This window comes from Rhineura floridana, chromosome 3, assembly GCF_030035675.1.
Source record: "Rhineura floridana isolate rRhiFlo1 chromosome 3, rRhiFlo1.hap2, whole genome shotgun sequence".
Lineage (NCBI taxonomy): Eukaryota > Metazoa > Chordata > Lepidosauria > Squamata > Rhineuridae > Rhineura > Rhineura floridana.
In genome coordinates this window covers 129113840-129258018 of record NC_084482.1, presented here as the reverse complement: position 1 = coordinate 129258018, position 144179 = coordinate 129113840, and the positions used below count along the sequence as shown (strand labels likewise).

The window sequence follows — 144179 nt, the reverse complement described above, 5'->3', positions numbered from 1 at the left end:
GAACTTCTACATGTAGTGAGCTCCATCCAGGGGTGTAGTTGTGTGGGGTCTCAGGGGGTCTTAGACCCCTTACTTTTTGTGGGAGCAGGGTCCCAGCAGGGTCCCTATGTCTCCAACATCCTATGAGCCAATCAGCATGAAAACGGAGTACGTTAGCCACCAAGAAGAGTCTTCTAACATGCTATCTTGTCCTTTTCTGCTGATTGGAGGCAACCAGAGTGAAAGGAGCTGAATCAAACACTGAGAAGACTTCTCAGGGCTAACACTCTCCTCTTTCAGGCTTATTGGTTCCTGGGCATTAACAAGGATCTCATTTTCAACCCTGCAGTGGGGAGGGAGCATGGCTGTGACTAACATGAAGGGGCACTGCACTTCTGCATTTGCCATTACATTGCTGGCTCCATCTGGCACTTCATGGGCAGCTAGGCCATTCATTATTTTGCAGAAACCTTGCACAAAAAAGCAGCTTATCCTGGATGTTGGAAACTGAGACCACTACTTTCTCCATGGAATATCCAGTTCTCTTCTGTGGGACTGTATTCTTTCCAAAGATACAGGCTGGCATAGAGCCCCCTTCTTTTAGTCTTTGTGGGCTGAATTCTATTTCCAAGCAGATTTGTTTCAATTCTCAGAAACTTCAGTTGTTATGTAAACAGGGGTTGCTTAAGGCTGTCGATAAAAGAAAGTTCAGCTTTCCAAGAGCTCTCACTCTTGCATCTGCAAAGGAGCTTTCTGTAATCTTGCATTAAGTTGAAAGCAAGAGAGGAAGGATTACAGTTAAGGAAAACCCTAGACAGACATGTTGCTATTCCTGAGGCAAACAGTGCTAATTCCACAACAGAGCTCGCCTAAAATGCGGGGGGGGGGAGGGAGTCTGGTGTAGGCTGAATGCAGGCTCTGCCTGGCTTGCAAGAATCCCCTCTCCCCAAAGGCCTGAGCAGAATGCAGATACAACATAAAGCTCTAAGATTCTACTGGGACCTAGCACAGCGAGGTATGTTGTGTTGTCAATCTGATCAATCTGCACACATTTGGAGAACACTCAATAAGGCACTAGTGTAAACCATTCAGTCAACATGTTAAAACGCAGAGCATCACTCTTCCCTCTTTGTTGGCTTTTGACCTCCTCCTTTCTTTAGTGAAAGCTGTTACCTTTCCCTATGCATCATCCAGTCCATTTTACAGAAATATACTGCCTGCCACAGTGAAGGGCATCATGAATGAGAACACAGCACTCCTTTGCACAGTTATTATTGTCCATTTTTTAATTATTCTGTTGCCAAAATATTTTCTGTTTAATTATTGATTACTAAGCTAGCTTTAATTTAACAATGCCCTGTGGTGACGCACTGTGTAAGAGGAATTAACAAACAGTATCTTTTACCATAAAATGGTTTTCCCACAAGATCAACACTGGCTTCAGATCGACTGGATGTGTGTGAGAGAGAACTGGGGTGAATACTGAGTAAATAAGTGGATCAGACAATGTATGCTCAGAAAGCTTGACCATCATCTGCTGATTATCAAATGTCGCTTCTAGTTGTTTGGGCTCTGTTCACAAGAGATAGGTATAGCTGACAGTAAAGTATATGCTTTGCATTAAGAAGATCTTAGCTTCAGTCAATCACTGGAGCACACCACTGTTGTTAAATTTATTACTTGTTCTTCACCCTGAGGTCCCAGATTGGGTTACAACAGTTCAAAATACGTCCTTAAAAATAACTTAAAATTTATAGTCATAAACATAACAAAAATAGAGTGAACCCTAACAATATACATCTCAGGTATCAAAGGCTAGGGTAAAGAGGTGCATCTCCAGCAGGCCTGGCACCAGTGGGCAGTGAGGTCGGGGACTGTCCGAGGGCTCCTGTGGCTGGGCTGGGAGGGTAGAGCTCTCACTCCGTGATCCCTGCCAGCATTGGATCATGGACCAAGACCAGATGGTGGCGTGGATTGCGGAGCAGGACACTGCACATGCACACAGCCAGCACACACTTAAATACATCTGGTTACGCCACCTTGCGCATCAACAATCATGCGCAAGAGTGGCAGGAGCCTTAACATGCTGCCTCCATCTTTTGGTGATAGCAGGCATCCACTCTGATGCACAGGGAAGCATGAACAGGAGTATTTCAGTGCATGCGTGCACACACATACAGGGGGGAGGTGGGGACCCGTGGTGGGCTGGTGCTGGCCCTTATCTTCAGCATTTGCCAAAAATTGCACCACATTGTTGTCATTCCTGCTATGATTCATCCTATTGCTTTACTATAGCCTAGGAGGAGGAAATGCTTCAGGATGGCTGGTAAGGCAGCACAGGTGGGGCACTACTCTTCCAGCTTCCAAATATGATTGGTTGCTGCTACTGAGGGAGGAGGGAATGTGTGAGGCACAGGAGCTTGGCTCAGTGCAGTGGAGCCAGTCTGGCCACTAGTGGAACCCTTCTCATCCTAAGGGCAACATTTCTTCATAGACAACCATCCAGGCCAGTGGTAGATGGGGCCAAGGTCAAACCTAGATGAGGCCAAAGACCCCGTTCACATACACCCACACCCCATTAATGAATTTACTAACTCTCCCACAACACCCTACTGTAGCCTCTCAAATTACTCTTGCACAATTTCTATAATCACATCAGCTTCACCACAGTTCCAAAGTGGTGATTTCCCACACTGGTGCCTTTCAATGTACACGCTGTGAACATAAAAGATGGTGCCAGATTGGCACATGGTGATAAGAATGGCCAGACAATTAGGAAAATAGTTATTAAGATGTAGGCAAGCTGGGTAGCAAAATGTGGAAGCTGAGGAGGCAGCAGACATTCTGTTTATGACATATGGTCACTTGTTTGGTAATGTGTAGATACAGAACTTGTCTTCTCATAACTTGTCATATTTCTGGTATAGGTGTGAATTAGTACTACTGATGTTCTTAAGGACATAAAAGCCCTGTTAAATCAGAGCAAATGGCTATCTAGAACAGCACTCTGTTTCTCACACTGGCCAAACCGATGCCTCTTGTGGAGCCAACAAGCAGGACATGAACTTAATTGTCCTTTGATTTAACTTGACTGTTTGGCATTCCTTGGGTGGTTTCTAATGCAATAACTTATTTAGACATTGAGATAGCCAAAATAATTTGGGCACACACATTCAGGGCAGAATTGTACATTTCACATTAGTAAACTAGTTTTGTTCCCCACAAGTAAATGTACTGCCTTCTAGTCGATTCCGATTTATGGCAACCCTATGAATAGGGTTTTCATGATGCTGAGAGGCAGTGACTGGCCCAAGGTCACCCAGTGATTTCATGGCTGTGTGGGGATTCAAACCCTGGTCTCCCAGTCCAACACCTGAACCACTGTGCCACACAGACCCCACACACCCATTTTCAAAATCCACTCTAGGAGGTGGGAGCAACATAGATCATTATGTGGTATCTGAAGCAAGGCAACACAAAAGCTGTCCTTTGTAGTGTGTAGCAACATCTCTACACCGTAGGGTGGTATCAGAAAGTACCAGGCTACACAACAGTTGTGAATATTAATGATCAATGCCACTTCATACAGACAGGTACTGTAAATAGGTCACCACAGCAACTCTATTTTGGTAGGTAATTTACATCCTTTCAGTATGCGCAAGGCCAGTAAAGGCTAGCTGCCAGGACAGACGTGGACTCAAATCCTTGACCATAAAGTCCACTGGGCATTCCCTGGCCATTCCCTATCTCTCAACCTAAATTTGTTACATAAGAACATAAGAAGAGCCTGCTGGATCAGGCCGGTGGCCCATGTAGTCCAGCATCACGTTCTCATTGTGGCCAACCAGATGCCCACGGGAAGCCCACAAGCAGGACCTGAGTGCAATTCCCCTCTTGCAGTATCCAGCAACTAGTATTAGGAAGCGTTCCACCTCTGACTATGGAGGCACAGCATAGTCATCATGGCTAGTAGCCACTGATAGCCTCATTATCCATGAATTTGTCTAATCCTCTTTCAAAGCCATCCAAGTTGGTGGCCATCACTGCCTCCCATGGGAGCAAATTTCCAAAGTTTTACTATGTGCTGTGTGAATCATAGAATAGAGTTGGAAGGGGCCTATAAGGCCATCAAGTCCAACCCCCTGCTCAATGCAGGAATCCAAATCAAAGCATTCCTGACAGATGGCTGTCCAGCTGCTTCTCAAATGCCTCCAGTGTCGGAGAGCCCACTACCTCTCTAGGTAATTGGTTCCATTGTTGTATGGCTCTAACAGTTAGGAGTACTTTATTTTGTCTGTCCCGAATCTTCCAACATTCAGCTTCATTGAATGTCCACAAATTCTAGTGTTAGAAGATTTTCTCTACCCACATTCTTCATGCCATGCACAATTTTATACACTTCTATCATGCCATCTCTTACTTGCCTTTTCTCTAAACTAAAAAGTCCAAATTCTGCAACCTTTCCTCATAGGGGAGTTGTTCCATTCCCCTGATCATTTTGGTTGCCCTTTTCTGAACCTTTTCCAGCTCTACAATATCCTTTTTGAGGTGAGGCAAGCAGAACTGTAGTACTGTACACAGTATTCCAAATGTGGATGCACCATACTTTCTACATTCCTCCATTGGGAGAATTGTCCATTTATTCCTACTCTTTGATTCCTGTTTCATAGCCAGTTCGGGATCCACAAGAGGACCTCTTCTCTTATTCCATGACTACTAAATTTACTCAGGAGTGTTTGGTGAGGTACCTTGTTAAAAGCTTTTTGAAAGTCTAAGTTCACTATGTCCACAGGATCACATCTATCTATATGCTTGTTGATACTCTCAAAGAACTCTTAACAGGTTAGTGAGACAGGACATACCCTTGCAGAAGCCATGCTGGTTCTGCTTCAACAAGGCATGTTCTTCTATATGCATGGTAATTTTATCTTTAACAATTCTTTCCACCAGTTTTCCTGGGACAGACTGTAAGCTAACTGGCCTAAAATTTCTGGGATCCCCCTGGATCCCATGTTAAAGATTGGTGTTACACGGGCCATTTTCCAGTCCTCGGGCAGATCTGAGGGGTAAGTTACATATTTTTCTTAGATTTGTCTGTCAATTTTTCTTCACAGGATTGGTGCAAGAATGAAATGAGATGTCCTTCCCCTAAGGAAGGGGAGGGTGGTTTAAGACAGAAAAGCAATCATTGTTTATTAACAGTCAGTGATATTATATCATGTCCGGTATGAAAAACCACAATAGCTCCTGCAGCCTTTGACTCATGGAATGACAAACTACAGATTTGCTGCAATGCATGCCTTGTTTGCATTTGTTTATATGATGCCTATAAGCTTGAAATAAGCTCAGAGTCTTCTGTGATCTCCATAGCCTCCTACATAACCCTGGAGCATGGAACAGTACACAACAGCAGACATATTTTTCCAGTGGATAAGGGATGGACAATGTGTACTGTGGAGAATAATATATCATCATCTCACACCTGCTAAACTGGCAACAAGTTGAGAGATAACAGGATGTACTACAGCTGTTGTACAATCAGTACCCAATCGAGATTTTTGGAAGGGCCAGAAAAAGCCATCTGGGGTGCACCAGGCAGTGGGTGATTGGATTCAAAACTGGTAACAGAAACAGACATACCCATATTTTCATTTTGTGAGGGACTCCTAAGGTAACTTTACAAGAATCAAATGCTTGTTGTTGCTATGTGCCTTCAAGTCGATTACGACTTATGGCGACCCTATGAATCAGCGACCTCTAAGAGCATCTGTCATGAACCACCCTGTTCAGATCTTGTAAGTTCAGGTCTGTGGCTTCCTTTATGGAATCAATCCATCTCTTGTTTGGCCTTCCTCTTTTTCTGCTCCCTGCTGTTTTCCCCAGCATTATTGTATTTTCTAGTGAATCATGTCTTCTCATGATGTGTCCAAAGTATGATAACCTCAGTTTCATCATTTTAGCTTCTAGTGACAGTTCTGGTTTAATTTGTTCTAACACCCAATTATTTGTCTTTTTTGCAGTCCATGGTATGTGCAAAGCTCTCCTCCAGCACCACATTTCAAATGAGTTGATTTTTCTCTTATCTGCCTTATTCACTGTCCAACTTTCACATCCATACATAGAGATTGGGAATACCATAGTCTGAATGATCCTGACTTTGGTGTTCAGTGATACATCTTTGCATTTGAGGACCTTTTCTAGTTCTCTCACAGCTGCCCTAGCCAGTCCTAGCCTTCTTCTGGTTTCTTGACTATTGTCTCCATTTTGGTTAATGACTGTGCCGAGGTATTGACAAATTCAATGTCCTCATTGTCAACTTTAAAGTTACATAAATCTTCTGTTGTCATTACTTTAGTCTTTTTGACGTTCAGCTGTAGTCCTGCTTTTGTGCCTTCCTCTTTAACTTTCATCAGCATTCATTTCAAACCATTACTGGTTTCTGCTAAGAGTATGGTATCGTCTGCATATCTTAAATTATTGATGTTTCTCCCTCTAATTTTCACACCTCCTTCATCTTGGTCCAATCCTGCTTTCCGTATATGTTCTGCGTACAGATTAAATAAATAGGGTGATAAAATACACCCCTGTCTCACACCCTTTCCGATGGGGAACCAATCGGTTTCTCCATATTCTCTCCTTACAGTAGCCTCTCGTTCAGAGTATTGATTGCACATCAGGACAATCAGATGCTGTGACATCCCCATTTCTTTTAAACCATTCCATAGTTTTTCATGATCTACACAGTCAAAGGCTTTGCTGTAGTCTATAAAGCACAGGGTGATTTTCTTCTGAAATTCCTTGCTCCATTCCATTATCCAACGTATGTTTGCAATATGATCTCTGGTGCCTCTTCCCTTTCTAAATCCAGCTTGGACGTCTGGCATTTCTCGCTCCATATATGGTAAGAGCCTTTGTTGTAGAATCTTGAGCATTACTTTACTTACATGGGATATTTTGGCAATAGTTCGGTAATTACTGTACTCTCTGGGATCCCCTTTCTTTTGAAGAGGGATATATATTCAACGCTTCCAGTCTGTGGGCCATTGTTTAGTTTTCCATATTTCTTGACAAATTTTTGTCAAAATTTGGACTGATTCAGTCTCAGTACCTTGTAGCAACTCTATTGGTATGCCATCTATTCCTGGTGATTTGTTTCTTCCAAGAATTTTAAGAGCAGCTTTCACCTCACATTGTAAAATTTCTGGTTCTTCATCATATGGTTCCACCATGAATGAATCTGTCATCCTGTCATCTCTTTTATAGAGTTCTTCAGTGTATTGCTTCCATCTTCCTTTTATTTCATCTCAGTCAGTCAGTGTGTTCCCCCGTTGATTATTCAACATCCCTACTCGTGGTTTAAATTTCCCTTTCATTTCTCTAATCTTTTGGAATAGGGCTCTTGTTCTTCCCATTTTGTTGTCCTTTTCTATTTCTATACAATAACCATTGTAATAGTTTTCTTTGTCCCTACGTACTAGTCGTTGTATAGTTGCATTTAGGGTTCTGACCGTGTTTCTATCTCCTTTTGCTTTTGCTTTCCTTCTCTCTTTAACCATATTAAGAGTTTCTTCAGTCATCCATTGAGGTCTTTCTTTTTAACAAGAGGTATTGTCTTTTTGCATTCTTCCCTGATAATGTCCCTGACTTCAGTTCATAGTTCTTCTGGTTCTCTGTCAGCTAAGTTTAAAGCCCCAAACCTGTTCCTTATTTGATCTTTATATGCTTCTGGGATGTTATTTAAATTGTATTTTGGCATTATGAGTGCTTTGTTGTTCTTCTTTAGCTTTACTCTGATTTTCGATACGACCAGTTCATGATCTGTATCCCAGTCTGCTCCTGGTCTTGTTTTTGCAGAAAGTATGGAACTTCTCCATCTTCTGTTTCCAATTATATAATCAGTTTGATTCTTATATTGACCATCTGGTGATGTCCACGTGTACAGTCGTCTTTGTGGTTGCTCAAAAAATGTGTTGGCAAGAATCAAATAATTGGCTTCACAGAATTCAATAAGTCTTTCTCCTGCTTCATTTCTGTCACCTAAGCCCCATTTCCCCACAATTCCTAGTCCTTCTCTGTTCCCTACTTTTGCATTCCAGTCCCCCATGATTATCATCATATCTTGTTTTGGTGAGTGATCAATTTCTTCCTGTACTTCTGCGTAAAATCTCTCCAATTCTTCTTCTTTTGCGTTTGATGTTGGAGTGTAGACTTGGATGATGGTTATGTTAATAGGTTTCCCATTTAATCTCATTGATATAACTCACTCAGACCTTGCGTTGTAGCTCTTAATTGCTTTTGCTACATCACTTCTCACTATTAAAGCAACTCCGTTTCTTCTTGATTTCTCATTTCCTGCATAAAATATTTTGTAGTTGCCTGATTGAAAGTGTCCCATTCCCATCCATTTTAATTCACTCACGCCAAATATTGTAATGTTGATGCATTCCATTTCTCGCTTGACAATTTCTAACTTTCCCTGGTTCATGCTTCTCACATTCCATGTTCCTTTTGTGTGCGTTGTACAACTCGGGACTCTCCTTTCGCATCTGTGCGCATCAGCCTCTGGGATTCCTTTCAATTTTGATCCAGCTGCGTCATTAGTCACAGCGCTACCTGTACTTGTCCTTTGTTCTTACCCAGTAGCTTGGTGAGTGCCTTCTGACCCAGGGGTCTCATCTTTATTTATTTATTTTATTTATTTTATTAAGCTTATATACCGCCCGACTAGCAAACAGCTCTCTGGGCGGTGAACATAGAAACATGTACAATAATAAAATTACAGGATTTAATCAATCAATCTTTATTGATACGGTCATAGACATTTATAAATAAAACTACATACATTTATAATAAAAGGTTACAAAGTTGCAGTCATGTTAAAACAGTAAAACAATAAAACAACAAGGAAAACAGTTACAGTTGGGTGGCGGAAGCTTCTGAAAGGATAGATGCCTTCCGAATTGATTGAGCCGCAAAAATAAATTTAGCAACTGACAAGATAGTATCCTTATTAGCTGCTGACAAAAGATGTAAAAGTAAACAGTTAAGCGGTTTGTAGGGGTATTTATTTATGATGGGGGTTATGAATTTGGAGCGAATATCGTCATATAGGGCGCACTCAAAGATGACATGAGAGAGAGTTTCTATGGCGCTGACACCACAAAGGCATAATCGGTTTGCATACGGGATACGTTTAAATCTCCCTTCAAGTAAGGCAGAGATAAGACAGTTAAATCTAGCCTTTGTAAAGGCTAGACGATATTTGGGGATCGTAAGAGTTTCCAGATAAGGGGCACTGAGCATAGGCACAAAGCTCAGACCAAAGTGAATAGGAGAGCAGGTCGAGGTGGCTGCAGTTATGGAGCGTTGGAAGTCCATATCGTTGATACGAGTCCGGATAGAATGTTTAACTGTCTCTGGAGCGAGGGACATCAGATGTTCAATTGAGAGGCCAATACTTGCAAGGTAATTTGTAAACGTACGGGCCCATTTCGAGGTAAAAGAGTCTTCCCAGAGTAAAGGGAGATAGCCAGTAGATTTTTCATAAGACATTTTAAACCAGAAATTTAGGGCGGCCAACCACGCTTGAGACTCAAGTGAGACTAGGCCAGATTCTAACCTAAGGACCGCCGCAGGAACGCACCTGGGAACGCCAAAAATTTGTCTGAGAAACAAGGAGAGAACTGCCTCCGCAGAAGAGTTGAAGGCGCCAATCCATAAAGGTACCCCGTAGAGAAGTTGAGAAATAGTTTTGGATCTAAAAACCTTTAGGGCTGCCGGAATGTATTGTCCTCCTTTAGTGAAGAAGAACCTTCGAATACCACTGGCTGAGTTGCGAGCAGTAGAAATAGCCCCTCGGATATGGGGATTCCAGGACAGAGAGGAATGAAAAAGTATACCAAGGTATTTGAAATGAGAAACCTGTTCTATTTTATGGGTATTAATTGTCCATGCGTGAGCAGGAGAGTGCTTGGCAAAAGCTAAGATCTTAGTTTTGGAAAAGTTTATAGATAGTTTGTTATCATGACAGAAACTCATAAAAGCTTTAGTTAGGCGTTTGAGTCCTACTTTGGAAACAGAAAGGAGAACAGCGTCATCTGTATACAATAACAAGGGACAATGCAGGTTTGCTAACTTAGGGGGGTGGAAGTCCGGGGATTGACAATAAAGGGACAGATCATTCATGAAAAAATTAAATAAAAGTGGGGCTAGTATGCAGCCTTGTCTAACTCCTTTTGTTGTAGTAATGGGGTTTGTGAGATGACCTTCACGACTACATCTAACACGAAAGGATGTGTGGTGGTGCAGACGGCTAATTAAGAAGAGGAGTCTCTTGTCGATCGTAGATTTTGCGAGTTTCGCCCATAGTATCTCCCTAGGGATGGAATCAAAAGCCGATTTCAAGTCGACAAAGGCAACAAACAGGCCGTTACCCCAGCGGTTCTTGTATTTTTCAGCTAAGTGATTTAAAATCACACAGTGTACTATCCCAGACCTACCTTTCCGGAAAGCTGCCTGCTCCCTCCCAAGGATATTATCCTCCTCCAACCAAGATGAGAGTCTCTCTTTTAAGTAGCAGGCATATAGTTTGCCAATAATGGAAAGGAGGCTAATTGGGCGGTAATTTGCTGGGTCCTCTTTGTTCCCTTTTTTAAATATAGGGATAACTATGGATTCAAGCCAAGACTCAGGGAAGCATCCGGAATTATTGATCAGAGTAAAGAAATTTGCTAGAAGAGGGGCCCACCAAGCTTGGTGCGCCTTCAACATTTCAGAAAGTATGTTATCAGGTCCAGGAGCTTTGCCGGATTTCAAGCTAGCAATCAAATCAATAATTTCTTTTTGGGTTACAGGTGGCCAAGTGGGAAGATTTGTTAAATTATCAATAAAGGAAACAGCATTTACAGTCTCGTTGTTTGCAGAAAAATATTTCTCCCAGAGGTATGGGGAAATGTGGCAAGGGGCCGGATTTAGTGGGCTCATAGAACCAGAAATCAGCTCCCAAAAACACTTCGAATTATTTGATCTGGAGGCTTGAATTAGGGCTTCCCAATCTTCATGCATCACCTGCCTTTTTTTGATGACTATCATATGCTTGTAGTATTTTTTGATAATAAAATACTCAGGGGGGAGGGTGGTTAAATTTTGGTGTCGATATTGAAGGTATAGCCGTCTCAGCTGTTTCTTAGCATCAAGACAGTCCTTATCAAACCATCTGGGAAAACCAGTGGTAGGAGGAGCCCTGAAGGAAGAAGATGGTGGGATAATAGAGGCTTTAAGTTTGGTAATTAAGGAGTTATACGCTATTGACGCTAAATATGAATCAGAAGCATGCATGATCTCCCTCTGTAAGGACAGGGCAGAGGGGGAAGTGAGAAATAAGGCCACATTAGAGGCTACTGTGGGAGTCCAAAATGTCCTTTTATGGGTAGGGTGGATTAGATTTGCCATTGGTTTATGGGTAAGGAGCAAGTGACCGCGTTCTGGTAGATAAAAGGAAAAGGTAAGGGGAAGGTGATCACTATCCTGTCTGGAGCCGACAGAAAAGTTCAAAATAAACCTGAACAGGGAATGCGAGATCAAGGCGTAATCGATGACACTGCACCTGAGGCCAGAGATGTAGGTAAATTCCGCACATGAATCTATCTGCTTATGACCGTTCAACATTATTAGGCTGTGTCTAGCAAGGAATCGGTATAAACATATTCCACCATAATTTATCTTGGGGTCCTTGGAAGTCCTAGCATAGCCTGGGAGGTATGGGGCGGTGTCCTCGCCCCCCCAGAGGTTTGAAGCAAATAGCGCATCATTGTGGGGGCCAGACCTGGCGTTGAAATCACCCATAACAATGAGAGGCGCTTTGGGGAATTTAGCCTCGAGTGATGTTAGATAATTGGTAAGAACGTCCCAGTCACAGTCAATTTGTGCCCGAGAGGCATGAGGGGGAATATAAACATTTACTAACAGAAGAGAAAATGTGCTAAAAGATAATAAAACAGCCTGTGCAATGTTTTTACAAGGGGTTAAACTTATAGAGCGAGCTGTTACAGAAGTAGAAATGAGTATGGCTAGGCCTCCTTTGGGTCTGCCTTTGGAACTGGGTTGGGAATAGGTCGCTGGTAAACATGAACAAGAGAAACCATCCACTATTAATTTAAGGGTACACCACGTCTCCTGTAAGAAAATTAAGTCAAATTTGTTCAGAAAAGTAATAAAGTCAGGAATTTTTTGTTTGGCATTCCACCCTGCAATGTTCCAGGAGAGAAGGTGGAATGTAAAATTAGGTGAGAGAACAGAAACCTGGCATGCATTAATAATTGGATTCGTAGGATGAGAAATTTCCTTTGCTGTATAAGATTTGCAGAGTGAGTGCTGTGGTGTCCTGAAATGAGGGTTTACCATTTTTTCAGGAGATTCACAGGATAGAATCGGGTTTTTAGAATTTAATAAGGGTTGTCAAGTCAGTTCAGGAACCTCATGTACTATCACATCACATATTGTGCTAGGTCTACAAACATTTGAGTAACAATGTGGCAGTACCTTTAAGGGAACTTTCAGAGGAGAAACTTGAATGCTGGATGGTGAGTTCAGTTCATAGTCCTCCAAGTATCTGGAACATGTCCTTTTTGCCCTTAGATTGTTTAACAGATTCTGCATTTTGTTTATGACCTCACTTTGTTCATTCTCAGTGAATGTATGGAAACTATTTAATAGTTCCTCCTCTCCCTCACAAGCAAAGTCAAATGCAAGATCTTGATTTTCCTTACTGTTTACCAGAGAAGGAGGTGACTGTAACGGAACGAAAATGGGAGCTGGTGGTGGGGAGGAGCTTACTTCATCCAAAATAATAAGATCAGAGTTTATGGAGTTAAGTGTTTCAAAGTTTAATGTTTCTTGTGCTGGGGGAGTCAAAGGGGATAAATTCTTTTCCAGCATAGTTGGTCCTAATGATAGAGAAGAGCAGTTCATGTTTAATGTGCTTTTAAGAGGAAGCTGTTCCAGGAATGGATCCAAATTTCCAGAGTTTGATATATTTTTGCTGCTGTTCGAGGAAAACTTCCTCCTCTCATGTGAAGAGATAAGGTTTGTTGTTGGAGTTCTCTTTGTGAACAAGGAAATTGGACTGGCCAGGTTTGTGAAATGTCTCTGAACGGATATTCCATGGTAGCTGAGAAGGGATTTATTTGCAATTATCCGTGCTGTTGTCTCAGCCGATTTAAAGGTAAGTAAAGCAGACGTTTTTGTTGAGAGGTTGTAAAGGAATTCCACATACGAGATATCGTCAGGCCGTAAATCCATTACACCTAACGACTGGAGGGCGTAACACACTCTTTGCTTCCTGATGTTTACTTTTTCTTTGATGTTAAGAAGAGGAAGATTCAGCAGTGCAAGTTTGTTTGAATTATATTTGAGAAGCCAATTCCCATTTGTATTCTCTCGTCGTGAAATCTTGTTATTGGTAGAGCATATTCCGCTATAGGACCTCGGGTTGGGGTGAGTAAGTAGCTCTGGAAGATTTGGACTTTTTTTGCTTTCTGGTAAGGCTTTGCAATAAGATCTAGGGGGTGTTCTCGCTGTAGATGAAGCAGATAAATTCTTTGTTTGCGAAGCTGTTTGCTGTTGAGCTTTAAGTACTTTAAAAAGTTTCTGAAAGTTCATCTTCTTACTCCTTGGCGGTTTGTAATTTTTTATGTTTTTGGATTTTTTCTCCTTAGGTGCAATACGAGGTTTCTTTATGTTTGCACACTTCAGTGTTGTTGTTGTTTTGTGGGGGGGAAGAGTGTAGTTTAGGCTCAAATATAGTTTGGATAGTTCTTCCATAAATGATTTTAGAAGGTTGTTTGTTTCTTCCAAAAAAGCTTTGATGTTTTCAGTCTCTTTTGCCACAATGGCTAATTGTAACTGCAGACATTTTTGGCCAGTTAGAAGTAGTTTTTGGCCAATTTGTGCCAGTTCCGTGGTTTCAGTAACTTCTGTAGAGCAGGCAGAAGATGGCTGTGATTGAGTAAAAATGGGAGTCTGGCTGTCGATGTCTGTAGCATGCACAGTAGACAGAATGTCTAAGGGGGAATGTAAGTCAGTGTCCTTGTACAGAGAGGAAGATGGCGTCTCCTTGCTTTCAGGTACCTGCAGCAGAGAGTTGATCAGACTAGGTGTATGCGTCTGCCCAAAAAGGGGATCTGTGGATGTTCCATACACCAGGCTTTGTATAATTTCTGGGTCATCCCTTGCCTGGAATTCCTCACTCAAGCAGGAACAGAATTGTTCTGTTTCGATTTGGGAAGGGGTTTTCTCAATAGATCGTGACGCATTTCTCTTTGTCTTATCCGCTTTGGTTGGTAAAAAGAAGTTTGTAATTTTAAGCTGTTGATCCCCATTCCCAGATTCTTCCAAAACCTGTTCTGATTTATGGTCATGTTCATAACATCTTTTCCTTGTTTGAACCATTTTAAAAACTATAAGGTTTGCCTTTTAAACTCTAAGATGGACGGAGGTATAATTATAAATTGTCGACTCCAAGGCTAAGTAGTTTTATCTTAGGAATCCTTAGATTTTGTTATGGTAAATTATATTCCTTGAGTTAGTAATGCGAAGCAGAGTTGTGGCTCACCGGCTGATAAAGAGTCTGTTTTCTTGCTGATAAAATGGTTCCATAGCCTTCAAAAAATAGGTGTTGTTGATGCTGTTAGGTTCCAGAATAAAAATTTCCAAAGAAAATCTCTAAAGATAGCAAAAAAAGAGGCGAGGTGGGTATGAGCTCCAGAGCTCGCTAGTGGACCTGCCTGCCAGCAGCCATCTTCCGTCGCAACCAACCTACAGGATTTAATAGAACAAGTATATAAAAGTACACCATCTCGTGTTGCATTTTGGATTCTCTGTTCATAGGGTTTTCGTGGTAAGAGGTGGTTTACCATTGCCTTCCTCTGAGTTTGGATGCATCTTAGTCTGGTGTCTCAGCTTTGACCATTCCGCCATGGGTACTCCTGCTAGGAGTTTAGCCTCTTGGTCTAGACTCCTGATGGCATTGTTCTTAGCTTCTTCAACACTCTCAAACCCCCTCACCATGTTAAGGTGTGCATCCAGGATGGTCTCGGTGACAGTGCCCCTGGGTTAAAACTGCTGCTGCTGAATGCCAGGTCGGTGAACGGAAAATCGATGCTCATCCAGGATTTTGTCCTTGATGAGCATGCTGACCTGGCCTGTATTACGGAAACCTGGTTGGATGAAGTTGGGGGGGTTAATCTCTCCCAGCTTTGTCCACCTGGTTTTTCAGTACAGCAGCACCCGAGACCTGGGGGACGGGGAGGTGGGGTCGCAGTGGTCTATTGTGACACCATCCCCCTGACCAGGTGCCCTCTCCCACTGTTCTCAGGGTTTGAGTGTGTGTACTTGAAGTTAGGTGGCCAGGACAGAATAGGGATTCTGTTGGTGTACCGCCCACCCCGCTGCTCCATAGTCTCCCTCCCTGAGCTAGCCGGGGTAGTCTCGGGGTTGGTGTTGGAGTCCCCTCGGCTTGTGGTACGGGGTGACTTCAACATCCATGCTGAGACTGCTCTGTTGGGAGCGGCTTAGGACTTCATGGCCTCCATGACAACCATGGGTCTGTCCCAAGTAGTATCTGGCCCCACTCATGTTGCTGGTCACACCCTCGACCTTGTTTTCTGTGTTGGTCGGGATGACGGTGATCTTGGTGTGGAAGAACTTGCGGTGGTTCCGTTGTCATGGACAGATCACTACCTGGTCGGGTTTAGACTCACTGGGACTCAGAACCTCAAATAGGCTAGAGCCTATTTGAAGGCCTACTCCAAGGCAGTACGGGCTAAGAAGAAATCTTTCTTCTCGGCCTCCATTGCGTCTGCTGGGAGCCGTCCAGTGGAACTGTTTCGAGTGGTTAGGGGGCTTTTAAGTTCCAGCCCCCTTGAGGGTAATTCTGACCACTCAGCAGACCGCTGTCAAGAATTTGCACGGCACTTTGCAGACAAAGTCGCTCAGATTCGCTCTGACTTGGATGCTAAAATTGATACAGTCTCTGAGGATGTAACTTTGGTGCCTGTTTGTCCAATTAAAATGGATTCTTTTCAACTTGTCCTGCCGGAGGATGTGGACAAGATCCTTGGAGCGGCGCGTGCCACCACTTGTGTACTGGACCCTTGTCCTTCCTGGCTCATTAGAAGTACCAGAGGGGGACTGGTCGATTGGGTCAGGGGAGTAGTTAATGCCTCTCTACAACAAGGCAGAATTCCATCATGCTTAAAGGAGGCAGTTATAAGACCACTGCTGAAAAAGCCCTCCCTGGATCCCTCTTTACTAGGCAACTACCGGCCAGTCTCCAATATTCCATTTTTAAGCAAGATAATAGAGCGTGTGGTGGTTGCCCAACTCCAGAGATTCCTGGATGATATGGATTATCTGGATCCATTTCAATCTGGTTTCAGGCCTGGCTATGGGACAGAGACGGCTTTGGTCACCTTGGTGGATGACTTAAGCAGAGAACTGGACAGGGGGAGTGTGTCTCTGTTGGTTCTACTGGACCTCTCAGCGGCTTTCGATACCATCGATCATGGTATCCTTCTGGGCCGCCTTGCTGAGATGGGACTTGGGGGCACTGTGTTACAGTGGCTCCAGTCCTTCCTGGAGGACCGAACCCAGAAGGTGATACTGGGGGACTCCTGCTCGACCCCCTGGCCATTGACCTATGGAGTCCCTCAGGGTTCAGTTTAGTCCCCCATGTTATTTAACATCTACATGAAACCGCTGGAAGAGGTTGTCTGGGGTTTTGGGGTTCGGTGCCATCAGAATGCTGATGACACTCAACTCTATTTCTCTTTTCCACCTGAAGCCAAGGAAGCCGTACAGGTCCTAAATCAGTGTCTGGCATCAGTGATGGACTGGATGAGGACAAACAAGTTGAGATTAAATCCTGATAAAACAGAGGTACTTCTGGTCAGTCGGAGGGCAGATCAGGGAATAGGGATTCAACCGGTGCTGGATGGGGTTGCACTCCCCCTGAAGTCTCAGGTTCGCAGTTTGGGTGTATTATTGGACTCAGCTTTGAATTTGGAGGCCCAAATTACTGCTGTATCCAGGAGCGCCTTTGCCCAATTAAAACTGGTGCGCCAGCTGCGCCCGTTCCTGGACCTGCCTGATCTGACTAGGGTGATGCATGCCTTGGTTACATCCCGCTTAGACTACTGTAACGTGCTCTTCGTGGGGCTGCCTTTGAAAACTGTTCGGAAACTTAAATTGGTACACAGAGCTGCAGCCAGAGTGCTAACTGGGGCTGGTTACAGGGACCATACAACCCCCTGTTACAACAGCTCCACTGGCTGCCAATTTGTTTCCGGTCACAATTCAAAGTGCTGGTTTTGACCTACAAAGCCCTATACTGCTCAGGTCCAGGCTATTTGACAGATCGTATCTCCCTACATGAACCTGTCTGGGATTTGAGATCTTCAGGTGAGGCCCTTCTCGTGCTCCCCACACCTTCGCAAGTACATATGACGCGGACACGAGATAGGGCCTTTTCGGTGGCCGCCCCTAGGCTATGGAACTCCCTTCCAAGTGGGGTGTGATTAGCTCCCTCCTTGCCGTCTTTCCGGCGACAAGACTGTTTTATTTCAACAGGCATTTGGGATAGAGAACAACCAAGATTAAATGTCATAGGATTGGTGTCTACAGTATATAATTTTATTATTTTAAATTGTCCGCTGTTTTTAACGTATGTTTTATGGTTTTTAATTTTTCTCATAGTTTAATTCTATTTTAATTGTATATTTCTGTATGTTTTAATGGTGTTGTTTTTAGTTGTAAGCCTCTCTGAGTCCTATTGGAAAAAGGGCGGGGTAGAAATAAAGTTTATTATTATTGTTGTTGTTGTTATTATCCTAAAGGGGGAGAATCAAATGCAGTTCCCAAAAGTAAAGAGGAGTTCATTACTGGAATGCAAAGACACTGGTTGCAGTTCAGTTGAAGGGCACCAGTCCAGAGCTTGGGGTGGTGGGAAAATGACACTTCAGCAGATTTTCACATCCTTCTGGCAAGATACTCAAAATAAAATAAGAGTTCCGTTGACTCTGCATGAAGTGTAGATCAAAGGCTTATATCTTCTAAGCACCCCCTCACTTGACTATATACCACATACAAATTCTGCTTGTCTAACTGAAAGCCACAACATACCCTTCTCTACTGTTATCTGCATCAGAATTAGAAGCTCGATGCACCTGGTTTCTGTGTAAACCGTTATCTGAGAAAGATGTAGACAAAATGTTATCAGTATTGTGAGATGCAATGACTTGCATTTGCCTGCTGTGGTCTTGTCACTGTTTTTAAGCGATAAACACTATTTTAAAACGTTGTGAGAAGGGGGCCACTCCACACACACCCTCTTCTGGTTTTATCTTAATGTTAAAAAAAAAAAATGGGAACCAACACAGGTTAATAATATTTTCCCCGCAGAATGTGTTTTAGCATTTGCAGGAAAAATATGGTTGACAGTAATTTATGCAGTAATTGTGAGAACCAGATTGTGTTGGTGCAGAGGGTTTCAGGATAATTTTGAATCACAATCACTCCTAGACAGTGGACTAATCTTTGGTCCAAATCGTTGGATGAAGTTAGTCTGTACCAGACAACTTTTTGTGATGGGATGGCATAAAATGTTGTTAATAAATAAACTTTGCAAGAGGCAGCCAAATACCTATTAGTGTGATGGCATCTAACACTCCAGCTAATTGATGAAATCCATTGAACTAGTGTGGAGAGGCTGTAACCAAATGGGATCACCGTATCATATGTGGTGGAATTATGGAGAGGATCAAACATTTTTAACAGTAGCTTCTGCAAAAATGATTAATTATGAAATTATAAATAGTACTGATACAGAACACTTCAAGTGTTGGTTCAGTAATGCTACAACAACCCTGCAGTAATGTTACAACACTTCAGTAATGTTACAACTAACCCTAACCCTTTATTAGGGACATTGTTATCCTCGTATGGGGCCTGAACTGGAGAGACAGAAGCTTGCCTAAAGTCACTCAGTGATTTTGTGGTGAAGATTAGATTTGAACTAGCCAGCTCTCAAAACCATTGTGAAGTATAAAGGTTAGTCTTAGACTCTCAGACTGGCACTGCTTCACATTCATGATCCCTTTGATAAATAAAATCCAAGGAAAGACTACATAACAGAATTAATCACTGGCAGTGAAACTCGGGACTTGTGGAACATTGGAGAGGGGTCTCTTTTCCTGCCTTGATCTCTTGGTGCGAGAAAATTTGGGACACATTGGTTAGGGTCAAATTAACATTCCAGATTAGATGAGCCAAGGATTATGCCAAATAGTATCCTGTTGTGGCTTCCAAGGGAACAGCATTGCATGAGGCCCAATGTCTTCAAGTCCTGACACATGTACTGAACAGCAGTTTAAACTGATTTTACTATGAAATAGATTTTCCTCAGTTTCCTCATTAGAGTTCTTGACTTTATTATTTATATAACTTTTTTTATTTAATTGCTAAGCTAATTAGAAAAATATTACAAAGGCATTAAGCTGCTTCAAAGTTTGGGACAAGTTTTGAATATTTATCACTCTCAAGTCTTATTTTCTTATTTTCAGTCAAGAATTTCTGCCTGCAACTATTTTAAAATCCAAATAAATATGTTTTTCAAAACTGTGGTAGGAAGGGTGTTTAGGAAGGGCTAAATAATGGGATGTGTAAACACATTTAGCACTCTAAACTGCAATCCTAAATCCAGTAAATGACTATCAATAGGAGGTTCACATGAGCAATAAAATTTAGGACTGAAAATGGTACCTGAGAACTAGAAACTCTATGAACGTTAGCAATACCAGAGTTAATCCAAAGAGGACACCATTCATGACCCTTAGCTTTGCTTCAGACAACATGAAGGGCTGAAGGCCCCAGGTTCAGTCCTTGGCATCTCCAGGTAAGGCTGGGAAAGACCTGTCAGTAATTTGCCCAGAAAGCCACATCCAGTCATTGGAGACCAGTCTTCCCCTATCTGGGTCCCACCAGATATTTTGGACCAGAACTCCCGTAGACCATTGGCCATGCTGGCTAGGGCTGATGGAAATGGTAAGCCAAAGTATTTGGAGGGGCTCAGGTTGGGAAAAGCTGGAAATGCTGACTTAGATGGGATAGGACAGCTTCCTCCATTTTGTTATTGGATGTAACAGGGATTACATTCCTGTTTTGTCCAGAATAAACATTTCCTCAAGATCATTCCCCTCAGATTCCTTGCCATAAGAAACTTCATTCAGGCCTGCTCACGTATTGCATGTAGCTTAATGTAGTAGTGGTATAGTCATAGTCATAGCCCAACTCCCTAAAAAACGATCCTCTAATATAAGAGTCAAGACTTTAGTGTGTACCATGACACTGACAAAGAGCTGAATTGGCAATCTCATCCTCAGTTTCAAAAGTACACATTGAAGTCAAGGTATGTGCTTGAGGAAGTTTCAGTTTTACTTCTGGGAAGGAAGCTTGCCTCACACAGAATGCAGAAGGATCAGAGAAATATTTCTTGGATGTCTCCCTTTCTCTCTCCCCGCCCCCCCCCCCCAGGGGACAAAATCAGCAGATGATACAATTCACTGCTCATGGCCCATTATTACAATCACCTCAGCCCTGTATGGAAAAAAGAAGTCTGCCCAGAATGACTGCAGTGATTCACAGATAGCTATGGGAGATAGTCAAGCCCACCTACAGATCTGAACATAAGAATCTGTTGGATCCGGCCAGTGGCCCATCTAGTCAAGCATCCTGTTCTCACAGTGGCCAACCAGTTGCCCATGGAAAGCCTGCAAGCAGGACCTGTGTACAAGACCACTCTCCCCTCTTGCAGTTTCCAGCAGCTGGTATTCAGAAGCATACTGCCTCTGACTATGGAGGCAAAGCATAGCCATCATGGCTAGTAGCCACTGACAGCTATATTCTCCACAAATTTGTCTAAACCATCTTTTTAATCATCTTCATAAGCTGAATCACATTTAACATGTTATTTCCTGACTACTTCAGCATATGGTATCTAGGTGGAAAAGCTTGCCCATGTTGACACAGAACAGATGATACATATCATATTTGGTACATCCATATTTGGAGTGGCAGGCAAAAAGCTTAAGCCTATGTACACATGCACACAACTAGGTCTCTCCCACAACCACCCATCAAGCACTGAAGCCCTTGACACATGCAGTTTGTGATAGTTCTGTTATGGATCTCACTTGTATCTTGGCCTTTTCCCAAGGAGCTCAGGTCGAAAGACCTATTGTTACTCTCTTGTCCCCCTCAGCAATTATGTGAAATGCAGTGAGTTAACCAATGTCATCGAGTGAAGTCATTGGCTGAAGAGGGATTTGAATTTGACTTTCCAGTCCAACCAAATGCTGGCTGGCTGTGTCTAACCATGCCTGAAAAATATGCTCCCAAGATTACTTAATGTATCTAGGCCATAGAAACTATGACATTTCCTTCACTCTATTTTCAACCGAGCTGAACTCTGTTGCAAGCCTTCACCACTTTTGGAGACTGAATGTAATGGGGAACAACCCCATTTCAGATAAAGGCAATCACAAACCTTGCATGGACTTCAGTTAGGATGGGATTTTATACCTAGTTTGATCTAGAATGAAGAGACAGCTTTCTGAAAGGAAAGCATAACAGTCTAACAGATAACAGAACAGTCCTCTGTCTCCATGCTAGGGTCTTCCTGTTGATCCTTGTTATGTGCCTGTAGTTGGAATCATTGCGCCACCTCCTGGCATTTTGGCAAAGTCCATTATTTCCAGATGCTTTTCCAGGAAAGCTGAAATTGTCAGATACAGTGTGTTGTCCCCACAGAAACGTAACCTCCAGCAGCCTCAGGGACAAAAAACAAAACCCAACCGCTGCAAATTTTATTTCAGAAAAACACTTCCACACACCCCCTTGCTGAGGCGCCAAGGAATTCAAAACGTGCCAACAGACTAAGAATGAGGTCTATTAAATTATAATACGATTATGTAAAATGAGAAAAACAGGATTACCTGCCTGCAGCTTTATGGAACACTTAGAGTGCTTGTTGTCAAATTATGGTAGAACCTTCCCTCTTGGGGAAAGTGTCAGGCCTGGGGTGCCACTGGCCCTTTAGAGCCTGCCACGTTAATGTGTCCTCAGAGGCTTCTGAGCTGAAGTGTTTTGCCAAACGTATATTAGATGCTGAGGAACACACTGTACTGAAGAAGGCATGTTTCCTTTATCAGGGCACTTGGGCAAAGAAACTCATCCAAGAGAAAATGGCAACTGTCTTTCCACTTGTGTCCTTAAGAGAAGGTCAGCATTTGCCATATGATCTTACATATCATACCATCACTAGCTCAAGAACTTTAAAGTGTATTTTTTTATAAGAGAGAAAATGAAAAAATGAGCATAGGCATATAGGGGCATGGACCAGTGGAGAACCTGCAAGACCTGGGTTCAAATTCCATCCTAGCCATGAACTGGCTGGGTGGCTAGTTCTTCTCTGCATCCATTCCTATCTATAAATTAGGAGCAGTGGTTGACCTCTGAAGGCTGTTGCCATGAAAAAACTAGGTAAGAATTGCAACTCACTTTGGAAACTTAAAGTGCTCAAGTAGTCTAACGTTAATATAAACATGCTGAATCTGTCCAGCAGAGTACCATTTTGCACAAAGTGACCTAAAATACACACTGAAAAATACTATGCGACATATTTAATGACTGCTTCCGCGTGTGAAATTATATACGGCTGATGGTCACAACAGTATACCTCTTAACAATCCTACAGAACGTGAAGCTTAGTAAGTACTCCTCAACTGTATAACCTGATAATCCTCTTTAAGAAACCACAGGCTTTTCTGGACAGAAAACCTGAGGAAGAGTTTTAGAAAAAGAACAATAGTTCAAACACCGCTTCTCTTTATCATCATGTTGCAGGGTTACTGCTAGCAAGGGCCTTCCTCAAGAATACTAAGTGAAGAACTGCCTCACAGCCCACTTCAACCATTCTAATTGTGTGAATAAGATTGGTAACGTGGTAGGCTTTTCTTGCTCTTTCAAAGACGACTGGATGGCAATTCCAATCTGTGTTCAGAGGCTGCTAAAACACTCCAGCTTATTCCATATGCAAGATGCAGAGGAACAGTAGAGATTATGCTTGCATACACACGAAAGCTCTCACTTACCAAACCTTAGCCCTGATTAGGTAAACAGGAGGGTAGTAAAGCATAATTAACCAGCCATACAACCTTTAAAATGCACCCTAGAAGGTAGTTTTATGAAACTAAGGATGGAACCAGCATTTCCTGACTCCAGAATAATGAAGATGGTCTTATTAATGTCCTCTGCCGATCTGTGCCCAGAGGTTTACAGTCAAACCGGTGAGTGTATTGCAAAACATAACTTGTGACTAGAAGCCAAAGGATGCCTTGTTTCATCCCCCATGTGCATTCAATCCATAATCTACTGGGTGCTTTCATTTAGGCAAGAATTATTGATATACACTTTTGTTCTTTTCTTCAGCAACTTCATCTCCTGCTCCTCTAGACATTCCGTCTGCATGAGTAATTTTTCCTGATCAAAAACCCTGGATAAACAAGTCTGGACTTGGTTCTAACTAAAGGCAAAGGTCTAAGTCTAATTCAAATTCACCTCTCATACCACACACAGCATAACATTTGCCAGTCAAGTAGCTGCTTTGGTTGTCTTGATTTGATTTTAATATTTCTACCCTGCCTTTCGGCCAAAAGGCCCTCAAGGCGGCTTACAAAAGAGCACCAACATAAAAATACACCAATAATACATCAATAGAACATCAGTAATACATCAATAAAACAATAAAAACAATACAGTTCGCAATACATTTCAAGGTTGTCACAAACTACCTCCCCCCTCACTTTGGCAAAATAGGTACTATAGACATTGGGCTACTTTGCAAGGCTAGCCACACTCTCTCAGTCACAGTCCTATCCCCTGTAATATAAATATAATAGATATGAATGTTATTTGCATTGGCATTAACAGTCACTTTAACATGTTTACATTAGAAGAAAATAACACATTACACTCCTGTATTTATTGCTACATTTTGTTTTGAACTGACACACTACTCCCAGCCACAGCTACACTTATCTTCCCCTAAATGAATGGGCTTGCCCTGAACTTAGTTTCTGGTAGCACCCAAATTTATTTATCAAGATGAACAAGTTTCATTCCAGCCTTCTTAAACAAGCTGCACTCAGGTCCTGTTTCTGGACTTCCCATGGGCATCTGGTTGGCCACTGTGAGAACATGATGCTGGACTTGATGGGCCTTTGGCCTGATTCAGCAAGGTTCTTATGTTCTTTTGTAGGTGCAAGCAACTTAAGGTCTTCACTTATGAAAACTTTGCGCAAAGTCATCAAAACAACACATGTCAATACAAGGTTGAGATCTATCAAATTTTACCAATATTAACTCGTATTCATTTTTGTGAGGCTTATGCTAGCATAGTGTGGGTTTTACTTTGAATGTTCTGCCTAGCTATATTTGGAAGATGACTGATGTGTGCCACCATTCCAGCTCCTCCTGATAAAAACTACTTGCTGGTTAAAAAAAAAACACACTGAAGAAAGAAAGACAGAAAGGCATCTAGGCTGGATGCAGATGGATCTCATGTGACAATAGCAACAATCAAGAGAGCCTGACAGTTCAAAATGTTCTTCAAGTACATCCATTACTGATACGTCAAGGCATTCTGATCACCTTAATGAAGTGTTCATCAGCATGCAATGAGAGAACTGGAGGTTTGAGAATACACCATCACGGTTTGCTGGTAAAGGCCCCAGGAAGTGGAACAGAGACTCCCATTCCTATTGTAGCACTGCGTTCTAACAGAAGGATTCATTACTGTGTTGAATAACACTAAACATGGTTGGGATGACAGAATTCATTCATGATCTTCTGTTGTCTCTCCCCCATGTTTCTGGATATGCAGGAACCTTGACCTGTATATATAGAGAAATCACAGAATTAAGCCCTAGAGAGATTACAAAAGCTATAAAGATGAACATATTATGGCATAAATTTAATCAGATGCATTAAGTGTTATAGTACATTAAGAATATGCTTGAGTGATTTTAGCTGAGAGCTATAGGTGACAAGCGGTGTTCACCTTCAGTCCCTCAGGTGTGACACACTGTTTGCATTTGGACAGAAAGACAATAAAGTTTCTTAATGAGATGAATGGATTTCCAAACTGTAATTTCCCTTCAAAAGGCCATCTTACCCTGGCATGCATGGCATAGCAGGAGAGAAGTATTTGACTCTAAGTTTTGCAACATCATACAAATCATTTGGAACATCCTTCCATCTCAGCCTTACAGTATTCCAGGCCGAAGCTAATTTTCCCCAAGGCTTATTATATGGTTCTGTGAAATTAGTAGACAGCAGAGCAAGAACAAATGTAAAATGAAGAGCCCTCTGCCCCCAAGCTCTTACTTTCCACAAAAGTCCTTGTGGATGGCAGATACAGACAGAAGCAAGTTGGGGTGATTGTACAGCCAGTTCTTCACCATCACTGGATGTCTGGGGTCAACTTCCAGAAACACACTCCTGAAAGCAGAGGAAAGCAAGAGAAAGAGCTAGTTTGATCAAAATTTTCTAAAGGACAGGGCACTTCATGTGATCAAACTGGCATGTCAAGAATGTGGGCTTAGTGGATCTGCACAGAGTTAAGCACACACTGAAGTGATTTGTGCAAATGCTCAGACATATTGAGCTTCCAACAGTTTTGGGCACTTTTGCAGCATGGATTAAATGCTGGGTGAATTGGGGTGCAGTCACATGCCCATTTCAGCACAGGCCACATTCTCCACAGATCCATTTAGGTCATGATAGTTGAGCCTTTCAGATTACCATACTGTGGTTCATACAATCCAACAGAGAACAGTCCAACTGATGCAGGTTCCTCATCTGATTCTGACTTGCCATAGTGCATAATCCACATTAAACACACTAGAAAAGTCAAAAAGATAAAATGCCCACTGAATTACAAAATACTACAAATGGAAACATATTAGTGCTATTGCTGAAATACAACCTGTCCGCTCCTCCCCAAGTGTCCTTAGAGACACTTCTGCATAATACTCAGGCTTAGAGTTGTGAAAAGTCCCCAGGGGAAAAAAGCTCCTCAGTTAAAGAGAAGACACAACGGATACCTCTGAAGGTGCCTCTTCAGTTCTGAAAACACTGATCGATAGAGAACACTATTGCTCCCCGAAGAGCTTAGATATCACTGGGAAATAATGGAAAAGCCGGTCTCTAATGTATGGATTAGTGGTCTATGAATACAGAATTATTATTTGTTTGGAAGTGTTGTATCATTTGTATTGGCTCTGGAACAGCTGAGCCAAAGGGAAGTACACTCTGGCCTCTCTCATTAGCCAAGGAAACAGGAGTCACTGGAAGCCAGTACTCCTTGCCTCACAGGAAGAACATCACAGCAAGGGGAAGACCAGCCTGGCTCCATCCATGGGTCAAAGAAGCAGCAGCTGCAGGGAGCTTGCTTCCTCCTCCCTGTCAGAAAAAAAACTTGGTGCCAACTGCCAGTTGCCCTAGGAGTGCAGAGCTGAAAGGCAGCACGTTCTGCCCCCATGTACTGGCCAGGGAACTAAAGGGGCATGTGGATTTTGTGTTTGTGTACATGCATGTGTATTATAATGATCTGTTGTAAGCCCCTGAAGAACACTTGATTGAAAGATGGGATATATGTTTGTTTTTGATGTTTTTAGTTGCTGTAAACCGCCCAGAGAGCTTTGGCTATGGGGCGGTATACAAATACAATCAATCAATCAATCAATCAATCAACTGTTACTAATCTTTTTGGGCCAGTGGGCATATATGGAATTTTGAGGAAGTGCTGTGGGTGCCAGCCAGGCACAAAATGGCTGCTGTGTGGTGTGGCATAGCACAAAATGGTTGCCACATCTAAAAGAGCAGAAAAAGATACAGGACCACAACATGGTGTGGGTATGCCCCCCCATTCAATGGGAAAAACCTTATCTACATCAGCTAACACTGTGCTCACTCACAGAGAGTAACTCTTTGTACCTCTCCTCTGTTCAGATGGGGGAGGGTCCTAATCCTGGTATCCAATGTAATGTGGGCATGTTTAAGGAAGCATGTTCAGTGTAGGAGCTGGGCCTGTGCAAACAACAACTGATCAGGAAGACCATACAGTCTTTTGTGTATTGTGGATTTTGAGGGGATAATTTGCCAACAACTTTTGCAGGTACCACAGGAGTACTAGCAGGTGCACTGGCAACTACAGCCCCCATGCCAATAATCCCTGTGAGCATAATGTCCTGTTGGACATATCTCTACCACTTCTATCCCTCAGTAATTCATGAATAGACGAATTCGGGTCAAATATTGATTCTCTCTCTTCTGAATACAGATCTAAGAATTCTGGGAGCCTTTCCACATCTGCTATGCTTTCAACTAGTTGGCTAACATGTTACGCTTACATGAATGAGCACTATGTGGTCCTGCAATTCTGCATTCCAACCACTTTGTGTCAAGCCATCTCTATCATCTGTTAATCTAAGCATTTTCATCTCACTCACCTTTCTCCCTAGGGGGAAACAGGGCAGTGTTTGAAAACATCTGAAGCGGCAGTCCTAAAATGCCCTTACTTGGGACAAGGCCCTATTGAACACAATGGGACTTACTTCCAAATACACATGCATTGGACTGTGCTCTATATGGCATTAGTAGTGAACTAGATGGACCAATGGTCTGACTCAACATAAGGCAGCTTCCTAGGGACCTAAAACATTTGTGTGCAAAAATATCCTGGACTTTAAATTGAGGCAACTGCTGGTATTAAAGGAAGGGTAGCGCAAGCAGCAGTAGATGGACTCATTATTATGTAAAAAATCTGCTGCTTGGGGCCAGAAATTTCAAGCTGAAAACAGAATTCTATGAATTTAAGAAATGGCAGTGTTGGGTGTAACCTAGTTTACCACTCCATCTGCGTGGCCAAGCACAAGCCAAATGAGATTGAGACATCCACTGTCTGATGCTTGCCCTCAACATCTGATAATTAGAAGTTGTATTCATCAGTTATGACTGACAGCCATTGGTAGACTTATCCTCCATCGCCCAAGATGGAGAGTGTTCTTGCACTCGGGTTCTGCTTGCAGGCTTCCCCCAGGCACCTGGTTGGCCACTGTGAGAACAGGATGCTGGACTAGATGGGCCACTGGCCTGATCCAGCAGGCTCTTCTTATGTTCTTAAGATGGAGGTCACCATCACTTCAGCTTGCAATTAGTTCTATACATTGGGTATGCGGTAAGCATTATGTGAAATAGCATTTTCTTTCAACAGTCCTAAACCTACTGTCAAACTTTTTCATTGAATGTCCCCAAGTTCTAGTATTATGGAAGATCCCAATGGCATGTTTTACACATGCCTAATCATAATCCTTCCCCTTATCTGCCAAATCAGTTATTTTCATGCTGAGCATAAAGGAGAGTCAATTCCACACCTCTGCTCCAGAATGCTGTATCCTGTTTCCAGGATCTGTTCCAGTGTTTAGTGCAGGCCAAATCACATAGTATGTCAACTGGGTGATTACAGTTAATGTGTCTTTTTGCTGCTGCTGTTAGAAAGCAGCTGTGGGTGGGGAGGCAATTATGACTGAGAGGCAATCAGGACTGGGACCACCGTGTAAGGGCAGTGGTGCTGCTTTTTTTAAACCTAGGAGGATTTTCTTCTGGAGAATTCTGCTACAAAAAGGAAGAGCTTTGGGGAAGGGAGAATTTTCCTCAGGACAGTGACAGGACAAAGGGTCAATCGTAACTGCTTCCTCTTGTGCCACAGTCCAGATTCTGATCCCTCTATGGCTACTATTTAACAAGAACCAGCCCAGATACGTTCAATGCAGTCATGCATGTAGTTTGGCCCCATGAAGACATTTTCTATCTAGAGGTTCAGGATTCAACACCTGTCATCAAAGCTAATTATTCTCTACTATCATACTAGGAATCTCAGAATTTGTGTTTCCTGTTGACATTGATAGCCATCTTAATGGCTGTTTACCTAAAACCATCCCTAAGATTCTTGGCTTGATCGCAGCGTGTGGCAGTTTTGCAGGCTATAAAATAAACTGATGGAGAAAGAGCCAAATCCAAGCAGTAAGTGCTTCTCAGAATTGCAGAGAGCTTTCCCACATGAAACACTCCCTTTGAATCAACCAGGCCCAGTCACATTCACAACTGGGTGTGGACCCCATTTGCGACCTTTAAAGGAATATGTTTTTCCTTCAAGGCCTCCTTCACCTCTTTGGAGGGAGGGGGAAGATAAATAACTAGAATAAAGAAAAACTTCACAGCTCCTAGGAAACATCAGTTATGCTTTGAGGTTAAAAATGAAAAGTGATACTATAAACACTGGAGCCTGAAATTGCAAAGTCCCTTCTCAAATAGGGTTGCCATATTCCAGTTCCACAAATCTGGGCAGGTTAATTTGCATATTATGCAAATATTTGCATATTATGCAAATATTTGCATATTAATATTTGGATTGTCCAGTTGTTTTGTTTTTGTGCCTAGGAATTACCACCAAAAACTGGGGAAAGATGTGAGAAAACTTTTTTTTTTAAGCAACATTTTCAGCCTTAAATGCCTAGACTCTAGTTTCCAACACTATGGAGTATTTATTGATTGATTAAGAGGATTTATATCCTGCCCTTTTGCTGTTAAAAACAGAGCTCAGCACAGCTTACAAATATAATAAAAACAATAAAAATACACAATCAATATAAAAACATAAAAACACAAAATAGCAACAAACATAAAGTCAGGGCAACAGTACGGTTAACCATATACGATATATTTCAAATATGTGGTGGGTGGAGAAAAACAAGAAGCCAAAATGTTAGGAAAAGGAGTCTTTCACACCACATGCTCAGTTCTAAATACTGTTGCAGCAAGCTTTACAAGTTCCTCCAGTATTCCACTGGTGCAGGCACTCAGACATTCAAAATATCTGTATGTTTCTTAGGTTTTATAAAAGCAGAGCTTTGCTTAACTCAAAATTTCTCAACCACATCTACACAGGTTCCACCTCCATACTCAAAATGAAACTGGGCCTGAAAGTGTGCAACAACCCCACACATACCTTCCTAATTAGATTACCAATGCCAGGATGTCTGTCTTATCGACAACTCTCCTGCTCCTCGGGCATCATGAAAGACCCAGTCCTGGGCTCAGAAAGAAAATAAATATCTGGTCCTCTTCAAAGTATTGAGAAGCCTCTTGTTTTAATTGAAATAATAATTATAAATTCTTGTTCTTATCACTAATGGGAGTTAATTATCTTGCATATGCTGCTGTTGCTTCTATGGCTGTAACGGAGTGAGGTTAAAGATAAGTGAAATGCAAATAGGAAAAAAACAACACAAAAGGCAGTAACACTTTCCTAAGTGTAATACCATACCAACCACAACAAGATTCCTATGAGTAAGGCAGAAAACTAAGCATCTCACAACCAGTCGGGATTCCTAACCAAAAACCAAAAATATGATAAATGAAGAAATATGTATATAAGCATGACTATCAAATATATTTATTATTTACACAAACTGTAAAGATATTTATAGTGCAATCCTAAGTTTATTTATTCAGAAGCAAGTCCCAGCGTATTCAGTGGGGCTTACTCAAACAGGGACAGAACTGCAACCTCAAGTGATAAGCAGCTTCATTCACACAACCTAAAATTCCAAATCATGCCACTTTACGCTGTTTTGCAACTGTTTATGCTTGTTTTATGGTCATTGGATTTTAAATGGCTTTATTTCTTGTTGGGAGCTGCATTGGTTTCCAACCCTACCTCACAGGGGTGTTGGAAAGACTCCATACACGCACACGCACACACAGCAGATGTATAAATACATACAGCCCATATAATAGTTTATTGTCAAACCAGTTGGTCATTGCAGAAAAATCAGTATTAGTTTTAAAAAAATCAGTATTACTTTCCTACAGAATAAAAACTGTAATACCTAAGTAAGCCCTGCGTACTTGCTTTAAAATTGGACTGGAAACAGAAAGAGTTAGAACAGAAACATAATTCTTTTTTACATTCACTCCAAAGTCCCATTGATTTTCAGCACATTCATAACATGTCTACGCAAAGTAAGTCCTATTGAATTAAATGGGATTTACTTTGGGCATATGGGATTAGCATTGCTTTTACAAAAAGCAAGTATTGGGAACGTTTTCAAAACACTGCCCAAGCTCTGACTCCTGCACACAAGAGGAAAAAAAACTGAAATGTATATACTTACCCAATTTATGAGATTTTCAGATGAACGGGGGTGTGTGTGTGTGTGAAACCACCATTTTGTTTTCTAGACACTGCCTGAGGTCAATGAAACTGAAACACAATCCCTGATTGGCTGCAATGCTGAACGGGCGGGGTTAAAGCTACAAAGTGCTATAGTACAGTACTGTTTAAAGAAAGATTTAACAGTCGAGGGGGGTGGCTGACGTTTTTATGTATATCTCGAGAACCGGACCACCTAGAAACTTAATCTTTTTTTTAAATTAAAGCTGAGAATCCGGGCCACATAAGGGGCTAGCCAGGCGCCGGGTGGCATGCATAGAATCCGGGTAAAACCCAGCTATCCGGGCAATATGGCAACCCTATTCTCAAACATAAGGAAAATTTTAAAGTTGTTTTTCTTCAGCTGTTAAATTATTAGTGCCTTTTGAAAACCCACAAGAATGCAGCAATATACTCACGTTTTCACTCTTACACACTGGGAAAAACATGGCAATTCCAACTCACTCCCCCCGAAAGCTCCTGGAAAATATTTAGCTGTCTTCCAAATAGTTATTCTTCTTAGCTTAAGAAGCTTTATTAGTATTTTTCTTTTTAGTTAGGGTTCATGTTCTCTCACTGTTTCTCTCTGAAATTTATATCGCACTCTTCCTCCCAGCAGGAGGCCAGGGCAGCAAGCATAAACATGAAAAACACTCTAAAAATCATAAAATCATAAAAACAGACTTTAAAATATATTAAAACAAAACATTTTTGAAAAGATCCTTTTTAAAAAGCTTTGAAAACACTTTAAAAAGCAATACCAACAGATTGGGGTAAGATCTCTACTTAAAAGGCTTTTTGAAAGGGAAAGTCTTCAGCAGGTGCTGAAAAGATAACAGAGATGGTGCCTGTCTAATATTTAAGGGAAGGGAATTCCATAGGGTAGCTGCCGCCACACTAAAGGTCCGTTTCCTATGTTGTGCAGAACAGACCTCCTGATAAGATGCTATCTGCAGTAGGCCCTCATCTACAGAGTGTAGTGATCAACTGGGTATATTAGGGGTTAGACGATCTCTCGGGTATCCTGGTCCCAAATTGCATAGGGCTTTGTACACCAAAACCAGAACCTTGAATTTAGCCTGGTAACTAAATGCAATTCTTTCATCAGCAGGCTACATGTTGGCAATACTTTGTCCCAGTGAGCAGTCACGCTGCTGCATTATGCATCAGCTGCAGCTTCTGCACCAACCTCAAGCACAGCCCCACATAGAGTGCATTATAGTAATCCAGCATGGAGATTACCAGTGCGTGGACAAGAGTGGCCAGAAAAGCCTTTCTCTCTCTCTCTGTGCCCCTTCCCCCAGCATCAAAATATCTCTTTCTCTCCTTTAAATCTCTTAACTCTTGTCCGCCCACAGCAAATCCCACTGTGGCTCTGTTATGGATACAGTGGAACTGGCCATGTCACAGCAACAGCATAGCCTTTGCAGTCAGTTTGCTCTGTGTGGTAGCTTCACCCTGTCATTCACTTAAAATAAGGAATATTTGTAGTGCAGATATGTACAAATGCAAACAAGTAGTGCAAACAAGAGAGAAGCGAGTCTATAGAGGGCATTCACAGATAGGAGATTTTTAGTGGTATGCTTGACTGAACAGAACGTTGGACACCTAAGTGTGCAGATTCAGTCACTGACAGTTGGATAACCCTCAGCAAAACTAGTCGTTCTCAGCTTTATAGTGACTTCCCATGCAGTATATTTTTTCCTTGGGTGGGGGGAAGACAGCAATAAGGAATGCCAAATCCATTGCTGAAGACATGTTCTGTATAAATAATGGGTTACACCAATAACAACTCATTTTTTGTGTTGAGTTTGTGCTAAAGAGAACAACATAATTTCACAGTTTTGGGAGTGGAGAACTTTCCTGTTGATTATTGCAGTGGTTTTCTACCTGTGATTGCGTTTAATATTGTTTTTAATTATAATATGTTAAATGGTGACCTGTGTCTTGGGCATGATCTCTTTCCCAAAGGTTACATCTGCAGGACAGGATAAAGATTCTTCACCATGATGTGTCTTCAAGTAAGTCTCTTTCATATTTACAGTTTCCCATTTGAAACAGCAGCAGGGGAAGGGCAGGGACAGGATTTATTGTGTGAAAATACAAGAGAGCTGCACTTCCGGGAAGGGTGACTTAGCCTGTGCCTGCTTTTGAGACGGGCTCCTGCCTCAAAAGAAGCTTATTCAGATATATCAGTCAGTTTTTTTTTTTTTTTTTTTTGACTGATTAAACTTCTCCCGGGTAGGGAGAAACGAAGAGATTAACCTCAAAGCCTATTTTTGTTGGGACGACCAGATCTCATTAATTTATGGGACGAGGTCCAGCCGACGAAGGTGGGACGGATTTTCAACAACAAGCTCTATCTGATAAAGCGAACGTTCATCTTATCTTCTAAGAGAGAACGCACTAACAGGCAAGCACCCTTCTTTCTATATTTTTCTTTTACTTGACTTAAATTGTTGCTGTTTAAAAGAGATTTGCCAGATTGATCGGTTTTTGACATCTCACTGGGGAGCCATAACTTCTCTCTGCTACTCACTAATTAATAGCTTATCTCTGTTTTTGTTGCAAAAAGCTGTCCTGGATTTGCATTCTAAAGATATACACAGAAGAGGGATTTCTATTCCAGATTTTTATTTTGAAGAATATTATATTGTCTGAGACTACTCTCTTTTTGGTCTATTTTATTTTGACGAATCTGTTTCCTGACGACCGCCATTAATTGTTTCGATCCTGGGAACTGCATTTTGTTTACTTAAGCATGGAGAGATAAGGCTGTCTGCTCTGTTTATACTGTGATGTCACCAAGTTTGGAGTATTAACCCAATTGTTGCTGAAATAAGAAGTGGTTTTCCTATATTTTTCTTTTAAAATGGCAATTAAGAAAGTGGCTGAGAATCTGGAAATAACTATGTTTCAGAAAATAATGGATGAGATTGAGATAACGAAACAAAACCTGCGACAGGGTTGTAAGGAGCTGAAAATTGAATTGAGTAAAATGAAGCAGGAGATTAAAGATATAGGGGTCCCTGTGAGAGAGGTGACCCTGGAAGGGGTCCCTGTGAGAGAGGAGACCCCGGAGATTGGAACAAACGTGGAACAGGAAAAAGATTTGGAGTCTATGGACTTTAGAAACAAAATCTATTGTTTGGAGACACAGGAGATTAAAGACATAGGGGTCCTTGTGAGAGAGGAGACCCTGGAGACTGGAACAGGGGTCCCTGTGAGAGAGGAGACCCTGGAGACTGGAACAGGGGTCCCTGTGAGAGAGGAGATCCCGGAGATTGGAACAAACGTGGAACAGGAACAAGATTTGGAGTCTATGGACTTTAGAAATAAAATCTATTGTTTGGAACTCAATGTTATCTCTGAAGAAATTAATGAAGATTCTAGAGATAAAGTTATCAATGGCATGGATAATCTTCTGGACTGGAATGATGTGATGGAGCCCAATATAGAGAAAATCTATGGAATTAACTGCAGCCATGTGACAATGGAAAAACTTTCAAGAGATGACCCAGTGTATTTTGAAAAAAAGAACAGAGATATGATTTTACAGCAGTATTTCAGCAACCTATTCAGAATGGATGGCAAGAAAATATTTGGGATAGAGGTAATTCCCATCAGACTCTTACTATATGACTATGGCTTTGACAGCAAGATTATTATGGAATACTGATAATGGAAGATTGGATACTGAAATTACTGGACTTAACAAGACTACTGAAGATGGAAGATGGAAAATGGAACTAATAGGGATAATAGAACAATGGCTACTGAAATTACTGAACCTAACAGATTCTGATGTGATGGATTAATTGAAATGTTTATTTTGACTATGGTTATGACAATAAGATTATCATAATTAGTAATGAGATGGATTAATCGATATGCTTATCTGGAAAAAAAAATTGATAGATATATTTCTTAAAGAATTGAAACCTCTCTTTGACTTTTTGTGGAAAGAATAAAGTAATGTTTATGAGATTTGATGATTAAGTAAGATAACTACTGGAGGAAAGTGATTTTATAATATGACTTAAGAGACAGGATTGTTATATATTATAGACTTATAACTGATTTGATCTTTGACAAATGGGAAGTCAATATTTTACTCTTTATTTTTTATTTTTGTTTTTTTTTCTTCTTTTTTTCTTTTTGTTTAACTATTTTTGATTTTGTTTTTTGTCTTTGAATGTTTTATGATTTCGTCTTGTATGTTTTATGAAAATCTGAATAAAAATTATTGAAAAAAAAAAAGAAAATACAAGAGAGCTGGAACATCTTCTCCCACATCAATCCGCCTGTATGTTTATGGTCTTCCTGGAAGGATCTCCTCCAGGTCCTTCACCACCACCTGAAATGAGGAGGTTAGCAATATGCGAGAGGGTGTTGCACCCCACTTGTGGAGCTCTCTCTCTAGGAAGGCTCACCTGGTGTCTACATTAACGTTCTTTAGGTGCTAGGCAAATACCATTAATCACTGTCATATTTTGTATTTCTGTCTTAGTGCTTTTAGTGCTGTCTTTTACTTTTATTTACAGCTATTTTGTTGATTTTTTGCTAATTTTTAATGTGTTTATGAGCTTTTATGAGTTTTTTTTAATACCGAAATTAACAAAGAAAGAATGTAGGAAAACAGGGAAAACCCATCACCTCACATTGAAAATACAATAACCATTGATATGTGTGTGTGTGTGTGTGTGTGTGTGTGCCAGATGCCTTAAAGTCGATTACAACTTATGGCGACCCTATGAATCAACAACTACCAATAGCATTAGTTATAAACCACCCTGTTCAGATCTTGTAACTTCAGGTCTGTGGCTTCCTTTATGGAATCAATCCATCTCTTCTTTGACCTTCCTCTTTTACTACTCCCTTCTGTTTTTCCCAGAGTTATTGTCTGTTCTGGTGAGTCATGTCTTCTCATGTGTCCAGAGTATGATAACGTCAGTGTCATCACTTTAGCTTCTAGTGACAGTTCTGGTTTAATTTGTTCTAACACTCAATTATTTTTCTTTTCTCCAGTCCATGATATCTGCAAAGCTCTCTTCCAACACCACATTTCAAATGAGCTGATTTTTCTCTTATCTACTTTTTCACGGTCCAACTTTCACATCCATACATAGAGATCTGGAATACCATGGTCTGAATGATCCTGACTTTAGTGTTCAGTGATACATCTTTGCATTTGAGGACCTTTTCTAGTTCTCTCATAGCTGCCCTCCCCAGTCCTAGCCTTCTTCTGATTTCTTGACTATTGTCTCCATTTTGGTTAATGACCATGCCGAGGTATTGATAATCCTTGACAAATTCAATGTCCTCATTCTCAACTTTAAATTTACATAAATCTTCTGTTGTCATTACTTTAGTCTTCTGATGTTCAGCTGTAATCCTGCTTTTGTGCTTACCCCTTTAACTTTCATCCGCATTCATTTCAAATCATTACTGGTTTCTGCTAGTAGTATGGTATCGTCTGCATATCTTAAATTATTGATATTTCTCCCTCCAGTTTTCACACCTCCTTCATCTTGGTCCAATCCCGCTTTCCGTATATGTTCTGCATATAGATTAAGCAAATAGGGTGATAAAACACACCCCTGTCTCACACCCTTTCTGATTGGGAACCAATTGGTTTCTCCATATTCTTTCCTTACAGTAGCCTCTTGTCAAGAGTATAGGTTGCGCATCAGGAGAATCAGATGTTGTGACATCCCCATTTCTTTTAAAGCATTCCATAGTTTTTCATGATCTACACAATCAAAGCCTTTGCTGTAATCGGCATATGTGCTACACAGATACTGGTGTTTCAGTTTGCTTTTAAATGTTGTTTTCCTTTCATGATCCAAGCCGATACAGGCAATTGGTCACCACTATGAGAACAGGATGCTGGACTAGTTGGGCCATTGGCCTGATCCCGCAGGTTCTTCTTATGTTTTTAGGATACTGATTTCTCCAAATAATCAGGGAACAGATATAGACAATGAGAGAAGACAAAATAGTTTGAAATAGTTGACAGTAGCACAAGATAGCTGTTTCCCATAACCCATACACTTTTGTTTTTATTCTGGTGTCATACCTGATCAAGCAGTCCCAAGAGGGCAATTCTTTGCACATCTGCTCAGAAGTAAGTCCCACTAAACTTAATGGACTGCAGCCTGTCTTTTAGGCAGGCAATGACTTACTGGTGCCTTCTTTAATCAGCATTTGTTTCAGTAGTATGGTATCATCTGTGTATCTTAAATTATTGATATTTTTTCTTCCAATTTTCACACCTCCTTCATCTTGGTCCAATCCCGCTTTCTGTATGATATGTTCTGCATATAGATTAAACAAATGGGGTGATAAAATACACCCCTGTCTCACACCCTTTCCGACTGGGAACCAATTGGTTTTTCCATATTCTGTCCTTACAGTAGCCCCTTAACCAGAGTATAGGTTGCGCATCAGAACAATCAGATGCTGTGGCACCTCCATTTCTTTTAAAGCATTCCATAGTTTTTCATGATCTACACCAGCCTTTCCCTACCAGTGTGCCTCCAGATGTTGTTGGACCACAACTCCCATCTTTCCTGACCAATGGCAATGCTGGCTGAGGCTGATGGGAGTTGTGGTCCAACAACATCTGGAGGCACACTGGTTGGGAAAGGCTGATCTACACAATCAAAGGCTTTGCTGTAATCTATAAAGCACAGGGTGATTTTCTTCTGAAATGTCTTGGTCGGTTCCATTGCCCAACGTATGTTTGTGATATGATTTCTGGTACCTCTTCCTTTTCTAAATCCAGCTCGGACATCTGGTATTTCTCCTTCCATACATGGTAAAAGCCTTTGTTGTAGAATCTTGAGCATTACTTTACTTGCATGGGATATTAAGGCAATAGTTCGATAATTACTGCATTCCCTGGGATCCCCTTTCTTTGGAACTGGGGATGTATACTGAATGCTTCCAGTCTGTGGGCCATTGTTTTCCATATTTCTTGACAATTTTTTGTCAAAATTTGGACAGATTCAGTCTCAGTAACTTGTAGCAACTCTATGGGTATGCCATCTATTCCTGGCGATTTGTTTCTTCCAAGTATTTTAAGAGCAGCTTTCACCTCACATTCTAAAATTTCTGGTTCTTCATCATACGGTTCCTTCATGAATGAATCTGTCATCCTTGCATCTCTTTTATAGAGTTCTTCAGTGTATTGCTTCCATCTTCCTTTTATTTTATCTTGGTCAGTCAGTGTGTTCCCCTGTTAATTATTTAGCATCTCTATGCTTGGTTTAAATTTCCCTTTCATTTCTCTAATCTTTTGGAATAACGCTCTTGTTCTGCCTTTTTTGTCCTCCTCTTCTATTCCTATATAATAATTATTGTAATCCTTCTTTGTCCCTACGTACTAGTCGCTGCATTATTGCATTTAGGGTTCTGACTGTGTTTCTATCTCCTTTTGCTTTTGCTTTCCTTCTCTCTTTAACCATATTAAGAGTTTCATCAGTCATCCATTGAGGTCTTTCCCTCTTTTTAACTAGAGGTATTGTCTTTTTGCATTCTTCCCTGATAATGTCTCTGACTTCAATCCATAGTTCTTCTGGTTCTCTGTCAACTAAGTTTAAAGCCTCAAATCTGTTCCTTGCTTGTTATTTTTATTCTTCTGGGATGTTATTTAAATTGTGTTGCAGCATTAGGATTGCTTTGTTCTTCTTCTTTAGCTTTACTCTGATTTTTGATGTTACCAGTTCATGATCTGTATCGCAGTCTGCTCCTGGTCTTGTTTTTGCAGGAAGTACAGAACTTCTCCATCTTCTGCTACCAAATATATAATCAATTTGATTCCTATATTGACCATTTGGTGATGTCCACGTGTACAGTCGTCTTTTCGGTTGCTCAAAAATATGTCTGCAAGGAACAAATGATTGGCTTCACAGAATTCAATAAGTCTCTCTTGTGCTTCATTTCTATCTTCTAAGCCCCATTTCCCCACAATTTCTAGTTCTTCTTTGTTCCCTACTTTTGCCTTCCAGTCCTCCAGGATTATCAGAACATCTTGTTTTGGTATGTGATCAGTTTCTTCCTGTATGTCTGTATAAAATCTTTCCAATTCCTCCTCGTCTGCATTAGCCATTGGAACATAGACCTAGAAGATGGTTATGTTAATAGGTTTCCCGTTTAATCTCATTGATATCACTCACTCAGACCTTGCGTTACAGCTCCTAATTGCTTTTGCTACATCACTTCTCACTGTTCAAGGAACTCTGTTTCTTCTTAATTTCTCATTTCCTGCATAAAATATTTTGTAGTCCATATCTATAAGTTTTATTCCATGGTCCATATCTACAGGAACACCCTGCTATACGGACCTTCACTTTATGGACACTCACGAGTACGGACATACTTACAGTAGTACCATTCCTGTTTACGTACTTCGTTTCGCAAGAACAGACACTTAACCTTTGGTTGTGGCCTGTTCTTTCGGTGGGGAGTGGAAAGAGACGCGACCGTGCGATCGTGATCAGCTGGGAGGCGTGGCAGCACAGCAGCAGAGGCTTTAGCGCGGGCCTTTGAGGCTCCGCATGAAGGAGAGGTGGCATAGTGGCAGCGCAAGTGAAAAAGGTAGTGCTTCACTTTAAGTACATTTTCGGTTTACGTACTCGCTCTGGACCCATTGCGTATGTTAATGTGGGGTATTCCTGTATATGTATTATCATAGTCCATATCTATAGATATTATTCTGTTAGTTTCCACTGGAGGCCCAACTGACCATCCTTTGTAGATGAATGTAGTAGTTCATTTTCAACATTTTGTGATTTGTTACTTTGTAGACAGTTTCCCTCAAGTGTTTGGAAATCTACTGGAACACTGTAGTTGCATAAGGAGACAATGGGTTGTTTCTTGTTTAGAATATTGACATTGTTGGTATTGGACAAGGTAATTTCTTTTATTTGAATGAAGATTCAGTACCATCTCTCCTTGTAATAATCCGGTTAATGAAGCAGACATTAAAGTATCTTTCTCAAACTTGTTTATCACACCTGCAATGGTCTGTTCTCCCAATCTATCTTTATCTTGCACTGCAGCCAACTCAGAAGGGACAGGAAGGGGGGAGGCATGAGTTTCAGGTACCTCCACAGCCAGAAGAAGCAGAGTTGGGGATAGTTGTGTCTGAGCAGGATCGTGCGGGAGGGGGGCAGCCTGCTCTCCAGCCAGTTCCCAGGAGTAACGCCCTTTCCGAGGAGCCGAGCGCACCGCCCCCAGTTGATGCAGAGGACTTGTGGGGGGAAGCTTCAGAGTCAGTGCCAGCTCCTCCTTTACCAAGCAGTTCCCAGGAGAATTCCAGTGTGGTGCCGTCCCCTGACCTCGAGCCCGTTGCTCGGGAGCAGGTGTCTTCAGATGAGCTGTTGGATGCGCGTCCCCTGTCTCCTCATTCCCGTCGCCGCGAGAAACGGACAGGGCAAAGACAGGAATTACGAAGGAGTCAGAAATTACGTTTGAAAACATTTCCTATATAAGCCTGCCGCTCCCGGTGGGGGGTCGTTGAGTCAACTTCCTTCACACGCTGCAGAGCATGTCTAGAGTATAGTTAGGGACTCTAGTGAGTTAGCGTAGGGTTTCCTATGAAGCGCAATGCCTTTGATGTATCCATTACTCTAATAAAACGAGATTTACTTGCACACACACTCCAGCCTCATTCTTTCGGCTCTGGACAGGACACTTTACAGAGATGCTCACTAGCAGAACTAGGTTTTCTGGTTGATGGGAGTATCCTTAATACCACCAAGTCACACATTCTAACATCTCTGTCATCATAGCAGGGCAGATTATTTAGAGAAGCCGCTGGTTGCCGGCCTTTACTTTTCCCAAAGAAACTGCTTCAAATCAGGGCAATACACTATTTTAGGATCACTTGCCAAGTATTACCTCTTGTAATTCCACTGCCTCCAGTGATTCCTTCCATCTACTTTTTAAATGCTTCTTTCATAATTCCATTTTTAATCTCTAAATTTCAGAGGTTAGCAGAGTTTGGGGTGGGGATTTGGATTGGATAGAAATTTCCCACTGCTAATTCCCTCTGACTACTGCGTGTGGAAAAAACACTGGCGTGAGCTCCTCCTTCCACCCAATATACATGCAGGCAGGTGGAAGTGGAGGAACTCCACTACCAGCAGCCAGACCCAAGTGGGGGGTGGAGCTGAGCTGGCCCCAGATCTGCTGGATCCAGAGCTAGCCTGGCTCTCATTACATGACGACATCAGGCCCCAGCTTCAGGCTGACACATTGATCAGCCTGCCACCTCCTTCTGTCCTGGCCAGTGTGCGCGTCAGGGCTGCAGATGTGGCGGTGGCTCCGCCATTCCACAACCACCCTCCCCATCTGCATTTTTAAAAATTGCTTTCTAACTTTCTTAGTGACCTTCAGGCATACTAAGCAACAGTGCCTTCAGCTAGTTATATTGACATGTAAAAGTGGAGTATGCAAGCAAGGGAAGGTTTCTTTTCTGTTGTGTGCTTCTCCTGAAACCCCAATCTATCTGAGGTAGGGACAGAAAAGGAAGAGAACTGGGAAAGACAGAAGTTGCTCCCATTTGCATATTTCTGCCCTTCTCTCCCCTCCAGCCTATTTCAGCTGCGGAGGCAGATGGCATCCCTCTGGAAGCCTCATTCTCAGTTCCTTCCAATAGAGCCCCTCTATAGTCTAAAAAGAAAGCAGTGACAGTTAGAACTCACCCAGAATCCCTGAGGATGCGTGAAGCCAGATTCAAAATTTCTTTGATTACACTCATCCCATCATTTCCTCCATCCAGAGCACCAAGGTCCTCATATCTGGAGACAAAAGACAAGATCAGAAAAATAAAGCATTACCTAACTTTACAGACAACAACAAAACATGCAGTGCTCCCTGAAATCAGAGGTGGGGAATTTGGAGAATGGAAAATTATGATATGGCATTTTCACTGGGAAACACTGAACACCCAGTTTATCATTTTTGGGATGATAACCACTCATTTCCTCACTGTTGCTCACTGACTGATTGGTGCCCAACACACTAATTCCATGAGATCAGTGTTCTCACTCTTGCCTCACCTACATGAATTATTAAGGGTCAAACTGAATGTGACAGATGCAGGTCCATTTATGTAAACACAGAGATTATCTACTTTACAAAGAAACTGGGGCTGCTGGTGATTTGGCTTTAACAGCAGAAAGGGTATGCAGGTGATGATTGCAGAATCCTTCTTTCTGCTCGCTCAGCCCTTCTCTCCAAGATAAGCACCCTTGATCCCTGCTGGAGCTCGCTGAGGAGAAGAGCCCTTAGGGTGGAGGCAGACTGAAGGAAGGAAAGGTTGGGGGGGGGGAGAAACATACTTCCATTATTCTAAAGCCCTAGATGCATTGTTTTAGTTTAATAATAGGAGTTGTAGCTCCTTGAAGTAAATGTCTGGAAGTGGCTGAAAGGCAGTTTTATCACTGCTAGGTCCTTAGGACCAATCAGATCTCTTAGGGGCTAAATTAGACATGACATGAGAGATCTGTGGATAAGATCTTGCATCATTTTTTAAAACGGTTAATAGCAGCTGTGGGGCATCGCAATTTGGGTGGGGACTGGCTTTTTTTTATTAAAAAAAAACTTTTCCTGCTATGCAATCTTCCCAATGAAAACATTCCCCCACAAAGCTGCTATTTGTCCCATAAGGCAAAACATACAATTTTATCCCAGTGGAGCAAACAGCAGCTCCAGAAAGACTTATTTTAATTGGGAAAACACAGGAACGTAGGAAACTGCATTATACCAAGTCAGACTATTGGCCCATCTAGCTAAGATTGTTTGGTACTGATCAGCAGCAGCTCTCCAAGGTTTCGGACAATACCCTTTTTTCCAGCCCTATCGAGAGTTGTCAGGGATTGACCCTGGGACCCAGTTTGGCTTTTAGAATGCCAGCAATCCTCATCAAAGAGCAAGGGAAAAACAAAACAGAGAAAGGAAGAAAGAAGGATGAGGTTTTTGGCTACCTGAGGATTTCAGCTGCCAACTGACTCATGTCTTCATGGAAAACATAAGGTGGATTACTGATTATAGTGTCTACCAGACCCCAGGGCTGTAGGCATTTCCAAGAACCTACAATGAAGAAAGGATCAAAACAAACTTTAGATATAATAATAGGCTCAAAGGTTATTCACCAAATTAAATTTGTTTATCCTTCAATTGATGTATACCTCCTGATCTGCCGGAGTAACTAGCAATTAACACTTTGGTATGGATTGGATGAACATTCCAGGTTCCAGGGTTAATGAAGCAGGGAATGAGTGCAAGGGTCAGGCACTCCTCTCCCATTCCTCCTCTCCTCTGATCGAAGGGCAGAAGTGAGGAATAAGTGCTTGGCCCAGATACAAAATCATGGCTTATGAAACCTACAGTGATCACCCAAACAAAGTCATTACCTTCCCCACCCAAAAATCAAGCACATAAAAAACCCTGAAAACTGCAAAACAAATTTTAATGGAACTAACAATTACAGCAGTGATGTGTGTGTGAGTGTGTGTGTGAGTGTGTGTGTGTGTGTGTGTGTGTGTGTGTGTGTGTGTGTGTGTGTGTGTGAGAGAGAGAGAGAGAGAGAGAGTGTGTGAGTGTGTGAGTGAGTGTGTGAGTGAGTGTGTGTGTGAGAGAGAGAGAGAGAGAGAGAGAGAGAGAGTGTGTGAGTGTGTGAGTGAGTGTGTGAGTGAGTGTGTGAGTGAGTGTGTGAGTGAGTGTGTGAGTGAGTGAGTGAGTGAGTGAGTGTGTGAGTGAGTGAGTGTGTGAGTGAGTGAGTGAGTGAGTGAGTGAGTGTGTGAGTGAGTGAGTGAGTGAGTGAGTGAGTGAGTGAGTGAGTGAGTGAGTGAGTGAGTGAGTGAGTGAGTGAGTGAGTGAGTGAGTGAGTGAGTGAGTGAGTGAGTGAGTGAGTGAGTGAGTGAGTGAGTGAGTGAGAGAGAGAGAGAGAGAGAGAGAGAGAGAGAGAGAGAGAGTGAGAAGAGTGGTGCTCTCCTGGCAGTGGAGCTGTGTTTGTTGGGACTGGGCAACCTGGTAGTGAGGTTAGGAGAGCTCTGGGTGGGTGGTGGTCCCACAACTGCATGCATACCTGCAGGGCCACAGTCATCAACTCAGAACTTCCTGACCTCACTACCTTGTGCTTCCATTTCCGTCCTGGTGGGCAATAGCTCCATGGGAGGGGTGTGCTGCTGCTCTACTCCTCCCATGTGCTGCTGCTGGGCTGTTGTATTGGGCTGGATTGTAAAGAACAACATAGGAAATTGTGGCAGTTTTAGAATAGCAGCTTATGAGAGCTAAAGGGCATACATTTCTTAGCACTATATTGGGTGCAGGGACATGCCAATGGCTATATAGAATCAGCCTTAAATAAAATGCTGTACATAGTAAAACATTCCCAGTATCATGAATTCCAATGCCCTATGGTTTTCAAAAGCCAAACTGTGGCTATAGCTATATCTGCTTTTTTAAAAATCTGGCAAAATGTGGATATCTATTTGGACATTTTAATGTTGACTTATGTGTTTTATCTTGGTCAGTCAGTGTGTTTCCCTGCTGATTATTCAACATCCCTACTCTTGGTTTAAATTTCCCTTTAATTTATCTAATCTTTTGGAATAGTGCTCTTGTTCTGCCTTTTTTGTTCTCTTCTATTCCTATATAATAATTATTGTAATCGTTCTTTGTCCCTATGTACTAGTCATTGTATATGTTGCATTTAGGTTCTAACCGTGTTTCTTTCTCTTTTGCTTTCCTTCTCTCTTTAACCATTTTAAGAGTCTCATCAGTCATCCATTGAGGTCTTTCTCTCTTTTTAGCTAGAGGTATTGTCTTTTTGCATTCTTCCCTGATAAAGTCTCTGACTTCAATCCATGGTTCTTTTGGTTCTCTATTGACTAAGTTTAAAGCCTCAAATCTCTTTCTTGTTTGATATTATTATTATTCTGGGATGTTATTTAAATTGTATTGTGGCATTATGATTGCTTTGTTCTTCTTCTTTAGCTTTACTCTGATTTTTGATACGACCAGTTCATGATCCGTACCGCAGTCTGCTCCTGGTCTTGTTTTTGCAGGAAGTACGGAACTTCTCCATCTTCTGCTACCAATTATATAATCAATTTGATTCCTATATTGACCATTTGGTGATGTCCACGTGTACAGTCGTCTTTTTGGTTGCTCAAAAATGTGTTTGCAAAGAACAAATGATTGGCTTCACAGAATTCAATAAGTCTCTCTTGCGCTTCATTTCTATCTCAGTCATCACAGCAGGGCAGATTATTTAGAGAAGCAGCTGGTTGCTGGGCTTTACTTTTCCCAAAGCAACCCCATTTCTTCCTAATTTCTTATTCTCTGCTTAAAATATTTTGTAGTTGCATGACTGAAAGTATCCCATTCCCGTCCATTTTAATTCACTCATGCCAAGTATTGCAATGCTGATGCTTTCCATTTCTTGCTTGACAATTTCTAACTTTCCCTGGTTCATGCTTCTCACATTCCATGTTCCTATTGTGTATGTTGTACAACTACAGACTCTCCTTTTGCATCTGTGCACCTCAGCCTCTGGGCTTCCATTCGGCTTTGACCCAGAGGCATCATTAGTCCAAGCTGAATTTAGAAAGGGAAGAGGTACCAGAAACATACATTGGATGATGGAACAGACCAAGACATTTCAGAAGAAAATTACCTTGTGCTTTATAGATTATAACAAAGGCTTTGATTGTATAGATCATAAGAACTATGGAATGCTTTAAAAGAAATGGGGGTGCCTCAGCATCTGATTGTTCTGATGTGCAACCTATACTCTGCACAAGAGGCTACTGTAAGAACAGAATATGGAGAAACCAATTGGTTCCCAATCAAAAAGGATGCGAGATTTTATCACCCTATTTGTTTAACCTATATGCAGAACATTGATACTGAAAGTGGGATTGGGCCAAGATGAAGGAGGTGTGAAAATTGGAGGGAGAAATATATGCAGACGATACCATACTACTAGCAGAAAGTAGTAATGATTTGAACCAATGCTGATGAAAGTTAAAGAGGTAAGCACAAAAGCAGGATTACAGCTGAAAGTCAAGAAGACTAAAGTAATGACAACAGAAAATCTACATAACTTTAAAGTTGAGAAAGAGGACATTGAACTTGTCAAGGATTATTAAAGAGAAATTTAAACCAAGAGTAGGGATGCTGGATAATCAACAGGGGAACACACTGACTGACCAAAATAAAATAAAAGGAAGATTGAAGCAATACACTGAAGAACTCTATAAAAGAGATGCAAGGATGACAGATTGAACTGAAGTCAGGGACATAATCAGAGAAGAATGCAAAAAGACAATACCTCTTGTTAAAAAGAGAGAAAGACCTCAACGGATGACTGAAGAAACTCTTAATATGGTTAAAGAGAGAAGGAAAGCAAAAGCAAGAGGAGATAGAAACACGGTCAGAACCCTAAATGCAACTATACAACGACTAGTACATAGGGACAAAGAAAACTATTACAATAGTTATTGTATAGAAATAGAAAAGGACAACAAAATGGGAAGAACAAGAGCCCTATTCCAAAAGATTAGAGAAATGAAAGGGAAATTTAAACGAGTAGGGATGTTGAATCAACAGGGGAACACACTGACTGACTGAGATGAAATAAAAGGAAAATGGAAGCAATACACTGAAGAACTCTATAAAAGAGATGACAGGATGACAGATTCATTCATGGAGGAACCGTATGATGAAGAACCAGAAATTTTAGAATGTGAGATAAAGCTGCTCTTAAAATACTTGGAAGAAACAAATCGCCAGGAATAGATGGCATACCAATAGAGTTGCTACAAGTTACTGGGACTGAATCTGCGATGAAATGCTGTTGGAAGTTAAAGAGGAAAGCACATAAGCAGGATTATAGCTGAATGTTAAGAAGACTAAAGTAATGACAACAGAAGATTTATGTAACTTCAAAGCTGATAATGAGGACATTGAACTTGTCAAGGATTATCAATACCTTGGCACAGTCATCAACCAAAATGGAGATAATAGAAAATATCTTCAAATGCAAAGATGTATCAGTGAACACTAAAGTCAGGATTTGACCATGAAAAAGTGGGTAAGAGAAAAATCAGCTCATTTGAAATGTGGTGTTGGAACAGAGCTTTGCAGATACCATGGACCGCGAAAAAGACCAATAATTGGGCGTTAGAACAAATTAAACCTGAACTATCAACAGAAGCTAAAATGATGAAACTGAGGTTATCATACTTTGGACACATCATGAGAAGACATGATTCACTAGAAAAGACCATACTGCTGGGAAAAACAGAAGGGAGTAGAAAAAGAGGAAGGCCAAACAAGAGATGGATTGATTCCATCAAGGAAGCCACAGACCTGAATTTACAAGATCTGAACAGGGTGGTTCATGACAGATGCTCTTGGAGGTTGCTGATTCATAGGGTCTTGAAGGCACATAACACACACAAACAGATGTATCAATGGCTATTGTATTTTTAATGTGAGGTGATGGGTTTTCCCTGTTTTCCTACATTCTTCTTTCTGTGTTAATTTTGGTACTAAAAAAATCTGGCAAAATGGCCACTTCAAGAGTCTCTGAAGGCATCTGAGCCAGTAAGTCAGAAAAGGAACTGTCTTCAAGAGAGGAAAAGATTACTGAAGTGGAACCAGGTTAATTTACCTCAACATTCAGACTGTTCACAAAAATCAGTGAGCCACTACATTGAAAGCATTGTGCTGCCGTTTAAAGCTTCAGCTTAACACATTTCACATGTTTATAAAACACACTTCAATTAAAAAAAAACAGGGACTGAGCTCATAAACACATTAAAAATTAGCAAAAAATCAACAAAATAGCTGTAAATAAAAGTAAAAGACAGCACTAAAAGCACTAAGACAGAAATACAAAATATGACAGTGATTAATGGTATTTGCCTAGCACCTAAAGAACGTTAATGTAGACACCAGGTGAGCCTTCCTAGAGAGAGAGTTCCACAAGTGGGGTGCAACACCCTCTCGCATATTGCTAACCTCCTCATTTCAGGTGGTGGTGAAGGACCTGGAGGAGATCCTTCCAGGAAGACCATAAACATACAGGCGGATTGATGTGGGAGAAGATGTTCCAGCTCTCTTGTATTTTCACACAATAAATCCTGTCCCTGCCCTTCCCCTGCTGCTGTTTCAAATGGGAAACTGTAAATATGAAAGAGACTTACTTGAAGACACATCATGGTGAAGAATCTTTATCCTGTCCTGCAGATGTAACCTTTGGGAAAGAGATCATGCCCAAGACACAGGTCACCATTTAACATATTATAATTAAAAACAATATTAAACGCAATCACAGGTAGAAAACCACTGCAATAATCAACAGGAAAGTTCTCCACTCCCAAAACTGTGAAATTATGTTGTTCTCTTTAGCACAAACTCAACACAAAAAATGAGTTGTTATTGGTGTAACCCATTATTTATACAGAACATGTCTTCAGCAATGGATTTGGCATTCCTTATTGCTGTCTTCCCCCCACCCAAGGAAAAAATATACTGCATGGGAAGTCACTATAAAGCTGAGAACGACTAGTTTTGCTGAGGGTTATCCAACTGTCAGTGACTGAATCTGCACACTTAGGTGTCCAACGTTCTGTTCAGTCAAGCATACCACTAAAAATCTCCTATCTGTGAATGCCCTCTATAGACTCGCTTCTCTCTTGTTTGCACTACGTTGACAGATATTCCTTATTTTAAGTGAATGATAGGGTGAAGCTACAACACAGAGCAACTGACTGCAAAGGTTATGCTGCTGCTATGACATGGCCAGTTCCACTGTATCCATAACAGAGCCACAGTGGGATTTGCTGTGGGCGGACAAGAGTTGAGAAGAGATTTAAAGGAGAGAAAGAGATATTTTGATGCTGGGGGAAGGGGTGCAGAGAGGGAGAGGGAGAGGGAGGGAAGAAGTCAGGCAGATTAGCTTGAGCTGAACCGAGCCATCAAGAAAAACGCTAAGGGAGATGTGACAAGGGATGAGCAGGGATTGACAGCACTGGGGAGCTCTGATCAGGAGCTCCCAAACTGAACCAATTCCAGTGGGGTTTGTTATTTGGTGCCAAATTTAAAAGGCTTGCCAAGGAACAAAACGGAGTGCATTATAAGACTCCCAATTATTCTTTTGCAGCCATGTCTTTACCTGTCCCACACCTGATGTCGCATAGGACATCAGGTGTGGGGCAGCTGGGAAAATGGTCTCACAGGCCAAATTAGGATCCCTTCCAGGTCTAATCTGGCCTATAGGTTTCCCACTGCTGCCATAGAGGAAGGGCAAAAAGAGAGATACGGATTATACAAAATGAATTTTTGCAAATGTATTATATTCTGGTGATGGCTACAGAACAGTTATTATGTGAGTGGAAGCAGAGAGAACAGCTGTTTGACAAGTCCCTGCATGATCAACAACAACAGTCAGGGGTGGAATTTAGGAACTAAAAGAAAGGGGCCCAAGTTCCCTGGCCATGTGCCAGTTTCTCACTACCAGGGATGATAAGCAGAAGGCAAATCCTGACTAGGAATTAAGGATTCTCACCCCACCCCCCCAAAAGAAAAGTCATCAGTATACAACCACATGCCTTTGGGAGATACAGGTGTGGTAGTCATTAGCAGAGAATGGGTCTTACTCAAGTTTTGCCCACAGGGGAACGCACAACATTATAACATGCAGCTTTAAAAAGGCAGGGAAAGCCCACAATTGGCTTAGAACAGAAGATAACATGGCTAAACATGCTGGCCTCATGGAAAACAACTGTAGGGAAACAAACCTTGGCATCCTCTCAAGGTTAAACTTAAAAATGAAAAGGTGAACTTGCAAAGTTCTGTGTTTGTTTCCCACCAGCAGCTCCTTACCAGATTCTGCAGCATTAGCAGGTAAGGAGACCATTTGTCATCCAGAAAAGTGATATCCAGAAAAGTGAAAATTCTGTGGTTTCTGCCTCGCTCACCAGCAGCCCACAAGAAAGTGCCACACGTGGGAACAGGTGGAGCCTGCTCTGCTAAAGTCGGCTCATAACTCTGAGGGTTTTTTAAAAAAAATATTCCCAGGGTTGTTATCCTGAGACAATGAAATGTATATACAAAATAGGGAAACATATTTGGTCATATCCTTTTGCTGTCCATCTTGCTGTCCATTTCTCTCCAAGGTGAAAGAAGCATAAATCGAGAGCCAGGATAGGTGACTCTTTTTCAGCTCATTTCTGAGTTGGTCTGATTTACCAATTCAGTGCATAAAAAATTAAAGTTACTCAGATCTTGAAAATACCACCCCAAGATTATGCAGACAGGTCTGTAGACTTTTAGGCCTCATGTATCCCACCAAATATTACTAATAGCCCTTGTTTGTATACATAGCATCCTGTGCCCCATATGCAGGTGGTTTATCTTATCCCTAAGGAGAGGGATAATATACAGAGGGGTAAGAGAGCCCCTTTTGAAAATGAACTCATCAACAGTCCTCCCCACTACTTAGATAACCTAATAATGAAAAACCAAATCTGTCTCTCTGCAGCCAGGAGTAGATTACATGAAGAAAGTCAGAAGCCTCCCTTTCTTACTCAGCATCAGGCACTCCCAATCCTTTAAAGCACTAAGGTTTAACAAATGCTAGTGCTTGAATTTGTCTCTAGATAGCACTGAGAATACAACAGATAGGGGCACAGCTCAGATCCCATGCTTTATATGCAGAAGACCCCCCAATTCAATCCCTGTAATTTCCAATTTAAAAGGGCTGAGAAGGACTTCTGCCTCCTGCAAGACTGAAGAGTATGTTTACTACTTGTAGTTGTAATCCAGCAACATTTTCAGAGGGCCACAGGTGCGCTACTCCTGCCTTAAATGGTAAAGAGCTTTATGCCCAGATGGCTTTAGTGGCAATTTCCATTCTTTTTTGCACGTGTGACATTTTAAGTGCCTTAAGTCTTCTTTAAAACTGAAGTTTTTAAAAATTATTCTAGTGCACTTTGTGCTATATACTAGATTTATACTTCTGCTATATCAAATGCTTGGGTAGGTAGGCTAGTAAGTTATTAAAAATGTTTAGGTTGTCTTGTAGATTTCAAGAGCTCCTATAGTAGAGGACAAGTGGGACCAGCAATAAAATGTTGCAGTGTGGAGTGCTCATAACGCTGCATTCTATTCTCTTCCCCCACCCCACTGCCCCCACAATTTTCTGTTCTCAGTCCTCTATGGGCATTCTGTTCCCACCGGGCATGATCAGCCCTCATTGGGCTGTTGACAGGGGGAGTTCCTAAAGATTTTCTGTTCTTCTGGAAACCTTGGAGTTCCTTGAGTGTGGATGGATAGTGCCGTTTTGAATACAGGATGATCCATACTCAGAGAACATGTTGGCTATTAGTGAGTATACATAGGATATGCACTCTTACCTTTTAGCATTTTCATTGGTAAGATTCACAGCAGCTTGTAATTTATCCATGGCGATGACTCTGCTCTGAAGGAAACAAATACAACAGAAGCAAACATGAAATCATTTCTTGGGGATGGATGGAAAAAAATATCCTTGGTGAAAGAAGCAACTGAGGTGAGTGATGCCGGTGTAATATTTTGGAAAATAGCTCTTTCCAATTTTATAATAGCTGTGGCATGGATAGACTTTAAAATATCAATCCCTGGGAAAATTCTAGAGCGGATTATAAAGCGGTCAGTCTGTAAGCACCTTGAAAACAATGCAGTGATTACTAGAAGCCATCATAGATTTATGAAGAACACATCCTGCCAGACTAATCTTATCTCATTTTTTGATCAGGTAACCTCTCTGGTGGACTGTGGGAATGCTGTCGACAAAATATACCTCGACTTCAGCAACGCTTTTGACAAAGTGCTCCATGATATTCTAATTAGCAAGCTAGCTAAATGTGGGCTGGATGTGGGCCACAGTTGGCTCCGGAATCATACTCAAAGAGTGCTTATCAATGGTTCCTTCTCAAACTGGGTGGAAGTGGGGTACCACAGGGCTCAGTCCTAGGCCCAGTGCTCTTCAGTATTTTTATTAATGACTTGGATGAGGAGGTACAGAGCATGCTTATCAAATTTGCAGATGATACACAATTGGAGGGCATAGCTAATACCATGGAAGACAGAAACAAAATTCAAAGGGACCTTGATAGGCTGGAGCATTGGGCTGAAAACAACAGAATGAAATTCAACAGGGATAAATGCAAAGTTCTACACTTAGGAAAAAGAAACCAAATGCACAGCTATAAAACGGGGGATACTTGGCTCAGCAATACGACATGTGAGAAGGATCTTGGAATTGTCGTTGATCACAAGCTGAATAGGAGCCAACAGTGTGGTGTGGCTGCAAAAAAGGCAAATGCTATATTAGGCTGCATTAACGTAAGTATAGTTTCCAAATCGCGTGAAGTACTAGTTTCCCTCTATTCAGCACTGGTTAGGCCTCATCTTGAATACTGCATCCAGTTCTGGTCTCTGCACTTCAAGAAGGATGCCAACAAACTGGAAAAGGTTCAGATGAAGGCCACCAAGGATGATCAGGAGACTGGAAACCAAGCCCTATGAGTAGAGACTGAAAGAACTGGGCATGTTTAGCTTGGAGAAGAGACGACTGAGGGGAGATATAATAGCACTCTTCAAGTAAATGAAAGGTTGTCACACAGAGGAGGGCTGGGATCTCTTCTCGATCGTCCCAGAGTGCAGGACACGAAATAATGGGCTCAAGTTGCAGGAAGCCAGATCTCGACTGGACATCAGGAAAAACTTCCTAACTGTTAGAGCCATACGACAATGGAACCAATTACCTAGAAAGGTAGTGGGCTCGCCAACACTGGAGGCATTTAAGAGGCAGCTGGACAGCCCTCTGTCGGGAATGCTTTGATTTGGATTCCTGCACTGAGCAGGGGGTTGGACTTGATGGCCTTATAGGCCCCTTCCAACTCTACTATTCTATGATTCACCTGAAAGGATCTACCATTGTTATTCTACCTGGATGAAATAACTTCCTGCTGGGCTAGATGAGATTGCCACCTGATACAACTAGTTAAGGGTTACGTTAACTAGATCCAGTAGAGGTTTGGCAGGCATCCTCACTTTTGACTTTCTTGAAGATTTTCTTATACTGACAGGCCTTTGCTGCTGTTTTATTTTTATTAGCCACTCACTTTACTGTATCTGTATTTTTATTTTTTAAATGATATGTTATATTTTAACACTGTAAAGTGCCCTGAATTTTATATGGCAGTATAAAAATACTTTTATAAATACATACATATTGGGGAATGTTGTTTTTCTGCTTGCTATGCATATGGACATCTCTTAAGAGATCACAACCAAATTTGGCATGATGGTTCCTGACATCAAGGGACAGGTTTCTATGTTTGGATACAACTGGATGTCATTTTGAATTAAGATGGTGTACTGAACCTTTCAAGACTGCACTCAATTTTAACCACTGATTTCAAAACTGAGCTCATTTCTTGGGTTCTTAGAATTCCCAATCAACACCAGGTACAATGCTGCTAGTGCAAATAGGGCTGTGCACAGCCCCCCTACCTGCCCTGTTGCTCTGATTCAGGGGACAGGTTCAGACCAATCACCCTGGGTTGTCCTCGGGACCACCCCCTTGCCCTCCTTGGATTTGCTCCTGATTAATTTCAGGGGCAGGGCTACTGCTGAATTAGTATTTTAAATCCCTAATTAAACATGTAGCAGTGAGAGCAATGGGTAAAGGAAACCCTGTGTCTCTTCCTCCTCTCCACAACTGAGAAGGGGGTAAATTCTGCAGGGTGCTGCAATGTCTCCCCCTACGATCAATGCCTCAGCGAGGGCATTGGGGAGGAGGCACTGCAGCACTCTGCGGAATCCACCCCTCCACTGAACAGCTGATAAGTGGAGGGTGATTCTGCCCTGGTGATGATGAGCAAACAACTTTTCTTTAGGAAAGCCACTTTTACAGCATCCCCCTTACTGTGGAGGATCACCAAGGGAATGATCCTAATTGAGGTGAGGTGATGCGAGGCAGCAGACAGCCCGGACGCTAGACCTACCTTCTCCAGGAAGACATAGTTGGTGATCCAGGGTAGGTCTTGGCCTTGTTTCCCCGCTCTGCCTGCCTCTTCTTCCTGCCCTATGCCCATCCCTTGACAGCCACAGACTGCTCTAGGTCATCCAACCTAACCGGAACAATCTGAACCCAACTCGGCCAAGGCCCAAATGCCTTCAAAGAGGCTCGATTCACCTCGGGCCTCGGTCGAACACAGAGCACTGCCCTAGTGCAAAATGAAATGTGAATGTGAATTTGTTTTTGCCTATTAGGCCTCAAATTATAAGCTTTTGGAAGCATAGGCTCTTCTTTCTTCCACTTGTTTCCTGATGAGAAAAGGGCAGGTATCGCAGCGTTATTGGTAGACATATAAATGAAAATTTCACTCACTTGAGGCAACTTTTTCAGAAGACTCAGAGCAACTGCTCCTGAGCCACAGCCAACCTCCAGGATCACAGGACCACAGGTTTCTGGGGACAACCGGGAATCCGTGCCATTTGCTGAGGCCAATCCCTTCTTGCATTCTTCATCCACAATAAGGGAAACCAATTCCTGGTAGGTAAAAACCAAGTCCTGTGATGAGTCAATATGAAGCCAGACCCTGACTTCTGTTTCCTGTCTGAAACTGTATGATGCTTTAGAGATTAGCTGGTTTGTTGAGGCCTGTACTTTAGTAGGCAACAGCCCAGGATACTAGAAAGAAGCTGTTGCCAATGAAAAGCTTGTCTCTCAATGCTACATTAATGATGTCTGCCCTATTTCTGCTACAGATTATGAGTAGCTTTTGTTATGAAATATTTATCCGGGGTAGTGGGCTACTAGCTATGATGGCTGTGCTGTGCCACCCTAGTCAGAGGCAGCATGCTTCTGAAAACCAGTTGCCGGAAGCCTCAGGAGGGGAGAGTGTTCTTGCACTCGGGTCCTGCTTGCGGGCTTCCCCCAGGCACCTGGTTGGCCACTGTGAGAACAGGATGCTGGACTAGATGGGCCACTGGCCTGATCCAGCAGGCTCTTCTTATGTTCTTAACAGGAGATATCCACACTGACAAGTGGAAAAGATAGGGATTATGCTAACGGTTCAATATAGGGCACCTTTCACCAATTTGGTGTCCTCCAGATGTTTTGAACTACAATTGCCATCAGCCCCAGCTAGCATTTGTTGGCTGGGGTTGGTGGGAGTTGCAGTCCAAAAAATTTGTTGGGTACCAGGATAGTGAAGGGGGTATTCAGTGCTGCAGGTGCTGCTCATATGCATTCCAGAGTTGAGTTTTCCTCAACTGAATGTGATAATGATGGCTTATAAGGCAAGGGGAGGGGGGAAGAGAACAAAATATCCAAAAAACAAATTCAACCTGGGCTACATTCTAACAAATGCAAAGCAGTACTGACAAAGAGGAAAAGATTAGTGTTTCTGGGGTAGGAGTGCTTCCATGTCCCTCCTGCCCTCCCAAATGGCATATCCACTCATTATTCTTTCCTCAAATAAAAATAAATAGAGCAGTTGTGGGGAATCCAAGGTCTTCCAGATGTTGCTGAACTCCCTGGCCATTGGCCATACTTGATAGGGATGAATGGTGTTGTAGTTCAGCAACATCTAGAGGGCCAAATGATCCCCACTCCTGGTTTAAAGGAACCAAATCCTCAGAATAGGGTAAGGTAGTAAAGCCTCACTATCATCCAAAGTTTTATGGCAATAGCACTGTGAGGGTGCAATCCAGGATTCCATTACAGATTCCCTCCTTCCAACTTGTTTCTGCATTTTTCTTTCTTCACACATACCCCTCGACATCCATCACTGAACCCAGTTGTTCACTACCACACATGCACTACCTCAACCTTTTATTCCCTCTTGCATATAAATGCCACACACCACCCTCTTACTCTCATTTATACAGCTCACACTCAGGGCCAATTCATATTTCCAATTTGAGGTGAGGTCCTCGTGCAGCAATCTTCATGCCCTTGTTTTCACCGGGGTGGTGTGTGTGTGAGGGTTGCATTTACTTGAAATTGCCTCAACATAAAAACATCCCAGATTATTATGTAGAGAAACATTAAGTTCTAAGTGTATTATTTAACATGGTAACATGAAGGATTCTAATGAGAGAACAGTTTCATCCAAATGAAATCTCGAAGTCCACTATATGAGAACGTCACATTACCCTGGAAAGAAGCACACAGGCTGAACACTGGTAGCAACACCACAGAAGGCCTAAGTGGGCCCACACCATGAGAATGGCCACGATGTGCAGTTGAAAACATACAACTTCATCTGGACTTTGGGAGGAAGGCTAGCATACCTGCGCAGGGGCTACTTCCATCCCTTTTAGTTGTCTTTGTTGTTGTTATTATTATTATTATCTTTATTTTTATCCCGCCCTTTTTCCAAAACTGGAACTCAAGGCGGCTTCCAGATAAGATAGATATAGTAACAGATAAGTAACATATAGTTACAAACATACAAAACTACCTTAAAAATCAGACTATTTGCAATATTAAAACCATTTAAACATACAGTTAAAATGAATCAAACTCAGTTAAACAATTATTATTATCATCTTTATTTTTGTTATTATCTTTGTTGATGCTGCACTGTAGGGGAAGCGAACAATTCACAAAGGATGGGGGAATCACAGTTCAAATCTGGAACATAGGTCACCTGTTGACTGGTATCCTTTAGATGTCATAATCCATAACGGACACGTTTGCGGACCTTGAAAGATCTCCAAAGGAAGGCAACATTTGGGGAGGTGCAGTTTCTGCAAGTCTGAGAGTGAAACACTGCTCTTGTGGAGCTTCCTCAGAATGCTCTAAAGGGGACAGAATTCATATTCCTTTTGGAATATAGACAGCCTTGCTGGAAACAATGACCAAAAGCAAATTTTCTTTGCCTCATAGGGAGGAAATAGGAAAAGAGCTGGTTAACATGCTGTTTGAAGAAAAATGTATCTGAGCACACAGAGTTGCCTGCTTTAGTAAGGTCAAGTTAACACTGGTTATTATCGCTTCAGTGTTTCTACTCTTACCTATAGAATATTCTTACTACTGCTGCAAGAAGGCTGATATCACACACAAACACTCAGAAAACAGGACTCTCTACCCAGTACTTTCATTTGTTTTGGTCTCTTTTTTTCAAATACAAAAATCAGAGATGAGAATGTGCTGTCAGCAGCAGTGAAAACAAGGGTTTTTCCTCGAATCTGCAGATGAAGTTTGTACCCATACCTAGAAAGCTTGGTCAGCAAAAATGCCCTTGAACAAGCCGGCTTTCTGGCAATTTGCGACAATGTGTGTTATTTATACAAAGTCCTCAGCAGTTCAGGAAAAAAATTCAGGTACCACGATGGAATGCAGAGCAGCTAAACTGCCAAAATGAGCAAACTACCCTGGAGCTTATACAATGGAGTTTATACAGTGCTTTTTTTTTTTTTTGGTTAAAAAAAATGAGGTGCCGGTACTTATACTTGAGAAAACTGCTGTGAGTGCCAGCACAAAACGGTTACCATGGGCAGCAAAAAAAGAAAATAAAAAAGGAGGTACCAGTACTCCATACTGGTGAGTTCCATCACACAAGGAAGGGTCCTGCTTTTCCCCTCTTCCTAATGTTTACAGCCTTAAGGATCAAAACTCCATGTAAAAAGAGGAAGACTCACTGAAACCTGGACCTGTTCCCAGTAAAGTAGGAATGAGACCAAAAGGCCCTGCAAGATCTTCTACCTGGGTCTTATCCATATCTTCCCCTTCATAGTCTGCCTCCTCAGAGGCATTTCTTATTGGCTGAGCTCAGATGAGAGAAAAGTGCTTTGGGAGCTCAGCAGTGGCCATGTGGTACATTCAACTCTGCTCACTCCTTTTGCTTTATAAGATTCAACTTTGCTCACCACTTTTGGTGGTTTACACTTTTCCACTATCATGCCTAATTTGACCCTTAATGGATCAATGAACATAATTTACTTATGGTATATAAAAGAGTGGGTTTAACTGCCTTTCCCATTCAGTGCAGAGGATATCTTGATTTACATTGCACTGAGTTCAGTGGGACAAGCATCTAGGTAAGTGCACATAGGACTACGACTTAAGTTAGTGCACCCCCAAAAGCTTTACTAAAATTGTTATCTTTAATATCTAGAAGGTATTGCATGTAGTAAGTAATTAAAATTAAACCAACTGAAGACATAGCACACACCTGAGCCTTCCTAGGTCCTGCTACTATCACACCTGCTCTCTGCACATATCCATGCTGTGTAGCAGCTTTACATAACATGGCAAAATCACATAAATCTATTGTAGCATTGCTGAAGAGCAAAATCCCACCACCGCTGTGTCTGTTCCCTAGCCCTCTGGTCCCAAAGAATCCCTTTTTGCCTGAAGTGAGCTGGTTAAACTCAGTGAGCTAGGGCAAGGTGAGTTGAAGTTTCCACGAAAAGCCTCTATTGAAAGCTCCACCTCGCTTTACCAGGGGTAGAGATCCTATGGCCCCCTGCTTGATTTCATCTTTTTAATTTACAAAAAGTATATTCCATATAGAATCCTCAGGTGTGGGCAACCTCCCTCCCTCTTCAGGGATAGTTATTATCCTATTACATCTTCACCTCTGTAGCCAGAGCTTCAGGAGACGGAAACACTCTAGAATGTATCTTTCTTGGAAATAATAGTATTTTTACTGATTGTATGTATAATTCATTTAACATCCTATAATACAATAAATACATTGAATTAATGCAATTAGTTAATACATACTTGGGGGTGTCCTGCTTTTTCTTCTGTGGGTCAACAGCTCGACAGAGTTCCTGTTCTATACACTGATGTGGGGCCTCTTGAAATTATTGAGCGCCCAATCTTTCTCTCTGCATAATCTAATCAGAACCACACTGTATCATTTAGTGATTGGCTATAGCCCCAAGAATGCAAGAAGAGCCCTAAAACTCTCCAAGAAGTACTGTAAAATCCCATTGAAAAATTCACTTAAAGCATTTGTTAAGCAAGGAACAAGAGTCTTTCTTTTTGCTCACCTGGAAATTGCTATCTCAGAACAGCCCTCTTCTTTTGTGAGTCTTAGTAATCAAAGGCTATAACTGCCTCTGAATCCCTCTCTTCATTGTCCTTCAAATGTATCCTCTGTTAGTTTTGCTGGCAGACATTCTGCCTAAGGCTCCATCTGTACTATACATTTAAAGCAGCATTATACTACTTTAAACAGCCATGGCTTCCCCCAAAGTAACCTGGGAATTACAGAGATACAATTCCTAGAGTCCCCTGGGAAGAGGGATTGATTGTGAAGCCACTCTGATATTTTTAGCTCTGTGATGGGAATAGGGAGTCTCTGAACAACTCTCAACATCCTTTACAAACCACAGTAACCAGGATTCTTTGGCAGAAGCCATGACTGTTTAAAGTGGTATGATACTGCTTTAAATGTACAGTGCAGATGGGGCCTATGCTGCTCAAGCTCTCATCTGGGTGCCTGCTCTTGAACCTCTGAATGCCATCTTCCCTCCCTGTCTTCAAGACAGGGCATAAAGAAATGGAAGGTATTATTGCAAATTGTCTCTCTCATTCTTCCTCTGTTTCTTTTCCTCTTCTACCAGCTTTCCAGTTCTCACAGCAACTTCTCTCATCCTCTTCCCCTAAAAACTGAAGCAATTCACTATGCAGCCTCACCAAAACATCACTTCTTACCCCGATTCTCCTTCTCCCTTCTTTGGGACACCCTTCACAGGCAACTATCTCAATTGCCATGTTGCTATACTTTCTCAGTAAAAGTCAGTTTCAGGACAAGTTCTAATCTCATCTCTGTTGCTACCCCCACCCCACCCCGAGGATCTTATGGGAGTGATCTGCTACCTAGATGAAATGGTACAAATATTATGGATGCTTGGCTCCTTTGTATTATGATAAGTGTGCTAGTCCATGGGCCTGCTTCACCGAACAAACAAGCCTGCCCTCCAACAGAATAAAGCCAGCACTGCAGTGAGAAATGATTCCCTTAGTACAATTGCGCCAAGTCCCCCTTGCACACACCCCACCCCCAGTCATCCATGTGCTGAAAGGGCTTATTCTCTGAACACAGAGAAATAATTCACAGATAAGCAGAGAAACATATGTCCTTAGCAAGTGTGGTAACAGTACTTATTCCTGGGTTAGTGGCACTGGATAGCCTTACAACACCAGAGAAATACCCCAAGTCAGCTTATGACACCAGTCATTACATCCTATCCCAATATGTTCATTTTATGCTATACCGTAATAAAGTAATTCTTGCAACAGTGCTCCATGCTGCCCTTGATACCTATTGAAATGAGATACTGACAATGTGCCTGATTTAGCTAAAGTTAGCCATGACTAACTTGTTCTAATGGATTCAAGGGGAACTTAGTCACAACTAACTTTATTTGCATTTGGGGCTCTCACAGGTAAGCAGATCAAGTGTATTTGATGAAGCTAAGGATGCACGCATTGAGACTGGCAGAGTTTTTCTGAGTGCAAAACTAACAGAAAATAGAAAACTTGAGAACCTGGTCTGGCCCACACATATCCCATATATGTCACATTTTGCACTATTTCATGGAGTTTTTTTAAAAGTTATTTTGTACAGAACCTTGTAACGCAACAAAGAGACAGAAGCACCTGCACAGCTTTCCAGGCAAAAACATTTCATTATAGCTCTTCCTGGTAATCACCCTGCCACTAAACCTCCATTTATTATTTTATTTATTTATCCAATTTATATCTCGCCCTTTCTCTCAGAAGGGCGGCAAACAAAAACACTACAAGCACTCTAAAACATCTTAAAAGCAAAAGACTTTAAAACATATTAAAGCAAAACATCTTTAAAAACAAATGTTGAAAGAGGAAGGTGTTCATAGGCACCAAAAAGAGAACAGAGATGGTGCCTGCCTAATACTTAAGAAGAGGGAATTCTACAGGGTAGGTGCCACAACACTAAAGTCCACTTCCTATGTTGTGCAGAACGGACCTCCTGATAAGATGGTACCAGCAGGAGGCCCTCACTTGCAGAGCGCAGTGATTGATTGGGTATATAAAGGATAAGGTGATCTTTCAGGTATCCTGGTCTCAAGCTGCATAGGGCTTTGTACGCCAAAACCAGAACCCTAAACTTGGCCCGGTGGCTAATAGGCAGCCAGTGCTTTCAGCAGCAGGCTAACATGTTGGCAATATCCTGCCCCGGTGAGCAGCCATATAGCCACATTTTGCACAAGCTGCAGCTCCAGATCAATCTCAAGGGCAGTCCCACATAGAGCACATTATGTATGTCCAGGCTGGATTACTATATAGCACATTACAGTAATCCGGTCTGGACGTTACCAGGGCATGGACAACAGTTGTCAGGCTATTCTGGTCCAGAAACAGCCGCAGGTGTCTTACCAGCCGAAGCTGGTGAAAGGCACTCCTTGCCACTGATGTAACATGGTAATTTAACCCAGTAGCTAATAGGCAACCAGTGCAATTCATTCAGCAGCGGGGTGATATGTTGGCGATACCCTGCCCCAGTGAGCAGTCACACTGCCGCATTTTGCACTAGCTGCAGATTCTGGACCAATCTCAAGGGAAGCCCCACATAAAGTTCATTACTGTAATCCAGCCTGGAGATTACCAGTGCATGGACAACAATGGTCAGGCTATTCCTGTCCAGAAACGGCCGCAGCTGTCTTACCAGCTGAAGCTGGTAAAAGGCACTCCTAGCCAGGGAGGTCCCCTGGGCCTCTAGTGACAAAGATAGATCCAGGAGCACCCCAGATTACAAACCCACTCTTTCAGAGTGAGTTACAACCTCATCCAAAGCAGGAAATCAACCAATTATTCAAACTCGGAAACCACCAACCCACTGTGCCTCCAACTTGCTAGGATTCATACTCAGTTTACTGGCCCTCATCCAGTCCACCACTGAGTCCAGGCAGCAGTCCAGGGCTTGCACAGCCTCTCCCAATGCAGATGTTACAGAGAAATAGAGCTGGGTATCGTCAGCGTACTGCTGACAACTGGCCCCAAATCTCCTGATGACCGCTCCCAAGGGCTTCATATAGATGTTCAACAGCATTGGGGAAAAGGTAGTAGCCCTGCAGCATCCCACAGCACAACTGTCAGGGGGCTGAAGGACAATCACCTGATGCTGTTCTCTGAAAACAACCCTGGAGATAGGATCAGAACCACTGTAAAACAGTGCCTCCGATACCCATCTCACTAGTCCAGAACGATACCATGTCAATAATATCAAAAGCTGCTGAGAGATCAAGTAAGAATAACAGGGTCACACTCCCCCTGTTCTTCTCCTGATACAGGTCATCCATCAGGGTGACCAAGGCCGATTCAGTCCCTGAATTCAGACCGGAATGGGTCAAGATAATCTGTTTCATCCAAGAGTACTTGCAACTGCTGCACCACAACCCTCTCAATCACCTTCCCTAAAAAGGGGGTGTTTGCGACCAGGCAGTAGTTGTCACAAACCAGTGGGTCCTGAGTAGGCTTTTTCAGGAGCAGTCAGATTACCATCTCTTTCAGAGTGACTGGGACTACTCCCTCTTGCAAAGATGCATTGACCACACCCTGGATCCACCAAGAAGGGCAAGGGTCGAGAGGACATGTTGCTGGCCACATCGTCGCAAACACCTTGTCCATGTCATCAGGCCACATCAACTGAAATGGATCCCAAGAAGTTGCATTGGACACCTCACTGGGGACTACAGTAGATGTGGATGGGACATCAAGATTGCTATGGAGGTGAGCAACTTTACCCTGGATTATTTGAACCCTTTTCTTTGTTTAAAAAACAAAACCAAAGCCACAGACATCCCACACTGAACTGAAACCACTGCATTGACTAACCCAGGAACCGTTATGTCTTCTGTATAATAATTTCTTTTAGGAGAAGCTAAATTTTGCTACATTATTATCCCAAAAATTGGTTACTCTTACTATCTTCGTTAAAGGGTCCTCTCCCTATTTTTTTTTAAAGCGGACTACATCAGATTTATTAGGGTGCACATGTATACATAACTGCAGTGTCAGATTATTAAGAAATAGTATTAATAAAAGAACAATGCTGGTAATCCCAGGAGAACAATAAATATGCTTATAGGAAGTGTGCCAAGACAAGTGAAAATAAGAGCACTGGTCTGGATGCAACTTAGTTATGCAGCTATAGAGGATCAGTGTCCTTGTGATAAAATTAGAGGTTGGAGAAATCAGCACTGTATTGGTCACAGATTCTTCCATGTCGTCTGTAACCTAAAACACTGAAGATACATCTGACCTAGTTTCATATATACCCTGCAGCATTGGATAGATGAGTCATCTGCTTGGTGGAGAAGGGTTCAGCCTACAGGAATATTACAATACAAACAGATGCTTCACAGAACACCATACTAGTCATTCAGAATGAGCACACCCCACATGCTAGACATCCTGCCTCTCTGAGTCATTGACACAGGCTACAAAAAGCAGCTTCGGTATTTCAGTACCTCTTTCCTAGAACTGGCGGCTGAGTAAAAGCATTTCAAAATGAAATCTCTCCCTGTCTCTCTCTCCTCCAGCCTTGAAAAAAGCACCAGCAGCCTTGCTGTGCTACCGATTGCACGATTATTGCAAGATACGGGGGAAGGGGCTCAACAAAGAGGGCGGCATAAAGGGCTAGAAAGTAAAGGGGGCACGATTATGCTAAGAGCAGCTTCTAAAAGGAGTTCATTTCACTTCGAACTGAAGAGGTGCAGATAGAAGCAAACAGAGCACAATGCCTAAAACAGAATACTATGTGTAAAGTGAGTGAAAGGGGGAGAGGGGAGAATACACAGACCCAGTACCCCGAGATAAACTGCCTCTTCCCCAGTCTACCCGAGGCTTCACAATACATAGCCTGATCAGCAAGCAGAAAACTGGAGAGAGAAGTGTCTCCTAAACCAGAACATTATCTGAAATTCCCTTGTGCTGTTTTGATACAGCTCTGGTAACATCCAGGTTAGATGATGGCAATTTGTTTTATGAGGGGGATGTCCCTGCAGAACCAGTTCAGAACATGGTAGCTAGATCATTAATGGAGATACACCAACGTCCCTTATGAGGAAAGGCTGCAACATTTGGGGCTCTTTTTTTTTTTTAGAGAGAAAAGGCAAATAAATAAGAGGTGGCATGATAGAAGTATATAAACTATGCATGGCATGGTGGATAGAGAAGTTTTCTCTCTCATATAACACTAGAACTCGTGGACATCCAATGAAGCTGAATGTGGGAGGATTTAGGACAGACAAAAGAATGTACTTCTTCGCACAGCACAGAGCTAAACTGTGAAATTTGCTCCCACAGGATGCAGTGATGGCCACCAACTTGTATGGCTTTAAAAGAGGCTTGACAAACCCATGAAGGATAAGGCTATCAATGGCTACTAGCCACGATGGCTATGCTCTGCCTCAACAGTGGGTCAGAGACAGTATGGGTCCGAATAGCAGCTGCTGGGAACTGCAGGAGTGGAGAGTGCTGTTGCGCTCAGGTCCTGCTTGCAGGCTTCCCAAAGGCCTGCGGTTGGCCATTGAGAACAGGATGGTGGACTAGATGGGCCACTGGCCTGACCCATCTGCACTGGCTTCTAGTTTGTTTCCAGGCACAATGTATTATTTTTGTATTATTATTTCTTCAAAGTGCTATTTTGAGCCTTCAAAGCCTTTAAGGCCCAAAAGGGCTTGCAACCAGGGTATTACCTTCTTTCAGATAAAGTTGCTTGGTGAAAACAATATAGTAAATGGAACAGCATGTAAGAAAAGCCCAGTGATTCATTTCCTTCCCGCAGAGAAGCATTGGAAAGCATGATTTGAAGTGGAAAGGTTGTGTGTGGGTGGGGGTTGCTTTTTCAACCCACCACTTGATTTTCACAGCCAGCAAAGAAGTTGTGTAATACGCAAATTAAGGCATCTGAATTGGAACAACTAGAACATGGCTGCCCTACTTAAGGCGTGAAATTCTCTCCCTTTAAAATTCTCTCTGGCCACCTCTTTGTGCCATGGTGAGAAATAATTGAAAATTCTTCTCATTTGCCTTAAATTACCTGCTGCTCTAGCTGAACTCATTTCTTTACTACTGAGGTTAAGCAGTCCTACTCTGCAACTCTTTCTCCTTCGTTTAGTCTCTTCCAACTAGCACAAGATTTCCCCCTTTCCTCTCTCTCCTTTTGACTCTTCCCTTTTTTAGATGGTGACCCCGTAGGCACAGAGTCATGCTTGTCTATTCTTGTCCTGTCAAGTGTTTATTAGACATTGTTATATTAAGCTATAATTACTGAGTCTTACTAGAGCTTTTTTTTGTGCTACTGCAATACTATTTTACCTCCTTGTCTTACTTAAATATCCCTATGGTTTTTTCTCTTTGTTTTAGTTTTAAATTTTTACTTGTGTGCACATGCTCTGCTTTGAAAACTACTTTTAATGGAATCCTGGCATATAAATATTTGAAATAAAATATAAAAGAACAACAGTGCTGAAGACAAGAGGGTGGAGCAATCTCTCTTTGATCAACAAACAGTGTGGATGCTTTCACAAGAAGAGACATTCCTAGAAGGACAAGTTTCTGCTCTGGAAAACATTTCCCCACCAGAAAGTTAATTCTGGGAGTTTTGTCAGGGAAAAATAATCTCATCTGTACATACAACCAATATGTCTCCAGATGTCACAGTCGATTTGCAAAAGCTCGGCTGAGTCAGACATCTTTTTGAAACAATGCAGTAAAGCATTCTGTACTTTTTGCAAGTCATATGTGGGCAGTGTGTGTGAACACACATTAAGACATTATTTCCCCCAACTACATTACTGACAAAGCTCACCTCAGTGCGACAATGCATACTTGTTTCATCATGTCCTCTTAACTCTGCTGGGGTTTTTTGGGGGGGGCGGGGTCCAACACAGCATCAACTTTCATCTGGTTTCATTTCATTAATCTGAACAGACACTGAACAGTTTCCACATTCAAAAATGGCTAAGATGTCCTAACTTGCTTCTCAGGAGTACCAAGGCATTTCCATTACCTCCCTGTTATTGTGAAGGGGGGGGAAGTGTCACATACGGAATGAAAATCTTCTAGCTCTCTTCTACTAGGGCAAAGGCCAGATGATAAAGGAAGCCTCTAAGTTCTCTGGAAGGTACAGGATATTATGACACAGAGCTAACATCCTAATGTCTTAAGACACAATTTTGTGAAACACAAGAAGTGAGAGAATATCCGTGTAATATTTACAAAAAAAGAATATTTGAGTTCAAAGGGATCTCAAAAGCTGCTAGAGCAATTTCCCAATGACGAAAGGTTACAACATTTGGAATATTTTAGCTTAGGGGAAAAATGTGAATAAGGAGGAATATAATAGAGATGTATAGAAGTATGCATGGTATCGTTTGGGTAGGGAAGTAGTTAAATGAACCATGGTATGCTATAATGCAGAAGCAGACTGACACAAACGGTACAGATCTGAACGGGACTACAGGAATTCAAAACCCTTAATAGTTCCCCAAACCCGGCTATACGCAAGCAGGCGGGGCCAGTGGGGCCGGGCCATGGAGCTGGCCACCTGCCAAGCACTGTCACTGTCACTGTGTGGGATGGCGAGGGGCGGTGGTGAGGTTGCTGTGGTGGCTAGTGCCCATTGGGAACGGTGGGGAAGAATGTAGGGAGGGCAAATGGACAGGAGGAGCCAGAGCCCATGACAGGCATTGCCAACTAATTCCAGTTTTGTCCCCTGATGGAGTTCTACAAAGACAACTCTAAGACTAAGGACAAGGAGGAAGCTGACAGCCAGGACCATCCCCTGGTCTCTCTGCAAGCGAGAAGGCAGACAGATTTGGGCACCTGCAGTTGGTGGGGCAGTTTTCCATTCACCCTAATGAACAAGTTTCCACTGACAGAGCCAGAACTGCTGGGGCACTCACGCTGCTGTGCTGGCAAGCAGTAGTTGACACCACAGTGCTGCTCCACACAGGCCTGGGAAAGAAAAGGGTTAGCAGTTGGATGAGTCTGTTAGAAAGCAAGTCAGAAAAAGCAGCAAATACATACCCTTGTGGGTGAAAAACACACTATAGGTCAGAGGTGAAGGATCAGGTGGCAGATGATAAGACCCTGAAGAGCTCCTGCCAAAGTAGATAATATGGGCCTAGATGGGCAAATAGATTAGTATAAGGCAGCTTCCTATGACGACTGGTTTCCAAAGATGACTTAGTTGTTTTAGTTGCTTTGCCCTAAAATAAGCCACTCTGTGCTAATGAAAAATATTTCCAGTAGAGTTTAGCCACCCCATCTCACTCTACCAAATCTACCATTAATAAACTGTACTTTGTGTGACGGTAATCTATGTACAGCAGCAGGATTGTCTTTGCCAACCATAGATTTTGGCAGTGTGCTATGGAGCTGTTATAGCCATGTTGTGAAAGCACAAATATACCCAGAAAAGCTCAGAATAGTTACTGAGGATGGTCCCCCCCCCCAAATTTTCTGAACAAATAGAACAAAGATTAGACACAAATCTTTCCTAGAAGGGGGGTTGAGAAATAAAAAGAAACTTTGACCAAACTTACTTCAATTTCGCTAAAAAGGGAAATGTCAATAGATGAAAAAGGAAGAGAAAGAGGCACCGGAAAACCTATTAAAGGGCAGAATAATAATTCCTGGAAATCAAAACAACTGGGCTCTGTCCCAATTTAAAAGCATTACTGCCCTCTGGTGGCAAAGCCTATTTCTTATCCAGAAGCATATAAACAGGAGACAGATTAATAGGCTCAGCAAAAATTCCTAGATATAAAATATCAAGGCTTAACTGAGCTTACACACATTTTGATATCTTGGTTTATCAAATCCTATACATGTTTTTTCCAATACCCCAGAGCACACATTAAAAGATTCAACAATATAAAATTAGACAAGTGAGACCTGCAACAAAACGTTGCAGTGTATTTTCATCTTCTTAACAGGAATGCTCTTCTTCAGGGTGCTAGTCAGCCATGCACTCCTCCAGAACACCAAAAGTTACAAGGGGCTCAAGCAAGCCCACCCCCATTTCCCATTTTTTAATTTTTCCAACAATCCTTAGTCTTCACTGGACTGGTTTTCTCCTAGTGGTGGGATGGGGGAAGTGGCTTATGCTACACAGGCAAACACAAAAAAAGAGTCATTACCCAGTAGAGTGGAATGCAAAAGTAGGAAAATGACAGGCACTAGGGCATATCTGTCCTGCCCAGAGCCGAGGAACAGTGGCTCACTCGGTTCTGTGTTTTTTTTTCTTTTTATTAAAGTAACAGTTACATCAAAAGCTTTACGACTCATCCACCTAGCTATGCTTTCTAAGAACTTTGCCCTGATGACTAACTCTAACTAAGCATGGCTCCACAACACTCTAATGTTAACGCAGCAAAGAGAGACACCCCCCCCCGTGCCTCCTTGAGAAGCCTGGGGTTTTGTGTCAAGTTGTTGGCTCCTCCTTAATGACATTGCAGATTACCTCTTCTGCCGCCAGCGTGTACAGGGCTGGCTCTCAGCTTCTCCCTCAGAGTTGCGGGCAGGCAGCCTGCTCGACTGTGGGAAACTGCAGGGCGCCTGGCTGGGAAATGGCAGGTGTAGCAGGTGGTGCCAAGACTGTGGGTGGAGGAGCGGGGTGTGTGCGTAACAGTTCAGTCTCCACAGGGACAGTCTCCATCAGCCCTTGTTGTGCTTCAGCGGGGGGGGGGGCAGAAGAGGGGGAAGTTGAAGTGTCAGTGTCTGGGATGTGCACGCTCTGAGAACTCTCCCTGCTGCTTGTCCCCTCCAGCTGCTCATCCTCCCAGTCCTCAATGTCAGAGTCTGGTGCCTTGAAGCCTGCCCTACCCACCTGGGTCACTACAACATCACTATAATGCAATGCAAGCAAGTGTGCACATAGCCAAAATATAATGAACATCACAGCAGACAGTAAATAAGGCTACAGATACCAAAAGCAATAATGTATAACGCTGCAACATAAATAATCAATGCAGACAAATGTTACAAATGGCCTAAATACAATACAGTTCACAACAAACAGTACAATATGCCACAATAGCTACACAGGCGTATTTGCTTCTTCCAACTTTTGGGTTCCCCTAAGCATGCTGATCCCACCCTCTTGGTTGTTAGCAGCCCTGTTCCGACTCTAGTCCTGTAGGCATGAAGGCATAGAATTTGCTATCAGAAAGGAGTGATGCTACATTAAAAACCAAAACAAAGCTGAGTGACAGGTTTTCAACAAGTTTTTGCTAAACTTTTATTGGCCAGCTGGTTCACAAACATTAAAACAGCCTTGCTTGCTATTTTTAAAAAAGTGTCCAGAGTGACAACACAATAATCCTTCCACAATCAAACCCTGTAAGTTCAGTTGGCTTCACTACAGTGGTCAAAATGTATTCCAGGTTGTGTGGCTACATGCTAACAACCAAGGGAATGGGACTCATGACAAGTGGGGTCTTGTGTCCATAAACGGAAAGGGATTAATTGCAAACATTTTCAAGCAGAACGCTCCATGTAAAATCCAACAAATACAAAGGACGTTATCTGAGCAGAATCATATTAAGGCTGTAATCCTGGGCACAATTACTAAAAAGCAAGTCCAACTGAAGTCCATAGAAATTACTTCCTTGTTAGCCTTACACAGGATTGTACTACAAATAGCATGCTTATTTCCTAACTTCTTTGGAATACCGTAAGCAGAACGTAAGAACAGGCTAGCCAGATCAGGCCACAGGCCCATCTAGTCCACCATTTTGTTCTCAAAATGGCTGACCAGATGCCCCTGGAAAGTCAGCAAGCTTTTGTCATCCAATTCTCTCTTCCACTCAAGTAAAATACATTTTGCACCCCATCTTACATACACAAGGAGAGAGATCTGTATCGCAGCAGGCACTGAGCAAACATGGAGCCCCCTCCCCTTACAGCAATTTGTCAACTAAGTTTATTTTAGGACAGCTTGTGGCAAACCAAGTTTCATCAAGCATTAATAAGAAAGTTTTCCAAGAATTCATAAATGAAAACTGACCCAAACAGTTATGCTCAGCTAACTGGGGAGCAGAAATATGCTATATGATCCTTGTGAAGAATGGAAACTAGGGACGCAATCTGAAGTTACTATTTCTTTCATCATCTACAGTTCAAATGAAATTCCTGGGAAAGTACCTGCAAAGAAATCCTGTTTTGAAATGCAGCAGTGACCTTGCAGCCCTTGAACTTTGGGTGGTTAAGAGAACTGGTAAGCCACTCAGCTTGTGCAACAAGATTATATATAAATATAGTGTTGGTGATTCCAGGAAGCCACACATTCATATAGTATTATCTCACTCACTGCTGCCTGAACACTCAATCCTCCTCTATTCATATCCAACAATCCATCTCCCAAATTGCCCTATAGATGTTATGCTGGCCAGCTGACTTTAAATCCATGTGGTTACTGTAAGCAAGAGGTGAATGTTCCTTCCCCCCCCCCAACCTGCGTGTATCTAAAGCACCAACAAACGGAAAAAGCAGCAATGCAATGCATGAAATACAAGCATTCAGAGTAACAATAATTTTAAAAATAGCAATTTAGTAAATTTCAAGCGTTCAAAATGTTTCACGTATATTATCTCATGAATTCTTACAATGTTCCTGGAAGATACACAGATATGATCAATAAGTTGCTGGGGGATGAGGAGGGCTGAGTCTACATGAGTTCATAGCCAAGGTGAGATTTCAACTGTGCAGACTTTCTTGTCCATAGCTTACACAACCCATGGGGTGCTGCATATTTTATAATTCTGCCACTACGCCCACAAATCTGTAATTTGGAATTAGGAACAGGATTCAACAACTTTAGAATGTCAGATTTAAAAAAGAAACCTTTTTTGAACCCTGAGGCTATGGAGAAAAGTTTGAAAGCAAGCAATACCTGCTGAAGCCTCAGAAGCTACAGTGGGTTAGGAACTGGCTATTCTGTGCCACCCATCTCTTTCCTCTCTCTCCATGCAGTAGAACAGAAAAGGAAGCAAAGCAGGTGGTTGTGAATTTGCTTCGGCTGCAGAATTTAGACAGGTTGCAGAATTTACATTTGTGTTATTGCAGCACTTAGTACTTAGCATCCTGCAACGATATCAAAGTCCAAGGGTTCAAAAACTGATTTGGATAGCAGCTAAATATGCCTTGATCTCTTTCCTGGACAACCAGAGGCCAACACAGAAAACAGAGGTGATGCAACTACCAGGAGTGGTAGGAGTGGAAGCAGCTCTGCAAAGGTGATACTGGTCACATCCACCCCATACCTTCAAAGTACTATTATGCCACTTTAACAGTCATGAAGAATTCTAGGACCTGTAGTTTAAGGATACTGTCCTCCCAGAGCTACACTTCCCAGCACCCTTAACAAACAACAGTTCCCAGGACTCTCCACGCCTGTTAAAGTGGTATAACAATGCTTTAAATATATGATGTGGATGCAACCACTGTGTTTTTAAGTTATCAGTCTTGTATTTATTATTATTATTATTATTTATTATTATTATCATTATCATTATCATCATCATCATCATCTTTATTTATACCCCGCCCTTTTTCCAAACTGGAACTCAAGGCGGCTTCCAGATAAAAAGTACACATAATTAAGAACATACATACATCTGCATTAACATATAATTAAAGTATTAAAATATTAAAACCATTTAACAACATTTAAAATACTGCAAACTCAGTTTAAATAGCCATGCAGATAAAACAATAACTGTACAGTATGCAGTTATTTTGAAGAAATTAATTCCCTATTTATTTCTTCTCTTCTCTGCCATGATCAGTTTCATAGCTGCTGTTTTTTGTTTTGTTAGCAGGTTACATCCTCTCCCCAAATCTCTCTAAATTTGGCAAGTTCTATCAAATTGCAAGTGTTCTCATTAATCCGTGAAATATTCCTGGAAGGTAGGCTGGCATTAATCCCACACTGCTAGGACGGAAGGAAGACCTGCAGCCTCCCTGCAGAATTCGGTTCTAATACGGACTGAATGTAAGTTACCAGCAAGCTGATCAAACATAACCTCTTACAAACAGCGCAGCCAATTAATAAACGCTGACAAACACCACAAGTTCAGAACAGTTCAACCAGTGTTTATGTGAGCAAGCAAAGAGAAGAATCAGGGGAAAAGTTCAACTGCATTTGGGCTTGAAAAAGAGGTCCCACCAGAAGAAAGAAGGAAGGAAGGAAGGAAGGAAGGAAGGAAGGAAGGAAGGAAGGAAGGAAGGAAGGAAGGAAGGAAGGAAGGAAGGAAGGAAGGAAGGAAGGAAGGAAGGAAGGAAGGAAGGAAGGAAGGAAGGAAGGAAGGAAGGAAGGAAGGAACTAGGCTGGCAGAGGCAAACATCAATTATGCAAGCTTATGGGCTGAATCAGTAATACTCCCTTGTGCTTACTATCAATACTTGCATCACACACAGCACGGCTTTACTTTAAGACTGGGGTGGGGTTGATATTGCATGAGAATAGTGAGAGCACAGCGTGAAAAATGGCAATTCCACCAGATAGTTTTGTATTGAGCCCTTAATTATCTTGTAAGCTCCATTTGGCACAGAAGGATTCAGCACCCAAATTATTAATAGATGCTTTGAAGTTGGTCTTTGTTAGAACTGTGGGTCTATACGGGTTCTCAAAGTTGTTTTCTTATGGATGTCTAACATTGCGTTTCCTTCAAAATAGAAGATGTATGCATGTAACAACAAAGCATTCTACAGAAGAGTTGAAGGTTGTCCCTTCCGATGACTTGCCTCTGTCTCTGGTCGAGGAATGAAGACCGGGGGTTTCATCTTGAGTGTCAGATCCTGGAAATCCCACTCACCAAGAACATACTGCACTGGCATCCTGGAATAGGGGGAAGTGAATTACGTGGCATACCTGGCCAAGACTCCAGTTATATACAAGATCTCATTATCATGCTCAAACTTACCATCATCCTTCCAAGCACACACAACTGCACTGGCAGTACCTTTCCTCATGGGCGGAGTGGGAGGGAAAGAGACCATTCAGTCCTATGATTCAGATTCCAAATGTTCCCAGGAGAGAAGTTTGAAGTGAAAAATGATACCACTCTGGTTTTCCATGGCAGACTATCCACCTCTTTGCAAGCTACTGAACCAGAGCCATATAAGAACATAAGAAGCGCCCTTCTGCATCAGAGCAAACATCTACCCAGCCCCTCATTCTGGGTCCTACAGTGGCCTGCTAGATGCCTATGGGAAGTCCCAAGTAGGATGTGAGTGCAAAAGTACTCTCTTGTTGGTGTTCTGATACTGGGGGCAATATAGCCACTGTGGCCAGTAGTCATTGATAGCCTTATCCTCCATGAATCTGTCTAATCCCCTTTTAAAGCCATCTGAAGCTGGTGGCTGACACATCTGGTAGAAGTAACTTCCATAGTTCAACTATGTGCTATGTGAAGAAGAATTTACCTTTGTCTTTCTCAATCTCCCACCATTCAGCTTCATTGGATGACCCCAGATTTTAGTATTATGAGAGAGGGCATATTTCTACACACAATGCACACCACACCATTTTTGACACTTTTATCATATCCCCACTTGCATTTTTTCCCAAAACTAAGAAGCCCAAACCTTGTAACCTTTTCTTACAGGGGAGTTGCTCCAGTCCTTTGATTGCCCCTTTCTGCAGCTCACGTTTCTTTCACTTCTCCTACACTCAATGAGGAATGCGAACATTTATAATTCTGGATAGTCCTTTAATAACTAGCCCATGCAAACTACAATCCAACATAACATTCCTCTTTGTTACATTTCCTTTCAAGGGCGCCGGATCTCCAGTTCTACTCATTGGAAACAGCCACCAGAGTGTCCTGTGGTACTCTATCCAGTAAGACTGTTAAGTACGCTCAAGTAACATAGGAAGTTGCCTTATACAGAGTCAAACCATTGGTCCATTTAGCTTAGTACGGTCCACACTGACTGGCAGCAGCTCTCCAGGGTTTCAGGCAGGAGGCACTCCCAGCCCGGCCTGCGGATGATGGGGATTGGACCTGGGACCTTCTGCATGCAAGGTGGCTGCTCTACCACTGAGTTATGACTCTCCCCCTCTGCCTCCTACTTCTGAACTTTAAGGTCTGTCACATATGTGCCCTGTCTCTCCTGGTAAGCTACAGCAATGCCAGAACTTCAAGACTAGTTGTTTGCTGCTGCTGCTTATTTATGTATGTATGTATGCATGTATGCATGTATGCATGTATGCATTTATTAAATTTTTATACCGCCCGACTAGCAATAGCTCTCTGGGCGGTGTACAACAGAAAATACAAAATACATCTCATAAAAAGTGCATAATAAATATTACAAAAACGTATAAAGTGCAAAAAAGATCAGATTACATAATATTTTAAAATTGAAATTAAAACGCCATAGAAAAGAGACAGGTCTTAAGCTGGTGCCGAAAAGACAGCAGCATTGGCGCCGTATGCACCTCAATGGGGAGACTATTCCAGAGTTCGGGGGCCACCACTGAGAAGGCCCTAGTTCTCGTCACCACCCTCCGAGCCTCTCTATGAGTCGGGACTCAGAGGAGGGCCTTCGATGCAGAGTGCAGTGTCTGGGCAGGTTCATATCGGGAGAGGCGTTCCGACAGGTATGTGGTCCCGCGCCATATAGGGCTTTATAGGTTAAAACCAACACTTTGAATCTGGCCCGGAAGCATATTGGCAGCCAATGTAAGCGAGCCAGAACAGGTGTTATGTGTTCCGACCGCTTGGTCCTCGTTATTACTCTGGCCGCCGCATTTTGGACAAGCTGTAGCTTCCGAACTGTCTTCAAAGGCAGCCCAACGTAGAGCGCATTGCAGTAGTCTAATCGCGAGGTTACCAGAGCATGTACAACTGATGTAAGGTCCTCTCTGCTCAGGTAGGGACGTAGCTGGGCTACCAACCAAAGTTGGTAGAACGCGTTCTGAGTCACCGAGGCCACTTGAGCCTCAAGTGACAGGGAAGGATCTAAAAAAACTCCCAGACTATGAACCCGCTCCTTTAGGGGGAGTGTAACCCCATCCAGGACAGGGTAGGTATCCACCACCTGGTCAGAGAAACCATCCACAAGCAGCATCTCAGTCTTGTCTGGATTGAGCCTCAGTTTGTTAGCTCCCATCCAGTCCATTATCGCGGCCAGGCAACGGTTCAGCACATTGACAGCCTCACCTGAAGAGGATGAAAAGGAGAAGTAGAGTTGCATGTCATCAGCGTACTGATGACAACGCACTCCAAAACTCCTGATGACGGCACCCAACAGCTTCATGTAGATGTTAAAAAGCATGGGAGACAGAACCGACCCCTGCGGGACTCCACATTGGAGATCCCACGGTGTCGAGCAAGGTTCCCCAAGCACTACCTTCTGGAGACGACCCGCCAAGTAGGAGCGGAACCACTGCCAAGCAGTGCCTCCAATTCCCAACTCCGCGAGCCTCTCCAGAAGGATACCATGGTCGATGGTATCAAAAGCCGCTGAGAGATCAAGGAGAATCAGCAGAGTTACACTCCCTCTGTCCCTCTCCCGACATAGGTCATCATACAGGGTGACCAAGGCTGTCTCAGTGCCGAAACCGGGCCTGAAACCCGATTGAAATGGATCCAGATAATCAGTTTCATCCAATAGTGCCTGGAGTTGGCTAGCAACCACTCGTTCCAAGATCTTACTGGCTATTCCTGGGAGTTGGAGTCCAACATCTGGAGGGGTACAGGCTCCCCATCCCTATACTATAGGAAGACCAGGCAGCTGCCATATTCACATGATTTCCTCAAGCAGGCATTCTTGGTACCTTCTCCCCACCCCAAGCAAGTCACACATTCCACTCTTAGAAATCATAAACCGATTACATGATTATTATTATCCCCCCATGCACACACACACGCATGTGCGTGCACACACACACACACACTAGAATCAAGATAAGGATCCAACATGTTAAATTAGAATCCATTAATTGTTTTAGAATCCAACAAAGTTATATATTTTAGTTCTCAGGCACATACAGATCCAGGAAATGTAGATTAGAGATCTTTGGCATCTATATAAGGCATGCAACACACCCTGTGGCAGTTAAAACCATTCTCAACAAGACTTCATTGGTGAAAGGCATTATGAACGACTGCTTCACTTGTCTTAAAATATCCGTATTGCTCAACAGATCTGATGTGTACCTAAACTCAATCACTTGCAACTTTTTATTCCGCTCTTTTCCTATAGAAAAAAATAACAAAGCTTAAAAGTTTGCATTATCTTCCAATAGCAGAAGTTGGACCACTAAAAGAAATACCCATACTAACTGTCTCTTATTCCCTTGTAACATAACCCATCAGATGGTCCAAGAACAACCAGGCAATCAGCTTGATGAGTTGGTTGCACAGCTTGGACCTACAAGTGCATCAGCAATTTAACCAACTAGACTGGCTCTCTTCCCCCCTGCACATCACTGTTTCGTGATATGAAGTTAATCCCTTAAATGAGCCTTTTTTCCTGAATATTTGACTGTGTTAAAGGCACAAATTTTAAAAATTAAACGCAGGCCCACATTGACTTTGGGCTACAAGCAACTGGGCCTTCATGGGCCCAATTAACAGCACTACTCACAAGTTTTCTATATTTCGGATTACTTTTTCTACCTATATTATATTAAAACAAATCTACATTTCGTATTGTGGTTTGCATCATTTATTCAAATTTCAATCCTTGGCTCTCTTTCACGATTCCTGTTATTTTAGGGAGAGAGAAGGGCAATGAGAGAACAGAGCCAGATACAGGGACTGATGCCCTGTCTGCATTGTCTCCTACAGCAACGTAACCTTGCATTGTTTTGGTACAGAAGGCTCTCAGCATCTTTGTACCTCAATGTCGGCTTTTTCTCACTTCAAATGAGCGTGGCATAAATGCAATCTTAATATTTATTAGGAACTAAGTTGCATTGAACTCAATGAGTAACCATGCATAGGATTGGGCTATGCCTGTTACTTAGGATTTATTGCTGACTCCACTATTGAAGGCAAGGTCATCTTAGGTGTTAAAATCACTTCCATTTTTGCCTACCCATCTCATGTTTGTGGGACTATTAACACTGATATTTAAATGCAGTAATGATTAGTACACAAATGTGCACCTGGAATGCAGCAAGATCAGCAGCAGGAGCCAGAACTTCTAGGAGGCTGGGGAAGAGGACGTACTGTCACTGCTGTCCTCAGCACATCCTTTTTGCTGCTGCCCGTCTGCTCTGGAGGACAGATGAGGGAGTCAGCTGTCAAACATCTAATCTCGGTAGAACACTGTGTCCTCTGAGAGCTGTATTTAAGCCAGGCTCCTGTGGCCCTCTTGGAGTGCAGCTCCTCTAGTAGTGTACATTAGCTTTAATTTTACCTATGTATTTTTTAGCCTGTTAATTTTGGTTCACCTCTGTACTTGTTTCATATTAGGTCTAGATTAGTTCATTGTAATAATGAATTCATCGTAATAATGAATTAATTCCGTCTTGATTGCATTGTTGTGCTTACCTTATTTCAATTTATTGATATCTGTGTAATGCTTTTTTTCAAATGTTGGTGAGGGTATGTTTAGTTCTCCTGCATAAAGTAGTGCGCAGCAAGAACAGGCTGTCTCATCTCACTTTGACCCATAGCCCAAACCTAACTGGAAAGTGCAAATGTTCAAAATCTGCCATTTGTACACATCGAGAGAAATACAGTGGTGATGGCAAGAAGATCTCCACATGCCTAAAAAGGCAGATGATACTGCTAACCAAGCCTCATCTGGGGGCAGCAAATTCCAGAAAACTGATGTGTTGTTTGTGAAAAGTGTGTTGTAGTGGTTAGAGCATTCAACTATAACTGGGGGAACCCAGGGTCAAATTCCCACTCAGCCATGAAGTTCACTGGGTAACCTTGGGGCAATCACTATCTCTCAGCTTATTCTACCACACAAGGTCGTTGTGTGGATAAAGCAAGAGCAGAACTATGTACATTGCCTTGAGTTCATAAAAGGTGCAATATAAATGTAGAAAATAAATTATAATATCCTTAGCTGCTTTGGACAGACTGTTGGAAAAGCTGGTCAGCAATATGCAAATAAAAACAAAAATACATAAATAGCTAGATGGTTGCTCCAGCATAGAAAAGAACACCTAAAAGGAAATATAGGCTTAGAGTAGGCTTTACCTGCTGTGGATCTCCCAGTTTCCAGAAGTGCCTGGCTATAAAGCAATAGTATAACTCATGGGTGGGAAACCGTTTTCAGGCAGAGGGTCATATTAACCTGGTGGAAAGCTATTGGGGAGTGGGCAGGCTCACCAGTGAGCAAAGTGTGGCTAAACCCAGACACAATCACTCACCCTTATAATACATACACACAAAGCTATTTTTCCATGGAAACAAAGTACTGAGTTCTTAGTAGCTCCACTCAACTTTAACCTTAGATTTTCTCCACAGACTTTTTTTAAACAAAGTTTGTAGTAGAAAAAAAAGAAAAAAGCTTCTCAAAACTTTTCATCAGTCCCATGCAAAAATAACTCAGCAATTTACAGAATGCAAATAACACCAATGCACAACTGCAAGTCTTGCCTTACAGCTATTCAAAACCTCAGATTTCAAAATGCAATTGGATCCTGAAAATTATATGCAGCACATCAGGTGGAAAGTGTGTTTGGTTTGGCACCCTGACACGGTTTCTACAAGAAAATAGACAAAAATAGTACAGGAAAACAACGAGATTACAAAGACAAATCAGCTTGGCTCAACACATAGCAAGCCATAATGGTCAAGTATGGATTATTTCTACCAAAATCAGTGTGCAATCTTATGCACACTTACTCGGGGTAAGCGCCATTAGACCAATGGGACTTGCACTGAGTAAACCATACGTATGCTTGTATTGAAAGGTTTTAATTGGCACATATACTCCTCTCCAAAGCAGTGTTGCTTCAACGGTACAACTACAGCCTCTAGTGGTGGCTAGATCAAAACCCAGATATTTCTGGGTTATAAAAGATGAAGTTATAAGAGATGAAGTAGGAACTCAGCCCTCATTCAGCATGAAAATGCAACAGGCACATAATGTAGAAAGCCATAAAGAGAAATGGGGTAGGACAGAGGAGCTGTCCAAGATCAAGAAGCTCTACTGTCTCCCGTGGGTCCAGCCCATGATACTTTGCTGCATGAGGTGAAGACAGCCCCCTCTTTCCCCATTCCACATACTGAATCCAACTGAACTTGCAATTACTTCAACATGGGTGACAGGATTGCATCCTCTACTGTATCTGAGCCAGCAGGCTAGTTTAGGGTCCCAGGACAGGCTATGTAACATATTTATTTATTTATGAGATTTGTTAGACGCCCATCTGGCAGAGGTTAATCTGCCACTCTGGGCGACTTACAACCAAACACAAGTACATTTCATATAAACATAATCAAAATACTAAAAATTGAAATTAAAAATTAAAAGCTTAAACGTTTAAACCCCTTAAGAACTGCAATCTGCATATGACAAAAATAGCTCTGCCCTACAAGAAAGAGCAATGGGGCAGGGAAGACTGGGGAGCAACAGCCAGGGGATTGCCACTGCTATCCCCCAACATCTGCTGCATGAGGTGTCACCTCTCTCTGTCTAATGGATGCACTGGCTCAGCCCTCCCTTCAGAACAGTGGTGGGGATCCTCTGGCCTGTGGGCTTAATTAGACGGGCCTATCTATTTGCTCCATGAGGTCATTTTGGCCAAGCCATGCCCATCTGCCTTAGACCTGACATCATATATGGCACCAGGGGTGGGGCAGGTGGAAAAACACAGCTGAGCTGAAAGGGAGGTTGCAGGCACCATTCATCAGCTGCTTGGAGGTGCCTGCAAAGCCTTTTGCACAGTGCTTTGCAAGTGGCAACAATCAGCTGATTGTCAGGGGTTCAATGCACAGTGCTATGCAAAAATGGGTCACCTGACATCCCTGGGACATCAGGTGACTGACAAGTGGGTAGCCCTACTCATCTGTTAAACTTGGCTGGTAGGGGAAAATGGATACGGCCCACCTTAGAAATCTTGCCCAAGACTCTCTTGATTTCTAAGCTTTCAGCAGCTACTGCTCTACATTTTCGATTTTTTTCTCAGCACCAGTGACTAGATCCTACTGTTGCCCAGGAGGGTTAAAGTACAATAAACCAGCCTCCAGATTCAATGAAGTCCAGTACTCTGATACATTCTATGATGTGAAGAACATGGAATATTAATTCACTAATAGGCAAAAAACCTTGCGGTTTAAGAATGTACCTATAGCCCATAGCTATTTCTAGCAAACTTTAAAAAGCAGGGAAATTGGGCAGCTATAGTGAATGCACCAGGGGAGCAGGAGACCTGAACTCCTCTCTGAGATATTGTACTGCCCTACAAATTGGTCAAAATGCAAACACCATTTGGGTTGGTCTTTCACAGTCCAATCCACTTCCTGTGTAGCTTGGAAGAATTTGGTAACATGTGCCTCTGAGCATATGGTGAATGTGCTATTCTTAGGCAAGGCAATTGAGCGGGTGGTGGCTAAACAGTTGCAAGCACACTTGGAAGAAGCGGATTATCTGGATCCATTTCAGTTGGGCTTCAGACCGGGACATGGGACTGAAACAGCCTTGGTCACCTTGGTAGATGATATGAGAAAGGCGTGGGATAGAGGCGAAGGCACCTTCCTTGTCCTCCTCGATCTCTCAGTGGCTTTTGATACCGTTGACCACGCTATCCTCTTGGACCGCCTGCAGAGGTTAGGTATTGGGGGCACTGTATTGCAGTGGTTCCATTCCTTCCTCTCTGGGAGATACCAAAGAGTAGCATTGGAGGAGGAGGTTTCAGATCCCTGGCCCCTCACTTGTGGGGTGCCACAGGGTTCTATCCTTTCTCCAATGCTCTTTAACATCTATATAAAGCCGCTGGGAGCAATCATCAGGAGATTTGGGCTGCAATGTCATCAGTATGCGGATGACACGCAGCTCTATCTCTCATTTAAATCTTCACCAAGGTTGGCTGTGGAAACCCTGTCCAAGTGTCTGAAGTCGGTGAGTGGCTGGATGGGAAGGAATAAGCTGAAGCTGAATCCTGACAAAACCGAGGTGCTGTTTGTGGGAGACAAGGGAAGGTTGGGAGATATAGACCTGGTGCTTAACGGGGTACGATTGGCCTTGAAAGACCAGGTCCGTAGCCTGGGGGGTCATTCTTGACTCCCAGCTGTCTATGGAGGCTCAAGTTTCATCTGTAAGCTGGGCAGCTCTGTATCAACTCCATCTGATACGGAGGCTACGCCCCTACCTTCCCAATCATCTGCTCCCACCGGTGGTACATGCCCTGATCACCACTCGCCTAGACTACTGTAATGCACTCTACGTGGGGTTACCCTTGAAAACGGTTCGGAAGTTACAATTGGTACAGAATGCAGCGGCGCGTCTGATTGCAGGCAGCCGCCGGCAAGATCACATCACTCCTGTGTTGAAGGAGTTGCATTGGTTACCGGTTGTGTACCGAACCCAATTCAAGGTGTTGGTTTTAACCTTTAAAACCCTATACGGTTGTGGCCCAGCCTATCTGAAGGAGCGCCTCCAGCATCGACAGGGATGCCATGCTCAACAAGATCAAGCTCAGAGGGTCTTCTCTGGATCCCACCAGTCAAAACAGCTAGGCTGGTGAGGACTCGAGGGAGGGCCTTCTCAATAGTGGCCCCCGCCCTTTGGAACTCTCTCCCTAGTGACCTACGCCATGCCCCGTCTATAATGAGCTTCCGCAGGACCCTGAAGACTTGGCTTTTTAGGCGGGCGTTTGAGATGGGCTAGTTTTCTACTGCTTTAAATTTTAATTGTTTTATATACTGTTTTATCTTGTACGTCGCCCAGAGTGGCTGGACAACCAGCCAGATGGACGACTAACAAATCTAATAATAAATAAATAAATAAAATATGCAAATTATAAATTAGTTGCATAATTTGCATAGTATGCAAATAATGTCCTGATTAGGCAAATTAATCATATTAAAAGTTGCATTGTCCAGTTTTGTTTTGTGCCTAGCAATTACCACCAAAAACTGCAGGAGGATTTGAAGATTTAAAAAAATCCTTCATTTTCAAACTTAAATGCCTATTATGGAACATTTATTTATTAAGAGGATTTATATCCTGCCTTTCCACTGTTAAAAACGGAGTTCAGGGCAGCTTACAAACATAAAAACAATAAAAATGCACAATCAATGTAAAAACAATAAAAACATAACAAACATAAAACAAGTCAATGCAGCACTATAAAAATCATACAACTTTTAACGCAAATAGAAATCAAGATTTCAATATTATCAGCTCTGTCAATCATCTTATCTAAAGGGAGCATGTCTGAGTATGTAAGAAGTGTCTTTAGTACACCGATTCTCACATATCCGATCAGAGAGAGGGGAAATGAAGCCTTCTATGATAAAGGCTAGAACATGATGGAGACCTGGGTGATGGGACCTTTTTTAAAAAAGAAAATAAAAATGCAGTGAATTCTAGAGACCTGGCAAGTTGTGGTAGCATTAGACAGGGTAGCTGTTCCATTCCTTAAGGGGGGGAAGGTTACACCCCCCACTGCATTGAATATATGCATAGAGAGAGGGAGCGCCTCTGTGTGTATGTATATATATACACATGCGTGTAGGTACACGTGCACACACACACATATCCATCCCTGGGGAGATGGAAGTAGGGTGATCTTTGGTGGAGAGATGCCTGCCAGTCATTTTGAACAAGGGTATGTATCAAAAAATACTTTTTAGCCTTTTCTGAATTGCTGAACAGAGGCTCTGTCAGGCAAAAGGGTGAGTGAGGCTGCATTCCAATGCAACTTTACTTAGGAGTAACCACCATTTAACAAGGTGGCTGAAAAATGCAAATGCTAGTATCACTGCCTTTTCTACAGAGAGGTTTGCTTTTATATCTTGTATCTGTTCACGGGAGGGAGTGTTTAGTGGAATCAAACCCTTTTATTCCACCCTCCATGATGACAGGCAGACCCTCCCATTGCATTCACCACTTAAGACACATATCCTGAGAAACAGGCAACTGAGATGAAAGCTGCTTCTCCTTGCTGACGCAACCAGAAAGTGTGCGGGTAAGGGGTGGAGCAGCTGCATGTGTTGATCAAGTGGGCATGTGCAGTTTTCTAACCTGCTAGATTCTGCAGATGCAGCATGCAAGCAAAATTATTCATTTTTCCAGGACAACTGTGGTGTCTCTCATTGGCTAAGAACAATGGAAGGCGGGAATTAGGGTTGCCAGGTCAGAAGCATCCTAAACCCTGAAATTTCAGGGGTGGGCCAGAGGAGGTACTCCTGAGTGATGTCACAGGGATGGGCCCTAGTGCTGCCATTAAGCATGATACATTAAGCATCAATCACAGTTGTGTAGAGCATACAATGAAAAAAAAACATTTTTCTGATTGAAAATTAAGACAGAAATCTTAGCTAAAATATGAAGCCCAGGTAGGGAACATTTAATCTAGTCCATTTGCTTTCAGCAAGAAGGGTTTAAGTGCCCCCCAGGCCAGTCACCAGAAGGCCATTGTAGGAAGAAAGGAGCCTAGTGTTGTGGAGATGTTAGATGGGAACACTCAGGAGTAAAGATGGGAACACTCAGGAGTAAAGATGGATGTCCCCAAAGGCAGCAATTCTAAACACACTTACTAATGGACTAAGCACCACAGAACTCAACAAGACTTACTTCTGAGTAGATATAGTATGGATTGTGATGTTGGTAAACCTTGACTATGGATCCTCTGCAAAGACATCCATATCCAAACAGGGTTGGCAACCTCCTGCCTGCAGTGCCCTGCCCGTATCTTTTAACATGGCTGCTCCACAATTCTTAACAGATTTGACCCTTCAGAAAGAGGTCTGAGAAATGAGTAAGAGTAAAAAGGTTCTCTACCCTTTCTGTCTACCCTGTGGACTGCTATAAACTCACTCTGACAGCCAACCCAGTTCCAGTGAGCAATAATGGACAGAGAGAAAACACACATGGTTTGGTCTACTTTCATAAGCAGCAGCTTGGGAACAACAGTTGCAGCCACACTTCCAAATATATGAATTCTCTTTTACCACTATTGGGCAAACTGTCATGCAACCAACAAGGTGCATCACCAGTGGGTTTAATGGGGTTGTCTTGAGCACATGGAACCACTGCTGTTGCTTCTATGGCTGTAACAGAGTTAGGTTAAAGATAAGTGAAATGCAAATAGAAAAAACAACAACACAAAAGCCAGTAACACTTTCCTAAATGCAATACCATACCAACCACAACAAGATTCCTATGAATAAGGCAGAAAACTCCGCATCCCACAACCAGTCAGGATTCATAACTAAAAACCCAAACTAAAAAAATCCTAGCCGCCAGTCAGCCAAGGTCACAGAAATCCCCATGCAGCACAACCTGACCTGGGGACTTCAGTTAACGCAGAATGCTGCAGCACAATTGCTGACATGAGTGAGATCCTATCAGCACATTACACCTCTGCTCTGCAATCAGCATTGGTTGCTGATTTACTACCAGGCCAAGTTCAAGCTGTGCTTTCCATGTTATGGGTGCTACATAGTACTTGTTCTGCCCTTGTAAGAAATCAGTCCTGTAAAGTGGCAGCACCTATGCTTTGGAACTCCTTGCCTATTGACATTAGGCAGACGCCTCTTTTCAGCACCTGCTAAAATCAGTTTTCTTAAGGCAAGCCTCTCCAGGCATGTAGAAGCTATTGTGTTTTTAAATCTGTTTTTAACTCATTGTTGGTTTTATTATTTTGAACTTTTTAAAATATCTGTCCTTAACGCTTTTGCCAATAATTTTATTGTTTTAAGTCTTTCTGTAAACACCTTTGAGATTTTTTACACTAAAGTGGTATATAAATGTTGCAAATAAAAATACATCAATAAATGTTGGAGTCACTGTGGCCCTTGAGTCTCTTCTCACTTTTAGGAACCAAGGAATCTGCCTTATACTGACTCAGGCCATTTTGTACCATCTAACTCAGTACTCATGACATAAACTAGCATTGGTTCTCCAGGATTCCAGGCAATAGTCTTTTCCAGGAATTGAATTTTGGACCTTGTATGCAAAGCATATGCCCTAACGATGAGCTACAACCCTCCCCGTTTAAAAAAGTATCTTTTAAAATTTTTATTTGCAATTCACTCTTGAATGCACATCATACCTACAACATTTATTTATAGCACATTCAACACCCATTTGAAGCATATGAATCCCACCACAGAATCATGGGAATTTTCATTTGTTAAGGGTGGTGAGAACTATAACTGTGAGGGGGAAACTACACTTCCCAGGATTCATTAGGCGAAGTCATGGGCTTTAAACGTGAGTTGGATGTGCTTTAAATGTGTTGATCTACTTAATCAACTTTGCCTGCATGTAAATCGTTTTAATTAATTTTTCAAAATGGAAATGAGCTATAAAGTATACTGGGTGACCATGTGCTACTCACCATCTCTCAGCCTATCCTCCCCTCAAGATGAAAACAACAGAGTACCATGACCACCCCAAGGAAGAAGGGCACACTTAAAATGTAGAGAAAAAATCATCTACAACCATAGTGTGAAATCAAATACTTATTGGGACGCAGTATGAATAAATATTTATATAAAATTGACTATCAAATATGTTTATTAATTACACAATCTGTAAATATATTTATAGTGCAATCCAATGTTTGTTTACTCAGAAGCAAGTCCCAATGTATTCAATGGGGCTTACAAAACTGGGAAGTGTGCAGAGAACTACAGCCTCAAGTGATAAGGAACTTGTTCTTTCAACAAGCCTTTTAAGCTGAGACCTTATCCCAGTCTGAGTCTGTGTTGGAATTGCTTTTTTAAGCCTTTTCTTTTTTAAAAAAAATATTTTTAAAGCTTTTTAAAAATGTTTTCAAAGATGTTTTAATAGATTTTAAACTCTGTTTTTTATGATGTTTTAAAGTGCTTTTAGTACTTTTGTTTCCCGTCCTGGGCTCCTACTGGGAGGAAGGGAAAGATATAAATCAAATAATAAATAAACTTCATTCACCCAACCCAAAATTCAGAATCATGCCTCTTTAGGCTGTTTTCCAACTGTTTTTTGGTTACTGGATTTTAAGGGGATTTATTTCTTGTTGTGAGTTGTCTTGGTTTCCAATCACCAACCCAATCACAGAGTTGTTAGAAAGACTCCATACACACACTGCAGATGTATAAATACATACAGCCCATATAATACTTTATTGTTAAACCACTTGGTCATTGCAAAAAATCAGAATTAATTTTAAACAAATCAGTATTAGTTTCCTACATAATAAAAAACTGTAATACCTAAGTAAGCCCTGCCTAATTGCTTTAAAACAGGACTGGAGAAGAACAGAAAGAAAGTCCCTCCCCCTTTTTTAACTCTTTCCCACTCACCTCCCATCTGCTGCTGCTTTCTCCCTTCATTTTCGGCCATTTCTCTCTCTCTCTTAATCACACAGAGCAAGCTCAGCAGAAGGCCAGTGTGAGTCACATGTCTGTTGCCCACCAATCACAGGAGCAGACTTCCCCTCTCTCTCTCTCTCTCTCTCTCTCTCTCTCTCTCTCTCTCTCCCTCACACAGAGCAAGCTCAGCAGAAGGCCAGTGTGAGTCACATGTCTGTTGCCCACCAATCACAGGAGCAGACTTCCCCTGCTTCCTCCAAGTAACTGGAAGGGGAGGGGGAGGAAGAGTAAAACGAAAAGAAGACTTTCTTCTTTCTGCGCATGCGGTACGTTATAACCCACTCTAAGGTATTTTTTAATCACTTAATTAAAAATAAACCATGCCGTTTTTTAAATTGAAACTTACTTCAGATGAAGTACAGTGTTTGGGGCAAGCTCGGGCAATTGATTAGGGATACCTTAGAGTCATCTCTGAGTTGTAATCAAGGACAACAGATTATGTCAATTTCAAGGGAAAAAAGTCCAAACGGCTTCTAGTTTTTTTTCCTCTCGTTTTTCACTTTAACTTGTGGATTCTCCGTGGGGGGGGGGGTGTATCACCAAGAAAACTTCCAGAGTTGTAGAGCAAGCGATTCTGAATCCAACAGTATAAGCCTTGTAAGTTTTTGTTTTGAATTGGGGCTATACAAAGCACCAGAAAAGGGTGGGGGGGGTATTTTCATTTAACATGGTAGAACGCGAAAAATCCCTACTGACTATAGTATACAGCCACTCTCGTGGCTGTATAATGAGGGGGCTACTTGTATTTCTCCTGAGTGTTAAAGCATAAAAACGAATAATCACAGCAAGAACAGCTTATTCACCATCTTAGGTAATTAGTTCCAATATTGTATTAATTTTTCTTAATCCTAATTGTTCCAAATCCACAAATAATTTAAGAAATTGTGACTTTAAAACATATGCTCTAAGAAACCCACAAAACCAAAACATTTAGTCCCCCTACAGAAACACATTTCAGCATTCAGAGGTCTAAATATTTTCCATCTACCCTGAGCTTCTGCTTTGCTGGAAATGTCTCATTTATTTAAATTATTTAAGGCTGCTTAATTGCTAAATGGCATTCTTGTAAGCCTAGAAGCTTAGCTTGTTACTTGCTCCTCTCAGCCAGCTCAGTTCTTATTAAGGCACTATGGATTTCAAGAGATTCGCTCATGACTTATTAAAGCACTAAACGGAAAACTAAAGGTCTGCTGTTATACTGCAAAGTGGTAGGGACAGCTTAGTACTTTAGCACTAGTACTTACTGGATTGTCTTGCATTTTTATTACTAAGTGATATGTGAGGTTGCATCCTTTCTAAGCTAAACTGAGACCAATTCCATTTAAAAGCAACTATGAATTTAAACATACATCCCCAGTTCTTTCCTGGCACTAGCCTCTACCCATATTTTCATTTGCAAACTACTTTAGCTGCCTGACATTACCCAGGCATTCTAATGTAACTGTTCTCACAGTTCTATTCCTTTCTTTCCATTCCCATTTTATGTAAAGTCCTTGAGAAAGTGAAACAAGTCCGTTTAAGTGCCCACCTTTGTAGTCGTTTTGCACACAGCTGCTGGATCTGTTCCTGTTGCTTCGTAGAAAGGGGAGTAGAGATGCTGCTGGCACTTAAGCTCTGAAACTGAAAAAAAAGTTATTCTAGTAGCCCACAAAGTCAAACCTGTTGGCCAGCCTGCCTTCCAACTCCTATGGATGGTGATAAGATGACATCTGCTGGATAAGACCAAAGATCCACCTAATCCCGCATGTTGTTTCAGTGACCAACTAGATCAGGGATAGGGAACATGTGACTATCCAGATGCTGTTGAACTACAGCTCCCATCATCACTGTCCATTGGCGACAATGGCTGGGGCTGATGAGAATTGAAATCCAACAACCTGTGGAGGGCCAGACACCACTAAACTAGAAGCACACAGACAACTAACAAGCAGGGAATGAAGGAAAAAGCCCCACAACTGCAACTGGCATTCAGCGGCATACTGCCTCTTGAACAGAGGTTTATAATAGCTATTATGACCAAAAGCTGTTGATAGACTTATGCACCATGATTTTGTCTCATTCCCTAACAATAGGTGTCAAGGAATTCCCTGCAGATGAGTGAGCTGCAGACAAAGGCTTTCATGCTAGCTATAAGAGGCTTCCCATTCCCAGCAGCCACCACAGAAGTGAACCCAGATGGTGCAAAAGGAGTGGAGTGCTCCGATTTTCCTCTACCAATCTGCCAAGAAAGGAAAGACTCTTCCTCCAGAACTAGCACGGAAACCAAGTGGACTGGCACAGGAGGGAGTAAATGCTCCATCCTTGCTTCACTAGTTTACTTGATGGAAGGCAATTTTTTTACACACTAGACTGCTAAGAGGCTAATAGCCAGCAACAGAGGAAGGGGTTGCCTCACTCCACCAGCAAGGCAATGCAGGCTACTAACCTCTTAATAAGCTTTAAAGACTAGAGTTTTTTTTTTACTAACCTCTTAGCAGACTAGTATTCATTTATTTGTTTTCGGATTGCTAGCAAATTTTGTGGGCTCATTTACAAGGCTTTTCAAAAGCTATCAGAGCTCTCTCTCCCTTTCTGATGACAGCGAAAACCCTTAAGTTCCCTGCAGTATTTCAAAGTCAAAATTATGGGCTTATGAACACTTGGGTGAATTCGAATCCTAGACAGTTTGACCACATAGCATGGTACTGAACAACCACTGCCACAGAGCTTATTTCCTATTGTGGTATGATCTAAGCAGCTGCAAACAGTTTTTGCAACAATATTGCAAACAGTTACTAGTTTTTGTCTGATATAAATAGCTATCCAGAAAAAGCATCTATGGTGTAAACAGAATAAACTGTACTTAGACGCTACTGCAAACAGCCAATGTCCTTGATCACAGCAAAGTTCTTTAAACATATGGCTCTTTGTCTATAAGAATCACTATTTCCTTCACTGAAGACACCGTTGATGTATTAGAGCACAGAAATGGAGAATCAGACATGAAGCATGTCTCCAGAGATTCATTCTGGTGCTCTGCACAGACAACCACCATTCTACCCATATCACTTAACTGTTTTTGCTCCCAGGACATGGGATACAATATATTCAGAAGATGCCTGTGCTTCGGGGATCTCGTTCACCTCAAACACATCTTGCCAGTAGCTGACTAAATCAGCAGCTGTAACCAGACCTGCTTTATAAGAGGAATACTGCTTTAGCAGTCTGCGACAGGAATTTAGGATGAAGCCTTTGGCAGGATTCATTCCAAGATGTCCACAATGAGGAAACCAACTCAAAAGCTTCCTGTTCAATGGGCTGATGAGAACTTTCATAGCTCCTGAAGATTACAATTTCCAAAGATGAGAGCAGGCTCTCTGTTTCTAGGCTACCACAGTATACTACAAGTCTTTATCAGTAGCAGTCTGGTTTAAAAATATATATCATCAGTACAGAGCACTCCAATTTCATCATTGCTTATATAGCAAAATGTCAACAGGAGACTTCTCATGCCCTCTTGTCCTTGTAGAGCACTCAGGTAATTCATTCATCTTGCAATAACCTACAGAAAAAGACAACCAAAGGAAATAATCTCAGATTCAAAACCAGCTCACTTCCCACATAGCCTAAAGGAATTTTTAAAAGGTCATTATAAACACAGCCTATGATGAAAACACATTGAGAGAATGAAAAAGACATATCTTTCCCTGTCCATATTTGTGAATCTAACCATATTTGAATAGAAACTATGCAGTATTAGAAATGCCCAGACCTGCTTTCCAATGGCATTTCAGGCTATAGGGCACTTTCATGAGCAGGAGAGTACTAATGCACTCATGTCCTGCTTGTGGGCTTCCTATAGACATCTGGTTGGCTACTGTGGGAACAAAATGCTGGACTAGATACGTCTTTTGCAAGGACGTTCTCATTTTCACATGTTTCATAATTCCTACACAGAAGACACTTTAAAGTGCAATTCATCTGTACATTGTAGTGTCAGTCACATACATGCTATACACCAATGGTGGGCAAACTTCAGACTTGTGGGACTTACTTTGGCTTTTATTTGAACCCTGAGACCCATCAATAGGAGCGTGGAACAAAAGACATACACTTAGAATTTAAAAACTCTGAGCCCAGGAATTTGTTTGAAGTGCCAGGGCTTCTAATCTGCAACAATGTCTATTGCTGCTTCTCAGCCAGAGCTTGGAAAAGTTACTTTTTTGAACTACAACTCCCATCAGCCCAATCCATTGGCCATGCTGGCTGGGGTGATGGGAGTTGTAGTTTAAAAAAGTAACTTTTTCAAGCTCTGTTCTCGACATCCAAAAATCTATTCCTGGTTACCCCCCCCCCACTCCTCCAAACAGCTTCGTTCATTTCAGCAGTATAATTTTATTTGGGGGTGGGGTGTCATTTTGTTGTTGACCTATTAAATAACTGGAAGTCATAAATCCTTGTGATGTGAGGACACTGACTATGGCTTCCCAACACACTTACACAGAGTGTGGTTGTTGTGTGCGATGATCTACATGTGGATTTCATCTTAACAGTGCCTCGTGTATAGTGATCTATACCTGGGATGTTTATAAAGGAAAAGTTAGGCCTAATAAATGTAAGTGAGGTATAGGTTCCAATCATTCTGCAGTGGTAAGACTGTAATGTAGCCTGCTTTAAATTCATTCGGTTATAAAATATTGCTTTAAAAAAGTTCAGGACATTAAAAATCAAACAAAAATATTTGCATGCCTGACTAAGTCATAACTAACCAGGTCAGAAACCCCCTATATAAGTAAGAAAAAATAATAGCTAATTGACACGGGGCTGGAAATAAAGTATAAGAATATGGGGCTGGCACCATGACAAACAGAGCAGCAGCTCCTGTATATCAGTACACACAAAAGGCATATGTGCTACACAGATACTGGTGTTTCAGTTTGCTTTTAAATGTTGTTTTCCTTTTATGATCCAAGCCGATACAGGCAACTGGTTTGCCACTATGAGAACAAGATGCTGGACTAGTTGGGCCATTGGCCTGATCCCGCAGGTTCTTCTTATGTTTTTATGATACTGATTTCTCCAAATAATCAGGGAACAGACATAGACAATGAGAGAAGACAAAATAGTTTGAAATAGTTGACAGTAGCACGATATATATAACCCATACACTTTTGTTTTTATTCTGGTGTCATTCCTGATCAAGCAGTCCCAAGAGGGCAATTCTATGCACATCTGCTCAGAAGTAAGTCCCACTAAATTTAATGGACTGCAGCCTGTCTTTTAGCAGGCAATGATTTACTGGTTCCTTCTTTAAGCATTATTTTCATGTTAACCCCTCCACACTTCGAAGAAACCTTCTGCCCTCACACAGCACGCTCCATAATCCAATCAATACAGTTGGGCAAAATATATAGGAAGTCAGCCACGCCGACTGTCATAGGAAGAAACTCTGAATAAAACACGAAAATGAAGCCAGGCTTAAGAATGAATTCCTATTCAAAGAAAGGATAGCAAAAGAGAAATCAGTAACATACGCTTCCCTGAAGGTGAGGCTACTCATAGCTTTATACAAAATCTCTTATGAACCATGTATCTGAGCAGAATCAAATAAACGTTTCATTAATAAATGACACAAAACAAGGCGACAAATACATTTTCCCTTTTACCTGTAAAGTGACAAAGGCATCAAAGAACTGTGTTTCTTTTTCTAAAGCAGAAGACGATACTCTTAAATAAATTACGAAATTAAGAAGCCGTGAACTTCCGGTTAGGGCTACATGCAAACCAGCTGTACCAACTAACAACGATGTCAGAATAAAGTTCCGCCTCAAGAGCCAAAAGCCCACCTCCTAAAAGCATCCTTATCTAGAGGTAACAGCGGAGCGAAAAAGACAAGGAGCCCGTCACAACAATTCGACTGAAACAGTCATTATTAGTAGAAAACGATTCAAGAAAGATAAGATATATTGTGGAATCGGGTAGCCCAGTCTTTCCAAGTTTACTCGGAAGTAAGTTCTGCTCTGTGCAATATTTCTTAAGATCTAAACCTTCAGCTTAGCACTGGAAAAGAAGAAGTGTCTTCCCCACCGCCACCGTTGTATGGAAAAGGGCCAGGAGCCTAATAAAGGCCCACGGTGTTCATTTTATTTTATTTTTTTTAGTTTTGCATTTATATCCTTCCTTTCTTCCAATGAGCTCATGGAGCCTTCCAAATAATTGTGCATAAGACTGCAGCCTAATGGTGTGCACGCAGGCAGTGTTCTGATGTTGTGAGTGAGTTTGGTTTGAGGTTTGTTATGTTTTTAGATAACTATAGTACTCTAGTTTATATAAAGCAAACACAGATTAGGAGCATCGCTCCATTAATTGAATTTAGCGGCGGGGTGAGGAAGGGAGTGGACGTCTACCCTTAAAGCCATTTTCTTAACATCTTCGTTAAGGTCTCCAAGGGGTGTGTGTGTCAAGTAACAACTCCTCATGAAACGGTTTTGATTATGTACCGTATACATGAAGAGTAGAAGCGCAGATCTAGTGATGGATAGCTTTGGACATCAGTGAGCGATACTACTGTTGGGGCGGGGTGGATACGGAGGAAGTCTCGCAGCACTTAATATCGTTGTAAGAAGCAAACGGATGGATCGTGACATGTGCATAAGCATGTGTAGAGTACCCGCCTGTAAAAATTAGTTGAAGCAACAATGCATCTTATACAAATTGGAGAAACATAATTACAAAATGCCACATGTACACGTTTTCTTTGTTGTTCTATAGTTCGGGAACCTGATCAGGAGAATGGATTTAGAGGGATGCGCAGTAAGATTCAGTTCAGCTGAGTAGGCACTTTGCAAAAAGAAAAAAGCTTATTACACCTGGTGATGGCTTTGCTTCGACAAGGGCAGAGCAAGAAGGGGAAACTGCTACAAAGAGAAACCCAGTCCGAAGTGCCTCCTTCGCCCTGCCGGGCACGCAAGATTTCTTCGGCTGGCCGCGTGATCCGCGCACAAATCCCAGTTTCTCATTGCTTCGCTTTTGAGTTTGCAGCCCATCTCTTTGCTTGAAGCGCTGATCCTCCCGTTGTAAGTGGCACTCCAGATGGCCAATCCTGAGCCACAAGGCTGTCCGCTACTAGCCAATCTCAGGGGAAAGGGGAGATCAAAGCAGAACATCAAGAGGGCCGGTGACAGGAGGGGAGGGCTGTTCCTAGCATCTTTTTTAAAAAAAGCAAATAAGACCATGGCAGTAGCAGCACCTCTTGCGTCCCGGTGCAGGTAATCTGAATAGTAGCAAAGCTCCAGAGATCACCCGGCAGCCCGGTCTCCAGCAAGCCAAACCGATATGCTGAGCTCCCTAGTCTAGGCGGCCATTGAAGCCGGCTCTCTGTAGAGGGAGGCAGTCAAAAGCTTCTGCCTCCTGCACACGCATCCACGGTCCCCTCCCCTTGCCCCTCCTAGCCACTGCCGCTCTCCCAAGTTATAGGCGAGGCTCCAGCTGGACCTCCTGAGTGGCAAAAGAAAACGAGCCGATCAATTTCCTGGCGGCTCGCAGTGTGTGCGTGATTGTCCTCTCCTTGGCTCCATCGATCTTGGCCTGGGGCTGTATTCCCAAACCGAGGCGAACGTCTGGGATTAGCAAAAGGACTCGACGCCTCGTCTCCGTAAGTGCTGCTGTCATGATTTTGTTTATGCTGTTGCCGGGTCCGGCACAGTCACACACGGCAAGGAGGAATGAGCGGGACGGGATTAATCTCCTGAGCAGGCCACGGGGATTGATGATGGGGAGGAGTGCCGACCAGCCCTACAATAACACCCACCCTAAATTCTTTTGCTGCCCTCAGCTCAGTTCTCTCAGATCCGTTATTTCACACTCTTCTTTCCCTGTCTGTAAAGCAGCAATTGGGGAAATGGGATGGGTGTGGGAACTGGATTTAGTTCAGAAGTGATTTTCGTGAACATCCTCATCCATTGCAAGAAGGAGAACTGTGTTCAGATGAAGTTCCTTTTCAACACTTTCTGTATGAATGCACCTTGAAGCAAGGCCACAAAGCGGGCAAAAAGCTTTGAGATTCAAAAGGGCCTTTAGGAACCCGCGTAAATGGTTCCTTTCTCCACTCCTGGATATACAAAAACTCAGGCTGGCTATTTATAAAAAAAATCTCAGGAAATGAAAATTCTATTGCATGTTTGGGCCACAAAGTTCTTGCCACAGAAGAATTACAAAAGTGAATTGGATGGGGGACAATGAGAAAGGATCGATTGCTTGAGAAAGTAGACATCTGTGTAAATGAAGTATCTGAATTTTGTTTACTTTTCCATGGTTTTCTTCATTTTTCTGTGCATGTTCTTCTGCCAAGGAAGAGATTTTATTGAGCACGTGGGGCAAAGGAATAACACATGAGGTGTACTATTAATAAGTGTGAAGTGATGGGTAAAAAATCCTAACAGCAATTGAACAGTGACTGGTGGGGTTTGAAGTGGTGGTGACTGCTCAGGAAAGGATGTTGCGGTCATGGTTGAAAGTTCTCTGAAAATATTAACTGTGGTGACAACTTGGCTGCAGCAGTATTAAGATAAATGCACTAATAGGCAAAAAAAAACCCTGCGGTTTAAGAATGTACCTATACCCACCAGATATTTCTATCAAACTTTAAAAAGCATGGAAATTGGACAGCTATAGTGAATGCACCAGGGGAGCAGGAGACGTGACCTCCTTTCTGAGGTATTGTACTGCCCTACAAGTTTGTAAAAATGCAAACACAATCTGAGTTGGTCTTTCACAGTCCAATCCACTTACCATGTATCTTGGAAGAATTTGGTAACATGAGCCTCTGAGCATATGGTGAGTGGTGGCAACACCTGTAATCAGGACTGTATCTCCAAAGATGGATAATTACATTTTTGTATGTTTGTTGGTGGTATTCTTTGCTTCTTTCCTGTGTTACTACTGTTTATAAAGAGAATCTAACCTAGAAAATTATATTTCTCTCATTATTCATCCCAGAAAGCTAGTCAGTGCCATTGTTCCACAGTTGTTTTTGGAGTTTTTTAGTGTTCAAAACTGTTGCTGTACTTCACATATTCACAGAAACAGAAGAAAAAGAAAATGATTTACTATAGGAAACTTCACTAAAATTGCAAAGTAAATCAGACATATAAAAAGTTACTATCTGAACGATATCAACTGTCTTAATATTGTTGCTTCCTTCCTGCTAAAACAAGATCTGCACAGCACATGTCTTGTTTCTGTAATCTGGGCTGCTTGCAGGTGTTACCACCGCTCACCATATGCTTGGAGGCACGTTACCCAATTCTTCCAAACTACGCAGGAAGTGGATTTGATTGTAAAAGACCAACCCAAATTGTGTTTGAACTTTTACAAATTTGTTTATTTTGACTTATGATGACCCTATGAATTGGCGACCTCCAATAACATCTGTTAGACACCACCCTGTTTGGATCTTGTAAGTTCAGGTCTGTGGCTTCCTTTATGGAATCAATCCATCTCTTCTTTGGTCTTCCTCTTTTTCTACTCCCTTCTGTTTTTCCCAGCATTACTGTATTTTCTAGTGAATCATGTCTTCTCATTATACATCCAAACTATGATAACCTCAGTGTCATCATTTTAGCTTCTAGTGATAGTTCTGGTTTAATTTGTTCTAACACCCAATTATTTGTCTTTTTCTCAGTCCATGGTATCTGCAAAGCTCTTCTCCAACACCAGATTTCAAATGAGCTGATTCTTCTCTTATCTGCTTTTTTCATTGTCCAAATTTCACATCCATACATAGAGATCGGGAATACCATGGTCTGAATGATCCTGACTTTAGTGTTCAGTGATACATCTTTGCATTTGAGGACCTTTTCTAGTTCTCTCATAGCTACCTTCCCCAGTCCTAGCCTTCTTCTGATTTCTTGACTATTCTCTCCCTTTTGGTTAATGACTATGCCAAGGTATTGATAATGCTTGACAAGTTCAATGTCCTCGTTGTCAACTTTAAAGTTACATAAATCTTCTGTTGTCATTACTTTAGTCTTCTTGGTGTTCAGCTGTAATCCTGCTTTTGTGCTTTCCTCTTTAACTTTCATCAGCATTTGTTTCAGTAGTATGGTATTGTCTGCATATCTTAAATTATTGATATTTCTTCTTCCAGTTTTCACATCTCCATCTTTGTCCAATCCCGCTTTCTGTATGATATGTTCTGCATATAGATTAAACAAATAGGGTGATAAAATACACCCCTGTCTCACCCTTTCCGATTGGGAACCAATTAGTTTTTCCATATTCTGTCCTTACAGTAGCCCCTTATCCAGAGTATAGGTTGTGCATCAGAACAATTGGATGCTGTGGCACCTCCATTTCTTTTAAAGCATTCCATAGTTTTTCATGATCTACACAGTCAAAGGCTTTGCTGTAATCTATAAAGCACAGGGTGATTTTCTTCTGAAATGTCTTGGTGTGTTCCATTGCCCAATGTATTTTTGTGATATGATCTCTGGTACCTCTTCCTTTTCAAAATCCAGCTTGGACGTCTGGCACTTCTCGCTCCATATATGGTAAGAGTCTTTGTTGTAGAATCTTGAGCATTACTTTAATTGCATGGGATATTAAGGCAATAGTTCAATAATTACTGCATTCCCTGGGATCCCTTTTCTTTGGAACTGGGATGTATATTGAATGCTTCCAGTCTGTGGGCCATTGCTTTCTTTTCTATATTTGTTGACAAATTTTTGTCAAAATTTGGACAGATTCAGTCTCAGCAACACTATTGATATGGCATCTATTCCTGATGATTTGTTTCTTCCAAGTATTTTAAGAGCAGCTTTCACCTCGCATTCTAAAATTTCTGGTTCTTCATCATACGGTTCCTCCATGAATGTACCTGTCTTCCTTGCATCACTTTTATATAGTTCTTCAGTGTATTGCTTCCATTTCCTTTTATTTTATCTCAGTCAGTCAGTGTGTTCCCCTGTTGATTATTTAACATCCGTACCCTTGGTTTAAATTTCTCTTTAATTTCTCTAATCTTTTGGAATAGGGTTCTTGCCCTACCTTTTCTGTTGTCCTCTATTTCTGTATAACTATTGTAATAGTACTTTGTCCCTACGTACTAGTCACTGTATTATCGCATTAAGGGTTCTAACCATGTTTCTATCTCCTTTTGCTTTTCCTTTCCTTCTCTCTTTAACCATTTTAAGAGTTTCTTCAGTCATCCATTGAGGTCTTTCTTTTTAACTAGAAATATTGTCTCTGCATTCTTCCCTGATAATGTCTTTGACTTCACTCCATAGTTCTTCTGGTTTTCTGTCAACTACATTTAAATCTGTTCCTTATTTGATCTTTATATTCTTCTGGGATGTTATTTAAATTGTATTTTGGCATTATGATTGCTTTGTTCTTCTTTAGCTTTACTCTCATTTTTTATATCACCAGTTCATGATCTGTATCGCAGTCTGCTTCTGGTCTTGTTTTCGCAGGAAGTATGGAACTTCTCCATCTTCTGCTACTATTATAATCAATTTGATTCCTATATTGACCATTTGGTGATGTCCTCGTGTACAGTCATCTTTTTGGTGTGTTTAAATTCAAAATGTGTTTGCAAGAAACAAATCATTGGTTTCACAGAATTCAGTAAGTCTTTCTCCCGCTTCATTTCTATCTCCTAAGCCCTATTTCCCCACAATTCCTAGTTCTTCTCTGTTCCCTACTTTTTCCTTCCAGTCCCCCATGATTATCAGAACATCTTGTTTTGGTGTATGATCAATTTCTTCCTATACTTCTGCGTAAAATCTCTCCTCTTCTTCTGTAGGGCAGTACAATATATCAGAGAGGAGGTCAGGTCTCCTGCTCCCCTGGTGCATTCATTATAGCTTCCCAGTTTCTCTGCTTTTTACAGTTACAGAACTATCTGTTGGCTATAGGTATGTTCTTGAACTGCAAGGTTTTTTGCCTATTAGTGAATTTCTCTACTTTTTAATCTGGGAGGTAAGAAATAGGATCCTGTGCAAGTTTGCTGAGAATGGATTGATCATTTGCATGCTTCCTGAGTTCAGTGGGTTTACTCCCCTGCAATCATGCTTAGGCTAGGTGAAACTGACTATAGGGGATAGGGAGGGGAGGAGGAAGGACAGGGGTAAGGGAGAAGGAGAGAGGGGAGGGAGGCCGAGGGGATGAGGGAGATGGGAGCAGGCAGGAGGGGGAGGGTAGATTTGATCATTTGCATGCTTATTGAGTTCAGTGGGATTTACTCCCATGAAATCATGCTTAGGACAGGTAACACTGACTTTGGGGGAGGGAGGAGAAGAGAAGGAAGGCTGAATGGGTGAGTGGGGAGAGAGGGAAGGAGGGGATTAGAAGGGGAGGGCCAACAGGGAGGTGATGGGAGGGAGGAGGAGGGAAGGGCAGGTTTGAGCATTTGCATGCTTTTTGAGTTCAGTGGGATTTACTCTTGTGCAATCATGCTTAGGATAGGTGAAACTGATCTGGGAGAGGGGAGGGGCGATGAGATTGGGTAGGCAGGTATTGGGCAGAGGGGAAGCCCCTTTCTGAAAGGAAAATATTGTGAACAGTATCATTGTTTTTTAAGTGTTTCCGCCACCTTTTTATTCTACAGCAGGCACATGTAGTTTTCCACCCAAATTTAAACCAAAGCTGTCCCTGGCCACATCCACACCAGGCCTTTATATCACTGTAGACAGTCATGGCTTCCCCCAAAGAATCCTGGGAAGTGTAGTTAGTGAAGAGTGCTGAGAGTTGCTAGCAAATGCCCTGTTCCCCTCACAGAGCTTCACTGTTAAACCACTCTGGCCACTGGAACTCTGTCAGGTGAACAGGAGTCTCCTCTTAGCACCCAGGATTCTTTGGGAGAAGCCATGACTGTCTAAAGTGAAATAAAGGTCTGTTGTGGGTGTGGCCCCCTGATTAGGCATGCGCAGCAGCTGTGAGTCTGGCTTTTAGAACTCTGACAGTTGGTTCTTACTGACCATGCCCAACACTATCATTGGGTTCCAGCCAAAATTTCTTTAATTATAAATTAGCCAGGCATTTTTTTTTTAACTTTTAAACTGCAGAAGACGACAGTCAGAGAATGGGGCAAGGTCAGTAATAGGATTACAGGCACTCTGTGAACATGACTGATTTTTAATTAATTTCAACAAATTATGAGAACTCTGACAGAAGTTCAGCAGGTCTGTTTTTCTCTCTCTCTTTTTACACTTTGAACTCTCGATTCTTGCTGACTGTTTTGTGTATCGCCATGAAAATTTAGAGGGTTGTTAAACAAGCATTTCTGAGTTCAGCACTATAAATTTTATAAGGTTTTGTTTTGAAATGAGCTTATGGGAAGTAGCGGGATGGCATGGAGGGTGTTTTCCATCTAACACTGCGGAATGCAAAAAATCCATGCTGGCTATAGTATACAGCCATCAGTCATAAAACCAAAGAGGTTAAAATAAAACCAAGGCTGCTGCAATACTATGCATGTTTACTAGAGAGTAAGTCCAATGGAACACTGGGAATTCTGGGTAAACATTCACAGCACGGCATCTTAATGCCGTTATATAGGTTTTTGTTGGGTGTATTTGAGGTCTTTTTGTTTCAAAATGAGCATGGTGTGGCTAGAGAAGGAGATGTAGAAAAGGGAAAAGAACACTTTCTGGGGCACGGGAAGAGAAGAAAGGCTTAAGCATTTAATTTTATGTATATTTTTAAAAATTATATCCCACTTTTCACCATCTAGGTCCCAAAGCGGCTTGCAATGATAAATACCATTAGGGACTTATAGCACAGAAAAAAGGCATTTCAAGAGGATTCTTTTTTGTAATAATGGATGCTATGGAGTGACCAGGGTGAAAATATAATTCAGGCTGCAATCTACACCCACTACTCTCTGGTGGGAGTAGACTCCGTTAACTCAGTGAGACTTATTTCTGAGTAGATATGCATAGGATTGCACTGTCATTCTCTTAAAATTCAAGAATTTATGCTCTTTCATTGAAACTAACTTGACCACATAGGGAAGTGTTTCTTCACACAATGTATGTACATAGTCAGAGCTTTTTGTGTGTGACAGCACTCATTGAAACAGAGTGCCGTCACCTCTTTTTTTTTTTTTGCTGCCCATAGCAGCCATATTGTGCTGGCATCCATGGCATATTTATCAATACATGAGTACCGGTACCTCATTTTTAACAAACAAAAAAAAGCACTGTAGTTAGTCACTTTCTCAGACTCATTGCCACAGGAAATTGTTATAGTGAGAATAAATATGTTGAAATGATTTGATTGAATACAGGAAGATCAGATCTGTCTATGATTACTAAGTATGATTGCAAAAAGGGCAATATACCTCAGATTATGAAATATTGGGAATTAATAGCAGGAGGTGGATATTGATGTTACATCTTGCCTTGAGTACTTGCCTAGCTGTGAGGAATAGGAATCCGAACCAGACCAAATATTGGGCCAACCCCATGTGACAGCTGTGTTACCAGAGTAGGAAATGTTTGTAAGAGAAGCTTTTTCAAAAATCAGCACACTGTTGGCTTGCCATTGTCTCTTTTTATTGCATTCTAGTTCGCTGATATTCTTTGGATGCCTCATCTTTGGCTCTGTAAATGGTAAATTAGTCACCAAGAAGTGCGCACATGCACACACAAACACATTCTTTGTACTCTGCATCTATTAATGTGATTTTGTCCATCATCATTAGTGATATTTCTGTCTGTTTGTGATGCTTGTCCATAAATTTCCTTCCCTAAACTCACTGCCTGCATATTTGATAGTTCTAGGGCATCTGAATTAGAAGCCAGTTTTTTCACCAGTATTCTTTCCTGACTGAAGATTTAAGCACTCTAGGCGGGATTGATATTGCTGCTAGGCCAAAGATAGCTTTCACATCAGACTTCCTTTTCTTTTAAAAAATAGTTTAAATTTATAAACAACTTTTTTTTTAAAATGACATTATAAAATTCAAAATACAAATGTAGCATAAATGTGTTCATTAGCAAATGTAAAATAAACAGGAAACAAAATGTAAAATAAAATTGTCTAAATTTTACATGCATGTTTGTGATTTTATTGTGTATTTACACATATGAAAGTTACATTTCCCTTTTCAGGCCTGAAAAGCCCAACCCAATATTTCTGTAGATCAGCTGACTAAGGCTGCAATCCAATACACACTTATCTGGGAGTAAGTCCCATTGAATCCAATGGAGATCACTTCTTAGTAGACATGAATTGGGTTGCCACCTAAGTCATGTGAGGCCCCAGTAGGTCAGCTGGCCACCTGGTAAGTTACATGATACTCTATTATGTCACTCACTCACATTTATCTTTATAGCACATTCTATCATCCCAAATGCTTGAGTTGAGTAACAAAAGTGTATCCTCCTTAACAAAACAGAATGTTAACTTTAAACTCGTTCAGCTTCTGATTTCAGTGAGACTAACTTCTGAGTAGACGTGCCTAGGGCCTCCATAGTTAGTGTTGTGTATAGTGGCTTTCAGTTTGGTTCAAATTTCAGCTCAGCCACGAAATTTTTATTATTCTTTATTTATATCCTGCCATCCTTCCAACACTGGAACTCATGGCGGCTTCCAGATAAAAACACTTATAATTAAAACATACAAAATCTACATTAAAATAGAATTAAACTATATCCAATATTAAAACCATTCAAGCTGATAGCTAAAAGAGGATCAAAGCCAATTTAAAATAGTGATATTTGGCATTAGCAGTTCAGGTCCCAGCAGTCCTAACTTTAGCATCCATCAGTACCAAAAGCTTATTAAAATAGGAAAGTCTTTGCTTGATGCCGGAAGGATTGCAGGGAGGGGGTCATTCTTATATCCCTAGGGTAGGGTTGCCATATTGCCCAGTTAGCCGGGTTTTACCCGGATTCTATGCATGCCACCCGGCGCCCGGCTAGCCCTTTAGGTGGCCCGGATTCTCAGCTTTAATTTTTTTAAAAAATAAGTTTCTAGGTGGCCCGGTTCTCGAGATATACATAAAAACGTCAGCCCCCCCCCGACTGTTAAATCTTTCTTTAAACAGTACTGTATAGCACTTTGTAGCTTTAACCCCGCCCGTTCAGGATTGCAGCCAATCAGGGATTGTGTTTCAGTTTCATTGACCTTAGGCAGTGTCTAGAAAACAAAATGGTGGTTTCACCCCCTGTTTATCTGAAAATCTCATAAATTGGGTAAGTATATACATTTCAGTTTTTTTTCCTCTTGTGTGCAGGAGTCAGATCTTGGGCAGTGTTTTGAAAACTTTCCCAATGCTTGCTTTTTGTAAAAGCAATGCTAATCCCATATGCCCAGAGTAAATCCCATTGAATTCAATAGGACTTACTTTTGAGTAGACACGGTTATGAATGTGCTGAAAATCAATGGGACTTTGTAGTGAATGTAAAAAAGAATTGTGTTTGTGCCCTCCAGTCCTATTTTAAAGCAAGTAGGCAGGGCTTACTTAGGTATTACAGTTTTTATTCTGTAGGAAAGTAATACTGATTTTTTAAAAAACTAATACTGATTTTTCTGCAATGACCAACTGGTTTGACAATAAACTATTATATGGGCTGTATGTATTTGTACATCTGCAGTGTCTGCGTGTGCGTGTATGGAATCTTTCTGACACCCCTGTGAGGTAGGGTTGGAAACCAAGGCAGCTCACAACAAGAAATAAAGCCATTTAAAATCCAATAACCATAAAAACAAGTATAAACAGTTGCAAAACAGCGTAAAGTGGCATGATTTGGAATTTTAGGTTGTGTGAATGAAGTTGCTTATCACTTGAGGTTGCAGTTCTGTCCCTGTTTGAGTAAGCCCCACGGAATACGCTGGGACTTGCTTCTGAATAAATAAACCTAGGATTGCACTATAAATATCTTTACAGTTTGTGTAAATAATAAATATATTTGATAGTCATGCTTTTATATAAATATTTCTTCATTTATCATATTTTTGGTTGTGAGATGCTTAGTTTTCTGCCTTACTCATAGGAATCTTGTTGTGGTTGGTATGGTATTACACTTAGGAAAGTGTTACTGCCTTTTGTGTTGTTTTTTTCCTATTTGCATTTCACTTATCTTTAACCTCACTCCGTTACAGCCATAGAAGCAACAGCAGCATATGCAAGATAATTAACTCCCATTAGTGATAAGAACAAGAATTTATAATTATTATTTCAATTAAAACAAGAGGCTTATCAATACTTTGAAGAGGACCAGATATTTATTTTCTTTCTGAGCCCAGGACTGGGTCTTTCATGATGCCCGGGGGAGGGGGGAGCAGGAGAGTAGTCCATAAGACAGACATCCTGGCATTGGTAATCTAATTAGCAAGGTATGTGTGGGGTTGTTGCACACTTCCAGGCCCAGTTTCATTTTGAGTATGGAGGTGGAACCTGTGTAGATGTGGTTGATCAAAGGGAGAAGAAATTTTGAGTTAAGCAAAGCTCTGCTTTTATAAAACCTAAGAAACATACAGATACTTTGAATGTCTGAGTGCCTGCACCAGTGGAATACTGGAGGAACTTATAAAGCTTGCTGCAACAGTATTTAGAACTGAGCATGTGGTGTGAAAGACTCCTTTTCCTAACATTTTGGCTTCTTGTTTTTCTCCACCCACCACATCTTTGAAATATATCGTATATGGTTAACCGTACTGTTGCCCTGACTTACTTTACGTTTGTTGCTATTTTGTGTTTTTATTATGTTTTTATAATATTGATTGTGTATTTTTATTGTTTTTATTATATTTGTAAGCTGTGCTGAGTTCTGTTTTTAACAGCAAAAGGGCAGGATATAAATTCTCTTAATCAATCAATAAATACTCCATAGTGTTGGAAATTAGAGTCTAGGCATTTAAGGCTAAAAATGTTGCTTTTAAAAAAAAGATTTCTCACATCTTTTCCCAGTTTTTGGTGGTAATTCCTAGGCACAAAAACAAAACAACTGGACAATCCAAGTATTAATATGCAAATATTTGCATAATATGCAAATAATTTGCAAATAATTTGCATAATATGCAAATACTTTACATAATATACAAATTAACCTGCCCGGATTTGTGGAACTGGAATATGGCAACCCTACCCTAGGGAGAGAATTCTACAGCCTAGGGGCCGCCACCGAGAAGGCCCTATCCCGCATCCCCACCAGTCGAACTTGAGAGGAAGTGGGTATGGAAAGAAGGGCCTGTCCTGAAGATCTCAGGGCCCAGGCAGGTTCATACAGGGAGATATGGTCTGATAAATAGCCTGGACCTAAGCTGTATAGGGCTTTATAGGTCATCACCAGCACTTAGAATTGTGTTCGGAAACAGACTGGCAACCAGTGGAGCTTTTTCAACAGGGGAGTTGTATGGTCCCTGTAACCAGCCCCAGTTAACAACGTGGCTGCAGCATGTTGAACCAGCTGAAGTTTCCGAACAGTCTTCAGAGGCAGCCCCACATAGAGTGTGTTACAGTAATCTAAGCAGGATGTAACTAAGGCATGTGTCACCATGGCCATGTCCGACGGTTCAAGGAACGGGCGCAGTTGGTGCACTAGGCTCAACTGTGCAAAAGCACTCCTGGCCACCGTAGAAATCTGGGAATCCATGTTTAAAGCTGAGTCCAGGAGCACACCCAAACTGTGGACCTGTGTCTTCAGGGGGAGTGTAACCCCATCCAGCATCAGCTGTATCCCTATTCCCTGATTCACCTTACGACTAACCAGGAGCACCTCTGTCTTACCTGGATTAAGGTTCAATTTGTTCGCCCCCATCCAGTCCACCACTGATGCCAGGCACTGGTTTAAAACCGAGACAGCTTCCTTGGAAGTAGGTGGAAAGGAGAAATAGAGTTGGGTGTCATCAGCATATTGATGGCACTGAACCCCAAACCCCTGGACAACCTCTCCCAGCAGTTTCATGTAGATGTTAAATAGCATAGGAGACAAAACTGAACCCTGAGGGACCACGCAGGGGAGCGGCCAAGGGGTCAAACAGGAATCCCCCAGCACCACCTTCTGGGTTCGTCCCTCCAGAAAGGAACGGAGCCACTGCAGAACAGTGCCCCCGAGTCCCATCCCCACAAGGCGACCCAGAAGAATACCATGGTTGATGGTATCGAAAGCCGCTGAGAGGTCCAGGAGAACCAACAGGGACACACTCCCTCTGTCCAGCTCTCTGTGTAGGTCATCCACCAAGGCAACCAAAGCCGTCTCTGTCCCATAACCAGGCCTGAAACCAGACTGAAATAGATCTAGATACTCTGTTTCATCCAAGAATCCCTGGAGCTGGGAGGCCACTGCACGCTGTATTACCTTCCCAAAAAATTGAATATTAGACACTGGCCGAGTCTTAGGCATCCCCCTTTTCTCAGCTCTCCATCTGGAATGCAGACATGAGAATACCAGTTTACTTTATAGAGTTGCTCTAAGGATAACTTGGGATGTAATAACTGATTCTTTTTTTCTTTCCCTCCTGTTGCTAGGGATTAGCCATTAGGGCTTCAGTTTGGAAGAGCCACTAAAGAAAATGCAAGAAAAGAGCTTTCCTGTCAGGCTTCTTGACCAAAGAGAAGAAGCAGTGCACTTTGTAGCAGAAAATTAAGAACTTTGTCGTTTCAAGAAGTCATTCAAGGAGAAGAGGACAAAAAGTTCTGGCCCAATATGAATTACAGTACATCTACTGTGAACACTTTGTACCACAGTAGTAGTACCGCTTCTGAGTCAGACCATGGAACGACTGTGGATGGGACTGGATCAAAAACTGCTACGATGACCCCTGAAACCAGTGGCTTTAATAGCACCAAAATTCTGGATGTCTCTGGCAATGGCCCTGGCATGGGGACCATGCTGCTGTCCTTTGGCATCATCACTGTGATTGGATTGGCTGTTGCTATGGTAAGACATTGCCCTTTTGTGGTTCCTACAGGAGGGTGGGATTGCTTAGTGCAGGAGCCCCACTTTAATATTTCAAATAGGGTACAAAAATGCCTAAGTCAGGGCCTGTCCTTGGGCATATAATCAGTTTAAAGGCATGTCTTTCTTCCAAAGAAGAAATTATCCAAAGAATAATTGTCTAGTTTGGGTGTTAAAAGTTTTCTTGTTAGAGATCCAAGGTGCCTCCCCATCACAGTTGCTATTCTCTAGGAAAGGAAATTATTAAACCAGTTTAAATTGAAGGAATAGATACAGAGTTGGATCCAGACATGCGGTGTGATCCAGTGCATGCCTACTCAAAGGTAAGCCACGTTGAGTTCAATGGAACTTGCTCCCAGGTGAATGCATGTATAAGATTGCAGCCTGGGAGTAAGTTCAGCTGAACACAGTAGGATTTTCTTCTAAGTAAACCTATCTAGGATTGCATTGTAAATTAGGCTGAAATCCAATATACACATACATAGGAGGAGGCTTCCTTCTGAGTAAACGTATAGGATTGTACTCTTAGTTGTCCTTTCCATTGAAATCCATGGACCATATTAGTCATTAATATTTTGCCTTGATTTCTACACCTAGGAAAAAGAAACCAAATGCAGTTATAAGATTGGGGGGGGTATTTGGCTCAGCAATACTACATGTGAGAAGAATCTTGGAATTGTTGATCATAAGCTGAATATGAGCCAACAGTGTGATGTGGCTGCAAAAAAGTCAAATGCTAATTTGGGCTGCATGTATAGTTTACAAATTGTATGAAGTATTGGTTCACCTCTATCCAGCACTGGTTAGGCCTCATCCTGAGTACCATGTCCAGTTCTGGACACCACACTTTAAGAAGGATGCAGACAGATTCAGAGGAGAGCAACAAGGATGATCAGAAAACTAGAACCAAAGCCCTGTGAGGAGAGACTGAAAGAACTGGGCGTGTTTAGTTTGGAGAATAGAAGACTGAGGGGAGATATGATAGCACTCTTCAAGTACATGAAAGGTTGTCACATAGAGGAGGGCCAGAATCTCTTTGTGATCGTGCCAGAGTGCAGGACACAGAATAACAGGTTCAAGTTGCAGGAAGCCATATTTCGAGTGAACATCAGGAAAAACATCTTGTTAGAGCGGTACGACAATAGAACAAATTACCTCAGGAGGAGGTGGGCTCTCCAGCACTGGAGGCATTCAAGAGGCAGCTGGATGGGCACCTGTTGGATATGCTTTAACTTGGATTCCTGCATTGAGCAGGGGGGTGAACTTGATGGCTTTTATAGGCCCCTTCCAACTCTGTGATTCTATTATTATTACATTTGGTAATTCATAAGGAAATATAATGCCCTATGCATTCAGAATCAATGTACTAAACAAGTCATATACATGTGCCTACCCATACACCAATTTCTTGTAGACTTGGGGGCTGCGAAAGTCTGCTCAGCAAGAGCTGCTCAGTTCATTCATATTCAAGTCAGCTCTGTCTGTGCTTTTCCTTTGTATGTGAAGCTGTGCTCCAGTAGTGTAGTAGCAAATTCAGAAGTGCAGGGTCCCTCCATAATAGTCATAGCCATGCCTCCTCACAGTCACAACCCATTCTAAGCTTATACAATCTTCTAAGTAGAATAATCTGGCCATGCTTGAATACTGCTTTCTGCTTCTCTATCGCTGTCACCATTTGACTGTCCTTTCTCACTATCAGATACATTGTTTGAATTACTGAATTCATTGTCTACACATTTATCTCCTGCTGGATGGGATGTTATCATTACGATTCACTGTTTTACAATTCTTACTCTCCACAGCTTGGCTTTTTGACATAGGAACTAATGGGAACTCCTTTTATTCTGATTTGCTCCAATTAGCAGGAAATAACAAGGAAGCGAGTTAGAAGACTCTTTTCAGTGGCTAATGCACTCCCCTTTCACGCTGATTGTCTCACAGGATGCTAGAGACATAGGGATCCTGCTGGGACCTGGTTTCCAAAAATGTAAGGGGTCTAAGACCCTGGATGACTTTACCCCTGCTCTGCTCTCTCTGTTGAAATGAATGGACAGCCTGTGTGTCTGTGTGCATGCTTGGCCAATATGTTAGGTATACTATACAGTACAAGTGTGCTATGATCTGAGAACGACCCTAAAACATTCCTGGGAAAGACTGCCAGGTTATGGAAAATATTTAAATCTTGCTATGAGTAGGAGTTAAAGAAAACTGTGTGTCCAACTAAATTTCTCCAATGTGCAAGAATATCAAACATTAAGGCCACAATCCTACACCCACTTTCCTAGGAGTAAACCCCATTGTACTCAGTGTAATTTGCTTCTGAGTAGGCATGTATATGAATCATATATTTTCCTAGGAACTGGTGTAAACTTCCTCCTCTACTTACAGCTAGGGATGGGGAAGAATATTTGCTATATCAGATTACTGGATTTTGACATAATCCGACAATCCACATTGTTTTCAGACCGGCATTGATTTCTTGCAACGTGCCGTGGCTGTCATCGGCACGGCTCCGAATTTTACATTATTGCCTTTGCAATTAGCTTTCCTCTAAGCTGATGCATTCTTAATTCAGTGGAACAAGTGCCTACAGCATAAGCATTTTCATTAGCATTTTTGTTAACAACTACATAATTTTTTTCGCTCAGCAATTTCAACCAGCAATTGTGCAAACAATCAGGAACAAAAAATGGCAGATCTGTACTGAAAGCTGGATTGTCAACATTCAAAGGGATAGGAACCAGCTACCAAACTCCATTCCTACTTACTACCAACATGTTTTTCTGTTTTTCTAGGTTCTGTATATCAGGAAGAGGAAGCGGTAAGTGCCCTGTGCATTTGGTAAAGTAGTGTTTAGAGCCTGATTACTTCTGTATTTTAAAATCTCCCATAATAACCTCCACATTTAAACAACAGAGACTGAACCAAGGCCAAGATTACCTTTCCAACTTTAATAGCACAATCCTATATGTGCCTACTTGGAAGTTAGTCTCTTTGAGTTCAGTGGGATTGTCTCCCAGGTAAGTGCATACAGTAAGTTGCAACTTAAATGCAACTTTGCTGATACGGTATTTGCTCAAAGGACTGAAGTTCTACATGGTTGCTGAGCAAAGACAGGAAAGTTGATGTTTCTCTTCAGTTTGATAACTTTGCAGTGGTGGATTTTTTCTCTGTCCGTTTCTCTTAGTAGATTAGAAAAGTTACGACACCAGCTCATGCCCATGTACAACTTTGATCCTGCTGAAGAACAGGATGAGCTGGAACAAGAGCTGTTGGAGCATGGCAGAGATGCTGCTTCTTTGCAGGCTTCCCAGAACAAGGTAATGCTGTTACTTCCTTAGGCATTTGTAGGTTGATGTCTTAAGGGGATATTGTGGTCATCCATGTTGCATGCCTCTAGGCTAGAACCACATCAGGGTAGGAGAGGATTGTCTGTGCTGCTTTTCCTCCTGAAGCCTATTTTGCCATTTACAAAGTACGTAGGTGGATTTGGCATCTTCAGTCAATTTTAGTGTCAAAAATTACAGGTTTATTTAAGCAATGATAAAGGATTAGCTGAAGTCACTCTAATTTTTATTGCACTCACAACCCAAAACATGCTAATTTTTAATGGGAGTTACTTCCAATAAGTGCACACAGGATCAGATTCTCTGATGCTTATAAACTGTAATAGGTGGTACCTGAATGCACATGAACAACTGAGGTTTGGATTAAAAACCTTTTTTAAGTGAAAATGTCAAGTAGCAACAGTAGAGCCTGAAGAAAAAAAAATAGTAATGGCTGCGTTTCTCAAGACACTTCTCCTGGAAGACTCTGAATTTATTTACTGGCTCTGTTCTCATATGTTCCTGTCCTGAATATATGACACTGCTTTATACTGTATCAGACCATTGGTCCACATAGCCTAGTATTGTTTACTCTTGACTGTCTAAGGCTTAAGATAGAATTCAGGCAGAAATCCTTTAGGTAGAGCTTCTGGGGATTGAACCTGGCATCTCCTACATGTAAAGCAGGTGTGAGCAGGCCTGCAGGATCTATTTTTGTTTTGTTTTTACCTTGAGGTACTCCAGTGATAGCCAGGTGCAAAGTAGTAACTCAGCCAGGTGAGCATACACTAAGAATTAAGGTTCATGGCATATGCTCAGCCCAGGAAGTTAAGATTATATAGAGTTCTGTAAAAATATCATTGTCTAAAAAAGTGATGAGGGGAGAAACACTTTGCACATGTTCAGAAGAAACCTTTTTTCCTGTTACGGCTTTCCATGCTTCAAATTAAGCTTTTGCATAGAAAACAAGTTCCAGAATTAAGTCATGACTTCCAAAAAGACCTGGTCAGAGCATGGGAGAGTAGAACCCTTAGCTGATTTCACACTTCTCTGTCTGTCTATAAATTTTCTCCAAAAGTATAGCCAGTGGGGACAGGAAGATCTGGCATGTTTATGTGCAAGGGGCGTGAACTGAACAGAGTAGACCATTCTCTTGTGCCAGAACCTATCCTATAATAGATCACTAGATACATCTTGGCGGAAATTTATCTTGGCTTATGTGATGAGATAGACAAACTCACACCCACAAAGAACCTGATCATTTTCATACCGATAACTAAGGAGATCAAGAGCTACTGGTTCAGTCCTATGAAGTCAGTTCTGCAAAAAATTATCAACCTTGAGGCAATTTTGTTTGATTTTTTTAAAAAAAGCCAAAGTTCAACATATTGGGTGTTAGAACAAATTAAATCAGAACTATCACTAGAAGCTAAAATGATGAAACTGAGGTTATCATACTTTGGACGTATAATGAGAAGACATGATTCACTAGAAAATACAATAATGCTGGGGAAAACAGAAGGGAGTAGAAAAAGGGGAAGGCCAAACAAGAGATAGATTGATTCCATAAAAGAAGCCACAGACCTTAACTTACAAGATCTGAACAGGGTGGTTCAGAACAGATCCTCTTGGATGTAACTGATTTATAGGGTCACCATAAGTCAAAATCAACTTGAAGACACATAACAACAACTGGTAGGACTGGAGAGCCTCCTGCTGTCCCTGGCTATGGAGTGGTAGTGGCTGAGTGCCATCCTGTGGGGAGGAGGACAGCAGGGCTGCCTCCTTGGGTAAAGCAGATGCCAGGAGTGCTGGCTCTTGGGGGTCCCATCCTGAAGAACCTCCAGCAAGGTGGATGTTTGGGGGGGTGTCTCTCCTGGTGTGTTTCCTGATCCCACCTTCCCTATTTAATTCTGGTGCCATGACAGTAGCAGTTGCAACTCCTGCATTTGGTTTTGGGTTTATCTCCCTCCCCCTTTCCCCCCCTCTTAACAGTATTTGTTTGTGGACAACCACTTCCTGCCTCCCATTGGAGAGTAAGAGATTACTTGTGAATTGACTTTTAAGGCCATTACGCAAGATGATACTTGCATCCTGAAGAATGTGGCTACTATACTTCTGTCATAAGCTTGCCATTCCAGGTTTTCCTTAGACTAATTCAGTCAATGGTATGAATTCAACTAATGGTACGAATCCTTAGACTAATACAACTAATGGTGTGAATACAGAGATGCAGATGAGGACAAAGTACACACAAATTCCTTTTAAAATGTGTTTTTCTCTTTGTATCTTTCTGATTTTTGTTGCAGACAAACCAAGGAGTGCTCCAGAGACCTAGTCGCCTTGTGTTCACAGATGTTGCAAATGCCATCAATGCTTGAACAGTGCTTCCTCTGTCTGAGATGCAGGAGAATGACACTAGCCAATTAGCAACTTGTCATGGGTGGCGACCATTGATTCCAGCTGAGGAGAAAGTGCTGGGAACCAGTGTCTTTCCAGAATGTGAAGACTGTTAGGAATTCTGTTGCCATCAAAGTACCCTATGCTACTACACTCAGAGTCTGATTGGTAATACTGATACCAAGCTGTGTGTGATAAAAGATGGAAGGTTATTTGTAGATAAATTGATCAGAACATATATAGTGACAGGCTAGAGATGGGAACAAGAGCATCTGTTTCCAAGGCTGCCTTCCATTGGGTTGTTGTCTGAGTATCCTAACTTCAGAGTCTTGCAGGTTAACCCAAGCCACTCAATGCAGACTCAAAAGATGACTCCTGTTGCCAGTTATGTGGGTGCAGTTTCCTGGAGCTGGAAGCCTGGGCTCTGTCCTGTTGACACAAGCATATGATACTATCTCTGGGCATCTCTGTGTGCACCTGGTTGTCTCATGTTCCTCTTGGGTATTAGATGCTGCTTTGAAGCATGGCTCTGTGGTCCAGAAATTTCCTTGTGAACTTTCACTAGTTTTTTCCAACACAGATGTTCTGCTAGCTAGTCTTCGGAAATCATTTGCAAGGCAGTGCAGTAGAGCGTAGCTTGAAGAAGCAGGGAGCTCTCCTATCACTTCCTGTCAGAAGTGCTACCTCTTCTGAGCACTTAACTGATACTACAGAGAGGAGAGTCTTAGAAGTAAAAGCAGCAATACTTAAATTCATGGATTTTGAGATGATTCATCTCATCCTCCTTCAGCCAAAGAATGAGTGTTGACAGAAGAACTGATTTTGAAATAATTTTGTGTGCACATGCATATTCTTGCATATACTTAATCAGAAACTGGTTCATCTCCATACAGAATAGTTAAAAGCCTAATTCTGATCTATCTACTCCCCAGGATCTGCATTCAAGGTTCTTTTTTGTCCTTTTCAAAATAGGTGAGAACATTACAAGAAAAGCAAAGACTACAGAAGAATTCTACACGTTAAATACTTGTTTTGACCTGGCAGGGGGATATCATTAGTATTTCATGCTATATTCCAAATTTTATGAAAACTAAGGCCAATTAATTTGAATAAATCATACAAAGTAGGCAAACCTCCATGCATATAATCTACATAGTTTTCTTTTGCACACCTGCTTTTTTGGGGGGAGGAGGAGGGTGTTATCTATTTATGTCTTAAGATAATTTATATGCTATCCACTAAAAATAGAATGCTCAAGAGGGCTGGGGATACAGAATTTAGATTCTGTTTTGTTCCACTTATTTCATAGGGCCAAGGAAGGGAGGGATTACCATTTATCTAGAACAGCCTTTGCCAATTTGGTGCCATCTAGATGTTTTGGACAACACCTTCCATCAGCTCCAGCCAGAAAGGGGCTAATGGGATTTTTAGTTCCAATCATCTGAGAAGTACCAGGTAGGTGAAGGCTGATGTAGAACATAAGGGAACAATAGTTGTGTGGATGCAAAAGGGCAAGTGTTGAACTAAGAAGGCCCACATTGTCTCTACTGGACAGGTTCTGTTGGGTTTGGAAATACTGACATTTTCTTCTAGAACTGTGAATACAATAAGTTTGTTTTCCTCTCCCTACGTCCACTGATGACTTATGTACTCAGGAATTTGCAGTCACAGCCTTTGTTGTCCGATTGTGTCTGTGCCTGTTTCTGAATCCTCTGGCTATTTATTTATGTTATTTATTAGATTCATAATATTTCCACATTTAAGGAGGCAAACCAAGCGCTCGTTACACAAAACAGCTGCAACAAATAGGTCAAAAAGCAGAGCGGCATACAATTACAATCATCATAGGGAAAAATGGATCTTGATGGAAAATTGGAGAGCTGATTTTGGATCCTCCTGCTGCTGGCAATTGCAGTTGTCCTATGATGTCATCATTGTACAAAGAGAAATGTAAAACCTGGAACTTGGCAGATACAAATCCATAATCACTGTGAAAATCAACATCATAGCTCCCTGCCTGCACACCCCACACTTTCCTCCCCCAAGAAGAGGATGTGCATAGTTATCTACCATAAACCCAACAAATAGTGTGGGGAAAGGTCAAAAAGAACAGTCTACAAACTACCCACAACTGGTGTTTTGGAGTCTACCATTCTGTCACCAACTACCTTGGCTATATAGGTTTGGCTGAACTGATGACATAAGCAAAGCATTCTGTTCTGACAGTTGTCTAGCAATGAATGTATAGTGGAGGATGTTAGGTTCAAGCAGCAAGAGTTAAACCAGGGGTGGTTTAATACATATATATATATATATATATAAATGGGATTTAATATTGAGAAGCAATAAGTAAACAAACAAATAAATAAAATCCCATCACTTTCATCCTTCGTGTTCTAAATTCATTTTCTCCTTCCTCTCTGGATGGACTTCTTTGTTTGGCACAGTTGTTTTGTGCAAGAGGAAGGCTGTAATTCACATGAGGCTAGATTCATGGTATGTTAAGACATCCTGCTGTCGCACAGATGAGTTAGTAGTGTGATATATGCCAGGCATGCATCTGTATACCAGTGCTATCAATGTATTGTCACTGAATATGGGTTTTTTTCTCCTCCAGTGCATGCAGTTTGCAGGTCAGGTCTTCTTTAGACCTGCAAAACTATTGTGTAAGAGGTGTAGAATGCATCTCACTGGCTATGTGAGTATACAGTGTGGATCTCCATAACCTGGAACTTTTCAGCTAGTTTTAATTCTTCCTACTCCCTGTGTATCTTCTTCCCTTTTGAGATGTATATAATCACATAGGATTATGGGATCATGAAACCGTTCTTAGTCAAGAAATTCTTTCTGAAGGGCATTCACACAAAAGCAATTCCCTCCCCTTGGCCAACTTAACATCCTTTTTAAAAAACTCTCCAAGGGCTCAGACGAATCTACGATTCACAGTTGATTTTAATTGAATTTTTGTTTCAGTCCAGATCTGTAAGACAGCAATCCTGGATCGTATTGATGGCTTTCCACAGAGATTGCTGATAATAAAGCGAACCTTCGGGCCAGATTCTAAGTTGTTGGAAAATAACCTTGCTCCATTGATACACAATAGGTCTGTTCACATCAGACTCAAACCACTTCTGATGTGTTTCTTTGTGGTTGAAGGTTGACAATATGTCAGACAGCTCTTTAGCAGGCAGCAGCTGTGCCAATACTTCAGAAGCTCTATTCCACCTTTTGCCAACCTGGTGCTTTCCAAATGTTTTGGACCACAACTCCTATCTTCCCAAAACAGTGCACTGGCTGGGACTTGTGGGAGCTGTATTCCAAAACATCTGGAAGTTGGCAAAGGCTGCTCTATATTTTGCAGTGCTGCTGCCGTTAAATGGTACTGGATTTCTTATTCTCACTGACAGCATTGGCTCTTAAACATTCTCATCACTGAAGCAAAAAATAAAAAAGACTAGAAAATGTAATATGCGTCCAAAGGCAACAATATGCTCCATGAAGTGCCATTAACTGAAATCCTTGCAATTCTCAGGCACTCGAGAATTAACTGACTGCATATTTGGTATAAACATTCACTTTGATCATGGGCTGTTTCTGAAAGGCATATTATATTTAGTATGAATGTTCTTGGGAAGGAAGTGGGATATTATTACTAGTTCCCTTCTGCCCTGCATTTGGAGGCTCTTTGATAATGTAGTGCTGATGATTTTCCTTAAAAAAAGTGCTGCAGGTATTTGTGAGGGTTGGGTACCACAGTATTCTTTGAATGCAATAGCCCTTTCTTTCATGGTACTTGGAAGTCTCTGCATAATGTAAGATACTCATTGCAATATGTTCCTGTATTTGAGATGTTATTAAAATATTTATGTGAAATCAAGTGTAGGTTTTATTTGCTCTGCCTCCTGTTTGCTGACCCTGAAGAGTTTTACTTGGTAAATGGTTATCAGTGTTTTGCCTGGTATGTAACAGTTTTCTATAGTAAGTGCATAGGGTGGATTCTAGTTGGTGTCCTTGTGTTCATAAGAGAGCTTTTGATTCAGTGGCAGTGTCTGCTAATAGGAGAAGAAGCTTTGCTGATTCCTCCTCTGGCGTCGCCTGAAAATAAGCTCCAGAATAGGGAGACACCCCCCACCAGACAGAACAAAAATTGTTTCCCTCCTCTTCCATTAGCAGATGTCTCCACTGACTCCAAAGCCCTTCTTTGAGTGTGAGAGCATCAATTAGATCTCACATATACAGTCTAAGCAACATTCTTGGCAGAATCCTTCTTGTCCAGTAGAGTAACAGCTACAACAGACTGTGATTTGATGAGCCAGGGGAAGCACACTAAAGAGCCTCTGGTTCTTTGCCTATTTATTACTGTACCCTCTGGGTTTGTTTGTTTTTCACCAGTGCAGAAAGTGATGAAAATACTCTGCCTCTGCTAGGACAAAGGGACACATGAATCAAAATGAGCAGGACCTATTCTTAGCTGTGTTGATTCCTGATGGTGAGATTGGAATTATTTGTGGATCCTTCATTAGGGTTACATGAGGACCATCTGCTGTATACAGGGTAAACCTGGTGTATGTGATATACTTTGGAGTGGGCTTTCTGTCTGCACTTGGGGGGGAAGTGATATGTGGGTGAGGGAAATCAGAAATGTCGTTTGGCATTGACAAATCATCACCTGATCACTTTGGACCTTAAGGCTACCCAAGATCTTGGAAGGAGTGGAGGATTAATTCCTATGGTCCAGGTCCACCCTAGGAGGCTGTTGAATCCATATTGTTTGCTGGGGTTTTAGGCATTTTCCTGCAGATGTAGCTGGTGGTCCTACTGAAGCTAAAGTCTCCACTTGGAAGGAGGGATGACCCAGGCTAGCAATATGATTCCTAGATGTCCTTAATTCAGTCCCTTCTTATATAGAAGAGCTGAGAGTGATGAAATTGCTCACCCAATGACTAGAACAGAAATGCCAGAAGAATGGTGACAATTATGGGCAAACACCATGAAGCATCCATCCGTGCTCTTATTCTGTGGTGATGATGATGGCAAGGAGATCTTCACCATCACCACTGCATCTCCTCAGTGTCGTTTAGTGGCACTCTGTCAGGGGGTGCATTTCCTTTGGGGAATAGGCCCTGGCTCAGTGGCAGAGCATCTGCTTTGCATGCAGCAGGCTCCAGGTTCTTGGTCTCTAGGTAGGGCCAAGAAAGACACTGTATATATATAACATGTGAGTGATGTTCCACTTGCACAATGGGACTTCCTCTTCTCTCCCCATGCACCCCCAAAATCTATTCTAGAGGGTCGCACAGCCCTCTGGAGCATATTTTGATGGGGTGTGGGGGGCTGAAGGGGAAAGGCGAGAATTCCATTGTGAATGTGGACATCTGTTGCACAAGTTGAATGGCAATGCTGGATACAACCCTCATGTTTGGAACCCTAGAGAGCAGCTGTCAGTCAGTGCTGAGCTAGATGGATCAGTGTTCTGATTCCTATGTTGCAACATCTTGGAGCTGCACAGACCAGTTTGCTAGGCATGTTGCAGATAAAATCGCTCATATCCCGGCTAATTTAGACACTGTTACTTTGACAGAGCTGAAGATGCATAGGACTAGAGCACCATGTTGCTCTGTCTGACGGATACCTTTTTGCCTGTGTTGCCTGAAACAGGACTGTCCCCAGGGTTACGCAGGGCCCACAGCAAATCACACTGTGTGCTCCCCCCTGTTGTCTTCATATTTCTCCCTGCCTCTGCCACCCTGCTCTGTGTTGTTGGAAGTGGGGCAAGAGCAACTCCTGTTTTGTTCTTTAGGGTCCTCCAGATGGATAGGCTTGATTACTTTTACCTGTGATGCTCTGACTGACTTCCTCCCATCGTTAGACTGATATGTCTTAGGGAAGCTTATCTGCCCCTCCTCCTTCCGCCCTTTCCCTTTCTTCTTTTCTCCAACTGTCCAAGAGAGAAGAGACACCTTTGTCTCTGCTCTCTCTCCCCTAGCCATGAGGGCAACTCCCAGGCCTGGGCGCTGCGCCTCCAACTTAGTTAGTTAGTTAGAACTAGGTATGCTTTTCTATCTACTATGTATTTCTATAAATAAAGTAGCTTTTCTTATTTTACTAAGTCTTAAGTCTCAGTGATCTCAGTGCAGGGTAAAAGGCTGCTTTCTTAGGTAAACGCACACACTGGCACACACGCATTTCAGACCGTTGACAATCGCTGCTAACAAATATACACATTTACACAACAACATGTGTGGCAATGGTGGTGGCCCAGGCTCCCCTTGATTTTTTGTTGTTTTGTAGCAGCTTTAGCAACCGTGAAATCCCCAGCCCGCTTCCCCCAGGTTTACTTTCTTTCTTTTGCCACTGCTTAAGCTGCAGGAGAGCAGGGAAAACCCTCAGCCTCTTGACTACTGGCTTGACTACTGTAATGCACTGTATGTGCAGACTTCAGCTATTCAAAATGTGACTGCCATAGTCCTGACAGGAGTGAGATGGCTGGATCAAGTAACATCAAGTAACACTGCTTGCCAGTGGGTTTCTGAGCCTATTTCAAAGTGCTGGTTTTAACCTTTAAAGCTTTACATGATTTAGGTCTGAGCTATTTGAAGGACCGCCTGTACCCGTATCAACCTGCCCACATTAAGATCTACAAAAGTAGGCCTTATCAACTGCCCATTGCTTAGAGAAGTGAGATTGGATGGACACAAGGAAGATGGCCTTTTCTGTAGTGGCTCTATGGCTATGGAACTCCCAGCTAGCTCCTCTCCAGATGACTGCCTTGCTTCAGTCATTCTGGAAGGCCTTGGCATCCTAATTCTTCTTTTTTTTTAAGTTGGGATCGCTTTCTTTTCTTTTGACTCCCAGCCTTGTAGAAATTGTATTTTATATTAGTGGTTTTTAATCTATTACTTCTGGCTTACTAAAGGGGCAGGGAGGTTGTAGAAATGTTTATTTTGGGTTAATGCCTTGTATTCTTTATTATTCCTCGAAGAATTGTATTAAGAAAGGCAGTCTATAAATATTTTAAAATGAACAAATACACTCAACAAGAAACCTCAGCCAATCCTGGATCCCTGCCAAGTGCCCTTCTTTAATATGTATTGCACACTATAGTCACAATTTACATTTTTAGGTATGCACTTGAAACGTCTTATAGGTGTGCATCTAAAATGGTAATATACAAAGAGTGATTTGCCACCTTTGTGTTTCATAGGAGCCATTTATTTTGTGCTGTCATATTCATCTGTCTTTTCTGCATGCTGTCTTCCTTGACACACTTTTGTCAGTTGAAATAGTCGAACCTCAGCTACTTCATGATGCGCAAATGTGTCCCATGCTCCCACTGTGCTTATTGCATCTAGTACGAAAGTACAAAGCACAAGAGAACTGGAAACCAAAAGGTGCTACTGGAGATACAGGCTTATTAACAGTGAAATTATTAACCTGCATCAAGTAGGGGGTTGGCCTCAATGGCCTTATAGGCCCCTTCCAATTCTATGATTCTATGAAATCAGAGACCCCCACAGGCATATTTTTTCTCTGTCTTTCAATAATATCATATATCAAAACTGCCCCAAACCTTTTAGACCTCAGACGCAATAGGTCCCAGGTTTTCTTCTGCACCAATATCATTTTCATGGGCGATCACTCATGGCCGAGTAAGATTGTCTTCCAAGATTGCTTGGAAGACGCCCGTGTGTGAATTTGTTTTATGTGGGGAGATCGGCGCATGACCATCAACACACAATCTTGACAGAAAAAAGCTTTGATCCAATGGCATGGATACCATGACGATTGGAAGTCTTTTATCTGCTGCAGCCTTCATCCGCCTTCACAGCTGTTGTAACGTACACATTGTTATCCTCTGCCTGTTCAGCCATTGAGGACTTTTTTAGATCGTTCTTTGTGTGGTTCCTATCCCTTGACCTTACTGCCATGGGTGACCCTGCTGGGAGTACATGACTCCCGACGGCATCGCTCACAGGGTTCATTGGAACACGCAAGCCCACTCACCACTACAAGGACAAGGTGACGATCCAGCAATATAAACCCACTTATCTTAGCTCCTTTTGGTGTGCTGCATTCCAAAGACTTTATCTTCAGAAAAAAGGCCAGGGATCTTTATGTGCAGGGTTTTGTCCTTGCCTATCTGAAGACTCAACACATGAATAATGTTAAAACATTCAGGACTTTACCAAGAACCATCTATTAAAGCAGCCCTGCCCTACCCAACCTGGTGCCCTCTAGTCCTGGCTAGGGCTGATGGGAGTTATAGGCCAAAACACCTGGAAGGCACAAGATTAGGGAAGGCTGTGTTAAGGCCACATTCCCAATGCACACACACAAATTGCATGTGAATTATTCACAGCAGTAGATGCTTAAAGCAGGTGGGGAGCCTGTGGTCCTCCAACTGTTGTAGGACTTCAGTTCCTTTCATCCCTGCCCATTGGCCATGCTGGCTAGGACTCATGGAAGTCCAACATCTGGAAGGCAACAGGTTCCCCACCCCCACTGTAAATTGTCCAGTAAACAACACCAATCTATATATGTGGTTTTCCATTTCTTGAAGCCAAGGCTGGGAGACCTGTGACCCTCCAGATGTTGTTGAACTACATCTCAAATCATCCATCATTGGCTATGCTGACTGGGGCTGATGGAAGTTGGAGTCCAACAATATCTGGAGGGCTGCGAGTTAGCAACCACTGATATCAGGGTATCGGGCATAATTTAAAGAGTGTTTCCCAAATATTTGACCCCCAGGGCAGCTTTGATGCCAACATTAAAAATGGACATAAACTTCAGTCTTACACCAGAACTGGTATCTTGGTGAAAAATAAAATGTGATTAGATGTGGACTACACCAACCAACTTTAATAAGGGCTGCAATTAATTACATGGAGATTGGCTGGAGGTAGAGAGACCAGAGTGTGCAGTTGAGAGGCATGGAGGTAAGTGCATAGTCCATATCAGGCCAAGGGCAATGTCCAGAGCAGCAAAGTCAAAGGGGCCAGAGGTAGATGCATAGTGAGGTCAGGGAGATGTGGGGTGCATGTGGACAAGAGTCTGTGATGGCTGTTCACAGGAGTCTGTGATGGCTATTCCACTAGCAGTTCAGCGTGTATAACTGTTGGCCAGCCAGTCACTTACTGCTTCCCTAAATCACCTGGTTCAGCTGGGCTGATGAATTGCAGTGCCCCTCTCTAGATGGTGCTGCAGCACAGCAAATATCATGACATCAGCTCTCTCTGCCTGAGAGCTACTCTGATGCTACAGTAAGTAGGCACGGAGCTGCTGCTTCAAGCCCCTTGATGCTTTACAGTGTGATTAAAATGTAAGAAAAGACCTGCTCTTAAGAATCAAGATGTGAAGAACTATTTTCTCACAATATAATGTGCTATTCCAAAGCTATGTTTGCTCACAGGAAGGTTGTTACCATTTCCAGCAAACATCAAGATTTCCTTGAGAAGCAGAAGACACTCTAGCTTGGCAAGGCAGTCCTTACACTCATGCAAAAAGCAGTCCTTTATTGGACCAAAGCGATGTGTGGAACCTGAACCCAAGGCCAGCTCCTGGGTTATTTTCCAGTTTGAAGAAAAGCAACATCATAATCTCGCACTTCCCTCCATATGTAGCCATTAACAATGTAAATGTGGTTTTAATCACTTCTCTGGAATTACAGAAACAGCCTGTTTCTTATGGCTGCTTTGGCATTTACCCTGCTTCAAGTAGTAGCTTAATTATAATGACAAAGGAGTAAAATGGAGAAGGACAGAGATACTCTGCAGCCCCACCCCTCCCTCAGAGAAGATGTTCAGGGGCTCATAGAAACCTGCATCAAAGGTCAAGCTTTCCAAGCTCCTGAACTCTTCTCCAGCTGGGATTAAAATCCTGTCTCCCCCCTCACTTGTCCACCAGCCCTCCCTCTCCCCAAGGCATCTCTCCCATCAGTCCCCAGTTCCCCAAAGCACTCTCCTTCTCTCCTTTATTTCTCTGGCCAGGGTCAGTGGTGGCAGGAACAATCAACAGAAGTGTGCACAGTCCCTTCATGATCTTCACAGCCACGCACTGCTTTTTTTGCTGTGGGTTGAGAATGAGATCCTTGTTAATGCCATTTCCCACAACAATAGACACCCCAGGAGCCAATAAGCATGAAAGGGGAGAGTGTTAGCTAGTACTAAAAAGAGTCTTCTCAGTGGCCCACTCACCTTCTTTCACTCTGATTGGCTTCAATGAGCAAGAAAAGACAAGGAAGCATGTTAGAAGACTGTTCTCAGTGGCTAACACACTCCCCTTTCATGCTGATTGGCTCGTAGGATGCTGGAGATATAGGGACCCTGCTCCCAAAAAAGTAAGGGGTCTAAGCCCCCCCCCAAGACCACAGATGACTATACCACTACACCACCGGCAATCACTGGTGGTTTACAGGGAAGGGGGGAGCTCTGTTCCCACTCCTTGTTAAGCACAAGGAGGAAAAGTGTAGGGGTCCATGGGATTTGTAGTTTTCCCAGGGTTACTGCCAGTTGGTGGGAGGAGGCTTCTGTCCCTGCACATAACTGCTGACGAGGCAAGAAGAGGAAGGGGGAAGATGATGGAGCAGAAAAGGTGGTTGAGTAGGTGTTCCCCATGGGCAAAAACGATTCTATAGTATAGCCTCAAATCTCTAAGTTATTCTGTATGTAGACAGCCAGTGTTGCACAGTGGTTAGAGTGTTGGACTATGACCTGGGAGACCAGGGTTCAAATTCCCACACAGCCATGAAGCTCACTGGGTGACCTTGGGCCAGTCACTGCCTCAGCCTTACCATGAAAAACCTATTCATAGGGTCGCCATAAGTTGGAATTGACTTGAAGGCAGTACATTTACATTTTTAAGTCAGGACTACAAATGTAAGCATGTTTACTAGGATGTAAACCCCATTGGGCTTCTGAGTAATCATACTTCGGACCATGCTGCTTTCATCATTCAAACATTTCTCATTTATTAAATTCAACATCCCTCCTTTCTATGAGTGCAAGCATTCCCAATAGCACAAGGCACAATCTGGTAAAGAGTTTTAAAGAACATAATGTAACTTTAATTTCAGGCAAACTCTGAGGAGTTCTAATAAATCTCTTCAGCCCAAACCAACCATTTAAAAAGTGAATATCTGAATCTTGTGAGAGATGGTCAACGGACTGGGAGAAAACTGATATAAACAACAACAAAAAGCAAGTATAATGCTTCACTTGGCACAGTGAGAGAAGAATGGGAATTTAATATATTAGAATCATAGAGCTGGAAGGGGTCTTTTTGGCCATCTAGTCCAGTCTGCTGGATATTAAGGGAAGCTTCTTGATGGCAAGAGCAGTTTGGCAATGGAACCAATGCCCTAGTAGGTTGGTGGGCTCTCCCTCACAGGAGATCTTCAAGCACAGGCTGGGTAGCCATCTGTTGGGGATGCCACTGCAGCTCTGGATTGCCTGCATCAAGCAGTAAGGCATCTTCCAGCTCTATGATTCAAACATATTTTACTTCAGTGGCACATCAACAAGCCATCTGCTGCTGAACCACAGTTGGAGAAGTGTCCATCGATCTGCTGTGTTCTGTACTTCTGTTGATCCTCTGACATCCTTTTCCAGATGTGCCTAAAGAGAGTATGAGACAAAGAGCAAGTTAGAGCACTAGTTTTTCAAATTTTCTGCCTTCAGGAAACCCTTTCCACATTGAATTGTCTGCTGAAGAGGAACTCCTGTGAATGGCAGAGGATTGCAGTGCACGTTCTAAGGAGCACAGTCAGTTCCAATGGAGCACTGCCAGGAAGACTGTGGGGCATCACCCCATGTGAATGTAAGGTGTATCCCATCACGCTGTAATAGGGGGAGATTGGCAAGGGAATAAAAGTTACCTTCCAGAAAAGCTTCATTGCAGAACCTCAGGGTTCACCAGATCATAGTGTGAAAACTATGTTATTTAGAGCAGCACTAAGCACTAAAAAGGTTCCTCTTTAACTATGGAAATGAGCTGGTATAGCACAGTGGGGAGGAGAGCCTGGCTGGGAGTCCAGAGTCTGTGAGTTCAAATCTCTGCTTGTGTCTCCTTGGTGTAAAGGGCCAGCTAAAGATGATCCCCACAGTGAGTGGGTTACATGCCCTGCCACCTGTGCAGCTGTGGGCAAGCTGCATAGTCCCAAGGAGCCCATTTGCCCCCCAGCTGGCAGTTGTGGACAAGGAAGGGGCTGGCTTGTGCAGCTGTGGCAAGCTGAGCATGTCCTAGCCGGCTGCAGAGGACTAGCCTCAGAGGGAGGCAATGGAAAAACCCCTCTGAATACTGCCTACCATGAAAACCCTATTCATAGGGTAGCCATAAGTCAGGATCAACTTGAAGACAGTCCATTTATATTTTTAACTATGGAAGCACTTTAAAGTCTTAGTTTCAAATCTTGGTTAAGAGGGAATCCTGGTTAGCACTGTTGGGAAAAAATTGAACCAGGGAGGGAAGGAGCAGAGAACTCCATAGCTCCCAATCTTTTATCGTTAAAACTGCTACTTTGAAAATAGTTTCGTTAGTTGGTTTTGTTTTTAGGCTGTGTTTTGTCTCACTTATTTATTTATTAGTTTTATATTCTGCCCTTCCTCCCAATAGCAGCCCAGGGCAACAAAATAGAGCACTAAAAACACTCTAAAACATCATAAAAACAGTAACTTTAAAATATATTACAACAAAACATCCTTAAAAACATCTTTAAACAAAACATCTTTAAAAACATTTTTTTTTAAAAAGCTTTTAAAACATATTAAAAAAACAATTCCAGTACAGATGCAGACTGGGATAAGGTCTCTACTTGAAAGGCTTGTTGAAAGAGGAAGGTCTTCGGTAGACGCTGAAAAGATAGCAGAGATGGTGCTTGTGTAATACTTAAAGGGAGGGAATTCCAAAGGGTAGGTGCCACAGTACTAAAGGTCTGCTTCCTATGTTGTGCGAAACAGACCTCCTGATAAGATGGCATCTGCAGGAGGCCCTCACCTGCAGAGCGCAGTGATCAACTGGGTATATAAGGGGTGTTTCTGGTATCCTGGTCCCAAGCAGTATAGGGCTTTGTACATCAAAACCAACACCTTGAACTTAGCCCGGTAACTAATAAGTAGCCTGTGTAATTTATTTTGTACACCGCCCAGAGAGCCTTTGGGCTTAGGGCGGTATATAAATTAAATAAAATAAATAAATAAATAAAATTCAGCAGCAGGGTGACATATTGGCGATACCCTGCCCCAGTGAGCAGTTGTGCTGCAGCATCTTGTACCAGCTGCAGCTTCTGGACCAACCTCAAGGGAGGTTACCAGTGCATGGTCAGCAAGGGTCAGGCTATCCCAGTCCAGAAATGGCTGCAGCTGTCTTACCAGCCAAAGCTGGTAAAAGACACTCTTAGCCACTGAGGTCACTTGGGCCTATAGCAGCAAAGATGGATCCAGGAGTACCCCCAGACTAAGGACCTGCCCTTTCAGAGGCAGTACGACTGCATCCAAAGCAGGCCACTGACCAATTATCTGAACTTGGGAACTACCAACCCACAGCACCTCTGTCTTGCTAGGATTCAGATTCAATTTATTGGCCCTCATCCAGCCCACCACCGAGCCCAGGCAGTGGTCCAGGGCTTGCATGGCCTCTCCCAATTCAAATGTTGCAGAGAAATAGAGCTGGGTATCATCAGCATACTGCTGACACCTTGCCTCAAATCTCCTGATGACTGCTCCCAAGGGCTTTATAAAGATGTTAAACAGCATTGGGGACATGATGGCACCCCACAGCACAACTGCCAGGGGGATGAGAGACAATCACCCAGTGCTATTCTCTGATAATGAACCTGGAGATAGAATCGGAACCACAGTAAAACAGTGCCTCCAATACCCATCTCACCAAGTCGGCCCAGAAGGATACCATGGTCAAAAGCCGCTGAGAAATCAAGTAAGAATAACAGGGTTGTACTCCCCCTGTCCTTCTCCCAATAAAGGTCATCCTTCAGGACAACCAAGGCTGATTCAGTCCCATAACCAGGCCTGAACTCAGACTGGAATGAGTCAAGATAATGTTTCATCCAAGAGTTCTTGCAACTGCTGCGCCACAACCCTCTCAATCACCTTCCCTAAAAAGGGGGTGTTTGCACCTGGGTGGTAGTTGTCACAAACCAGTGGGTCCAGGGTGAGCTTTTCAGGAGTAGTTGGATCACCGCCTCTTTCATGGCAGCTGGAACCACTCCCTCCCACAACAACACATTGACCATACTCTGGATCCACTTGGTCAACCCCCCTCAGCAAGCTTTAATAAGCCAGGAAGGGCAAGGGTTGAGAGGACACGTTGCTGGTCGCATTGTTGCAAGCACATTGTCCATGTCATCAGGCCGCATCAACTGAAACCAATCCCAAGAAGTTGCAGCAGATGTTGCACTGGACACCTCACTGGGGACTACAGTAGATGGGGATGTGGCGTCAAGATTGCTATGGAAGTGAGCAACTGTACCCTCAAAATATCTTGCAAACAATTAACAGTGGGCCTCCGAAGTGTCTACAACTCCATTTCCTGGAGCTGATGTCAACAGACCCTTGACAATACAGAAAAGCTCCACTGGACTTGAGGATGCGATGGTGGCAGAGAAGTGGGCCTTCTTTGCTGCCCTCATCATCACACAGTAGGCAGAGTTTTGTTTTACTCATGCCCGATCAGCCTCACAGCACATCTTTCGCCATTTGCATTCTAGCTGTCATCCAGCCTGTTTAATTGCCCTTAACTCACTGGTGTACCAAGGTGCAAACCAGGCTCCACAATATTGGATAGGGTGCACTCAGGGGCAACCGTGTCAAGAGCCCAGCACGCTTCAAAATTCCACAACATGACAAGGGCTTCAACAGGGTCACCTGCTTTATCTACTGGGAACTCCCCCAAGGCATTCAGGAATCCAGTGCATTCCATTAGTCTTTGGGGCGGACCATCTTAATCTGTCCACTGTCCCTGCAGGGGAGGATTGAAGCCGTAAGTCTAAACACTTGTGGGTTATATTTTTTATCTTATTTTGTAGTTCATTGATTTTGTGCAAGAGGCCTTATGTACATATGCAGAAAGGTGGAGAGTGTGCGTACGTGTGTGCGTGCATACACACAGCAGCAGCAGCTCTGGAAAATTGCATTTCATCTTCAAGTAACAAGGTTTGTGCTAGACTGGAAGATTTAGAGAACAGAGAGAGAATTCCCTAATCCTGAGGCAAAAAAGTGCTTCATAAATTGGAGAAAACTTGGATTATTTCCAATATAACAGGTTTCATTTGCCAGAATGTTCCCCACCCATTACCCTGTGGTAAAAACTGCACCTTGAGGAAAGCCTTACACCTGTGTCTAAAATGATGTAAGGGTCAACTGTCTACTATGTGCAAAGAAATCTAACAGTCTTGACTCTCTCTCTTTTTTTTATTTTAAGAAAATGTCCAGTGGAGAATGGTGGTGAAGGGTTGCTTCACTGGTTCCTCAGTCACCATTTCTGTTCTTCAAATACCTCCTTCCCTAAATCAGCTTTCCCCCTGCAGGTTTCACAAGGAGGGGGAGGAGAGTTGTGGGGAGACTATATGGAGTAAAGAAACTACTGGCAGAGAAAGGGTTTAAAAATTCCTAGAGTCCAACTCCAAATCTTTATGCCCATCTGCTTTTCCTTTTTAAAAAACCAGGGCTCTATTGCAAGTGTTCGCATGTACTGTGTGCTGTTCGTCCCTCAGACAGAAGTGTGCTGAGCTGCTTCTGGGGCCTCTCAGTACTCCTGATTTGGCAGATGCCCCGTGGAATGTATTTGTGGGAGTGCTTCTGTGAAGAAAACCTGTCATGCTTAAGAAGTCCTACAGAGAATTGAACAAACTGGTGGCCAGACATACAGACAGTGCGGCTCCGCCTCACTCTCATTGTATGCCAATGCAGAAAGAGGGCTGAATGACAGAGGAAATAAAGAGCCATCATAGGCTACAAACCCACACAGTTTGATTGGTTACATTCCATTTACTTCAGTGGAGAAGTGTGCACAGGACTGCTGCCAGGGCCAATGGCAACACTTGGCATTGTCAGGCAGCTGCTGTGGGCCTAAAGCCCTGAAGCAGCCTTTCCCAACCGGTGTGCCTCCATTGCCAATGGCTGAGGCTGCTGGGAGTTGTGGTCCAACAACATCTGGAGGCACACCGGTTGGGAAAGGCTGCTCTGAAGGGATTCAGTGGTGCTTGAGCTCGGCCTTCTTGCCCACCATGTTCCCTAGCATGAATTTATTGGGTTTGTCAGGAAGATGCTGTTTTGACGTTCCTACAATGGTTTAAGTGACACTACATTGGGGCATTGTGGGAATGTAAAAATGGTGGGTGACTCAAAGGTGCCCACTGCAGATTGCAACAGTGCTGCTGTTGCCTGCCATGCTACCACCACCAAGCTTGCATAGGGGTGGGGAGACTGTGAGTGTTAAAGAGAGACCCAATACAGAACAAATCTGTTATATATGTAACTTCCAGAATGTTGGAAGGAAGGGAGGGATATAAATCAAATAAATAATATCAGCATTTCGGTACAGATCCCTCACCCATTTGGGTAGATGTGAAAGATATATGACATTCACATGATAAACTGCAACTTCATAACACCCCCCCCAAAAAAGTGGTACATTGTGATTAGGGTTGCCAGGCTCAGGGCCTGAGACTGATCCTGTACCTTTAGGAGAAGAGAAAGTCAGCCAAGTACAGGTGTTCTTGCAATAGTGTAATGGGAAAAACCACAAGGTGGAATTCTCCCTTCCCCCTGCACAACTTTTAAAGATACAGAAGACCTCTTGGAGGCTGGGCCTGGCAACCAAGAGGACTTCTGTATCTTTAAAAGTTGTGCAGGGGGAAGGGAGAATTCCACCTTGTGGTTTTTCCCATTACAGTGTTGGAAGCACACCTGCACTTGGCTGACTTTCTCTTCTCCTAAAGGTACAGGATCAGTCTCAGGCCCTGAACCTGACAACCATAATTGTGATAAACAGAGGTGACACTACAGGGTTCTTGCACAACAGATCTGCTTTCAAAAATAAAACACCATTTCTATGTAGTAAGAAAAGTGATGGGAGAAAAGCACTGAGATGTGTGGGACAACTGTCATTTGACGTCAACATCATATAATCTCTGTGCACATTTTGTGCAAAAAGAAATAAGGACGAATGCTCAACAAATGGGTCATCTGGAATTGGCCCCTTTTCTGCTATTTGCATCATTGCTTTATCCTGTCACATCAATGTCTTTCTGATCAGATGGCACAGGATAGGAGGGTTTGGGTGCACATACGAGCATGTATAGGAATGAATACAACTGTCCTATGCAGAACAGAAAAGCGCAACTTACTGTAGCTGTTGTTTCAAGTGGTATTAAGGATCTACATATGATACAAACCCTACAGGCAGGAAGTGAGGCCATCACAAAGGAATCTGTGGCTGTAGCCGATGCCACCATGCACCTTAAAGGCGGGAAATGATACGACAGCAGACGTCAGAGAGGAAATGGACTCAAACAAGTAAAGTTAAACATCCTGGAATTTATCAAGTGGCATCTACTTATCAAGTGGCACCTTCTTAGAACTCAAGGCAGTGCTTGACAGTCACCAGCTTGATTCATACATCACATGGTGAAATATCCTAACAGACAGTAGGGTGAAGCTACAGAGCTAGCAACACTTTCTCCATCTCTCCCTTTTAACTTCAAACCTCTTAAAAAAAAAAAAAAAGTTTGAAGAACAGCTTCCTGCAATGTGTTAAGATGCCTCTATCCCAGTTTCATTTAAGCGCTGATACTCATGTTATTTGCAAAAGCAGTATTCTAAAGCCACATACCTTCTATGGCACGGCATGACGTATTAGAGCTTGGGTTGCTTCTCCCTTGAATGCCAGCATTCTGTAATTCTTCCTCCTGGACAGCAAGCTGCAAAAGAAATATAAACACCTGACATGGGCAAGGCTATCACGATGGTTGCTAGCCATTGTGGCTATGTTCACCTCCATTGTTGGAGAAATTATGCCTCTTAATATCAGTTGGTGAGAATCACATGATATGCTCAGGTCCTGCTTGCAGGCCTCCCATGGGCATCTGGTTGGCCACTGTGAGAACAGGATGATGAACTAGATGGGCCCTTCACCTAATCTAGAAGGTCTTTTCTTATGCTGAACCATGTGCTTAATCTCTGTTGATTTCTTTGGGGCCTGATTCAGCAGGGCTCTTCTTATGTTTTAATGACAATATAAAACGTTTCAATGTCCATGCAATAAGAGCCAAACAATCAGGTTTTAGTAATATTTCTTAACAAATCCTCATACAGGTAGTCTACAGAAGTGACATCTCCCCATCTTCTCAAGGGTGTTTCATATCTTACTTTCCCATAGTCATAGTTATTAATGCTTAGGTAAAAAGTGTGTACTTGATAGTGTATTTTGCCACAGCAAATGTCTATTTCATTCTGCCGTCCAACATTGCACTGTGCACAATTCTTTTTGTACCAGATGCAAGCATGTGTGTGGGAAGGATTAAAGCACAGTGATAGATCACATGTAGAATGTCCAGGGTTCTCCCATTAAAAGTATTCCTGGGAAGGTGATTGGAAAGATCTTGGACTAAGACTTCAGACAGCTCCTAAGTGTCAGAGTAAACAGTTTTGCGTTTGATGGGCCAATATTCTATCAAGGCAATTTCCTATAGAGACACCCCACTCATCTTGTGCACATAATTCTGAATGTACATACTCAGGAGGGCTTTGTCTTCATTTTTGTATTTTAGATTAGACATTGAAAAGAGCTCCCATTTTCCAACCATTTATAGCTTTTCCTTGGAGCATGTCTGGCAACACAGTGGGAACTAGCCGCTGTGCTCAGCAGTACGTTGGCAAGTAGCAAGAAAAGGAAAGGCAGTGCAGGTCAGTGATTGCTGTGTTAGATTAGATATGAAAAACCCAGCTTGGAATCCCACCTTGGAATGGTTGGGGTGTTTTGTTGGATGTGTGAATTCCTAGCGCTTCCTGATACTCTATGACAGTGTAATAAAACCTGATTTTTTATCTCATCGGTGATTTTCTAGCAGTTCTCATGTACAATGTTAGAGAAGCTGAGGTGCTGTTGTCTTTCATCTATGAGCAGATTCCAGAGCAGAGTGACAACTTTTGGAAAGAGTGGATCCTCTTCTGTTCATAATGATGAGATCCAATGTTGCTATGGCTAAGCCCTGAAAGTATAGTGTAATGGCTATAGGATTTTACCCTTGGTAAAATGGCATAAACCTAGGTGACTCAGATTGAATCTGCAGATTGGCACATCTTTAAAAGGTTATCTCCCTTAGATCCTTCACACAGAAAGGTCTCCTATGCAGTGGGCAGAACTACCTGGATATGAAGGTTAAATAACCTCCATTCATCCCTTTGAACAAGTTGTTGAGGAAATGGGGGAAAAAACTGGATGAAATCTGTTGGAAAGGCAGAATTTCCCAAAGACTCTAGAGAAGATTAACCATCCAAGATTCATCTTGCTTGATGGATCAGTCCCTTCCCAAAGTCACTCATTGGGCAATCTTATGCTATGTCTACAGAGTCTACACAGAAGTAAGCCCCTGTGAGCTCCATGACACTTACTCCCAGGTAAGTGGGCATAGGATGGCAGCTTTAATTTCTCTCATCTGCTCCTTTTGCATCTGTCTCCCTTATTCTATAACTAGGATCTGTTCAACTAGAAGGTACCTGCATATATTACAGCAATGGTTTATATACTTTGCTGTACTGACGTTCACTATTCTGGTCTGCTTGATCCTCACAGACGAACTTCTTTTCTTGTCTTATTGCCACCATGTGGGAGGACACTTGAAATGTTTCTGTGTTCAGGTGCTTCCTTTGTCTTCCGTGGCTGCAATCTAACAAAGCTAAATGGGTATATTTATTTTTTATTTATGAAATGTATACCCCTCCTTTCCTCCTGAAGGAGCCCAGAGTGGCATAAGTGGGAGAGAACTGTGTACATAATAACTCTGAAGTTATCCCTGGACTCCAGGGGTAGCCAACATGATGTCCTCCAGATGTTGTTGGACACTACCTCCTATCAGCCCAGCCAGCATGGCTAATGTTCAGGGATGAGGGGAGCCCAACAGTATCTGAAGGCCTCCAGGTCGGCTACCCCTGCTGTAGCCCCTTGCATTGCTGAAGAGTGCACAATTTAAATTTGGCATTTTAATATAAAGAGGGGGGGTCCTTTTCAGCACAGCTCAGAAATTTCAGAGAATTCTCCAGTTCATCAGCAGTGTCCTCTGTTCATGGTAGTCCCAGGAAACACCTCAAAGTTCAGCAATGTCACTGGTTGTCCAACTTTGGACTACAATTTAAGAACCAATAGACTAGAACTTAGATCATGTCCAAACTATACAGTTAAAACCTATGACCTTCCCCAAAGAATCCTGGGAACTGTAGTTTGTTAAGGCTGCTAGGAAGTGTATCTCTGAGGGGGAAACTACAGTTCCCAGGATTCTTTGGGGAATGCTGTGTGCTTTAAATCAGTGGTTCCCAAACTTTTTTTCCTCCCATGGACTACTTGGAAATAGCTGAGGGTCTTGGTGGATCCCTTAATGATTTTTCTGCCTGTGGCAGCGAGTGTAATGCACTGTGCTAAATGCTGTATGATCTTAATTGTATTTTTATTGTTTCTTTTATTTCTTATATATTCCATAGAATTCAAACTGTAACACAATAAAAAGATAACATAAGAAAGAAGCAATAAAAATACAATTAAAAATTACTATAAATATTTAACATGGACATGCCATGGGTCACCTGAATGAAGCTCACATACCACAGTTTGCGAACCTCTGCTTTAAATGTATGGTGTGGATGTGACCTAGGCATAGTATGTCACACTTCTGCTGCTGCTTCAGATTCTATATTGTCTTCAGCCACATATCGGATACCCTGAACAGTTGCAAAGCTATGTTGTGAGTCATGCTTGAGACTCCCCTCCCCTTCTTCTGTGTTGCTGGCAGTTTAACCACAGGCCAGCCTATCAACAGGTGTCTTACAGCCAGCCACTGTGACAGTTCAGAATACTTAACAAGCAACCTCCTCCTATTTGTATTTTTAGTATGGGGCATGTTTAAGATTTTTAAACTGCAAGTTGCCTTGACCCATTCTGGGATCTGAATAATAAGAAATCTCTCTCCACAGGTGATAGGAACCAACTCATCTATTGAAATACTAGAAATACAAACAAGTTGATTACAAAAAGCAACACAGAAGCTATTAATCTGAGAAACATCTTCTATCTCCATATAGCTGCATAAATCAACCTTTACAAAGTCCAAAAGGAAAGGGCTAAAGCAATTAGGAATGCAGGACACTGATTCATGGGAGATTCTTCCAGTGCAATCCTGTGCATATGTACTTGGAAGTCCTACTATGTTCAGTGGAGCTTACTCTGGAATAAATGGGTTTAGGATTGCAGCTGTAATCTTCCTTGTGAAGGAGAGAGGTTAAAAGACCAGGGCTGGGGAACCTATAGCCCTCCATATGTTGCTGGACAATAATTCAAATCCCAATTCGGCCATGAAGCTTGCTGGATGACGTTGGGCAAGTCACAGTCTCTCAGCCTAACTCACCTCACAGGGTTGTTGTGAGGATAATATGGAGAGTTGTGAGGATAAAATGTACACCACTTTGAGCTCCTTGGAGAAACAGTGGGATATAAATGTAATAAACAAACAAGCAAACAAACATCTGGAGGATCACAGGCTCCCCACCCTTTAATGTAATTGGATGAAGGTTAAATCTGGGAGCAACATTTTCCATTATGCTATTGGAACAGGCTGGTTGCATACCTATTCCTAAGTAGCACAGTGGCTTGTCTCAAGATCTCAGGCTCATTCTCTTTGCTGGTTGCTACTAAAGTTTGTTCTCAATATCATATCCCATTGCTGATTTTGCACATGAGTCTATCTTGCAAATTTCACAGGCTTACTCATGGGAAGCAGTTTCAAATGTTCTGAAGGGGTCATGGGTATGAGGGTGCTAGCCCTTTCTCTCCCCAGAGCTTGCTCACTTCCCAGATGTAACTTGCTTCTGGTACTGTGCAATCACTCCTCAAACTGCTTTAGAACATCAGATGCTACTTGAGGGGAAAAAAATACAGTTTTGATTCCACTTGACTCACCCATTTTCGAGGTCTTCCCCTGGGCCTTTTTTCAACAGAAGTTTGTACCTGTAACAAAGAACAAAACAAAAACCTCACTCTTAGGCAACCAGTGATCTTTGCAAACAAGGTGTGAGAAAGCATGTCTAGGGGCTCCTCCAAACAACTGGTTTAATGAGCTTTTATCTTGATTTGCTTGCACGAAGCTTATACAGAGGTTAGCAGGTTTTTATTGAGCATTCATCCTGCATCCATCCTGATTTGCATGTGCAGTGGTTATACGGCTTCCTGGAAATCAGTCATTCATCCCACATTTTTCAGGGCATTTTCCTGTCATTTTTACCAACTGCAAAATTTTCATCCCCCCCCTTCAACTGGCATTATTTTCTGTGGTGTTTTTAACTGGCTTTTTAGCTGTTTGTATTATATTGTATACATTGCCTTGAGACATATATATGGAAGGTGATTAATAATAACTACATAAAATTAAAAGCCTCTTTTTAAAAAGTGAAATTTCTACACAAGGGTAACAGAGCACTTTAATTGTGCACACCTAAAATTCCAGTATGTGCTTGAATCCCTTCCAAAAAATATTGATAGTTTGGAGTCAAGCCTGATCAGGAGCAGTCTTCAAGTCTGTGGGATCTACTTTGCATTTTCTGAGAACACCTGTGGTCCACTAGCTGGAACCAAGTGAAACATAGTGGCTTAGAAAGGGGTGGACATTCATTCATAGGTACTCTGCTTTAAATCTAAGTATCTCAGGCTGGGAATTTGAGCTCACAGTTCTTTCATACAAGAATCCATTCCTGGTCCCCCCCCCCCCAAGATCCATACCACATGACTTCCCTCAAAGAATCCTAGGAATTGTAATTTGCCCTTCGCAGAACTACACATTCTCAGCACCCTTAACAAACCACATTCCCCATGGTTGTTTGGGAGAAGTCATATGTATACTGGATGCACTTTAAAAAAAAATTCAGCAGTCTAATTTGAAGGGAAAAGTTGTTACTATTATTAAACACATAGGAGTGAGAGATCTTTGGTGATTTACTGGAGTTCACCCAGAGATCTACATGTATATCCTGATCTACCTTCTGCCCACCCCTGGTCTAGGTCCTGGTTTGCTTGAAGTTCTAATCCAGAATTATTTTAAGAGCAGGGGATTTGTGGAAGTGAGTCCTGCCTGTTGATGCCAGGGGCTGATGCCAATCCTGAATGAAAAGAAGTGGATGGGAATTATATAGCAAAGGTTTAGAAAGTGCTAAGTGAGCATATACTGGCCAACACTGAAAGATACCATCCAGAGAACAATTTTGCTATTTAGGATTTTCCAAAGGACAAAGATAATAAATTTAAAAGATCAGGAAGCATTTACAAACCTAAAGTAAACAAAATACATGAGCAGCAATCATAAAATAATCACAGTGCTGTTCCAGTAATCAGAAGGGCAACAGTTCAATGGTAGAGCATCTGCATTGCATGTAAAGGTCCCAGGCAGCTCCAGATAGAGTTAGGAAAGACTCTCATCTGAAACCCTGGAAAGCCATTGCCAGTTAATTTAGACATTGCTGACCTAGATGGACCAATGGCCTTAGTTAGTACAAGGCAGCTTCCTATGTTCTCCAGCTCAGCACTGGTGTATACTATCAGTACCAATCCTCAGACCAAATGGGTCCAGGACCAAAAACATGATTAGGAAGGACCAGACAAGAGCTAAGCCTAAGTGGCAGAAAGACTGAGGAATCCAACAGACAGAGATCTAAGGGTAACAAAGAATTTTCCTTGCCTTCCCACCCATTTATCAGCTCCCTTGTGGAAATGTTGAAGTGAATGGACTGAACACTAAACAAGGAGAAAGATGGCAGCAGAACAAAGGGTCTTGGTACCAGGAGGGGAAGAATCTGGAAGTTCTTGGTGATAACAGATTAGGAATGGGGAGAACAAGAAGGAAAACAACAAGAGGAGGATGCTGGTGATGGCAGCCAACTACCATTTGAAGCAGTGCAGAGAGAGCCCCAAACCAAGAGTGATGCTTGGGATGGCAAATAAGAGTTATGAGGCATTAGGGGGAAAAGGGCAAAGGGGTGGCTAATTGGAACCAGGCAGTCAATGATAATAGTGGAGAATTATGACAACAACTGGACAACAGCAGCCTCCAAAGAGAGGGGATGATTAGAAAGCAACTGGTGGATTACATTTTAGGACAGGTGGGAGATATCAGAAAGGGGCTTCTAGATTGCACAGAATTTGCATATGAATTTAATCATTTTTAAAGCTTTAGTGAGACTTGGGAATGAGAGGATGCCAAAGGATTAAAGATGAACACACTTCCCTCTCCACTTCTCCTCTAAAAACCCAGGAGATGATGTGTTGAGGGCCAATCAGCTTGAAAGCTCTTTCTGCCACTGACTCTTACCATCCGTCCACTCCCAGCACTCAGCTTTTTGCTTCCTTTTGGCCTTCCACGAGGTTTCTTTGGTGGCAATGGTCCAACAAGCTCCTGTTTGGGCAGGGAAGAGGAATATATTTGCCCAGAGCAGACATGGTAGATTTGTTATAGAACACACCAAAGGGGCACTACCACTACAAAGCAAAAGCAAACAAAAATCCAACAGATTCAGGAGACGTCCAACTACTTAAAATCTCAATGTGTTTTGAGCTCTTCATCAGGGGACAAAGAAAGGAGTAACTCCCACAGTTATGGCAACTTCCTAGATGGCTGGCTCCAAAAGGGCCACACATATGAGTGGCCCCATCAACAGGGTGTCTCCCACAGATCTTAAAGCACAGGTTGGCAGGTACAGGGGGAGGTGATTCTCTAAGTATTTGGGCCCCAAACCATTTAAGGCTTTGCATACCAGTGCAATGACCATGTATTGGTCCCAGTAGCAGCACACAACCAGTACAATCCTTTAAGGAGTAGTTATATATGGGCCCATCTTGCTGCCACACTTAACAACCTGGCAGCAACATTCTACACCAGCTGTAGCTTCCAGATCATCTTTGAGGGTAGCCCCATGTAGAATGTATTGAAGCAGTCCAATGGTTACTAGAGCATGGGCTACTGTTGGTCACACTATCATAGCTTAGAAACAGCTGTAGCTGGTGAACCAGCTGTAGTTGGGCATAGGTACTCCTCACCACTTGAGCCACCTGGAACTTAAGTAACAGTTTAAAAACAAGTAGTACCACCAAGCTATATACCTGCTCCTTCAGGAGGAGTGCTTTCCCCCCTGAAACAAGCCATCTCTCTAATTCCTAGACACAAGAACAACCTATCCGCACCACTTATCAGGATTCAGCTTCAGTTTATTGGCCCTTGTTCAGCTCATCACTTTCTCTAGACACTGGTCCAACACTTGCACAGCATCTTCCAATTCAGATGTAATGGAGAGATAGAGACGAGTGCTATCAGCATATGCAGTTATGCATAAATAGGTAGCAAATGCATGTATGTACATCTAGTAATACATTCATTATTTGCCTGTACTTTATCCCTGTATCAATGCACTTCACCCTTGTATGTGGCTGTGAGCACACTAGTCACCTACAGCAAAACGTTTCCATTGGCCACACCTGGAGGGAGAAAGGGTTGATCTGCCAATCAGTTGCTAAATCTCTTTGAAGCACTTTTTTTTTAAAAGGCATTCAAGCTTTTACAGTAAAAAGTGGCGGGGTTTGACTAGCATCGCGTGCCCCCGTTTTCAGGAAACAGAGATGGAGATGCACTGGAACTGGCAGAGCAGTAAGTATGTTTCTACCCTACGATAAGGTATATTATCTTTTAATGCAAGAATAGTCACATCAGTGCCTATTATGGTTGAAATACATGGTTCTGGATGCTGGTGAGTGTGCTTGCCTCCTTCTAATAAATGCATCTAGACCCCCCCCCAAAAAATACAGTCATGCAGCCATTCATATGTTATACTATACAAGCTCGCTGACAGGCAAGGATTAATCTGTGCAGGGAAATTAAGTGTGGAAATTTGCCCTATCAAAAGAGATGCATTAATTTTGTATTTTCGTTTTTGTGTGTGCATATATCTGTGTAAGTCTGACTGAAAGCCACCTTATAGCTTTAAGATGTAAGCCAGCCCTCCCCTACCTGGTGTCCTCTAGATGTCTTTGACTACAACTTCCATCAGTCCTAGTCAGCACAGAATTCATTTCCTTTTTTCAGGACAGCATGGGTTTGAAAGATCCAGATCTCCAGACCCTGTGCCCTTACCTTTCTCTCCAGTCTTTCTTCCGACAATGTCTCAAGGTAAGGGAACCTCTGTGTATTACAATGAGCCCTGGCTACCTGTAAAATGCATCCCTTCACAGCTCTGTTAAGAAGGAGCTAGCCATCTCAACCATACTCAGTGACATCATGATACTAAAGACAGTGAATGGCAGCCCTCCTCTTTGGATTTGTAAAACATCCTTCTAGAGCCCCTCAATGTCCATGCTACGCTTTCTCAGTTTATACGAAGGCCAGAACAATCAACCCATCACTCCCTTTACAGTAAGCAGATTGGTTTCTGCTAAGCCTTGCCTAGCAGAAAAAAGGGCTCTTGAACCCCAAACTTAGAGATATCAAGACATGTCAAGCTGAGGGTCACACCTAACAGTCATTCTAATAACACCACACTCTTTGTGGCCAGAAACATACTTCCTATAAATCTTAACATGGTGAAAAGGCAAAGCACTGAGATTACTAAGAGGGTGGACCTTTACCTGGGGCTGCTTTCTTGGCCGTCCTTTCTTTCGTTTGGGTATTTCACTTACAACAGTGGATCCTGGTCTCATTGGCTTTCCAATATTGCTCATAGTGACACTCTGCCAATCCTCTGGAGATGATCAGCCAACAGCTTTTCCCAATGCAGCCTTTTAAAGGAGCAGGGGTGAACAGTCTCACTTTCCCCCTGCCCGTTCTCAGCTGCTAGTAGTCAACGCCCTTTGCAGCAAATCTGTAAAGGGCAAGAGGTGAAAGGAAGAATGCAGCAGGTACGTTCGTGGCTTTTAATATCCCACCAGATGAACCTCAAAGACAAAATCTCACTATGTTCTCCCACCTTTTCCTTCCATCCTCAGCAAGTTCCAAAGTCTTTACAGAACTCCCAACAGTGCCTATAAGCTCGATGGACTGGGAAATTCTCTTGCATAGATCCCACTGAAAGCTCTGCATAACAGCTTGCAATAAACTGATGCGGGGGGGGGGAACTAGAGGTAACCAGTTTAGTGGGGATTATGCAGAAGAACTTTCCACTTAGTTGCAACCCAGGCTAGTTGCCAAATATCCAAGAGAAATAAGCTTCTTCCCCATCTTTAAGACAGAGAATCCTACAAGGGCAAGGAGCACAAAAGCATCTGAAAGAGGAAGGTATGCTAGGCAGGATCACCTGCAACTCCTTAACATTCTTCCTTGTTGCTTTCTCTGCACCAAGGATTCGTTAAGAATCATCCCAGCAGCCTCAGGGCAAAGGCTATTCCCCAGTTTTTAAACATGCAAGCCACATGTGCATTTTAAATGCAGACTCAGTAATGTGATAAGGAAGGAGGAAGCTTACCTGCCATGAAGCTGGATAGCACAGCTTGCTCTGGCCCCAGCACACTCAGCCACCTAAAGAGGGGGAGAAGAAAGAGTGATTCAGTGAGTCACCCTTTTCCTGCCCTGGGGAGGGGGGAATGCTAGTTTTGAAAACTGCATATGTTCATTTCAGGAGCTGTATTTCACTCTCAGTTAGTGATACAGAAAGCAGGTTGACTGCTGCTCAACTATGTACTTGTGATGGCACTCTTGAGCTGTGGCACCAAGTGAAACTTTAAAGCACTTACTTTTTAACTCAGCCAGGATCTTGCAGTAACAGACAGGGGGGAAACCCAACCAGTGGTAGTCACGTTTTTCAGCTGCCCCATTTACTACAAATAAAACCAGTTTCCTAAAGAGCAAGTGAGAGCGATCTGAACAGAAAGAGAATAGAACATTTTCACACATCCAACAGAAGAAGGGTAATCCCACATGTATTGTGATCTCATTTCTTTAAAGTTTCTTTCTCATGAGAAGAAACCAAACATCTGCTGGGCTTTTGATGAGGCACAGTGGTTCTGGGTTTGCATGCAAAACTTTTACAGGCTTTTGCAATATGTTAACCTTGACAGTGACACACAGGACTGGAAACTTGCCCAGATTAAAGTTAACAAGGCTTTGCCAGGGATTTAAACTAAGGACAGGTCTACAAGGAAGATGCCTGAGCTCCTGCTTGGTCACTGTTATGAGCAACTGGAAGCATAACACATACCCCTGAAAAAGAGAGTCATCAGTTTCCTCAGGGAACACTGGCAGCTGACTTAGAAAGACTATTAATCCCTGTAGCTCTGTCTTGTCTACTTAGAATGGCAGTGGTTTTCCAGGATCTCAAGCAGAGGTAATCTGCAACTGGATCCTTTTCATTGGAGATACCAGAAACTGAACCTGAGAACATCAGTGTACAAACTATGTGCTCTTCCACTGAACCATGGTAGATCACCCCTGGATAGAAATAGCAAACCTGCCACACACACTGCACAGCCTCCATTGGCACTGCAGTCCTACCTTTTCATTGTTTGGATGGATCAGGAACAGTGACAGCTGAAATCTTAGCATAAGTGAACTGCAAAGATAAGATCCCCATGGTAATTATATGTGCCCTAAAACAGCCAAGATAGCAAACTGTTGTTATTGCATTCTAAAGCAGCAGTGGGGAATGTCTAAGGCCACGGGCCTAATTAGATTGGCCAGGCTATTTCAGCCCAGCTACACTAACCTGTCCTACACCTGACATCATATTCATCAAGTGTGGGGCATGTAATGATGCAGCTCCCTGCTGAAAGTGGGGGTTTGTGGGCACTACCAATCATCTGATTGTCAGTGCCTCTAAAGCCCTGTGCTTTTGCAAATGCCACTGATCAGCTGACTGTCAGTGCTTGTAAAGCCCTGTGCTTGCAAAGGCACGGCTGTTGCAGAACCTGTGCCTTTCCAAGCACCGCTGATCATGATGGCAATTACAAGGGCACTGGGCTTTGCTGGCGCTGATAATCAGCACTTATTTATTTATTTATTTATTGCAGTTGTATACCGCCCCATAGCCGAAGCTCTCTGGGAGGTTTACAACAATTAAAAACATTAAAAACAAATATACAAATTTAAAAACACATTTTAAAAAAAATCAATTTAAAAACACATGCTAAAATGCCTGGGAGAAGAGGAAAGTCTTGACCTGGCGCCAAAAAGATAACAGTGTTGGCTCCAGGTGCACCTTGTCATGGAGATCATTCCATAATTTCAAACCAAGCAGGCAAAGGAAAACTGGTCACCTGACATCAGAAGAACATCAGAAGAGCCTGCTGGATGAGGCCAGTGGCCCATATAGTCCAGCATCCTATTCTCACAGTGGCTAACCAAAGTTCACAAGCAGGACCTGAGTGCAAGAGCATTCTCCTCTCCTGCAGTTTCTAGCAACTGGTCTTTTGAAGCATACTGCCTCCAACCACGGGGTCAGAGAATAGCCATCATAGCTAGTAGCCTTTGATAGCCTTTGATAGCCTTATTCTGCATGTATTTTTCTAATCTGTTTTAAAGCCATTCAGGTTCAATCCCTGGCATCTCCAGAGCTGGAAAAGTCCTCTGCCTGAGATTTTGATGAGTTGCTGCCAGTCAGACTAGTCTGTACAGGGCAAGAGAGATCAATGGCCTGACTCAGTATAAAACAGCTTAAGATTTGAATTCAACCTCGCAACTTTTCCTGCTGTAGATTTGCCCCAATGACTTCCCAAAAACCAGCTTCATCACATCCTGCTCCAACACCAGCATTTCTCCTTCTTAGGGTGACCAGATAAAATTCAGGATAGGTTTACAGAGGACAAGGACCTGTCTTGTGCGAAATGGCCGTACAGCAACACCAGTTTCACTCCTATGTCTGCCAATTATTATTAATTCAATCTGTGTGCTACTTTCCCACATTCACGTGCCCAAAGCTGCTCACAACACAAGAGAAAAAATACATATCAATATAGCATTACAACAACAGTCCAACGTCAGTTCAAACGCCGTATACCAGTCGAAACAAAAAAATCATTCTGATAATACGAAGATTGAAACATTTACAATTCATTATAAAATATATGAACCAGAGTCAGACATGACAAACATTTCCAGTACAGTCAAACATTAACAAAAATAGAACCAGCAGCCAGCTCCTCAAAAATGCCAAGTGCTGGAGACAGCAAGCAGATTTCCCCAAGCCTGAAGGAGAATGTTTTCAACCTTTTCCATAGGAGTCTGCCAGGGTGTCTTCTTGGCCTGTCACATCCTGCACATACTTGGATGTAGGGGGCCCAAGTATCTGAAACTTGTGGCAGCCAGCCAGTGGGCATGCCCTCCTTCTCCATCAGCAAGTTCGCCTGCTCCATTGACACCCTGTTGGCCAGCATCTCATGCTCAGGCTGCCTGCCTTTGGCTGACAGCTTCAAGATGAGAGCCCTTTTGCTTCCCGCACCAAAGTCTCGCACCCCTGCCAGGTACAAGGTTTAAATACCTGCGGAGGTTGGAGAGAGGGGGAAAAACATTATTCAGTCAGCTGTACCGCCTTCCACATCCAAACCAGCTCCACCCTACACAATGCTGTGGCCAGTACTACTGCTTTGCTCTGTCATAGTGTAAGGCCCTAAGTAGACTTGAATCCAGATACAGACAAAAAATATGGCCCATCATCAGTCAGTGTGTGTGAAGCTCATGGATTCTGCATGCAAAAGCAGAACAGTCTGCCCCATAGATCTGGGCCCCCGAGCAACAGCAGGAGTGGGGGGATGACACTTGTTTAAATGCTAGCAGCATATAAACACCTCCAGTGTTGAAAAAAATAGCCTAGCCAAGAAGGAGCCAATGATGGTGGGAAAGCCACTCAAAAGTCACAGAGGCAGGAAGCCATCTATCTTTGTGAAAGACAACATTAAGACACTTAGACAGGTCCTTCCAGGCTGAATGTGGTCTCCATTTCATTCCACATCCTCAACAACAACAACAACAACAACAAACTGTGGCCTGGTGTGGTAGGATTTCCACTTTTTGCAAACTGTACTGGAAACAATGACAGCTTCCTGATTTCACTCACACTAAATGATTTATGGCCACACACCACATTTTGCAGAAGAGAATGTTTTTAAGTTATTGCTCTCTGAACCTGTGCAGATAAGGAATGCAAAGAGGACCTCTTCAGAACACAGAAAGCCGGGTGCAGAGGATAGATTAGCAGGGGCACATGAATATATTTATCTGGAGATGTTGGTAGACAAGGTGGACATGCTAATCATGCACCCAGTTTCCCCAGCAAAGTGAAGATCTCATGGGGTAATTTTCCCTCTAAGCTCCCTTGTTTAAGCTTATTGGGCACTCGGATGAAATGAATCTTGTGATGTGAATCA

The 144179-nt window shown here is 42.3% G+C and overlaps 3 protein-coding genes across 13 annotated transcripts; 1 reads left to right on the top strand and 2 right to left on the bottom strand.

The window, feature by feature from the left end:
• Positions 1-23707: 23707 nt before the first annotated feature.
• Positions 23708-94375, bottom strand: HEMK1 (HemK methyltransferase family member 1). 7 transcript variants are annotated; one of them, XM_061617868.1, is made up of 11 exons: positions 92605-94375; positions 90013-90500; positions 88488-88579; positions 73206-73299; positions 54831-54992; positions 51808-51872; positions 48595-48644; positions 43363-43468; positions 42079-42174; positions 25477-25590; positions 23708-24983 (listed from the first exon to the last, which is right to left on the bottom strand). In XM_061617868.1, the coding sequence occupies exons 2-11, from the start codon at positions 90271-90273 to the stop codon at positions 24926-24928; spliced, it is 1098 nt and encodes a 365-aa protein (XP_061473852.1). In that variant the 5' UTR covers positions 90274-90500; positions 92605-94375; the 3' UTR covers positions 23708-24925. The 7 variants fall into 7 exon arrangements, 5 of the variants coding, with proteins under 5 accessions (XP_061473852.1, XP_061473853.1, XP_061473857.1 ...); XM_061617869.1 differs by having other exon boundaries at positions 93808-94375; XR_009761457.1 differs by lacking the exons at positions 23708-24983; positions 25477-25590 and adding exons at positions 35583-35723; positions 37552-37683.
• On the top strand, positions 92731-116444 carry C3H3orf18 (chromosome 3 C3orf18 homolog). 4 transcript variants are annotated; one of them, XR_009761458.1, is made up of 6 exons: positions 92731-92946; positions 106416-106827; positions 109641-109666; positions 110033-110165; positions 112481-112739; positions 113544-116444. XR_009761458.1 is itself a non-coding variant. In XM_061617874.1 (5 exons), exons 2-5 carry the CDS (start codon positions 106594-106596, stop codon positions 112550-112552), a joined length of 465 nt encoding a protein of 154 aa, XP_061473858.1. In that variant the 5' UTR covers positions 92731-92946; positions 106416-106593; the 3' UTR covers positions 112553-116444. The 4 variants fall into 4 exon arrangements, 3 of the variants coding, with proteins under 3 accessions (XP_061473858.1, XP_061473860.1, XP_061473859.1); XM_061617874.1 differs by having other exon boundaries at positions 112481-116444; XM_061617876.1 differs by having other exon boundaries at positions 92734-92946; positions 110036-110165; positions 112481-116444.
• A 7071-nt stretch (positions 116445-123515) lies between these two features.
• On the bottom strand, positions 123516-140153 carry LOC133382295 (high mobility group protein HMGI-C-like). Of its 2 annotated transcripts, none has more exons than XM_061621977.1 (6): positions 139793-140153; positions 139455-139687; positions 137152-137235; positions 134754-134801; positions 130419-130506; positions 123516-124186 (listed from the first exon to the last, which is right to left on the bottom strand). In XM_061621977.1, exons 2-6 carry the CDS (start codon positions 139545-139547, stop codon positions 124086-124088), a joined length of 414 nt encoding a protein of 137 aa, XP_061477961.1. In that variant the 5' UTR covers positions 139548-139687; positions 139793-140153; the 3' UTR covers positions 123516-124085. The 2 variants fall into 2 exon arrangements, with proteins under 2 accessions (XP_061477961.1, XP_061477962.1); XM_061621978.1 differs by having other exon boundaries at positions 140120-140134.
• Positions 140154-144179: the final 4026 nt, after the last annotated feature.

Excerpts from the sequence above, each read along its gene's own strand:
- HEMK1 (XM_061617868.1), bottom strand. The coding sequence starts at position 90,273 with ATGAAAGTTCTCATCAGCCCATTGAACAGGAAGCTTTTGAGTTGGTTT. Across the intron at positions 88,580-90,012 it reads ATGTCCTGGGAGCAAAAACA|TTTCAGAGCTTAAGTGCCAG; the intron begins GTTAAGTGATAT and ends CTTTTTTTTCAG. Across the intron at positions 25,591-42,078 it reads CGCATCCTCAGGGATTCTGG|GAGTGTGTTTCTGGAAGTTG; the intron begins GTGAGTTCTAAC and ends CTCTGCTTTCAG.
- C3H3orf18 (XM_061617874.1), top strand. The coding sequence starts at position 106,594 with ATGAATTACAGTACATCTACTGTGAACACTTTGTACCACAGTAGTAGT. Across the intron at positions 109,667-110,032 it reads TATATCAGGAAGAGGAAGCG|TAGATTAGAAAAGTTACGAC; the intron begins GTAAGTGCCCTG and ends CGTTTCTCTTAG. Across the intron at positions 110,166-112,480 it reads TGCAGGCTTCCCAGAACAAG|ACAAACCAAGGAGTGCTCCA; the intron begins GTAATGCTGTTA and ends TTTTTGTTGCAG.
- LOC133382295 (XM_061621977.1), bottom strand. The coding sequence starts at position 139,547 with ATGAGCAATATTGGAAAGCCAATGAGACCAGGATCCACTGTTGTAAGT. Across the intron at positions 130,507-134,753 it reads GGGGAAGACCTCGAAAATGG|CTTGCTGTCCAGGAGGAAGA; the intron begins GTGAGTCAAGTG and ends TTTCTTTTGCAG. Across the intron at positions 124,187-130,418 it reads GTCATGCCGTGCCATAGAAG|GCACATCTGGAAAAGGATGT; the intron begins GTATGTGGCTTT and ends TACTCTCTTTAG.